We start from the raw sequence: 141,200 nt of genomic DNA, 5'->3' as shown, positions 1-141,200 counted from the left end.
TTCATATGTGTACACTACAATACCACTGTGAAACAAGGGATTCTATTGTCTGTCTTACAGAAAAGCAGACCCCAGAATCAGATTCACCACCTCCCAACTTCACTCTTCTTCTACAACATTTTTCTGGTAAATAGAGAGAGAGGGGGGGGGGGGGGGGGGTTATTGTAGGAATGTACAATGTCAATGTGCTGACCGTTAATCTCCCAAGACAGTTTACTGTAGTAATTTACAGACATAGCATTAAATTAATTAGCCTCTCTCCTCCACCCATCCATCATTCGGCTATTCCGATTGATTCTCAACTAAAAATACATCTTGAAAATGTTCGCGGCCCACCTCCACTTAAGATGGCAGCCTTTCGGCTGTTAAAAGTGGTCAGATGGGTGGGTCCGATTTTCAAGTGGGCCTTAAGCAGTGTGTAGACTGACAAGGCTGAGCGAATCATCAAGGACGCTCATCACCCCAGTCACAAATTCACAATCTGCTGCGAGGCAAGTGATACCGATGTATCAATAGCCATTCCACCAGACTTTTGAACAGGTTCCACCACTCGGCTAAAATCAGACTATCATGGTATTTCTGCACTGCTTATGAGGGATATTTGATACATCATCTGACCTGTTGTCCTTATTGTTATTATTTTCACCTAGATATAAAGTAAACCCATGATATGACAATACAGTTGAACTTGAATCTGAAATTGATGGCATATTTATTTTTGTCTTATTAGAAGAATTTCAAGCTTTATGTTGAGACTGCTGCACATCCCCAATAACACTATGTTGTTTTATGAAATTACATTTATCTTTTCTTGCTTTTTTGATAACCAGAAGCAGAAGATCAGCCTGTGAGAAATTCCATGGGTGACCCGGTGTCTTCGTACTGTAACAAGAACGGCCTTTTTGCATATGGAGGGCCAGGTCTACCTGGCCCTGCCCCGCCTACCAGCTAAAGGAAGACCTGCAAACATTTATCCATGGGCTTTTGCCTATCAGCCACGCCCAGTGTGCACAGTTGCACACACACTGTAGCGTCACAGAGATGCCAAATGCCACTCGCGGCAGGAGTCTCTTCCTGGTTTTTAGACAGCTGGTGGATGGAAAATGAAGCTCGCGCGTGGCTTCCATTTGCCGCAGGGGCAAGCGTTTCCCGTTTTCTGGCCGACGCTGCATTTTGCCTCGTGGGTGGAGCTTCATTTCCATCCACCAGCTGTTTAAAAACCAGGAAGAGACTCATGTGGGAAGTCTCTTCAGAACCCCACTTTTATAAAATAAAATAAACAAAAAGATCCCTTGGACAGAGTTGAGTGTCAATGTCATTATCTGTATCGATTGATTTGACCATACAATAAATCAGATATTGCCCAATATTTTAATATTGGCTCCAAAACTGTGGAATGCACTTCCCATTGCAGTCAGAACTGCAGCATCACTCCCAATCTTCCGCCGTAGTCTGAAAACCCACCTTTTTAGACTCCATCATGGCCCATAGCACTTACCCTACCCCCTTAGATAGCATTTCTGTAGACTTAGATAGCATCTGATACAGACTTATAGCATGTTATGTAGACGGCACTATAATTGCATTGTATATAGTCATAGCACGCCATAGTACATATGTATAGCATAGTAGTATATATATATAGTTTATATGTATAGTCTCATAATATAGATATTCCACTGTTACTTTCTTAGCTTACGCATGTTTTATGATAAATGCTTTTGTGATGTATTCCCATGCTTTTGTTCTTGATTATTGTAAGTCGCTCTGGATTAATGCCTAAATTGTAAATTGTGCATTCTCATTATTTATATAATGCAAATAGTGTTAATGTGAATATTATATTTGATCTACGAAGAACCTGCAGTTATTAAGCCTGTAGATTTAGTCACTTCATCAAATTACTAAGCTGTGTATACAAAAACATAGAATACAGAAAACAGTATAAGTGAAAATGGAATAAAGCCTAGGTGTTTTGTATTGAATAGCCTATACTTCTGAATGTAGAAAACAAAGACTAACGGTAAAATAATGGACTCAAGAGGGTTCATTTGTGACTCATGTACAAGCACCGCCAACGAAATATACGAAATGATTTTAAAAGAGAAATTAAATCAGCTAAACCCTGATCTGATCTGTACCACCCAATTGGCACCAATAGGATTATGACAATTAAGAAAGTGGAAATGTTAAAAATGTAAAATATCAATATGGAAGTATGAACTAAAATATGGCAACTATTGTGAAGTTGAAAATAAAATGTAAACCGTAAAACTCTACGTATTATTAAATTATAAAACATTAATTTGCTGAATTATTTTCAAAGTTAGTATGTAGTGTAAAAGTTATGCAATAATGTCCACAGGGTGGTGCTAGAGTCTAGACAACACGATAGGCCTATTCCTCAGTAAACTGATTATGAGACCATGAGGGGTGTGTCCAGGTTGACCATGGATTGATTAGCACCTGGCAGACCAATGATCCCTGAAGCTAGGAGAGAAGCCATATCCAGTAAGTCTTCTCTTCTTGCAATTGTAAAGGAGAGTGAAAAGTAAGTAGCCTACCTACAAAAGGACGTATATTTAAAATTGATTTTATTAGGCTACCTTACGACTTACGTACATTTTCACTACTGAATAAAATAAACAACAGAGGCGGAGTTGATCCGTCGGCCTTCCCAATTCCATCTATGGACACAACCCTCAAGACAAGTGTGTGTGTGTGTGTGTGTGTGTGTGTTGTGTCGTGCGCGCGCATGCATGCTTGCTTGCTTGCTTCAGTTGTAGTGTGCCATTTATGAATCACTGACTATGCAGTGTGTCACACAGTGCATGAGTGTATACAAAGGCTTCCCAATAGGTGTGTCTCAGTGATGAGTAATGACTAAAGTCTAATGTATACTTTGCGTAAAAAATCTATTTTTAACAAAGTATGAACTAGTCTGTGTTTGAGCTTCTTGTTTGTTGGGGTTGATTTCTGCCTATAAGCCTAAAAGCACAGTAGGCTAATCCTGAGGAGGTAATGAGGTAATAGGGGTCATCACCAGCTTGTGATTTATATCAATATTTCGTTTTTAACACATAAGTCAAGATAGGCGATCAATAATTTAACCTGAAATACGGCTGAAATGAACGCCTAATGAGCCATAGTGTCTAGCTGCCGAATGCCGATGTGCTACACATTTTACAATGATGTGTGTGTGCGTGCGTGCATGCAGAGATATGAGACCAATCTGTCGATTGACTTGCCAGGGTTAAAGAGGTTACCTATTCTGAAGAAAACCTTAAGACTGCCAGGTGTCTAAGACAGGCATTAAATATGGAATGGTGAAAGTCTATTCCATATTTTGGATTTGAATCTTCCATGCACGTTACAGAATCTTCCATGCACGTTACATGAGCAAAGGGCCATATTGGTGCAGAGTTCTACCTTACCAAAAAGGTAAGGTAAAAGGTAGCTTTGACAGTTGGTGACATCTTGATGAGAAATCTTCTATCATGACGACATCTAGGAAGCCAGTCCATATCAATGCAACTCTTTGCAACTCCTTGCAACATGCCACTACTTGCAACCACTATACCCAATGGAAGTTGCAAGGAGTTGCATTGGTGTAGACTGGCCTTAAACCTGTTTTGTTGCAAGGAGTTCAGTTCAGTTGTGAGTCGTAACTATAGTTGCATTGGTGCAGTCTGGCCTTTAGACCTTGCCATGGTTGTGATGTAAGGTATGCCAGTGGAACAATGGAAAAGTAAAGTGATTCGATTGTGATAAAGGGCATGACATGATTTAAACTTAAAGGAATGCACTGTCATAAGTTTTACTTTGATCAGTTTGTTCACCTCTGAATCAAAGGTGAACTTGAAAAAGTGCTCGACCAGATCTGGTCAGGTTGTGGTGCTATAATAAGCCAATGTGAAAAGGGTGCCATTTCTTCTTACGCCTTGGATGGCAATTGGATGATTTGAGGCATTTTGTTCCAAAAATGTGTTTTGCAAAAATTCACCTGTTGGTGGCGCTACAATAGGCCAATTTGAAAAGGGTGGGATATATTCCTCAGCCTAGTAGGAACGTCTGTGAAAGATTTCGCGTAAATTGCACACTGCGTTCATGATTTGAGGCTTTTTGGTCAAAAAATATCGGACAGATCCGTCTGGAGCACATGACTATAGAGATAGTGTGTAACGATTTGCGGTATTTTTGGACAAAATATGGAGGAGTAATATCAAAAAATGTGTTTTACAAAAGTCGGCCTCCTGGTGGCGCTATAACAGGCTGTTCTGGAAAGTTTGGGGCGGAGGTTCATCATTGGCATCCAGGGAGTGTGTGTGCAAAGTTTGGCATCGACCAGGTTAACGTGCTGGAGATTAGCTGGTAACAGACAGACGGACACACACACGGACACACGGACGGAGTGCAAAACATACTCTCTCTCCATGCCTTCGGCCTGGTGGAGACCCCCAGGCTGTGGATCAATTGGTTTCCACGGATTATGATTGTGGAGTGTGATTAGTTATATATTGTTCTTTTTTGACAGGAACAGATCGGTCTTGCCACGGACACGTTGTGCTTATGCTGATCCGTGTGCGGATCATGTTGATACATACAACTCTTGGATTGGAATAAATGTATTTATTGAGCACAATTATAATATTTATTGAGCATAAGCATAAAACATATTTTGGCATCAAGGCGCTGTTCTTGGCATCAAGGATCTGACAAAAATATATTACAGCCTAGGGGAAACAAATAAGGCTCCTCTTGATAGAGAAATAACAGGCACAAAGCAGCAGCAGTAGCAGCACAACAAAGTAGCAAGACATCAGAGCAGCTACAAGCTGAATTTTAAATAGCCCACGCCAAACATATGAATGGTTTGCATGTGACTGATCACCTGATCAGAAGTTGGCAGAGCTTTGAGGTGTGTGTCTGAACTAGCTCGCCTCTTATTATATAATTTTGTAGCATAGCAATGTATGCATGTGTACTTTAGGTCACCAATGCTGCAAACAATTACTTTCTCTATTCTTTCTATAAAACACAAAGAGGAAATGAATGCCCTCTATAGGGAAGTAGTTATTTTAGTTTTTGCTTTTAAGCCTAAAGTTTAGAACTTTTTTTGTGGTTGAGTCATGGGCCGGGCTATAAAGCAAGAGACGAGGGCAGGAAAAAATGTCTTTGTTTGTTTTGGTGTGTGTGGGGGAGAGAGTTTGCCAGTAAAGAACGTGCCTGTCCTTGCCTGTCCTGCATTCCCCTTCTTTCTCTCCATCGGCGTGCAGTTTGCTTCCACCATCAATATTTGCAAGGTAAGTCTCACCAGGAAACTCTTGGCTGCATGTTTTGTCATTTTTCTGTTCACTTTTTTAATTCTTACTCAATGCTCATTTTTGCCAAAAGCTCACCAAAAAGAAACCGCTTTGTTTGTTTTCTTCCTGTCACATACTGCATTTCAAATCTGTTAATCAGACATTCCTTTTAGATAACGGGTGGAAGGGTGGAACAATAAAATCTCAGTTGTAACAGAGTCTTCCCTCCCTTAAGAGTTCTCACTACTTCTTTCTCCTGTCCTCCGTTTGATTACCTTTCTACTAGAGTATTTCAGGTGAGTGTTGTAACTTAGTTGAGGAGATTTATAGGTAGGTCATGTTAAAAACAAGTTAAAATATGTGTAATCAGATAGTAATAGTTAATATCTCATAAACATTCTGTTATGTGTTATACCGGTATGTATCTTCAGCTTTGTATTGGCCGCTGAGCTGTTCGTATTTGGATTGCCCTTTTAATTTAATTGCTTCAGTCTCTCCTCGCATTACCCAACCCCTTCATCTTCCAGACGCATTACCCAACCCCTTCATCTTCCAGAAGCATTACCCAACACTCTACCCCTTCCAGACGTAGAGTGGCTACACCCTGCCCACAGAACGAACACGAACACACACACGAACACGAACACACACACACACACACACACACACACACACACACACACACACACACACACACACACACACACACACACACACACACACACACACACACACACACACACACACACACACACACACACACACACACACACACACACACACACACACACACACACACACACACACACAGAGTGTCACAAGTCAAGATTGGTCTCATATCTCTCCGCGCCTCCTGCTCCGTCTGCCTGCATATTGTCAGCTCTCATATTTCTGTCTGGTTACTAACGCATGAATGACTGATGATTGGTTCAGTGACCCGTGTAGCCCATCTGATCTCTGACCCTATATCTCCCTTCGTCTGTCTTGCTCCAGCCCTCTGTCAGCTCTCTTGATCCTCTCTGTCTCTCTCTGTCTCTCTCTCTCTAGGATGTGTTTCTGTCTTAGGCGCGATTCATACTCCTATTTTAGAGACGAATAAAAGTCGGTTCGGCTCTGTGAAGCCTACAATGTGACGTCATTTGAGGTTCGGGGGGGGGGGGGGGGGGGGTACCGTCCTAAAGTCGGCTCTTCGGTGCTACTGAAAATTTCTGACGAGCCGAAATCATTTCGGCACTACAGCGGTAAAGTATGAATACTTACACCTCCGCCTCTCGCTCTGTTTTTTAGATCGTTTTTTTTTACCTGTCGCGTTAACAACATGCTTCCTTTGTCCCAGATGTAAAAGTTGTCAGATTGCAGATGATTGGTCTCTGAATGGCAAAGTAAAATCAGTGCTGGCTAAAGAGAGTATTAGACGCTACAGATTACAGTCTACAGATGATTCCTCTTCACCTCACTATCTGACGCAAGGCCCTGTGCGACTGCCCCCTGGATTCTGAAAAGTTGTCCAAATGTACACATTAACAGGCAATATATAATAATGGCAAAATAATATGGATAATAATTTTTCATTTTTGCCAAATTGTGCCGCTATGGGACGGGCCATAGGGTCACCAAAATCATTAGGGGTTATTCTCAAGGGAGCATGAAGATGGGAATAAGTGAACAGTGCAGCAAAGACACCCCATCCTTTGTCACTTTCTCTGATAAAATATGGAGCCATACCATGGGGGACAGCGCGGCATACAAGCTCTGCCAAGGCAAAGGAACGGAAACGGCAGAGGGACAAAAGGAAGAAGCTGGGAAGCTGCAAAACTATAGCTCTCTCAGCTTAGCTTTAGCAACCAGGAACCCGACTCCCCCCGCTCCCCCCCACACACACACACACACACAAACACAGTGCCCTATCCACGAGCCGTGGGTATCATCATCCCAGCTCCTGTTACCACCAGCATATAAGCTAACCAGGCCAGGTGAGCGCAAACACTCCTCCTTGCCGGCACCCCGTGATCCCTTACACACACATACACACACCACCACGTTCGCACACACGCCAGTGGACAGGCAGAATGGAGCCGGAGTCAGACAGACTACCTGGGGAGATCATGATCATACAGTTAAGTGGATCGGAGCATTTTCTCTCTCTCTGCTTACTTACTTTTCAAGTAGCTTGTCCAAGCATTGTAACCCTAACCTGCCCGGGCCCTTGTTTGTTCTGTGGCCCTCTCTCTTCCGCTCTTTGCTCATTGCTCCTTCCTAGCATTTATGCGTTTTTTTATATTTACTCTTCTACTCTGTCATTCTATCTTTCTGCCATGACAAGACACTTTTACTAACTTGTTGTCCTGTTCGGAACTGACGCAATGATGATGGTGGTGTCGGTGACTCTGCTATAGGGTTGCAATAAATTACCGTAGCTTAGGCTTACAGTGCAACATCATAGTGAGTGATGTAAATAGTTTTTCAATGCAATGGGTCCCGGGACCCAGGGTTGGTCTTTTAGATGGGTCCCAGGGACATTCTATGAGTCCTACTTCAACGACGTTAGAGTACAGTACTGAGTACAGTATTGCATCACAGGACCCCCGGAGGGTGACATGATTGCGTCCTTTCTCAGTTTAGTGAGTCTAAGGATGCAAGATGCAGGCTATTTGCATCACTGCATAGTAAATGGCACATACTGTAGTGTGTATACATACAGTATTATATCAGGATGCAGGGATTATGATTCAGGGTCCAGTGTCACTAAGGCTGCTTGCAGGGTTGAGCTGCCGTTGGCTTCCTGTGTATTGGTCAGACACAGCTGTTTGGTGACCTCTCCCACACAACAGCTCACAATTAACTCAAACAAGTGTCCTTTTCCCCCAGTATTTCAGGGCATAACTCCACGAGAATACATCTCATTATCTGCAATCAGGAGATAAATGTGTAGTTTGTATGCAAAAAATGCATCTCTTGAGGATGGTTCAGAAAATGCATGAGATTTGCAGACCCAACCTTGCATATGTGCGAGTGATTCATAAATGGCACACTACACTATGTCCAAGCAATTGAAGCAAGCACGCACAACAGACAGACAGACACGCACACAAAATGATAGATTAGTGGTCAGTTATTTTATCCTCTCTTACTGACTAATCTATATAATCAACTGAGGGAATTAGATTGAGCACTCTATTTAATCGACCCTGTTGAGCCAAGTTGTAATGGAGCCATATTAGTGTCAATCATGCCCTATGTTTATTCTACGCAAATGAACGCAATAAAATCCTTAAGAGTGTAAAAGTGTACCATTTCAGAATTAAATTAACACAGAGGATTTAGCTGTTTATGTTTTGCCGTTTTGCTGTTTGAGTATTGTTTACTCCTTGGTGCTACTGGTTCAAAGCTCAAATGAAATGCAAACTTTACACATTTACATTATTAGTCAGAGACAGATGTGCCTACTTTATTACATTTACAATTATTTAATTAGAGATGAGACCGCAGCAATAGTTTTACAGCAAAAGTTTTTCCATAATTATAACGCCGGTTTTCACAGAATGTTGTGCGTGTGTGCGTCTTAAACACTGTAATGAATCTCACTCTGCATTATAATCAAAGTTTTAAAGGAAATTGTGTGCTCTTGTGTGTAGTTGTAAACTAGGTACTAGTACAGCAGCTTTATACTTTCATTCTGAATTTCCACCAAAGCACAGAATGGGAAATGAAGTCATGCATTGTACAACTACAGCTGTAGAATGGATTTAATTGCAAGGCATGTCCACGATGTGTAGATTGTTGTTCTTTCTATTCACACTCAACCCCCATTTTATACTTTGCAGTATGACTTGTTGCACAGCGATCTTTTTGGTCATGTCACGACATGCCCAAAATAGAGATGCCGGGTTAAAAGTGATTAAACTTAGCCCATAAAAGCCTATTATCTATATCTATAGCCTATATCTGCTATCAATAGTGTTCTTTCTCTGCAGTGGTAGTAAAACATCCGTGTGGAAAATATACTTATATATGAAAATGGAATCAGTCCAATTAAGTGTACTGCATGTCAAATGCATTGTTAACCCAAGTTCAAGTTGATTTGAGAGTCGGCGAAATGTCCAGTTCTAGAGCGCCGAAGTCCTGACGTCACTCGCTCATCCCCTCGATTCCCCTGGTTCACAGAAGTAATTTCTCTATGGAGAATAACATGGGGTGATCTTAACCGTCTTCCTGCCATTGCCGAAGCCCTTCGGCAATTGAAGCATTAATTTGATATTAACGCTTGCTGCCATTGCCGAAGCCCTTCGGCAATTGCCCTTTATTAGTGCATATGATTGATCAAGCCATAATGCTACTCACGTTAGCCGGTTAGCTAGCACTGTTGTTAGCACTGCACTGGATCGTTCATATTAATTCACCGTCGCCATAAGAATCCATTCTATCCGTTTCTTTCAATCGCCTGTATCTCCTATTCCTTGTCCCAGATGGCATTTTTGGTCAAAACAGCGTTTCTTTGACGGCACGAGCCGACGTTGTGGAGTGCAAAAATGTACCGGCATTTTTCGATCATGTAAACAAAGGTTGTCTTGGCAACGTAAAGCTGGCAGGGATAAGCTCACTTCCGGTTGAGGCAAAATGTGGCTTTTCAAAATAAGAGCTCAAATTAAAAAAATGCTGGCATGAATTAGGTCCTAATTTCTCAATAAATGGCAGCAGTAAAAGGGTTAATATCGTCAACTATAAGCATTGTGGTCCAAAACTAAACAAGCTGTCTCTGCGTTATTATCAGGGAGATGTCTCCGTTTCGTTTGCGACAGTCAGTCACTCATATATGATAGTCTGTTTCTAGCGAAAATGTAACTAATTCAGCAGCAGTAACATTAGTGTTGTCAGTTGATTCTTCATATCCATGAGTGAAGCAACCTGGATGATTTGTTTATTTTTCAAACACAGTTCTTATATGAGGCAATCTAAAATCCCCCTATTGGGATTACAATGCAAATAAAAAGTACATGAACCCGTGGATTTGCGCACTCTACCGATATTGACGTCAGACTTCGGTGCTCTATGTGAGCAGAGATCTGAAATACAGAGATCTCTAATGTGAGTGACACAAACATATACTATATAGTTCACTATCACATGCCTCAGTCCCACATTACATGTGATGTGACATGATCCAACTTGAGTACAGATCACACCCTACATACTTGTATGGGTGTTCTGTTCTAACTCAACATGTTCACCAACACCCCTACTCTGAATATTAAAATATTTTACTCCACTCGCCGAAAATAACGAGCATTAGTAGTGTACAATGCTGGATAAATTGCCTTACTTACTTAGCAATTGGGTGAGTGGTGAAACACCTTTTAGTCAGGAGTCATTTACAGCCAAAAGCCTTTAACCACAAAGATTTAGTTATGTTCTAAGTTTGCTCTCATCTGACGTACCCCTCCCAAACCACACAACTGTCTGCTCTGTCCTGACTTTAATAAGCAAGTTAAAGACATAGATACTACCTCCTTTGGTGACCAGTACACCACTTCCTTTATAATACTTTTCCATTAGCACCCTAGCTCATTAGAACCCACAACTTCACCCTCGTACCCTCCTCCATTCAGGGGTCATCACTTTCCATCAATATTGTATTTTTCCCACGGACATGGCATTTTGTTTTTAAATCAAATCTAATTTATTTTGGGGGGAATGCCGATCTACAGGCTCACAACACATCACACAGCATGTTGTGAGCTTGTAGTGACCACATCTCTTCTCCTCTCTCCTTGCAGAATGCTCCCGTTCCAGGCAGCACCAGGGCAGTTTGGACCAGAGGTCCGGGAGCCAGGGCTCAAGGCATGGAGGGTGGAGAAGTTGAAGGCAGTGCTGCTGGATCCCTCGGAGGTGGGGGCCTTTTTCAGCGGAGACTCGTACCTGGTACTGGATAACCGTGGATTCATGGGGGCCGACGTCCACATGTGGATAGGTGAGAGCCCAGTGAGAAACAGAAGTGGACATAATGGACAGCTTTTGTGCCCAAGCGGAAACTAAGTGCAGACAATTGAACAGCTTTTGTGCTAAAGGCGTGTCCACACGTCCTCTCAATAAAAACGTGGGATGCTAAGGACGTGTAGGCCTATAGGTGCATGTCTTATACAGTATAAAACGGGATCGCTGTAATCCATTTATATTTATAACGAGTACAGAGAAGGAAAGTTCAGTTAAAACGGAGTGTCCTGCAGAACAGTGGTTTTCAACCAGTGGTCCAGGGATCACCAGTGGGCCTTGAGGGGGTTCCAGGTGGTAACCAAATGCACCCTTATAGATCTTTAACTCTTGAGGGCGTAAAATGAAACCAAATGGACCCTCCCGGTTCCATTTTACACCCTCAAGAGTTACATTATTGTTAAACATCTGCATTACTTAATTTATAAGAAGTCAACGCAATTCAACGTTTGCCTGTTATCTCTCACAATGGTACCAACATCGATACAGCATGGAATTGTTTTTCTAAGTTTTGGGTCTGATGAGCTAAATGTCATCAGATGGCGGTCCGTGGCTCAAATGCTGAATAAATAATGGGCCTTGATATGAAAAGGGTTGAAAAACACTGCTGTAGAACACAGAACAGTGTATCAAGTGGTATACCTGTAGATCCCCAGCCTGATAAACGGGACATCATTTTGGCCAGGCAAGCACCACTCTATCAAGATGAACTGCTAGCCAATGGCCTGTATAACACACCTAATTACGGCTGTGGCTGTTAATAATTAACTTTTCAGAGCAATTGTGGCTGAAAAGCCATGAACCCTTCAGCTAATGTGACGATGACACCCGAGACAGGACACTGACCTTTTACAGTCTATGACACTGACCCTACGCTACGCATAATTATGCGAGGAGGATGTAGATTGATGGGACAGGCAGTGGTGGAAAAAGTACTCAAAAATACTAGTAAAAGTAGAAGTCTGGAATTAAAAATTTAATGTAAAGGATTGCTTACAGTACATTTCAGGTACAACTCAACACAAAAACTGTTAACTGTGAGTGGACAACGCCAAAGCATTACACTTGTTTATGGGGCCTACCATTTTCAATTCATCAAAGGTATTGGTATCAAACTATACTTAAAGTGCCAAAGGTAGAAAGTACTCATTAGAATGTCTCATTTCACAACTTTTCAAATGTATAAAATGTATGCAAATCTGATCTGCTATTTCCAAATGGCTGAAATGTGTATATAGGGCTGAAGTGGTTAATGTATGTTTAGTAATAATAATCAAAATATAAAGTTTTCAAATAATTGTAGTGGAGTAAAAAGTACTCCAGTAAAGAAAATAAGTTGTACTCGAGTACAGCACTTGAGTAAATGTACTTAGTTACTTTTACAACAGCGGGACAGAACTCCCAGTGGGATGGGCACGTTCCTGTGCCGTGCATGGTTCATTAAAAATGCAGGAGCACTCTTACAGAACTCAAATGTGGTTGTTGTTTCCAGCATGTATCCTATCCGGTGCTTAGGTAACACTGAGCTTGTTGTCACACACCTGCTCACGCATGGATCATCTCCCTGACCGGCCCCACTCTCTCTCTCTCTCTCTCTCTCTATCGCATGACCCATTGACCGCTGTGCTGTTATTGTTTACCCGTCCCTCGCCTGCGACACTAATGCAGGCTACGTTTGTTTCCGTTCCCTTTGACAGAGTTCCTATCCATTTGTTTTCCTTTCGCGTCCCGATATGATGACTTAATCTCGCTTTGCATCATTTACTGTTTCCAATTCACCCCCCACCCCCCTCTCTCTCTTTCGCTCGCTTGCTCATTAAAAGGAGTCACTTGCAGCCAAAAAACTTTACTTGCCAAGTGTACTGCCTCAATAATTTAAAAGGAAAGAGGAAAGAAGACATTTAAAGGTTGAAGCTAGCATGGACCATATTCACATGGAGTCCATTTTACTTTTTCATGTTTGAGGTGGCAAACTGACATAATGATGCAGTGTAAAAATTCTGAACTTGTAGCTAACACTTCAAGCCTCTATCTCTCTCTCTCTCACTCTCTTTCTCTCTCTCGTGCTCTCTCTCTCTCTCTCTCTCTCTCTCTCTCTCACGCACTCTCTCTCTCCTTCCCTTCCTGATAGGTGAGAAGTCATCCCGTGACGAGCAGGTGGCATGTGCCATGCTGGGCACCCAGCTGGACAACTTCCTGGGAGGTGACCCCATCCAACACCGGCATGTCCAGGGCTACGAGTCTCCAGAGTTCATGAACCTCTTTCCCAGAGGGGTCAGCTACAAGGTGGGGATTACTACTACTGTATTAGCATGACAGCTTCTTTCATTCTTGCATGGGTCATACAAACGCAACATTAACATTGAACAGCATACCGGAACAACTTAGCTAAAGGTGTTTTATTTATTTATTTATATATATATATATATTTATTTATTGATTTTTATGACGGCTTCATAGAAGAAAAAGAAACATGATACAAAATATATATTAAAGAAAAGTGGGAAACAGAAGGTAATGGATAATGAGTAAGGTGGTCTGAGATATCTCAATTCTAATGGAAATGTACTAATTCACATGTATAAAGGGAATTTGGGTGGTCTTGTCCGTTTCTTCATTACGCCGAAACAGAAGGCACATTTCTCGAATGGGGAAGCAACATGCTGGAGACAGTGTGGGTCTCGGGAGTCTGGACAGAATTTCAGAGATAAATATAAATACAATATTTGGGGCAAATTTGCCCTTAGAGTTTACTACATTATTTTTGGGACAGATCACTTTCTCTCTCAGACTGCAGAAGGAGAAATGTATAAAGTTAACTGGGTGAATATATTATACCTTTGCGAGCAGATTTTGTAGCAGCAAGGATTGAATGATTCCGTCTACTCATATCTCTTTTTTGGTTTTGTAGTTTTTATTTTAATTACTGCTCACAGCTTCAAATGCTCTTTTATGTCTTCCTATGAGTATTGTATTGTACTTTAACATTTCTGTACACATCATCCATCTCTCCCATATGCTTTATTTTATTATTTTTTGTTCCTGTATAAAAATGAAAAAAACCTGTGGACAAAGAAATTCCATTTTAAAAATGGTTGTATAAAATGATTGTGGATGTCCCTAAATAAAATACAAATTAGCTGTCCACAGAGATTAGCTGTCCACAGACGGGGACACACACACACACACACACACACACACACACACACACACACACACACACACACACACACACACACACCGACTGACGGACGGACACACACCACACACACACACGGACGGAGTGCAAAACATACTCTTTCCCCATGCCAAGACAATTAGTAGTTGAAAGGCTTCATGTGTCATGCACAGTTGTGACACATTGATTCTAATTATGCCGATTTGGCAGTTTAGTAGCCCAAAGAGTCACTGAGAATCACTGAGGTTTTATTATAAGGAAATGAATAAAATCCACACTTCCAGTCGAGTAAGAGTCTTGTTTAATAATGATAGTGCTCCGCAGCAGCAGTCATACCAGACAGACAAACGCGTTTCGGCGCGCAGGCCTTCGTCAGTGTCACAATTGTGACACTGACGAAGGCCTGCTGCTGCTGCGGAGCACTATCATTATTAAACAAGACTCTTACTCGACTGGAAGTGCGGATTTTGTTCATTTTTAATCTGCACCCAGCACACGCCTGAAACTATATACCGGTAAAACTGTCTGAGTAGAGCAGGCCTTTTCCCTTGAAGATTTATTATAAGGCTAATCGTTTCACAATATCCAATCTATCAGCAACGACCATGCATGTGATTACTATGAGTTTCTTGCCACATGGCTACTTCTGCAAGTGACATGTGGAGGAACGTCTTGTTTCCTGACAGTTCTACTTCTTCCTTCTGCTTCTGTCTTTCTGTACAGTACATTTTCTTTTTTTACTCTTTACCAGTGGGTTACAGTATATAAACACACTTAGCTGGCAAAAAATTATGGAAAAAGGGGGCGGGGGGATATTGCATTTTGAAAAACTAAAATATGTTTTACTTACAGGAAGGGGGCGTGGAGTCAGGATTCAGGAGGACCCAGGGTTCCGGACCAGTCCACAGGTTATTCCAGGTCAAAGGGAAACGAAACATCCGTGCCAAGGAGGTGGAGCTGTCGTGGGAGAGCTTCAACAAAGGAGATTGCTTCATCCTGGACCTTGGGCAGGTGAAGGGAACATTCATCTACATTAAATCATTATACATTTCAAGTCCTAAGGATTATTATGCATTTGTTTCATCACTTGTTTATCTGTAGCCTGGCCTTGATAAAAGTAGCAAAGGATAATGTATGACGCAGCAGTAGTTGTTGAAATATAATGACACGACAATGACAGTTAAACATCTACTGATGCATGAACTTGGACACAAGTTCATGTATCAGTAGAAAATTGTTTGTTTTTCACTACCTGGGGGTCCAGGAGAGGGGCTGTTGTCTTCTCTCTCTGCCTCCATATGCAGTCTGGCCACCTTCACTTCCCCTACCTCACTCACTCCATCCATGGTCCTGATAGAGGGGGAGAGAGAGAGAGGGGGAGAGAGAGAGAGAGATTAATTTCAAAAACCAATCAACCAATCCTTCATCTGACCAGAAGTGCAGAATCCTTCTGTGCTTTGCGTTGTTGTTACCGCTGAACAGCCCACATCTCAGCCTCGGCACCATACGAGGCTGTTTAATTATCCTGAAGGGTATTATTTTTAAACAACTACCGCCACGTCATACATTATCCCGCTTATTACACGGTTACTTTACTTTATTAATAAACTAATAATAAATTGACCCAAATGTAACAACAAAACAAGGTATTTCCGCTGCTGAATTCAGCAATTGACCAAGAATCAAGCATTCAACCAAGCCGTGTAATAAAAGTACATATTGTATGGAACCATCAGCATAATTCACATCCCTCTGCTCCTCAGACTATCGTGTCATGGACTGGTTCCCAGGCCAACATCTTTGAGAAGCAGAAAGTGAGAGAGATCGCCTCGCTGATTCGTGACACAGACAGGCACGGTAAAGCCCACATCATTGACATCAGCGAGGGGGAGGAGCCAACGGAGATGCTCAAGGTAAACACTGCAGATAATAATGCTATTAATGATTAACCCACCCCCCCTCCAAAAGTAATGTGTTGGAGACTAGTGTATCCAAAATAGTTCTCTCTAGACCAGTGGTTCCTTTTTAGCTCCAGACGTTTGCCCGGGACCCTATAGTGAAATTAGCAGATCTGCAAGATCTATAGTTCTGCTATTTTCACTATTTTTAAACATTTGTTTTCTAATGTATGGAATTTCTTAGATTTTATTTCTTAATGAAATTACTGGAGAACAAAAAACATTTAATTTGTTTTGAATTCATGAAATATATAGCTTTTTTTGGGAATGTTTTTTGAAAATGTTTTGAAATAATAATTAAAAACAAAATGTGGGAAACAAAGGGACCCATAAAATGTGTCCATGACCCACAAATGGGACCCCACCCAGTGTTTGGGAACCAGTGCTCTAGACTACACCTCATCCAAAACAACCCATTTCTCTCGAGTGACAGGTGCTGGGACCAATGCCAGAGCTTGCAGTGAGCACTCCAGAGGAGGACAGCAAAGCAGATGCTTCCAACTCAGCCTCTCTCTTCAAGGTAACCTCAGGTGCAAAACGGGTTTATAATATCAGTAGGCCAAAATATGCTCGTGTCTAAAGAGTTTTATTTTTATTTTATTTTGATGAATGTCAACATTTGTGTGTCACAGGTGTCAGACGCAACAGGTTCGATGACAATGACCAAAGTGGCAGAAAAGAGTCTTGCCAAGGAGCTGCTGTTACGAGACGACTGCTTTATTCTGGACAATGGGGCCAATGGAAAGATCTTCGTCTGGAAAGGTCAGGAATCTTCAAAAGTTGACCGACAAGAAACATGCAATGCAATAACAGATAACAATAGTTTTCTGATACTGGTCATACAGTATCTAATTGAATTGCTTTGTTCGACTGATTATTATTTTTTTCTCTTTTCTTTGTTGCATTTTCACTTCAATTTAGTCGTTGCCTGACAATTCCCCCCATGTTTGTAGTCCCCATCCTCATTTGACAGGCACTCCAACCAAGCTGTAGGAGTTGGTAGTGCAGCGACTACTGTACACACTCCGCTGTCTGCTTTGTTGGTTGGAGTGCCCGGTCAAGCCGGAGGCACCACGACGAATCAAGAAAGTCTCCATTGCACCACCCTGATGCATTAACTGAGTGAAATTGTAATGCTTTTAATACTTTTTGAGATTGAGAGATTCACTCTCCTCTGTCTCTGAAGCTGACGGACTACTCCTTTTGGAACAAATGTAGCATTGAAATGTATTACTAGCAGTCTAGCACTACTGAACCAGTTCCTTGTTTGACAGGTAGTGGAGCCAATGCAGAGGAGAAGAGCGAAGCTCTAAAGATGGCAGATGAATTTATCCAAAAGATGAACTATCCCAGGATGAAAACACAGGTGTGGATCACAAACTGTCCAGACTCTGTTTTTCTCTTTCTCTATCTTTCAGATAAATCATATCATGTGACACACTGTTGCGCAAACGTGCAGTCACAAGAAGTCTTAATTCCTGTCAGTGAGTGCAATGTGTATAAAACCAAAAGTCAAGTGTGCCATGAGCTCAACAACTAACAGCCACACAATTCTATATATGTTTGATCGCCCTGGCCATTTACTAGGTCATAGTGAATATTTATTATTACTATTACTTAGACTACGTTTGTATGATTGAACCCTACAAACCCTCCCGCGCACTCAGATCAGCCAACGCAGGGAAGCTGGAAGTACCCTCACTAAAAACGCCGGGACAACGCTCCACACGTCCCAAACTCTTCTCCCTTCTGGCTCCAAAACTGTGGAATGCACTTCCCATTGCAGTCAGAACTGCAGCATCACTCCCAATCTTCCGCCGTAGCCTGAAAACCCACCTTTTCAGACTCCATCATGGCCCATAGCACTTACCCTAACCCCTTAGATAGCATTTATGTTGGCTTAGATAGCATTTGATACAGACTTATAGCATGTTATGTAGACAGCACTATAATTGTATTGTATTTAGTCATAGCACGCCATAGTACATATGTATAGCATAGTAGTAAATATGTATAGTTTATATGTATAGTGTATGTATAGTTTCATTATATAGATATTCCACTGTTACTTTCTTAGCTTACGCATGTTTCATGATAAATACTTTTATGTGATGTATTCCCATGCTTTTGTTCTTGCTTAAATGTAAATCGCTCTGGATTAAGAGCGTCTGCTAAATGCCTAAATTGTAAATTGTACTTAACCTTCTATTTTCTAATCCTGAGAACTGTTATTACTTTGCAGGTGGAGATTTTGCCACAAGGGAGAGAAACCATCATTTTCAAACAGTTCTTCAAGAACTGGAACTGAACATTGTCATGTGGCATTCAATGTTCTCATATCTTGCACTCAAATTCAGTTAAAATCTTAGTCTTATAATTTCAGTATAAATATTAGTGATGCACGATATAATCGGTAGCGTGTCGAAATCGGCCATATCGGCCATAGAAATGCCATATCGGTATCGGATCGGTCGCAGAATAATCCCGATTATTTTCACAGATATTGACGCAATAATAATGTGAGCATCAATGGCTTTGTGCTCACAGAGCAGCCAGTCTGCCTGTCTCTTTAAGAGCGCCAGCTGTATAGTTGACTTCTGCTTTCAACAGCAAAACAAATATTCAAGTTAAAAAATATAACATATAATAATGTAATATATCGGAATCGTCCGATATGACCCTGCAAATAATCGGAGATCGGATATCGGTCATAATTTCAATATCGTGCATCTCTAATCAATATGATTATTATACATTTATGTAATTGTAAGGTACTGCACGAAGAAACATCGCATTAGACATGGGTAGACACAGTGATAGGATGTCATCTGTTCAAAGCAAAATCTGCCAGACATTTTTAATTATCATCGGCCCCGTCACAGCAATCTCTGGTAATCACTCTTTAGAGCTAACAACAGTACCTCCTATCCCTGTGTCTCCCTTAAATGAAACAAGACAAATTAGTAAATGGTTGTGAGAGTGTAAAACGATATTGTATTTTGAGAGAGAGAGAGTGCAAAGATATTTGAGTATTTAAAGTACATTTCAGAATGTGCCTTTAATTTAAAAAGAAAATATGCAATACTGAGGATGACCACCCACTGTTGTTCAATCTTTTAAATGGTCTAGTTGTGTAGTTAACCGTTTTTAAAGCCAAGATTCCATGAAGCCTCTGTTCAATTAGTTTGGTTCTGTCTTCTTTTTTTTTTTACATTTGTTTAAGAATAACATAGATGTATTTTCCTGCATTTGAAAATAAGAAAATAAATCATAAAACAGGACAACTTGTACAATAAGTGGTTTGTAATTGTTGATCCTTTGCCTATCGTTATGTTGCATGGACATTGAGAATATGACCTAGTACAGAGTACTAACTACTACAGAGTCCTATCTGATTATTAACCGTATGACTGCAATTGAGGTGATTCAACGGTTTCCACCTAAAATGATCCTTTTCACCTCCACGCTCTGGGTAGGGCGGGGCCACCATAGAGTATTAAAAGGATAGAGACTAAACTGGCGCGAAGCTCCGCCCCCTCCGCTATTCATGTCAGTGGAAGTTGCTCAGTGGCGTTTTGAAGCACCCGGAAGGCTGCCGGAAGTACCGTCTATTTCCGCATTTCGCTGATTCAGCATTTGCGGAAGTGCAGCTGGGCTTTAACATTGAGCGTTCGGTTGCACGGGGTTTCCTCGTCAAGAATCCACGGGTCCGCCTGCAGTCCTTCCTCTTACCACTAGGGCCCAGCGCTTCAACATTGGAGTGCCTAGCTGGCCCCTTGGGGGCCACGCCTCCATCCATAACGATGGGACAGCCATGTGTTATTTACACAACCTGCACTTAAACTCTGGCCCTGCAGCTGTGCGGCTACATAAACAGTAAACACTATAAACACGGCCTCCTGGACACATACAAAAACAAACTTTTGAAGTTATTATTATTATTATTCTTTAATTCAGAATTTCATAGTGGGATGGATTGATCATACATTTGTGACCACATTTTCTATCGATTTTTGGGGGTTTATTGAAAAGAATGACATTCATGCCATTAGTCCAATAAATAGATTCCATCTTCTTAAACATTCACCTTGTTGCTACCTCAGACGCCTATCAAGTTATGACCTAATTAGACTGATAACCTCACTTTCAATGTGTAGTGGGCCACCCTATAGACTGATAACCTCACAACAACATTAGGCATAATAATAATAATAATACAGCATTATATTATATTGTTTATAATAATTTATGACAACTTGTAACAAGATTTATGATGTATTATAAGTACTTGTCATAATGCATTTATAATATATGACAGGGAAGCACCATAGAAAACAGCAAAGCACCATAGGAAGCACCATAGATCAGGGGTGGGACACTTTGAAGATGGAGAGGGCCACTATAGTTCCACACTCACTCCAGAGGGCCACTATAGTTCCACACTCACTCCAGAGGGCCACTATAGTTCCACACTCACTCCAGAGGGCCACATTGCATATTACTGTCGTAGCAAAAATAGCCGATCTACAAGCTCAAAAAATTCATAGATGAGGAGTAAATGACAGAGGACAGGACAAATACTAATAACAGTTTACGGTCTCTGCCAGGCCGAAGGGGGGGGGGGGGGGGGGTGCACGCGCGCGTGTTCGGTCTGTGATCAGCTAATCTCCGGCACCATTGGCTTGATGGCAGTGAAACTGTGCACACACTCCCTGGATGCCCACATTTTTCACATGGGCCTGTTATAGCGCCACCAGGACATCGAATTTTGCAAAACACTTTTTTTGACAGTACTCCTACAGATTTTAATTGTCCAGATATCACGCAAATCGGTACACGGCATCTAGTCCAGGGCTACTCAACTTAAGATGGCTCAGCGGGCCACTCCAAAAGTCCAACAGACACAAGCTAAGAATGACACATTTATTTTGTAACAGACCACACAGTCTAACTATAGACTAAATTTCCATCTATAAGGCCAAACCTTGATGAACAAAAACATTTGATTAATGATGAAATTACAAAATGAGGCTACATATTCATATGTGATAAATAATGAACAGATATCACAGGTGAATAATATTAAAGGTATATTCAGTGATTTCACTTAATTCAAATATCACTTATTTTTTTGTTTTGTTGTGATAATCCTCTCTATTATAGAGCGTGCTGACCATATAAGGAGTTCCTCCCTGTCCCCAGTTAACCCCTGGGGGTCAAAAAACCTTAGGTTTCGTTTTTGACTCTCTATCCTGATTGGACGAAAGGCTGGGTCCCACAGCCAAAAACGAAACCTAAGGTTTTTTGAGTGAAATCACTGAATATACCTTTAAACTAAATCTTTGTTGGGATATTCATGTTTGATAGTTGACCTGTGTCAGTTGAGTGTGGCTGATGATGGGTAGGCCTATTGGGTTGGTGTGTTCCTTCCATCACCTCCAGAGAGTGGATTGTCACATACATCCTCAGGCCTGACTCACACCTTTACAACAGACTGATGTATGCTTGTCGTATGAGATGTATAGCTGATGCAAGCTCGCAATGCATTTCCAATGGGAGTCACATGGTTTGACACAACATTTGTGTTGTATGAGGGGGTGGGGGGCAGTCGAAACACAGCCGAAAGCCGTACAACACAAATGTTGTGTCAAATCATGTGACTTCCATTGGAAATGCATTGTGGCAAGATGTATCACACCCTTTGTATACATCTAGCATGCATCGATGTTGTATGCTAGATTGAAAGGTGTGAGTCGGGCCATAGCCTCTTAGGCCATACTACTACAGAGCGCCCCCTTGTGACTGGGGGCGCTTTAATTCAGGGATCAAATATGAATGCATGCATTTCTTTATGCCTACCACTCGCAGATGCTTCTATCGTTTTAGCCTGTATAGGACACCATTTTAAATGTCATTATATTCATAATGCATCTGACTTCTTGGACATTGAACATTTTGTGACCTTCCGCTAATTGTGCAGAGAGAAAATACATCATTAACATATTTGTGCAATTTAAATTTGTGAATTTCAAAGTACTCCCTCCAGAATTGAACAAGGAGATGAGGGACACATGGGACTTGGAGAGCCTGATCATCAGACTGATCATCATCTGGGTTCATTTTGGGTGGGGGGTCTATAAGACATCCATTATACTATATGCTACTAGTTCAACCTGCAGAAATAGCATCATATTCCAGATATCAAAGTACAGCAATGACACTATACAAGTGCTCCACAACAACAGAAGTGCATGCCCACAACAAATAGCTGCTCTTATACTGTCATTAATGACAGTAATAATGACAGTACGCATGCACTCATGCGCACACACGCACACACACACACACACACAAGCGCCGAGACGAATCAAACACACACTCTCTCACACACACACACACACACACGCGCGCGCAACTGGCGCAAACGGCACCGACCAAAATGGAATAAAGATACAAGCAACTTTGCAAGGCACACACACACACACACACACACACACACACACAAACACAGCCTCTCTCTCTCTCTCTCTCTCTCTCTCTTCCCAACTCAATGAGAGCTCGAGCCACTTTCAATGTGATTAAACCAGCGATTATGATTCTTAACTTTGTGAGATGAATGAAGCAGACCACAATACCTTTCTGTGGGTATCCGGTGTGCGGTCAGATGTCTGTCTGCCCCAAGCAAGAATTTATAACTACAAAACGTATTTTGTCTCCTTTCTTTTTGTTATATCCAAATGGACTATAGTCTATATGCTCCCAGTCTCTTCATTTCCCCCTCCACGGACACGGGACAAAACGTATTATAAAGTAAATTATAAACTTATTTAATTTAAAATACTTCCATCACACCAGCCATTCTTTCACATCATAAACAACCACACACGAGCAGGTGCTGTGATTGATCTGAGGCGGGCATTAGGGCTGAGCACAGCCCTCTATTGGCTCTGGGGCTGTCAATCATTCAACGCAATGAAAGCCAATGGAAGCCTTTTGGGCTGTAAAAAAATCAGCCCATTTTGTGTTTTTCTTGTAACTATTTGATGCTGTATACCTGTATGCTGTATACCAGAATATAAAAGTATCTATTCTAAAACATTTTAATAATAATTTCTCATCTTAAGATAGGGAGGGCTGAGCCCCCCTTGCTCATTGAAACGAGCCACTCCATCGCTCAGTCATTCCTGGCAGATCTTTATAGTATTGTTGAAGCGTTCTTTTGTATTTTAGCAGTGAATTAAAATTGACTGGGATTTTGGACATGAAATATCTGTGCTGAGAGTCTGATCATTAGACGACTACACCGTCATTCGGGGCTGAATATATGTCTCTTAACTGTTGGAAGTGTTCTTTTGTATGTTAGTAAAGGGAAGTTGAAAGACTCCAGTAATGAACTGGAGGGACTGGGATTCAAACATGGAATATCTATGCTGAGAGTCTGACCGTTAGACCACTCTACCATAGTCAGCAGATTAACACTCTAGAAGCGTGGTGTATGTTAGCCTATAGTTAAAATACTTTAGCATTTAAAGCTTTTTTTATAGACCTTTATTTTTATTTTTAAGATTTAGCATTTAAAACTATAGCTGTAACTTTACTGTTCTACCCCGCATTTGTCTTGTTCAAAACAATGAAAATAACTAGGGTTGTATTTTTATTGGTATGACCATGACAAGCCACAGATACATTAAGCAGGGGCCACATGCGGCCCACGGGCCGCGGGTTGAGTAGCACTGGTTTAAGGGAAGCGCCATAGAAGCCAATCTCTTTGATAGAAGACAGCTAGGGAAGCACCATTGGGAAGGGAAAAAAATAGATGAGGAGTAAATGTAAATGACATGGAGGACAGGACAAATAAAACAGTTTACTTATCGTCTCTGCCAGGCCATAAGGCTGTGTGTATGCGTGCGTGCGTGCTCTGTCTGTGATCAGCTAATCTCCGGCACCATTGGCTTGACTCTCAAGCACTCCCTGGATGCCCACAAATTTTGCAAAACACATTGCTTGACAGTGCTCCTACAGATTTTGTCCAAACATCACACAAATCGGTACATAGCATCTAGTCATTAAACGAAACGGGTCTTTCAGATTTTTCATATTCCGTGATTGGCTAAGATTGGCTTCCAAAGTTTGCAGGAGTTTTGAACAAAATGCTTCAAATTCTGAACACAGATTGCAGTGAAATTTTGCGTGCCGTAACATAACATGTATTCAAGAGACGAAGAGACTCGATCGATCCTGTTAGGCTACTGAACAAACTCATCTAACAATAATATATTAAATAATTGTAATTTATTTTAACAAAATAATATAACTTTAACCTTGCACCAGTCATAAACTGACCAACAGCATGATGCCAAGAAAGGGCAGCACATGCAGTAGGTGGATTATTTTATGGTTGTAGAAAGGGTGGAGAAAATATGATTATTATTAAATCATATCAAACACTATCTCCTTTTATGACTGGGTGTTTCTAGCCTCGGAGATCACGCAGGCGTTTTAGCCAGGGTGTTTCTGACTATCTAGTTTTTATGCTGATGGTCTATTCGTTATGACAACTGTCAGCTCTAATGGATGTATTGAGGGAAATCAGTGTTGGATTTGAAGATGGAAATTATAGTTGACCATTGATTCATGTTACAAATCACCACCAATTTTTGACTGTAAAGCATGTCTCAATAAAAAAAATCTACATAATGTTAATTTGTTTCAATCGATAGCATATAAATCAAGGGCTGCCAACTCACATGCACTGAGTCCAAGACAAAACTTAGAAGATCATAATAATAAATGTATTGTGACCGAAATATGGAATCAGTGTGTTGGTTGGGCACCAGGTCTCGTGACATCATGTGACATCATCAGGGATGGAGATGTGGAGACCCTGATGTCATAGTAAATGCAACCTGCTGTTGCAGTTAAGCCCATATATGGAGATCCCTGATGTCATGGATATATTTCAGAACCTGTGACATTCCATAATGTTGATCCTTCCCCATCCATGCTCCCTCTTCGATGTTTCCCTTTTGACTGTCCATTCAAATTTCAAACTCTAGACGGGCTTGCCCCAAAGTTATTAGTGCAGCCGTGCCCGGCAGCTGGCCAAAACTAGAGTTCTCAACAGACCCGAAAATTAAGGCCCGGCCCTACCTGGGCCCTCATCAAACCCTGTACACTCAAGAGAATGTCCCCGCTACCACCCTTACCATATACTGTATGGAGCTGACCTGTTCTGATAATATGTTGATCTGACCTCATCAAACCCTGTACATGCTCCTTATATGGCCAGTACAGTATGTTGATCTGACCCCCCATGGCAATTAAGTGTCAGCGGTCGCCCAGCAGTCTGCCGTCAACGAGGCTTCTCGCTCCCTCGCTCCTTACTGGTTTATATTGCCATTAACAATGGCAATATAAATCTCAAAGTGCTACAGTACAGAATAAAAACATTTGCATAAAACGAAACTTGAGTCTAAAAAACAGTAGATTATATATAAATTATAAAGCATAATATTATGACATGCAATACAATACATTTGAAATGATAACTAGCAGTGCTTAACATTGCTTAACCAAAATTATATCACTGCGATACTGTCACTGGTTTATTTCCCACTCCAATTACAGTAAGTGAGGTCTACTATAGCCTACTATGTCACAGAATATGGTTCGTAGGCAGCTGTACACCACATCTCTTCATTCCGCATGAATGTAATAAAACTAATGTGCTTTCCAGTAAGCCTGAAGGATCTCCTGCTTGAACTCTCAGCCATAAAAAGTCCAAAGATCACGGAGTAGTTGAGTAAATAGGGTAGAGTGAAGTACAGGCTGTCCAGTCTTCGAACACCTACCAGACCAACATACTGGCACTCCCCCGAGGCACTGGGTAGGATTTTTGCTGATAATTGATGCTTAAATTATTAATATGATTTTCTGATGAGCTGATATGTTAGTTTACATATTTCAACATTAAAAAACGTTCTCATATTTCTGATGTGTAATTTTCAGTCATTAAAAATGAAATACATAAAAGATATATTTGAGTATATTCTGAGTCTCTGTTAGCCTTGGTCGTGACATTCTTGGATGATTTTCAAAATAGTGTACCGTTAACACTCCCGGTCCGTACATCTACATATAATATGACAGTGACTTGTATCAAGGCTAGGTCTCTGTGAATAATGTGTTCGTTTCACTTTCCTTTAATGCCATTTTCAGTATCCATTATAAATTATCTTTTAATTATTATTAAGTTTGACATTTCCCTCCTTTACAGTAGCCTACATTACCTGGCTGGAGTGACAATAACTTAATAACAGTGAAAATAACAAGCAAATGCAGAGTAGACCAAATAATATCTTCAGGTTTCTATTGGTAACAAGTTAAATGGTCATTGCTGTAGGAATGAAAGCGTGTTTTGCTTCCCGTTCCATTTTTTTCCTGAAATCCTTTAATGACATTCAATTATCAAATATCCATTTCTATTTTCAAAGGAATATAATGTCTTTTGAGATGAAGAGCATTCTGAAGACTAAAACCACAAGTATGTATTTCCCGCACTCTCTGATTACTGTAGATGAAATATTGTTGCAACATCAGTGATTGATAAGATGACATTACAACCTTTGATCAGATGTTATTACATCCATGATCAGAAAATGTGTTCATAAAATCCAAATTGATATTTGATATTGTTGCTGTCGGGAGGAAACCACCTAAAACAATTATTTTGTTTGCTTTTTGCATAAATCACTGCTGTTGAACTCCCTTACGTCTGTATGTTATTTTGAAAATATTGAACCAATGGGAAGTAGTAAAAAGAAACTACTTGTTTTCTGCTAATTATAGGTGAGACTTGTTATAGCCATTAACCCCATTAAGGGCATCTTAGGTAACTGAATGCCTGTAGCACTTGCCCTAGCCTCAGTGACGTTACAGGCGTGTGTAAAGGCTTAACTTAAAGGACAACTTTAGTTTTTTTCAACCAAGGTTCATGTTTTAGGTTGTTATTAGAGAAAGTAAAAGATAAGTGTTAATTATTTTTCATTTGCTGCTTTCTTTCATTTTAGCCATTTCAGCCATTTTTGACAGGGGGGCAGGGGCATTCGAACGGGGCTAAATACGTCTTTTTTTTTACAAAATGTTAGCCCCATGCTCGAATGCCCCCGCCCCCCTGTCAAAAACAGCTAAATACACTAAAAAGAAAGAAAGCAGCAAATGAAAAAAAATGAACACTCATCTTTTACTTTCTTTAATAACAACCTAAAACATGAATCTTGGTTGAAAAAAACTAAATTTGTCCTTTAAGTAGACATAGCACTCTATAGATATTCCACTGTTAATAGCTTACTTATGATTCATGACGACTATTTTGATGTATTTGATGTACCATGTTTTTGTTCTTGCTTACTGTAAATCGCTCTGGATTAAGAGTGTCTGCCAAATGCCTAAATTGTATATTGTGAATGTCCTCTAAACATTTGCCCTTGCAGAGCTGAGGGGGGAGAGCACCACCCAAAGTAGCTCCCTTGGGGCGGTGCGCTGGTCAGTGCCTGAGGAAGACATCCAGGCCCACAGCTCAGCTCCTAGCAACCCCAACAGACTCAGCAACAGCTCCATACACGTTCAGGTAGATGACACAAATGTAAAAATATGCACAAAGATTGCTTTACTGTGACAGACAGTTATGTCTTTACTGCTCGGACCCAGGTCACAGTGCACACTCACACTATTATGTATGCTATTTTGTAAGAAAACACCATGTCCCCACCAAAATAGCCTTGGAAACCACAGGCGTTTTTGTTTCCAAAACAACTCCCTGAACAATTTAAGAAAAACACCTGAGGAAAATCTATTCTGATGGGAAAGTAGATTTCAGTTTTTTGTTTCATTTTTTCAGTGACTATCAAACCATTTCTCTACTGACATTTGGCATAAATGCTGTTTCTGCCTGGCAATTTCCATTTCCAAATCTGATTCCTTAAAAATCTGTATTTGAGTTGAGTTTCTATTAGGTCAGTGCATGTGTTATTATTATATCCTGCTGATACCTTGGCGTGTTTCATGCAGCTTCCAACTCGTCAGAATGGTCTGAAAGACCTGCGCAGCTTGCAAGAATGTGTCCAATTCATCAATCATTGGAAGGAACAAGTGGACCAAGTCTGCAAGGTAGGAAGGAAAGACAGACAGACAGACAGACAGACAGACAGACAGACAGAAGAAGCAAGTAACAACAAAGTGTGTACAGAAATGCAGCTACATTAGGTAGCCTACTTAGTTGGTATTATTAGACCAGTGATGAGGACCAGGGAACGTGTATTATTAAATTTAATATTAGTTTGCCACAGTTCATAACACATGTTGTGCCCAGTGACTTTAAAGACCCCTTTTAACATCCTCCACCCAGTGTTTGTTGTGGGATAGTGGTGTTGCCGGCTTTTTCCAACTAAACAATATCAGGCGTTTAACAAGTAAAGAGGAGAATGCTATAGCTTCAGCCTGATTAGACTGATAAGCTCAAATGTACAGAACATGAGGTTATCAGTCTGATGTTTGGTGGGGTGACAAATAGGTCCGTCTCACAGGTTATGATGCAGCCAGTTGAAAATGACATTTTCCCAACTTAACCTAAAAAGATAATGGTGGAAAAGTATCTGATCTACAAGCTCACAATGCATCATGAGTCATGACGTGTGATCTGTGGATGTGCTATTTTTGGAAACTTTTGGAACACTTTTGAGAATGTTTGCCCATAACGATAACAGGTTTACAGGGGTTTATCCTGTCAATATCCCAGGTGTGATGTGTACTCTGTGTAATCGTTTCCCATGGCAACGCTTATCCTAATCTCAGTGACCGACATAAAACTTTTATGCCAGGTTTGTCCACTTTTCACGACCTTTCAACTGTATTTACACTACAGGTGTACACATCTTTATCTACACCATTATATGTCCATTTTAACAATGTAAAACAGTAAAAGGAACACCTAAAGTGGTTTGTTTTTTCCAGTAAAGGAGAAACAGCTAGATTGGAGCTCGCCCCTCCTAAGATGTTATGTCATATCTTAAACTTGGAAGAAAACTGACAGAAAAAGACTTGCTTACTACAAAAAAATAAACCGAGATTTAAGAAAATAACATTTATCTTTTATTTTGACATCTTAAGCTTGAATAGCTTAAAGGTATATTCAGTGATTTCACTTAATTCAAATATCACTTATTTTTTTGTTTTGTTGTGATAATCCTCCCTACTATAGAGTGTGCTGGCCATATAAGGAGTTCCTCCCTGTCCCCAGTTAACCCCTGGGGGTCAAAAAACCGTAGGTTTAGTTTTTGACTCTCTATCCTGATTGGACGAAAGGCTGGGTCCCACAGCCAAAAACGAAACCTAAGGTTTTTTGAGTGAAATCACTGAATATACCTTTAAATATACAATCGTGGGCTCCACCCAGAAATATGTTAAAATTTGGCAACCATTTCTGTCCTATTTTGAGAAAGAGGGGGGCCCTCTTTCTCCCCTTTTTCCAAGTTATAGTTGATTTATTTATCTATTTTACAGTTTTAGTTTTTTTACATTATATTTAATTGCATGTCGCTCTTAATCTCTCCATTCCATTCTTCTTTTTTATTTTAATATTTACTGTGCTATTGCTATTGTCTTTAGTAACTCTTAGGTGTTGGTATGTATAACCTTTTGGAAAGATTGAAGACAAAATGAATAATAATATCAGTCTAATAGGTCAGAATTTGATAGATTTTACTGCACAGTGACAAGAAAGGAATCTGAGATAGCAATGATGTGAATGTAAAATAATGTGTTTGAGGAGTTTATAGATGTTTTGCTGGTACAACCATAGACTGTAGGGTGGTTAACAGAGTTTGTGGATGCTGATATAGATCAGTCAAGTACGTAATTGTTTTATGACCCACTTAGATCACCTACTGTCCTGCAGTACTGTACTGTAAATGGTTAGAACATCTAGGACAGGACTAGGCAGTGGCTCGTAACATATCTGATGATGGATGATGGCTGACATGTACAAGCCCACAGGTGTTGGGAGGCCCACAGGGTGTTTTCATAAGCGGGTCATATAGTGTGGTGAGTAAGAGCGTTTGCTTGGACCTTTAGACTAGTTAAATGTATAAGCAGCAAGCATTTGACTAAAACGGCCTTTGATAATAGACTTGACAACTACGATTTGACCCTCAAACCAGTCAATTAAACGGTCAGTTAATTTCTACAGCTTTTACAGTATTTTACAGTATTTCTTCTCGTGGGTGTGTGTGTAAACCACATTTCATAATGGCTATTGATTGTGCTCAATACTGTACGTGCTGTATTTCTTCAGAAGGACAAGTCTGATGGGAGGGAGAGCAGCAGAAAGGGAGAGTCTCAGACTCGCTCTGAACGCAGCATGGAGGAGAGCAGGAAGTTAATCTTGGAATGGGCGGGAGAACTCCATCACATTGACAAGGTAGGTACAGGTCAGTACATACTACATAGCGTATGTGCGTGTGTATAACCTTCCAATATGTTACCCATATTTTAACAAAGGGAAAGATTAAAAGTTTAATGCATGCAAAAATCAGTAGGTATAAACGATATCAACAATTTAAGATAAGCTCATACACTGCCAATTGCACGGTCAAGAGTGAAGTTTCATGAACATTTCGGCTCAGTAGACCTAGGAATAAGGTCTATAAGACCGATTTTGGGGCGAACATTCTGAAAAATTTGCAGATGGGGGTCAATAGGCCTACATAGAATTTAGGTGGTGAATTGAACAGTGTAATTAAGGACGTTTTGAAAAGACATTATGAAATGTTTATGACGTTTGCTTCCAGCTACTGAAAGACACACCCTGGAAGGTAGAAGAATGTGAACTAGAGGAGGAGAAGAGGAAACTGGAGGTGGATGCCAATGAGGAAGCTCAGACGAGGGTTATGGAGTGGGCCAAGGAACTACAGATAGCTTCAGAGGTCAGGGCTCAAATGACATGAGGACAAGGAGGAGACTTGTCACAGAGCACAACAATGCATTAACCACTTCCTACCAACCTGGCATCCCTATTATGTAATCAATGTTAAAAAGTAGTAGGCTACAAATAGCAGATATATTAAGCACATAAAGCAGTATATAGGCTGATATAGCTAGTCTACACCTTTTTTTAAATACATCACAATTATCATTTTCAAGCAGAAATGAGGGAGATGTTGTAAGATCATGCAAATTGAAGCAAGTGCGTAACTGTGTTTGTGTGTGTGTGTGTGTGTGTGTGTGTGTGTGTGTGTGTGTGTGTGTGTGTGTGTACTAGACCTGTGGTGTGGAGAGTGAGGAGCTTGGTAAGCTACTGCGTTTGCTGGGCCTGAAGAAGAAACGTCTGGTCAACCTGCTCCCTCTGTTGGAGTTCATCACCTGGTCCATCCTGAAGGAAGACAGCAAGGTGATCACACAACACACAGCAAGGAGAAGAGTTCCATTCTGGAACCTACAGTATAAAACCTTATAGGAATAATAATTTTATTTATAAAATAATTTAACAATATTTGGCATTAGATTCATTATAGGATTTCTGCCAGAAGGTATTTTAACTGACCACTTTACCTGTGCTATAGCCTGCATGACACGCAGCCTGAACTTTAATTTAGTTTCACTCCGTTAGGCTAGTGATCTGCTAGCGATTCAGGGGCTGGAGACAGGCTACCTGTGTTACATACATACTACAACTTTTACAACAGAAAGGACTACACCTCGGACAATACATTCAGTCATTAAAACCTTAGCTTAGATTAGTTTAGCTAACATAGCTGAATGAGCTGATGTGGGCTATACATCACTGTACAAACAGGGACAATTTCACCTACACTTTTAAATCAATCCTCACATAAAATGCATTAACTACATAACTTTAAATAAATCAAATCATGACACATTTAGCCCATCACACAAATATAGGCCTACAGCCAGTGATATAGGCTACAGGTTACAACAGTTTTCCACTCTCTGGCTGATAACCCTCTAGTCTCGGAAACTTGGCAGTATTTCCCATCATGTACTGATATCTTGCACTGAAGATTCAACAGATAACAGTTCACAGTTGATATGCTGTTGCTGTTAAAAAATTTAATTGTAACACAATCTTACAACCCTTCATACAAAGTAATAAATAAAATATTGCAGCTCTCTTATAAATTAAACATTTAATTATCAATAGTTAAATAAATAATAATGAAAACCTATCAAGCAATCCACAACATTGGGGTGCCAATAGCCGAGCGGTTAAGTTGTGTACTGAAGGCTCTGATGTCTGTCAGTGAGTCCTGGGTTCAGTGGCGTGTAACCACCGGTTAACCACCTTATTGGGGCATAAATAATAGAAGCTTTTAATCCACTTTACAAAACAAAAATAAAATGAACAAACTGTACAAAAAAGGCTTTCAAAAGGGCACATTGCTGTCCAGAGGACACAAGGGCAGGTGCTCTAGCACCACCTAGTGTGCACTGGGTTCAATTCCTTTCCTGACTCTCTACAGTCTGGACAATCAATGAAAACAAAAGAAAAATAACTCTTATTATTTTTGTCCTCCTTCAGAGAATGATTCCACAGTTGTGGTTGCTGGCGAAGCAGCGCACCTGGAAAGCAGGCATTCCACGATACATCCCCAACACAGGTGGGTGTTCTGTTCACATTTTGCATTATAATACGATATGTACACAGTCTGAGCCTAAATGTAGGCCTATTGATAGTAAATGTGTGTTTTCTATTTTCAGTGTGGACCTGGATTTGTAGTGCATCAGGTAAGAGCAAACCTAGTGTGTGGGATTATGTAGTTCAGTTTCTGCCAGTTTTATATGGGCCTACTCTGTATAGTGTATATTCATGAATCAGATACACTATCATACCAAGTACCAACATCACTTTCACAATATTCTGAGCTGATCCAGCTATCAGCTTACAGTGTTGTATTTACACCAACCATCTCGAACCGTCCAAACAGCTGACGTGAGTCTTGACCCCACAACCAACCACCCATGGCTACAGCTGTCCGATGACAACCGGAAGGTCCAGGAAGGCCTTTCTCCCGCAGAGCTCCCTTACAGCCCTCAGCGCTTTGACGGCTGGCCCTGTGTGCTGGGCTGGGAGGGCTACGGCAGAGGCCGCCACTACTGGGAGGTCGACATAGTCAACAACGGTTACTGGCGCATAGGAATGACCACTGCCGGCTCCAAGCGCCACGGCCGTTTCCCAATGACCCCGCGGCAGGGCTACTGGGCCCTGTGGCGCAGCACACACCAGTTCTTCGCCTGCACCAAGCCGGAGACGCCCCTGCCCGTGGGTCTCGTGCCCAAGCGCATGGGCATATACCTGGATTATGAAGAAGGCCAGATCTCCTTCTACAACGCTGAGACCAAATCCCACATCTACTCCTTCAACGGAGGCTTCAAGGAAAAGCTCTACCCGATGTTTGCTCCACTGGACGGACGCACACTGATGACCATCATGCCACCACACAAGATCTCATTGTGAGCGGAAGCTTGTTTTTTTTCCCCAAGCAGGGAATATTTCAACACCAATGGTCAAATTTGCTGAAAGAACTAGATTATTAAACTTGATTGGTCAGATCAGACAAACAATAAAGGTCTAAAATGTACAGTAGAAAATGTGTATATAATTTATTTTATTGATGTTTATAGATAATATCTATCAATAGTCATTCATTCTTTCGCATTCATGTATTTCTGTCTGTATGTATTATGCCTATGCACTTTATACTATATTTTCATGCTCTGTATACTGTACATAATACATTTCATTATGGGCTATGTACCTTGTTGTTTCTGCACTCTGCTTAATTATTTTAGGTAGGCCTCATCACTTACCCTCAACTATTAAACTAAAAGGTTTGGTATTAAATTAGAAGTATCGGAGCACAGTTGTCTCCACTAACCAATTGCCATTTATATCCGTAACAATAATAATAACAATCAAGAAATGAAAGGTAAAAATGGTGCATTCATATAGCACCTTTATCCAAGGCGCTTTACATAGTTTGTGCATTACATTCGCCCATTCACACACAGATGCCGGAGGAAACCATGCATGGCACAAACCTGCACACAAACCTGCAAACGCAAGCAATTAGGGGTTCAGAGTCATGCTCAATAACACTTTGACACGTACTCTGGGGGAGCCTGGGATCGAACTGGGAGAGACTTAAAAAAAAATTGACTTTGCCAATCTGACAGTAGGTCAAGCCATTCCCAAGAGTAGTTGCCCGGATGACAAAGGGCGCGTTCGGAAATACCGCACCGGAGCACACTTGCCTATTAGTTTGCATTGCACAGTGCGCTCAGTGCGCTATTTCCGAACGCGCCCAAAGACTCACCTTGGTTGATTTAGGAACAGCCAGAAAGGCAGCATTTGAGAATCAGGAAGTGAAGCAGCTTACAGGAACCAAGCCCTTCTGAGAAGTGATCAGTAGGATGCTAATCGAATTATTAGATTTTTATTTTTTTATCTAAAAAGCATTTGATCAATAGTTGAAACCCAAGAAATGTGTTTTAATGTTTAGTGCTCGTTGCAACTGCATTCTGCTTCCACTTGAGCTCCCAAAACACTTCATCTTTCAATAGTTCCTTGAAATGTTCCTCCAACTGCAACAAAACACAGGCACAAACAATGAGCAAGACTCTTTCAACCGTCTTGTATTCACCTTGCACAAGTCAAGTTCATTCCATCTCCCGCTGCCCTGCCAAATATTTTGAGAGAAATTAACTCATCTTGGAGCAATATGAAACTTCTAAGAATTCTATTATCTCTAATATAATGAACGACACCCATTCTGACATACCTTGTTGAATACTTCTGCTCTTGTAGTGATTTTATCACAAGAGAGCGCTGTCTGGGATGAACACACCATGGACAGAGTGATCTTCCTCTTCTCTGGAGCTGAGAGAGAGAGAGAGAGAGAGAGAGAGAGAGAGAGAGAGAGAGAGAGAGAGAGAGAGAGTACCGGTAACCACTTACTGTAAAACCTATTTTATACTTCACTCGCAACATGTTGTGATTGGCTATTTTCAGACCTTTTCAAATAGCAAAAAAACACCCCACAGAAACAGAGATGCATGGGCCCATTATCACATTTTCATAGTTGCAGTTTGTGCAAAAACATCCTTATGTTGTGTTCAAACGGGCAGACGCAAAGATGCAGTCTACCATTCATTGTCAATTTTGGAGCAGCTACATGCATCATTGGGTCTTTGCATCGTCATGTCGCTGGCTTCCATTGACAATGAATGGTAGAATTAGAGCTATATATACCCATTTATATTACAAATTCATTTGAGATCCATTTGAACAAAGAAAATAGTTTTCTTTTTGCAACTGAATGGCTGGAAAATGAAAATTAAGAGTATAGTACTACACATAGTACATGCATAAACTTTCCTTAATGATTATATCTGGTTTCAGTATTTATTTATGATGTATTATCTCTATTATTAAGGTTATTGTAGCAGTCAATTATATTGACTGCTAATTATATATTGTATTGGGGGCGGTGCGTGGGTTGCGAGACATGGCCAAAGCATTTCCGGAGGTCCCCAGCCCAAAACGTTTAACGCCTAGTCAGAAATAGGATTGGTTTCTTGATACTGTCTACTCGGGGGAGAATTCAATGGACTGTTTATCTTAAAGTAACTCAATTAACCTTCAAATGTGTTCCTTGTCTAACCTTTCTTATGCTCACTAGATTGTACACTGAGACAAATATCACCCGGCCACCTGCTAGTCAAAGCAGTTTGCATGAAAATCTAAAATACTGTTTGCAAAGATCATTTAACAAGGTCTGAATATCTCACCTGTGCAGGGTGATACAGTAGTGGGATTGCTCAACAGGTCCCCCGCCATCGTTCGCACTTCAAAGTTATACTTGGTCCCTGGATGCAAGCCGTCAAATGTATAACTGGTCTGGTTGTCAAACTCTTTTATCAATGAGTGATCCCAGAAACTGGCATTGTATTTGACCTGGTATTTGACTGACACTGTGTTTTGGGGTTCGGTCCACTCTAGAGTGATGTGGCTCTTATTAGAGTGTGTGACTCTGGCATCTGTAGGCTTCACTGGCTCTAAAAGTAGAAAGAGGGCAAAGGGTGCAATGGAGACGAGAAGCAGACAATGAGACAAGGAAGTAAATTACCATAACATTTGCATCCAAGAGATGCTTCATTTCCCCACAACTGATATTGATGCTGCTCACTGGTGAACATGGAGCCAGACACTGTGCTGCTTTTGAGATGGCCATTGAAGGCGGTGACTGACAAAATGTAGTTGGCTGCGGACTTCTGCCTCTGAAAGGTGATATTCGTGTTTGTAGTATTTTCTTGGTCTCTGGTGGCGTCACCCAGCTGGAGCCAAACGGTGAAGCCTTCATAGCCACCGTTAGGTCTGTCCCAGGTGGCATTGATGCTGTCGGATGTTGTGGACAAGCTTAAGTTCTTTATTGGTCCAGGAGCTGTGGGAGGACGAGTGGAGAGAAGGTGAAGTTGCGATGCGGTGGAGAGAAAGAGACAGGGACATCTTTTAGAAAAGTGATTCTCTACCTTTGTCATTTCGAGGACCCCCTGTTCAACATGCATTACGCCACAAGCATATAATTGCTTAATTGATTTGTTAATACTGTATATAAAATGCAATATGTATAATATATAAAAATATAAAATAATTGATAATTGCACAGAACGGAAATACATCGCATGGATGCAACTGGGACATGGTCATCAGGTTTTTGGGTCTCACGAACATCATACCCCTCACTCGGGTGACCCAGCCGGGGTGATAAAGTCCCGACTTACGTCCCTGTAGCTACCCTCGATCAGACCCACTAGGGAAAGACCAGGGCCACACAATCCGTTGGAACCACTCCGGAACTACTATGCCGGCAAATAATAATCGATAAAATAAATATTATTCGATTAATTGAAAGGGTAAACTATAGCACAATTGCTAAGAAAATCATTTATAGTTGCAGCCCTAAACTCTACTTACTGGTGAGTTCCTCAAGTTGGACACTCTCCCCTTCCAGAGTCCCCAGTCTGCCCAGTGCTACCACACTGAGCAGAACCTTGGTGCCCATGGGCAGATTACGCACAGTCACACTCCGGACATTTTTATCAAGTGTCTCATTGAAATACATTGTTCTGGGAAAACAAAAAAACACGCACACAAAAAAAATATATATAAAAAAAAAAAAAAATGCGGTTATGCCATGCAATGATATTCCAACTAAATGATGGACCTTACCAAACATTATACTTACCATGCATTATGATTTTTTTTTGTATGCTTGAATACTGTAGAAAACATTGTAAAGCATTTGTTCTAAATGTTGGGTCCAGGGAGGACTACCAGGGGGTTCAAATGGACTTTGAGAACAATGATTTAACACTGAGAGATAAATGAACACTGAGACACTGAACAATATTTTATAGTGAGCCTGGTGGGCCCCAGACCAGACGTTGAGAAACAGTGTTGTAAAGCAGTGGTTCTCAACCAGCGGTCCCGGGACCATCAGTGGTCCTTGAGGGGGTTGCAGGTGGTCCCCAGCTAAATGATGGTATGGACCCCTATAGATCTTTGACTCTTGAGTGTGAAATGAAACCAAATGGACATATGGGACCCTTATGGGTCCATTTGGTTTCATTTTACACTCTCAAGAGTTAAATTATTGTTAAAATCTGCATTACTTAAGTTAATTTACAAGATGTCTACACAATTAGAGAATGTAGAAGATTTTGTATCGTTTGTCTTTATCTCTCCTATGGTACCAACATCAATACAGCATGGAAATGAGGACATATTCTTTATAGTTTGGATCCGAGATGCTGCATCTCATCAAATGGTGGTCCGTGGATCCAATGCTGAATGGACCTTGATATGAAAAGGCTTGAAAAGTATCATATCAATTCATCCTTTAAACCAGCTTTCTATCTCCCCATGCCTGGGAGGGAGCCTTAGTCCACTAGACCCTAGAAGTAGAAACAGGATGAACCTACTCATTTCTCCATGCCTCCACACGGTAGCCTGTGGTGTATCCCTCTGGAGGATCCCAGTGAAGCAAGAGGGAGCGTTTCTTATAGTCTGTCACTATCAGTCCAGATACTTTACCAGGTTCTGGAGAAAAATAAAATGTATCAAATATAATACGAATAAATGGAAATGAAACAAACGTCAAGCATCACCTTATTCACCAGTCAGTCAGTGGCATTCATCAATTCAGATTTGCTTATTGGAATATTAATTCCTCATCCCTGTGAGAAGCCAGACTATTTCTTCACACAAATGCCACAGTTAGGCGGAAGTAGTCAGCACAACCTACTGACCTTAAATTCTATACATGCCATCTTATGACAATACTTTATTCACAGTGTACAAAACATATACACATACTGTACGTACATATCGCATCCTTCACAGGCTTTTTTATCAAAGACTATATGAGATTCAGAACAATAATAGAGTAACCGAGGAATAAACAACTTTGGTATGGTAGCCAGATGCAAGGAAAATGTGGATTAAGTATAAGTGTTTCAGTTTCAAGTATTTGAGTTATTAAATGTGAATCCTGCTTGTTGGGCTCTCTAACCCTTTTCAGTGTTGTTTGAGCACCACTTGTCATCTCCATTTTGGGCATGTCATTATTGGCAAAAATGTTTGAAAGATTGTCAAAACATTTTGAAACGGTTCAAAGATAAATAGAAACATAGCTACGTGAGCTATGTGAGCTTGTAGATCTGCTATTCTCTCTAAATTATACTTTTTCATATGAATCAGTATAGTATAGATAGAGCTTATATTGCAAGACTATCATTCAAACTCACTGGTGTATGCTGGAATGCTGACTGAATCTCCACGTGTGAAGTCGCCAGCTCCAGTGATGACATCGATAGTGTAAAAGCCTCCTGGTAGCAGATTGTTGACTTCCTGGTTCGTTGCGTTGGTCTTCCACCGGTGGCCAGGGTGTTCCCTCACCTCTATGAAATAGTGATCAGAGTTTCCAACAGGAGGATCCCAGGACAGGAAGATGGACTTCTCCGCCTGTTTGGTGACAGTGAGGTTTTCCGCAGCCCCCGGCTCTAAGACAATTAGTAAGGTGATTGGGTTACATGTTTTTCTTTGCCTTTGCTTTACTTTCAAACGAGTAGCCTATATCGGGCTTAAGTGGTTAGCTTTTATTCATAGGTTATTGAATTTCCTGACATTAATTCCTGTTTGAAAAGCCTCTGATTGTGCATGTGTAGGCTACACAGTACTACTGTAGCCTACACTACAAGCCAGGATCAAATAAGTTTAAATAACAATAGACTCACTGGTATAAAATATGACTTTCTTAGACGGGAGGTCTCTGTCACACTTGACAGGGAACACCTGTACCGAGTAACCAGAGCCCTCTATCAGTTCGTCAAGGTCATAGGTCAAATTTGTCAGATTCCTTGTCAGAGACGTCCAGTCACCTCTGAGCGATCTGACCTCTAACCGGTAATGGCTGATGTCTCCAGGCCCAGCCTGCCAGCTCACAGTGGCATTCATGGAATTCAAGTTGGTCATTGTGGCAATGCTGGTGAAGCCCTCTGCAAGAGGAACAAAGAGGATGACAATTGTGCTCAGGTGAAGATTGAGGATGTTAATAGGAGACAGGTGAAAAACGTTAGATGGAAATTAACCATTAGAAACAAAACTGACAAAAACACAGAAAACATAGGATTGCATTGCACTATCAAGCTCTTCAGGGTAGCCTACTGATCTTTCCCATCAAATCTCAACAATATGCATCCGTCTTGTATTAATATTTTGTGTATGCATGTCAAAACATTTCAGTTTATAGGACAACTCATGAATGGATGGAATATAAATTTATTGAATATAAAATGAGCAATATATTTATTATGGTGGTAGCTGGGGTGGAGGAGGGTGAGCAGCAAAAGTTAAAGCAGACAGCAGCGCAGCAGTATCAGTGTGTGCAGCAGCAAACAAGCAAGCAGATTGAGCAGTGCAAACGTCCAGTTTAAATAGCTGGTATGAAGATGGAATGAGTGTGTGATTGGATGAAGTGAATGCTGAGGCGGCCCAATGAACGGCCGGCAGAAACTGCACTGAGTTTCCTGACTGAACTTGCTCTGCGCATGTCTGTGACAGGCGCGGTGCTCATTTCTATTGATGTCCTATCTTGCACAGCAGTATATGTCAACCATTTACTGTACTTTATTGACAAATTAAAACGTACACATTTTGGACACAGCCCATTTCAAATATGCCCTACCTTCATAGCAAATGTAGGGGAGGTCTTCCCAGCAGTGCTTCTCAATCCAAGCACCAAAGCTAAGCATAGCAACGCAAGAATCTTCAATGTACCCGTCACCATCATCACCATCATCATCATCTGTGACGTTGGCGGTGGAGCCGTCAGTGACGCCAGTTAGCAGCCAGGTGGTTCCCATTGCTGTTGTCATTGTTGTCATTGTGGGCATGTCTGTTACTGTCTCGTTACTCTCATATGTGATTGTTATATTGTTCGTTGTTACTGTTACAGTTGTTGTTGATACGTCTAAGCAGCCACTGTAGCAGCAGCACTCACACACGGGGCAGACACCCGACATGTTCATGACAGGTGCCAGGGGCGGTTTCTTGGGTTTGGCTCTGGGCCAACCGGGGTACCAGTTCTGAAAGGTGAGAGGAGCTTTGTTAGCCCAGTGGGACCAGGGCATGGTGGAGTTGAAGGCAGTGATGTTGGGGTTCTTGCGGAGTCCGATCCAGTAGTCAGAGGTGAGGTTCTGGACGATGCTCTGGATATTATTTGGAGTCAGGGTGACCAGCTCCTTGTAACAGACCTTATAATGGCATTGGATAGTTACTTGAGCATTTGAACACAGCACAGTGAAGTACGAGTCAACAATATGAGAAATAAAGAACCCTGTTGACTGAGCATACAGTGTGTCATGCTCTCCTTTTATGAAACTGTGACACCTTTTTTTGTATGGGCTCATAAACAGAATGTGATGTATTTGTATATACAGACCTTAATGTCACAAAAACAAACAATTTTACAGGCTTAGAACCGCTACTTCATATTTTATGACTTCTTAACAACTTAAGCCCACAGTTTTTGCCTACAAGGACAAAAAGGGACACCAGAATGAAAGTGGTCAAGAAAGTCAGTATAAATACCCACATAGAAGTAAGCACTTTTGTTTTTTTACAATTTGTTTTTCAGTCAAATTAAGCTCCAACTTTCTACCTGACAATGGATCCTGGCGCGATCCCAAGTGGACACATTGTGGTGCAAGAAGTATTTCTGTTGTTCCGCAACACACATCAGCAGTGGAGCTACAATAGGAACAGAGATGAAAGGGATTAAATCCGTACAGACATGCTCTTTATCACAGTGGTTCTCAAATGCATTCGTGCCATGGACGCCCAAATTGATATACAGTTGGCCACGGAGCCCCACCACGGCACCACCTATCTGAAAAGATGCCAGGGACTCCCACTGTAAAGATATTTAAGATGTACAATCTCGCAGCATAGCACGAACTGGCGTGCTGTGAGCTTGATTTTCTTCTATTTTTGAATATCCAATGTTTAAAATAGGTTACCCCACATTGAGAACCAATGCTTTATCAAAGGTTATACAGATACTTGTGTTTTGCTTCAGACCAAACGGTCTGAGGTATTCTTAAAAAAGAAAGGTATTAGTAGTTTCATAATACTTGATGTGGAGGGTATTTTCAGCTGGCCATGGTACAATATATGGTACGGATACATGGTACTGACAATGTAGCGTATTTTGGCCATAGTATAAACAAAATACCATGACACAGTGATGGTAACAGACAAAGTCTATGTATGTAATGACTGCTCTTCACCAGTTAATAAATCATATTAGTATTTAGTCAAAACTAAGGTGTAACACTTTTAAATGTAGTCTCAAAACACTGAAAACACTACAAGGGCTGGGAGGTCAGGGAAAGTTTTAACTAATCATTTTAAAGGCGAATTGTGTCGGATAAAATTCAATTCAATTGTGAGACACTTATTTAAAGTGATAACAAGCCGTTAACAGTTTACCTTAAAAAGAAAAAAGACTTACCGCAAAATATCAATAAAGAGATTGTATCCATAATGGTCACACTGAAGACTCCTGCCAAAATGTCAGTACTAGGCATGCAGTGCCTCTAGTCAAATATATAAATGTGTCACCTGTGCTATGGACACCCAATTTACATCCACAGAAAAGGTGAATCCTAATGTAAGGCGTTTACAGAACACAGGGCTTAAAGCCAAAAATAATCCCAAAACTGAAAGATATTTTTTGCAAATCTGCACTGATCTCATTAAATGACCCCTATGAAATCCTCAGGACTGAAATTCGTCCCCAGGACTGAGAACTTTAAGCCAATAAACTTGTTTTAGACGTGGTCATGTAAATTACATTTGACTTGCAAAACAAGATATGGGTAGATGAGAACCCCTTTTTCTTATTTGCATGGCCTTTGCATATGATCTCTGCATGTCTACAATTAATATACAGACCACTATGCAGCGAGTAGGCCATTATAGGGACTGGCATACAGTATGTACACCATTGTGCAACTGCTCCCCCCGCAGGCAAATTATTGGTATGAATGTATGCAAGTCTTGGGCATTAGAAACACTTGACCACTTGAACCCTAGCATCCCTGTCCTAGTCATTTAATAATAGGCAAACATTGAGCGAAAATAGGCGAACATTTTCCTAAAACAGGAGATCTACTGTAGATCAGCCATTATTGGAGTTTTGGTGTAGAGGGGGAAAAGTAGGGGACCAAGTATAGAACCCTGGCGATAAAATCAAGGACTTATGGTTTAAGTGGCTATGATGCCTACCATAATTAAAATATGTACAACCATTGTTGACCATAGGAATGCATTACACATTAAAAATGTCTGTTTTCGTCTTTTGAATTGTTTCCTGAGTTTCACTGTGAAACTGCTCACAGATCTGTGAAAAAGCCAATAAAAACAGCCAATTAATCAAGGAAACAAGTTGGATGATACATTTATTTTGGCTTGGAATACGCATTTAACAAACCCAAGTAGCACCTCCTTTCACAAGTAAAAAATACAAAATACAAAGAAACGCGAAAAAATAAAATATAAACTTCTTATACAAAACAATATATGCACAAAACATAACTATAGAGAAACCGTATGCTTAAATGCCCTTAACAGAATGCAGTATAAAAAAGTGGTCTTCCTACAGTATTTGGTCCTATACTTCAAGTACTGCTGCTGAACAGAGAAAAAAATGGTCAAGTCTGGACAGCACATTAAAGAGATAGGAAACAGGGAGGGGGGAAGACAGTAATTAGACAGATTTTAAGCTTGGACATAGGCAAACTGTATCTGGTCAACTACTGGAATTCCCCCACATCCCATCTGAACTATCTCAGCATGACTGAGAACTGGGTCCAAAAGGGTGAATGCAATGTAGAATACAAAGCTGGCAGTAATCAAAGACCCAAGTTGAAAGGGATAGTTCCATTGTTTCTCTTCTACTTACATAGTCAGACAAATATGTTTTTTTCTCTTTGTTTTTTCTCAAAAAATGAAGGGGGAAAAAATGGTTACGGTCCTTTCCTATAGGTGTGTTAAATCACTGCCTGTTTGAAAGGACCTTTAAGAGCAAATTCAGTCAGTGTCACTTCTATCACTTCTGACCAGAAGGCGCTTTCCACTGGCCGGCATCAGTGCTTCTTGTTTCACTTTCTTTGATTTACTGAAGAAAGAAGACAAATGAAAGTATGTTTTACAAGGAATGAACATAGTGCTGCTACCACTACTAATCCATTAAGACCTAAGGCCAAATCTACAAATGCCTTCTAAATCAGTTGGCACGATGTGACACGCTGTGGCTTGTATATCGGCTAATTTCGAGAACCACCGTTCTAAACACTGATCAAAATCTTTTTCTGCAAAACTAAAATGGCACAGATGGTGATCCTGGTGTTATTGGGTTAAGTGGTAGTGTTTGTGCCAACTTACCCTTTCTCTCTGGCTAATGCTTCATATGCATCGTTGATTTCTTTCAACTTTTCGTAACGCTTGCGTCCACGCACCTGAGGGAGAGATCACAGGGCGAGATCAAATTCAGAGTGTTCCAGTTTGGAAATTCGGAGTGCACAATATGAAGAGTCCACTTTTCTGAGTGCGACGGCTGAAAATGATGGCATGGTAAAACTCCTCATGGCAATTATGTTTGACACAATGACCAGCCCCCTTATGTATACATCACTCACATATAAAGGAAACATCTCATCGTCTTCGTCAGCACTGGAGACAAGTTTCATCATCTTTGGTGCTGGTTGGGGTGCAGGCACGCTCTCTGAGAGAAAGAATTAGGTTAGGGAGGAGTCGAGGACATAGGGAGTAGAAGTATTGCAATGACTTCAGAGTAGACTTACTTCTTTTTTTGGTCTGCTTAGTGCCATTCTCTGCCTTGCTGGCATTTTCCTCCTCGGTCTTGCGGTCTCTGCCTGGACAGGCACAAACACGCACCTCAAAACACCTGCGCCCCAAAACCTGAAACCTAAAGGATGGAATACAGATAAAGTCTATGAGTGACCACACGGGCCATCAATATTTCGAGTTTAAAATGGCAAAAACAAAGAGCAAAATGGTCGCCGGCAAACGGAAGAACAAAAGGCTTACTCGGGTGTCTCAAGGGTGAGGATGGTCAGGATGGGCCGGCGGTTCATCCCCCCCATGCAGGAACTGTTGCACATGAAGTTTAACAGGACAGTGGTGATCTCGGAGCCCAGCTGAAAACCATGACCACAAAGCTTTTTTTTTTAAAGTCGAGTCTGCAGCTAAATCTTTAGATCACAAAATAAAACGGATATAATTTATATCCGTTTTGAGTAAGGAGATCGTACCTGTGGGGGCTCGTATGGGATGATCACACTGTGCCTCTTGGTATGCTGGTCCTCCAAGTAGCTGGCCCTCTGACTCCCCTCCACCCGGACCAAGTGGCTGCGGTACTCCACATCTAGGCAAAGAAATGGAGGGAGGCAGACACTGGAAGTTATAGTCCAAAACACGACAGGGAAGAATTGATTGTTACCAACATGCCATACTCGTAGTGCTGTTGACACACTGAAAACTCAAGCGTTTAACAGGGTTTTGGTTGCCAACCAAACCCCCATCAAGTTGGTTTTGTTTGACAAACAGACCAAGCGATAATACACCACTAGTACATACACTTTTAGTTCAAGTCTAATTTCCATGCTATCGGCAATCACCAGAACATTCCCACAATGCCATCTTCTTTAAAAACTAAAGATGTTGGGCACTGAAGTGTGTGCAACACTATAGGCTTTGATTTATTTTGAAGGGACATTTTGTGCCCTGAGAATGCAAACAGCCCGTGTTTAACTTTGACCTTTACTGGGTGCATTACACTTGGGTTCTTTGTTATTTCACGGTCACTCTCACAGTTTATATTCTCACCGTCAGTGCTCTGGTGGTGTGGACAGCGGCGGACGACATCTGCAACATGCTCAGTCTTCTTATAGACAGCAGTGGCCCTGAGAATGGCACCTTGGGGTGGTTCCTGTGTCACCAGCACCTCTATTGGGCACGTCTTAGCCAGCTGGCAGTACAGCTTATTCAGCTGGGCAGAGTACTAAAACACAAAACAGAAAGCAACAAAACGGAAGAAGTTTAATCTGCTCATCTTTGTTAACTATTTTCTAAGATCTAATATCTGATAATGTGCACAGGCTTGATTGATCCGTCACTGAATCAAATCAGTTAAATTTCAAGATATCCAACTTAAACAGATTAGCTCCATTGTGAGCTTCAAGATCTCCATCAAGAGCTGGCTGAACAGCGTAACGTTTACAGTGCCCATGTTTTTCTTTGCTATTTTACTTGTCTAGCATGTTGAAAATGTATCAATTTAATTTAGTATAGAATATATTTTCTTGTATGTCTATGCACCCTCACAAACACGACACTCAGTTTACACACATACACATTTGCATTTAAAGGGCCAAAATGGAAATAAGTTCACGATTTTTTGTCGGATATGTACAAATTTAAAATTCGTCAATAAAAACCATCAATTTAAAGTTCTAAATATACAGAGAATGGGAGAAATAAATCAAGTCAGTGAAAACATCGATCCATACCTCACTTTCGTCCATTTTTAACCCTTTCTGTGCTGGAGGAAGAAGGCAAAGGAACATGTCCCGTCATGTCAGAACAGGGCGATGCAAGCAGGCAGCAAAGCCACAGCAGTGAAACGAGGGGCAGGGGGGGTGGGGACCCACAGCACAGCACTCTAACTTTAAACTTATCTGACCAATTGCGGCGCACTGATCGGTGAGTCACCATGGAAATCCCCATGCTATTGGGTGTTCAAACAAAGTGGGACAACTGGACCTTAGCGAATCGTCACAATGAATACGATTCCACTTGAATGCCACGACAGGCACGAAAAAACTTTTTTTAATGCGTCGGCAAGGTAAGAGGATTTTACGTTTTATCAAATAAATGTCTTACATACAAAATTCTTACTGAAAGGTTGTTAACGTTTGTTTTAAACTGATTGATGGATAAACTAAAGGATCTCGCCCAAAAAGCAGAGTATGAGATTTACAGTATGGCGGCCACTGAATGGCGTGTGAGTGAGCGAACCTTTGTCTCCCTAAAGGATTTGCCAGCAGTTCAAAACTGCTCTGTTTTAGTATTTTTAGGTCACAATAAACTTAAAGAATTACCAGTAGAAATATTTTAACCATTTATCTTCATATATATAGACTCGCAATTGGTTCTCACCAATGCTCATTATAAGATGGTACCATTTCTATCAATTCGGTATGTGTCTCAGAGGAGGGCTGTGGACAGATCAGAAACAGAAAGCTGTGTGCCTGACATAATCAATAGGAATTTTAATTTATTTTTTAATGCAAGAACAATGGCTTCCATTTCAGCACGTTCCAGGAAGAGAAAGGGCATTGTTTCCAATGATGTGACTGGTAGGCAGGTTTCTGAAATGAGTCAATATGGAGTACAGATTTGTGCCATCTTATATTGAGCAATAGTAAGGACCAATTATGTGAAGATAAGGTTGAAAATGGTGCTCCTTTAAGATAATTTGCAGGAAGAGACAGGAGGGAGAATATTGAGAAGTAGTTGTGTTCAACAAAGATCCTGTGTGGCCGACTGAGGTGACTCACAGTGGAGGTGACAGACTTGGCAGTTCCCGACTTCTGGAAACGGAGCTGGAATCCGTATTCCCCTGGGTGGTCGGTTGTCGTCGGGACGGTGGAGGCTGGAGGGGGCAGATTGTCCATTGGGGCCACCTCTTGAGGGGGTATTTCGTCAAACAAGTTTTCGTCAAAAGCATCACTGAGACTGGGGACTGTCAGGGAAGGCTGAGCAGGAAGGCAGAGAGACTGAGCAGGAAGGCAGAGAGACTGAGGAGGAAGGGTGCCGTGTCATTAATCAGAAGGTTCATTGTTCCGAAATTACTATCCCTATCTCTAACCTAAACATAACCACAAGCACGGGAGCAGTGCATGTTTGCCAACCTTAATGCATGTTCGGACTAATGGGACTTCGGATCTATGGGCAGTTCCCAAAGGAAGAGGCCACATCTGATAAATTCATGTTCAGTCAAACAACAGCTTGAATGGATAAATAGAAACCATCACAAAAACGCTTTCAGTTGAAAATAAAAAAAAATTGGTTAAAAGTATACATTAAATTTAAACAGTACTACTACAGCTACAATCTAAGTTGTTTTCCTGGCAGATTTATCCAAAAACATACTCCACAATTAATTATGATATGATGGTATTTAACACAAGTTATAATTTACCTGTACATCGATGACAGACTCTTGCCCCATGTTAGGAATTTGTTCCTCACTAGGATTAGGAAGCAGCTGCTCTAGAGGTAAAGCACTAAAGGAAAAACATAAATGTGTAATTTTACATTATAGCATCATCATAAAACTTAGTGCAAAAATTGTTCATTTCGATCCTTATCATGCCCAATCTTCGATCTCTAGCCATTATTAATTATCGTAATCATACATGTTTTGTATGAAAGGTGCTATCCAATAAAAATGTGGTGTTATTATTACATATAACATTTCTTATAATTAGTATCATTTTCTAATGGAAAACATGTTGAAATGTTCTTAGGCACAACTCTAATACAGCAATCCCTGAATAACTTTTTCAGATATAAGTACTTAGAAATAACTTACTAAGAATCCCACATGGCCTTAAAGGTGTCCTGGCTCATGTTGAACTCCTGACTAAGAGAAAAACCTTCAAATACAGTTTCTTCCATTCTCTCCATCGCTCACTGGGTGAAGAGCAGCCCAGTGAGATGCAGGGTTGTAGTAGTCTCTATTGGAAAACACAGTTAGAACCACTGGTTAGTGTGCGTTACGCTGACTGGCATGATGTAACAGTGTGACACAGACAATCGCACATGGCTGTGTAACACAGATCTACTGCTTACATGCACAGTACATGCACACCCTAAAGGCCTAAAATATTTTTTTGAGTGGCAAGAAAGTAGTCAACATCACAGAGAAACAAAGCGGGGTGCAGAAACAGAAACATGGTAGGGGGAATTGCAAGAGCAGAACACATACAGTAGTCCAGCATCTATAAAAGACCTAGCCGCAATTTGCAATTCTAGATTTTTTAAATAATGGGATGAATCTAGAGTTGCAATACACTCCATTGACTCCCCATTCATCCAATTTGCTTTTGCGATGTTCTTGTATTAAACGACGTTAAACTCACATTGCAGCTCTAGGCCAAGCTTGACTTATCCTCTTTCAAGCTTTTGTTTCATAAAAACCCACCGTAGACATGTTATGAGCTACTTTCTGTTAAGAAATTATGTGCAGGTGATTCTTTTTCTAAGTGTTGGAGTTTGGAAGCACGTCACTGAACGGTCAAGCGTACCACCTGTTTCGAATTAGCACATAATGCATCAGATCAGAAGTAACCTATTGTCAAATCATCAGAGCCCAATTCAAGTCTTGTTTAATGGCTATTAGGTTTTACAAGCAGCCATTAAAGTTAGAATTAAGCAGCAGTTCATGTACCACCAACCAAACACTCAAAGATCTTGTGTGCAACCACAAATCAACCCGAGTTCAACACCACAAATATGTGGGGGTGTTGCTGCTTATTGCAGCAGGGAAACAACCTGCAAACAATTACCAGGCCGGGCACACACACACACACACACACACACACACACCCGTCCATTTTCTATTGAACACGGCCATGTTATTAACAATTGAATGAAAATTATTCCATGAATGAAATATGCGACGTTGAAACAACCAACTCCAAGCCATTCAAGTATACTGATAATCACGTTTGCGTTTATACATTTTAACATTTTAAAATCACAGCCATCTTACCCTCGCGCGCGACGGTGCTAGCTAATTAGCTACGTTAGCCCTGCGTTGTGGAATTCGGCCGAAGAAGAAACAAACTTTTTTCATAGGACGAAACGAGGTGTTGTTGCGTGATTTATTGTAGTTCGATCGAACGAGAACTAAATGAACGAAAAGTGTACCTTGTGTGTGTCCCGGTAAACGTAGTGACTACGGCAGTGAATCAGAGATTAATACACTGGTATGGCAGGAGGGGGGTAGAGACTGGAAAACCCAAAATATTATTGTGTTCAGCAGCTTGAGCGAGCACGTTGTCGGTTGTAGCTGGATTATTTTTTGGATTGCCCTTCCGTTCAGTGTTGCCAGATTGCGCACTGAGAACAATAAGCAACCAGGTCTATGAAAACAAGCCCAAAAGAAGCGACTATGCTATTTTGAAAAAAATCTACATACCGTATGCTATTTAAAAATAATCTTGGGGAAAAAAGTGACAAATGTGGAATATTTTTAACAACACAAATCTGGTATGGACCCTGGCATGGTCCCTGGTCTCTGGCACAAAATATGTTCCCTTGTATGGGTGCATCCCTCCATTCCTACATGCTGCCATTCCGACATCCCCCCATTCCGACATGCCCCCATTCCGACATAAGGGTGATGTAAGGGGACAACATGAATCTGGGGGTCCTTCCTTGACATGGAAATGTGTGAGGAGAATCACTGGTTTAAACAACATGGAAACAAGCCCCAAAAAACCGCAACCCGCAACTACAAATATTTGAACAAGCAACTTTACTTTATAAAAGAAACGAGCCCAAGGTCGCTTATAATAAGAGGACATGGCAACACTTTTCCCGTTCCGTTGGAAAAGAATCCGGGGAGGGCTGTGTGTGACGTCACGCTCAACGGCTCTTCCAATTGGAAGCGCCGCGCGAAATGTTTGATTGACGCCAGCAGAGCTGTCATGTGAAAGTGTGTGTGTTTTTTTAACGGTAGTCTGGTAGAGCGTAAAATTAATAATTTGTCTTTTGTCTTTTCTTTTTTATATACATCTGAAGACGTAAAAAAGCACAAACAGATGTAGCTATCTTTTTTTTTTTTTTTTTTTTTAATGTTTATGGTTTTAATGTAGGATTGTTACTTAATATGGATAAAATTGGATAATGGATGAATCAAAAGGCTAAATTTTTAGACATTTGAAGCCTTCAGTTAAGAGTCAAGACGCTTGCGTGCAGGATGGGATGATGGGAGTTATTTTCTGAGACTGAGATCAGGAGATGGCGGTATAAGTTCATGAGAAGAAGAGAGGAGGTAGAAGACCATGGTTTCGAAAGATGAGTATTTATCTGTGGAAAGGAGTCAAACTAAATGTAATGTCACTAAAATATAATTCCCGTGGGGGGCTGCAGCCTGAAAAGGTTGAGAAGTTGAGAACTACTGTTCTACAAGCAAACCCACTATCAGATGCTAAATGCCAGTGCCAGAAATGAATGATATCAGATATCTTTGCTGGGTTCACAGTAGATTATATACACATTGTGAAGGTGACATTGTCTGTGGTACATGATGTAGTGCATAATATACATACAGGCTATCCTAGGGCCCTGACCTAAGGCCCTGACCCCCTAGGCTAGGGGACGGGGCCTAACGTTAGGCCAATTCATTCCACAGTATACTTTTGTATATAACAGATATGATAGGATACACTTGTTTTGCAATAACCATTGAAAAGTTCTCAACCAGTTTATATTCTTCTTCTGTAGGATTGACCTTATGCACACCGCTGCAGCAGCCAGCAAGGTGCTAACTAGGTGCAACTTCCCATTGACAGCCCATTCATTCCAAACAAGAAAGTACTATATCTAATTGTATTAAACAACGTCAAACTCACCAACATTGGGCTAAAAACAGCCATAGCTATGGCTGTTTTTACCATACCATACCACCTTTATTCATATAGCACATTTAAAAACAACAACGTTGTTCCAAAGTGCTTTACAGTAAAACATTAAAAAACACAACTTCATTGAAAAACCACAAACAACATGCACAGTGTGACTGTCACATTAAACATCTCATACTGACACTGTGCTTGGAAATGCCAAGGAATAAAGGTAAGTCTTGAGGCGTGATTTAAACACCTGGAGGGTGGGGGCTTGTCTTATGTGCAGACTAGGCAGCTCATTCCAGAGCTTGGGAGCTGCCACTGCAAAAGCTCGGTTCCCTCTGACCTTCAGCCTGGTTTTAGGCACCACCAGGATAAGCTGGTCAGACTCAGAGGACCTAAGCGTCCATGTCGGAGCATAGGGTTTCAGCAGTTCAGATAAATAAATGGGTGCCAAACCATTTAGACACTTAAAGACAAAGAGCAATAATTTGAAGTCAATCCTGTATCGCACAGGAAGCCAGTGGAGGGAGGCTAGTACAGGGCTGATGTGGTCTCGCTTACGTTACGTGTGCCTGTAAGTAACCTAGCAGCGGCGTTCTGGACTAACTGTAATCGAGAGATGGAAACCTGGTTTACGCCAATATACAGGGCATTACAGTAGTCAATGAGGGATGTCATAAAGGCATGAATTACAGTTTCAAACACAGAGCGTGATAGACAAGATTTTTACCCCAATGAGTGCTTTTTGGAAAGGATAATTCAAGCTTTCACAGCTGCAATGTTGGTGAGTTTGACATTGTTTAATACAATCAGATAGGACTTTTCTGTTTGGATGAATGGGCTGTCAATGGGAAATTGGTTAGTTAGGTGTTGGGTCAAATCACCCCTGAGCTATATCTCTGAGAAATATGGGAGGGAAGCCTCTAGTTAGCACCTTGCTGGCAAGATGGCCGCGGTCTGCATAAGGTAAATTACCTGTATCTGTTGGGGAGGCATGAACTAAAAGGTATCTTCATACTTTGTGCATTAAATAATAGAATTAGAAGAATTATAGGTAAGTTCTTGCCTGATATGTATAATATAATTGGAGACAGTTGTACATTGTACATGTTTTGAGTGAAGTTATTATTATTATTTAGGAAGAAATATCCAACAATGATGGTTTTATTATGGTAGAGAGGAAAATAAATGACTGAATTCCAGTCATGCACCTGTTCCTCCATGATAATGGCACCTTGTAGAAAATCCAAAGAGATTTGACTGGGTCTTGGCAACTGAAAGCATAGCAGCTATCTGTGCCACTTTACAGTAAAATTAACTGTTTGACCTTTGAGGCAATGTGCAGAGAGTGCCAATGGGTCCACCACAAACCTGATCCCATCAGTGCTGCACAAGAATGACAGAATAGGCATGAGGCTTAGCTGTGTTGTGTCTAACGGGAAGTACAGGGCTACTACAGGAAGTTCCAGTAGGCTGGACAACTGGCCATAGCTGAATGGCTAGAGAGAGAGGTCACCTGGGAAATAGAAGGTCCCAGGTTCGATGTCCCTGAGCAAGACACTTAACCCCTAACTGTTCCCCCTTTGCACTTAAAGGCAGCTCCAGACAGCACAGGCTGTCGACCAGTTTGAAAGTGTCGGCTTGTCGACAGGAGACTCCTGCTGACAAACTCCTGTCGCTTGCCGTCGATACTCAATAACATATGTCTGACTACTTGGGCAGCTGATTGCTGGCTGAAGCTAAAAACGGAATTATCCCCTCGGTATAAGTCTAAATATACTGTATTACTGCATTAAGACACTTTCGGCAGCAGTTATATTTTCCAGGCTTCATCTCCTGTGAGATGAAAGTTGTAAGGTTAGACAAGGCTGCCAGACTGTCTATGTGTTGATTTTGTTGAACCACATCCAACAGTTACACAAGGTCACATGTGTGATGAGTGCACGGGGTCTACCCATGGAAGATTGGAATTATTACATAATACTTCCATGTATGTCCATAATTTCCATGAAGGCTGAGATGGCTCAGAGATGCATAACACACTATACAGAACTTTTATTTGACACAATACTACACAGCCCTTGAAAGTTTATGGTTTAGATGTGTATAGAATTAGATGTTAGATTTACCTCTCAGGTAACTGCATGGGTTGTAGTTAGGTCTATAGCCTACAGCCTTGCAGATACTGTTAAAGGCCAAAACTGTCGTTTTCCATGTGTGAATGTTGTTAAGTGTAACATAGACAGTGACCATACCAGCATCACCTGACTGCTGTCCGGCAACACATGAACTGACTAACAGGATTTTAAACCAGTTGGCCCACCACTACAAGGTGGTATTTACATCCCCCGATTTAGTCACCTGGGTGAGTCCTAGAGGACATTTCACATGGTGTGTCGTGCGTAGGGTGGTGGAATGACTTTTGCTTCTGATAACGCTAACACACTGTGACGTTCGTTGACATTTTCTTTTTCTAATATATATATAATATATATATATATTTTTTTTTCTTCTCACAAAATACACATACACCACCCGTCCACAACATCTATAATTACATTTGACCTTCTATATGCCTGACTACAGGCCTATACTTTGTATAGGACACTGGCATTCGTGTGGGCCTGATTCCGTTGTGGGAACCTAATACCTAATTTAAGCTCACCAATGCGCACCACAAATACCCAATTTACAAGCTCACACTGCGTCGCATGACTGTGACGCGTTGTTCGGTGTGCAACTCTGTCGTATGACAAAGTATACTCACATGGTTTGCCTGTGTCACTTGCTCTGCCTACTAAGGGTGTCAGGTTGGTTCTGCTCGTCAACTCGTGCCCTGCCGGGACCATGAGTCTGAGAACACAGGTGGAAGGAGAAAAGAGAGTAGTGGTGGGTGTGTCTGTGAGGGGCGGGAGTGAAACGTCTTATCAAGACTTGTACTAGAGCACTTTTTTCCACAGCATTTTTTCATTATCAGATGCAAACCTGCCTGACCAATGACACCATCCCCCCCAGACACACACACACACACACACACACACACACACACACACACACACACACACACACACACACACACACACACACACACACACACACACACACACACACACACACACACACACACACACACACACACACACACACACACAGAAAATATGTTGTTCCAGGGACCCCCCCCCCCCCCCAGAAGCAAAGATTTGAGTTAAATACATTTGCTCTGAAAGAATATAGATTAGATAAGATTAGATTTGCGCCTCATTTTCACGATTAAAAAAAAAGAGCAGATCTACAAGCTGGTAGTGCACGCTATGCGCTTGTAGATCTGCTATTTTTCAATAGCTAAAGTATAACATCATGCTTAAAACACCAAAAGGGGTTCCCGTCCTGAAAGCACCTAAAGTAGTTATCCTTATGCCAATTAACCCATACAATGTCTGTGTTGTGACTGCTATTTCCAGCGAGGAGCCCCGCAACACACCCCAGCCTGTACAGGGAGGATGTACAGTAGTGCCTCCATGCTACACCTCCTGTTCAACAACACCACCAGCTGACAGCCCAGCGGCTAGCCCAAAGTTTAGTGCAGCAACAAAGATAGCCCTCTGTAATTGCCTTCCATTCCCCGAATACATGCAATTGTGTTCCTATATAGATGCTCGGACAAGCTGAATGCACCACAGTGGATTCGAACCCTGAGACTCTATACGGTGCTACCCAAGTGCTTACTGCCATTTGTAACTTTATTACAATTTTTGCCATGTCAAGGAGCCGAAAACCAATAATTTGGTGTACTTGAATAATGAGATGTAACAAAAATGTCCCCAGCCAGTGGCAGCCACCTCTATACCACCAACTCAAGTGGAATGCTCCAATTTTAGGGCCCACCTGTTGCTTTGGGAAGGATTAATCCTTTTATCTATAAGGAGGGTTTGTGGATCAGGAGTGGGCTTGTGGTTTACAGCGAGGGGCCATGATGACCGCTTTGGCATGTGTTCTAAAATAGAAATGGGATTTGTAACTTTAGCTAAAGACAAACAATGGAAGGTTGGGTGACAGAGACGAGTCCCCTAGCTGTCAATGGTGGTACTCATTACGACTGTAATGGTGAGTCATACTGTAGCACCAGACCAGACTGTGTGCACCGGTGCTCACAGTATTGGCTAGTAATACAGTCTCTGATATATTTCCCGTCTCAGCAGAGGAGGTCACATAAGTCCGTTCTTTTAATACATCTATAGTCACAGGTTGCTGTTAAACAGCCCCTCCTGTGGTGCTCCACTCCGCCCACCATGCAGTAGCCTATCCCCCTCCCAAAGCACAGAGAGACACTGAGAGAGAGGCAGGTGTGTGTGTGTGTGTACAGTATGTGTGTGTGTATGTGTGCGTGTGTGTATGTGTGTATGTGTGTGCAGATGGCATTCTATTCCCAGTTGAACAGGCTCGACACAAACTTCAGAGGAGACAGGACTAAGACAAGATAAACCACCTTGGGCTCTTTTTTTTATGTGGATTCTACTTCTCCAGTTCTGCTAAATAACTTGGTCAAGGCTGTTATTCTGTAGGGGAAAGTTTCACGTGGTCTTCAGTTTGCACTAAAGTGTACATCTGTCTCTTGCTACTCTTGGGTGTCTGACTGTCAAAGTCATGCCGGCCGGGTTCCACCAACTCGGAGGGGAGGTAATTTTCAAGATTATTTTTTTACTTACCAGATGGAATATGTTTCTTTTGTAGTAACAGAAAATAAATGATGGTCTTAAGTGTAGCAAGTTCTCCAGTATTGCCATGAAACTGCTATGCATTTTCTATTGTCCTGAAATTGATTTTATGGACCGGTTTGTGTTGAACAAAGGTGGAATGCCCTGAAATGGATTGATCTAAAACCACATAGGCTACAAATAATTGTTTAGCTGATTTAACTATTGTCCAGTACAATCTTGTTATAAACTTGCCTCCATTCATCATGTTTTCACCATCCATCCATCCATCTGTGTTTACAAGCAGCTTAAACAGCGTGACAAATCCAGATCCTGAGTGTTAACTTAGATTTTATATTCCACAAAGTAAGCCTAACTCACACCAACCCTATGTAAAGAGACTGTGGCCCCAATAAGTACCCTTCTATGGGTGACCTTGGCCAGGCTACTTTATGGTACAGGTCAGAGTAGTACTGTAGTGTAGTTGGTTAGAGTTGTTAAAGGCCATCCGACTGGTTTCACGTGCGCATGTCAACAATAGGCTACTCCCTCTCCGACCGTGTAGTACTGGGCTGGCATTGGTGTTGTCTTTTCCTGGTGTTAAAGACTGCATTAAATTGGTGTAATCTTGTCCTACCCACTCCTTTAGCCACTTATTACAGCCACTTGCATTACTGATGAGAGTTTAACTGACAGCTTCTATCCTACCTTCTCTTTCACAAGGACACATACACACTCAAACATTAGGCCTATACATTCTTGCAAATGTGCGTGCGTGTGTGTGTGCGTGCGTGTGTGTGCGCACACACAGGCCCCTTTGTTTTGGTTTATGATTACCAAACAACGCTTATCTGGAGACTCAACACAGCACTCACAGCAAGCAAGGTCAAGACATAGTTTTAAAAAGACACGTCCGAGCTTGCTTGAATTACTGTAACAAAACATTAAATTAAACAGTCTTTTGTTACAGGAATTCACAATAAATATACTGTAACATAATCATCATCATCATACTATAATCATCATACTATAATTCTAACAATGTCTGAGTGTGTGTGTGTCTGTGTGTCTGTCAGAAACACTGCCGTAACTCCTTACTGCCTGCACCAATCACTCCCACAGGCATTGACCATATGAATGTGGAGGGCGTAAGGAAGCCCTTTTTTCGATTTGACACATTAATGATTTTTTTTTTTTTTTTTAAGATATTTTTTTGCGGCTTACGCCTTTTATTGATTTTTTTTTGAAGGGACAGACAGTAGGCTGACAGGAAACGGGAGAGAGATGGGGGGATGACATGCAGTAAAGGCTGTGTCGGGTCCGGGAGTCGAACCCGCGGCACACTGCGACTGGATTACCAGTCCGGTGCCCAGACCGTTACGCTACGGCCTGGGCACATTAATGATTATTAATTAATGTATTAGTCAATTACAAACGTACCCGGGCGCAGTACCCCCCACGGCCACAAGGGGGGGGGGGCAAATATCTCACAACGGGTAAGGGCTAGTATAATAGAACAAAATAGTGTTGAATAGCATAGAACAGAACCATAGCCAATTTCGCTAAGTTTGCCCACAAATACATATGCACAACATTGTGCATATGGAATTCACCTTTGATTTTGTTAGACAGATGACAAAACCACCTTTTAGACAATCAAATCACACCTGTGTGAACTGCAACTATAGTACTAGGCCTCCTCCCTGGCCTCTGTGTGTGTGTGTGTGTGTGTGTGTGTGTGGGGGGGGGGGGGGGGTGTCATTGGTCAGGCAGGTTTGCATCTGATAATGAAAAAATGCTGTGGAAAGAAAGTGCTCTAGTACAAGTCTTGATAAGACGTTTCACTCCCGCCCCTCACAGGAAATGTCATCGCAGCAGTAGGTCAATCCCTACTGTAACCCTACTGTTCTGTTAGTGTGTCTATGAGCAAGGCACTGAGAGCCATTCCCTAGTGCAGTGGTTCCCAAACTTTTTCATGTCAAGGACCCCCAACTTGACCCAAATTAGTCTACAGACCCCCATTTAATGGCGTTTCTATCTCTGGGACCCCCGATTTATATTGTAAAAATCAAATTTGTACACTCTCAGAGTTACAGACCCATAAGGGTCCATTTGGTTCCAAACTATCATTTAGGTGGGTACCCGTTGGAACTCCCTCAAGAACCCCTGGGAGTCCCCGGACCCCACTTTGGGAACCACTGCCCTAGTGCTCACGATAGGGTTGCAGAGAGAAGCTATTAAGCCTCCACTCACAGTACAGTATACAGTAGATTGTCAAGTCCTATACAGCACTAAACAGATCTCATTAGGATCATAGTTATATATATAGCAGATATTATAGGTGGGGGCTGTACTGTATGTACAGCATGCATGTGTTCAGTCCATAGACTGACTGCCCCTGCAAGTACGAGCAGTTTACATTATACTCTCATAAATGTCCCTATCAGCATACCATCTATATATACATTTGAGTTGGGGGAGACTTGGCGACGGAAGTCAAGGTCACCAAGTCATAGCTTTGTGACGTATGCGGAGTATGCGGAAGTTTGACCCATTGATGCCTGCAGCTGATTGGGGTCACATTCAAGTCACACACACACACTCACACACACACACACACACACACACACACACACACACACACACACACACACACACACACACACACACACACACACACACACACACACACACACACACACACACACACACACACACACACACACACACACACACACACACACACCAGGAAGGAGGGGTAATTACAAGTCAACAATGTGCTTTTTATTAATGTTTCTCTCTCTCTGCTGTGTTTCATGTGTGTCTACCATAGACAATAACAGGGACTCTTGTTCTCTCCGTCTTCACTGCTGTACTGGGATCTCTGCAGTTTGGATACAACATCGGTGTTATCAATGCCCCTCAGAAGGTAATATTGCTAGTCCTGATTTACGGCTTAAGCGATGACCAAGTTAACAATATTTGCTAGTTTGCTAACATATTACAGATGTTCTAAATACTAACCTGCTGTCTATATTATGGTTTTGCAGCTCCATTTGATGGATTGGTTTAGCACATGTCGTCCCTTTAATATCAAGCAGGGCCTCAGAGAAGTTGAAGCAAATCACGTTACAGCATTAACTCAAATGTCTAGTGCAGGATGTGTGAGGGACCACTGATGGGACAGGCTGGGGAGTGACATTTAACCAGACTCCACCTCTTTGTTTCATCTTTCTAAAGTAAAGAGCATATTGTTCTTGTTACTGCTACTGTTACAGTTACAGTTACTATTGCTCTCTCATTTGGATTTAAAAAAAAACAGATGTTTTAAATTAAATAATAACTATGAATAGGGAATTGATCCTTGTGTGTGCAATATTGTCATTAAGTGGTGCAATGGAAACCTGCAATGTTTAAATGGTGTTGTCATTGTTGTCATTACAATGACCACTTTAGACCTCCAGGCTTTACTGTAAACTGTAGCAAATGCTTCTTAGTCTGATGGCTGCCAGCAATTCCTATTCACAATGGTAGAGAGGTGACAGAGATTGGGTATAGAATTGTCAGTGTGGACTGGAGTCAGGCCTATTTTCCATCAGCACCTATGATTTCTTTCCCCCCAGTCCCATATTAGGCCCCATGTTTCCTCAGCATCAGAGACGCAATGAAACCATGCAAAAAGTGAATATAGAGAGGGAATATGACCTGCATTCAACTCTACTGTGGAGAAAGGGGGTCAACAAGAATTATTTTATCACTAATAGAGAAACTATTAGTAAAAGCTGGAGATATGAAATGAAAGAAGAGAGAGTGTGTAAAGGGGCGGCAGCCGCTTAATTGGCGAGCCTCTCAGTTATGTCAACATGAGGGGGTGTGTGTGCGCAATGTGCTCTCCACAGTAAAACAGGGCTGTGCCAGAAATACTCCCGGCCCTTCTTTCCCCTCTACATCACCCTTCTCCTCTATCAGGCCATCACACGTTCCCTACTACTCCATCCAACCAGTCTGCCCCCCCTTTCCTCTTCTCCCCCCTCTTCTCCATCTCGGGTATCCTTCACATCTGAGAGAGCCAAGAGACAGGGGAGGTTTACGACTGCTCTGCCTCCAGTGTAATGGGAAATAAGTGCTATTTCTGACTGTCCCTTTTCTCAGGGGTCGGAGGCTACACAGTAAAATCCAGAATGATAATTAGCCCTTCACTAAATCCCACTCCAAAAAGCGATTGTCCAATGCCAATCCAAATAGTTTAGCAACGGTTGCTATGCAGGTCAAGCTTTCTTCGCTGCTAACGTGCCTATTGGACAAGGATGGGTTGGGGAGGGATTTAGTGAAGGGCTAATTTAACGCCAGAAGAGTAAAAACACACTTTCACAGCTAAATTAACACTTTGCTGTGCAGGACAATAAAATCTGGTTCAGATTATTGTGAAGGCACGTGCACACAGTCACACACACACACGCACGCACGCACACACACACACACACACACACACACACACACACACACACACACACACACACACACACACACACACACACACACACACACACACACACACACATGTTTGTCACATTCAGAGTGGGACATGGCACAGTGTATGAATGGTAGCTCACAGAATCATACATACATAAAATACATAGATAGTAGATACAGATTGTGGATGCACAAATAGTATGTTTTCTGCCAAAATTGGTTCTCTAGATTCTCCTAAATTGCATAAATTATGCAGTATTATCTTATATTATTGTTGATGCAGAACAGAGAGAATAATTAGACAAATTAACCATCAACCATACAGCACCACATCAACAACCTTTTTACTGGTATCTTTGTCGTTTTTGTATCCCTATTCTTTTCATACAATAACATTATATAAACATTAAGAATTGCTTATCAAGTATTGCTTGTGGATTGAATTGTGAATTGAATTTGCTGAGCTCTGAATCTGTCTTGAGAGATTAATTTTGGGTTGGAAGGAGAAAGAAGCAGGAGCTCACGACCCACAACCAACTCCCCCCCTCCGCTCCCACAAATCTATCTGTGCATGTGCCTGTGACCACTGCTTCTGTGACCTTTGATGAGTGTATTTTTCCCAGAGCCTTTTTTTCCTAGATACTTAACTTGGCACACTGCCAACATGTAACACTAGCTTTTCACAGCGAGAGATCCCAAAACCAGAATAGAAAGACTAGACTAGGCTTTGCTATTGTGTAAGACAAACCGTCTATCTATGTGTTTTTTTTTTAGGACAGCTTTGGACGTTTGTCATTGTGATTGAAGCATAGTGGCAATAGAAAGGTTCCTGACTGAACAATTTGCTCCAGTATTCAGGCGTGCCTCTCTCAGAACTCATTCAAACCAAGACTGCGATTTAGTTTATGACACAAGAAATGTGGCACTGATCGGTCTAGCGTTTCTGTGAGATTATCCGTAAAAAGGCAGATGTGTGAATATCGTTGAGATATTTACCGTGATGAGGCTAGTTACCTGTGAAACATGTCTGATCATTTCTCTGTCTGGTCCAGATCATTGAGAGTGACTACAATGCTACGTGGGTACACCGGCACGGAGAGAGCATCCCCTCAGGGACCCTGACCTCGCTGTGGTCACTGTCGGTGGCCATCTTCTCCATAGGAGGCATGATCTCCTCCTCCTGTTTGGGGATCGTCTCAGAGTGGCTGGGAAGGTAGGGAGAACCAAAAGTATGGAGCTGCATGCGGTCAGCCTGGCATTGCCAGAGTGATTACGTGGATTCACTCACATGTTGGTACCGGCGTGGAGGAACATTTGAGTGAATCCATGTCATCAGTCTGTCAATGCCAGGCATACCAAGCATCACACACACGCACGCACACACGTACGCACCACCATCATCATCATCATCATCATCATAAACCAACATAGTTACCAATGCATTATATTGTACTTGTTTGTGAACATACTACTCAGTCAATGCTATCCATAGCATGAAAATAATTAAATGAATAAAGAAAGAAGGAACACTTTGGAGGATCCAAACCATGAGTCATGATCAGCATACGTCAATATGCTTCATACGACGCTTGACCCCCTTCGTCCCTTAAGATGCTCTCTGATTGTTGTGCCCATGTGGGGGTCTAATATGGAAGCACAAAGCTGCCAAGATTCTAATGAAATGGCAAATACAAATCGTGCAATGAGTGACAGAAAATGTTAAATGAGTGTTGTTAAAATGTGATTTGCTTTGGCTTTTCATTCGGTCATAGAATGAGCACACCTGTCCTGGAGATGAAATGTAAATGCTATTGCATTATATATTAACTTTTTTCTCAAACAATACGTTGATTATCTGAAGGTTAATAAAAATAATTTCTCTTATTTCATTTGAATTTTCAAAATTGCATTTTCATTTTAATATTGTCCCCAATTAGTGGGCATTTGAAATTTAAAATCAAATGCTCTTTTATTTATCGTTTTAATTCTGTCATAGAATGAGCACATCTGTAGTTTTAATGTAAATGCTATTGCATTTTAGATTTATTTTTGTCTCAAGAAATTACCTGATGATTTAAAAGCATTATTCTTATTTCAATTGACTTTTTGTATTTGCCATTTCATTTGAATTTTGTCATTCATTTGTTATTCCTAAACTTGGCGCCTACCTGCAAACTAAACCACACATTATTACAAAGGAACTTGGATTCTGAGATTAGCACAATTTTCTTTGTAGGACACTGCCATCTAGGGGCAAAAAGTTTGACAAACTTATTTTTGTAGACAACCAGAACTTGGTGAGCCCAGACCATGGGCATTGGGCAACATATTATGATGGTTATTTACTATTTGGTGGCTCCTTTCAGACCATTGGAATCTTAAAAGTTGAATGTGTATATAAACATTTTCTGGTCAACCTATACCGTAAGGCTAATTTACCTGACTTAGGCAACATCTTGATTTTAGCAGTGGACTGCTAACAGACCATCAGCACTCACTAGAATGCACAGTATGCACCTAAAATGACTGGATGCCTGCTATTGACAATAACAGATATGGTATTTTCAGCATACTGTACATTTAATAATAAGTATGATACCGGTATAAACATATAATCATTGCAACATTAAGTGTATTTGGTAAGGCTTAACAACAGTACAATGATTATATGACATGTGTTTTGTTAGGAGGAAAGCCATGCTCATAAACAACCTGCTGGCCTTCATCGGTGGAGCGCTGATGGGCATGTCCAAGCTGTGCCGCTCCTATGAGATGATGATTTTTGGACGCTTTGTGATTGGAGCTTACTGTGGTAAGAAGCAGGTTGCCCTCAGTCACTGTTGACAATAATTACACAGACAGAGATGTTACGATTGAGTGGCACACGGTTAGGCTACAACTGTAGATTTGGAGATGCTGGTCTGTTAACGCATACCACTTGTTATAATGTCTTCTATACTGTATGTTCTGACATACAGTAGTTGAATTGAAACAGCAAATATGATTCAATATTCACACACACACACACACACACACACACACACACACACACACACACACGACCGTAAGGCATGAAATAGAAACTAATGTGTCCCTCACCACCAGATATATTTTCTTTCCAGGGTTGGCATCAGGTTTGACACCAATGTACGTGGGTGAGATTGCACCCACCAGTCTGCGAGGGGCCCTGGGCACCCTGCACCAGTTGGCTATAGTCATCGGCATTCTCATCGCACAGGTGAAATTTTACACTATGAAGCCAAGGGCACACTTTTACCCCACAGATACAGAAACAATGTATTCGTTCATGTTTGTGCGTGTATGTGTGACTTGAGAAGAGATGACTGGCTTTCCATGCAACATATTGGGAATGATCTGTAGGCTGCCCCAAAGATATTAACTTTTGGGTTGAAGAGGTAAAAGGCCAAGCTCACCATCATGATCAAGGGCGCCCACTGCTCCTAATAGTTAGGATGAATAAATGTAGAGGACAGATTTCACGTAATAATGTACAGTCACAAGCCAATACTTGACTACACAACTGGTCATAACTATGGAATGGAGAGTAGTAGAAAGAGAGATGTTGTTCTTGGCGCTTCCTGGTGGAAACCCTACCCACACCGACCAACATCTCTTGTTCTACTCCAGGGGTGGGCAATTTTGATGATGGAGAGGGCCACTATATTTCCACACTCACTCTAGAAGGCCACATTGCATATTACTGTCGTAGCAAAAATAGCCGATCTAAAACGTGTTGCACTGTGACACGTTTTGAGCTTGTAGATCAGCTATTTTTGCTATATATATTTTTTTTCTTTAAACTTTAATTTGTATTGATTTTTCAAAACGGAAAGCTATATTTTAATTGAAATGAAAAGTAACCTTTTTTAATTTAATTTCAAATGCATTTAGTTATAGTTAACTTTATGAACTAAATACAAATACATTGGACATAAAAAACAACAACATTGTAATACTAGTCATTAAGCTACTAATATACTGAAGTAATTAAAGCGGGTCATGTTTGGAATTATAACATCTGAAATCAATATCAGTATTCTGATATTAACATGCAGGCCGCATTAAGTGAAGGTGGGGGCCACATGTGGCCCCCGGGCCGCCAGTTGCCCATGTATGTTCTACTCCATTCATTTCTTCATTAATGAGTGCCTACTGTGTGCTTTGGATCTTAGAGTAAGTGTCAATTTGAATGTGTGAATGATGTAATTTTCCAGAGTTCCATAATAAGTTTGTAAATGTTCTACTGTTTGTAATCTCATCTCCATGCTCCTTCTCTTGCTCTGTAGATCCTTGGTCTGGAGTCTTTACTGGGAAGTGAAGAGTTATGGCCCGTGCTGCTGGGGATAACAGTGATACCTACTGTGCTTCAGATGGCCCTCCTGCCCTTCTGCCCTGAGAGCCCAAGATTCCTCTACATTGTACGCAGTCAGGAGCACCAAGCCAAGAGGGGTGAGGGAACACACACGTTTACTGGCTTTAAGTTTGTTTGTAGATATTCCACTTCACTCTGACCACCTGGTGCATTGTCCTAGGACTCTGTATGACAATAAAGGGTCACACTTAGAAATCTCTGTTTACACAATTATAATTATTTCAACGATCCATAGGCTTTTCATCAATGTGAAGACCACACAGCTGAAAATGTTTTGTTTGAATTATTAAACTAAGTAAACAGACTTTTCTGAATGCAACCCTTTCCGTAAGTAGTAAGTACCGTCACTTTGTTTTGACTTTGTTGAACTCTCCCTTGGTGCTACTACTGGGTAAATGAAATACCTCCAAAAGTCTGCATGGTTAACATGTGAGACTAACTTTTTTTGAGACAAACTTTTGTTACGGCAGGCAAAAAGAGCAGCCGGCAGTCATACAGATTGAGAAGCAAGCCTATGTACCGTAACGACACGCATACATCTCGTTCTTTCCAATCACCTCCTCATCAGGCCTGCGGAGGCTGACAGGCAGGCTGGAGGTGGGAGACATGTTGGCAGAGATGAAGGAAGAGAAGAGGAGAATGGATATGGAGAGGAAGGTGTCCATCCTGGAACTGTTCCGTTCGCCACTATATCGTCAGCCCATCATGATCGCCATCATGTTGCAGCTCTCCCAGCAGCTGTCTGGGGTCAATGCTGTGAGTGCATAATACAGATTCTAGAAGATTGAATGTAATAATTTAGATCAAAGAAAGGGGATCATTAAACAATCGGTGCAGTAGAGGCTAATCCTTTTCTCTCTCTCTCTCCTAAACAGATCTTCTACTATTCCACCAGTATCTTCATGAAGGCAGGAGTGCAGAGTCCAGTCTATGCCACCATTGGAGCAGGGGTTGTAAACTGTGCCTTCACTGTGGTCTCGGTTAGTAATCGATTCAACCAACCACCATACAGAACTATCACAAACCCATTATGCATTACTGTATATGTTCCTTTCTACTAAGAGACCCCAATTAATCACAGAAAAGTCTTCAGTCGTTTGTTGTGCCATCTATAGTGCTTCTATAAAGCAATGCCTGACTTACTGTTTAACAAAGCTATCAAAGGGCAAACAAAGATAAGGGGAATTGGTCGTCAGGGCACCAGCTTTCCCTGGTAAACTAAATACAATCTATTTGGTCGCAGTAATATGAGAGACAGGGAACAAGGAAAGGGTGACCAATTCGGGTGCAGGTCCTTTTTCCGACCCACCAAAATTCCGACGGGCAATAGTATCTCCCGAAATATCAGCTTTTACCGCCAACAGTCCGACATGGCATTATACACACGCTGGTGCCCTGACTGCACCTTCCATTTTACACTGTCAAAACAGATGATCTGGTTTCATCAGATGTTGACTTGCTCTCATCCGCAGTCATTCACAGGGCTGACACAGGACACACAAATGTCGACTGAACATCGTTTCTGACCTCTCTGTCATCTGCTTGTGGTCATATCAACAGCTCTTCTTGGTAGAGAGGATGGGTCGGCGAACGCTACACATGCTGGGACTGGCTGGGATGTGCGGCTGTGCCATCATCATGACAATGGCTCTCGCCTTATTGGTCAGTCCCCAACAATTACATTTACAGCACTGATGAGGAACCTGATTTGTCTAAAGTATTTACAGTATATTTTCATAAAACCCTTTGTCCTACACTACAAATGGAGTATTCTATCATACATTTTATGATTAGACAGTCATTTTAGCTTATTTTCAAAACTTGGTCATAGATTTTGTGGAAAACAGCCCGCCTCTGAATTGTCTCTCTCTCTTCCCCACATGACAGGAAAGTGTCCCTTGGATGAGCTATATCAGCATGTTGGCCATCTTTGGCTTCGTCGGCTTCTTTGAGGTTGGACCAGGCCCCATCCCCTGGTTCTTTGTGGCCGAGCTCTTCTCTCAGGGTCCCAGGCCAGCTGCAATGGCTGTCGCTGGCTGTTCCAACTGGACCGCCAACTTCATTATCGGCATGGGCTTCCAATATGTCGCTGTGAGTTCATGTTAGCCACAATATAGTCATTTTTGTTTTAGCTCTACTTCAGGGGTGGGCAACTTTGACGATGACCACTATATTTCCACACTCACTCCACAGTGATCTGCAAAAAAATGCAGATCTATGCGTTTTGAGCTTGTAGATCAGCTATTTTTGCTATATTTTAATTGAAATCCTGAAATAATTTTTTTTGCCATTTCATTTCTAATGCATTTAGTTATAGTTGTTAACTTTCTGAACTAAATAGAAATACATTGGACATAAAAAAGACAATAACATTTTAATACTAACAATTAGTTGAAATCAATAATGTATCAATGTTCGATATTAACCTGCGGGCCGCATTAAGTGATGGTGGGCCCATTTATGCTCTACTTCATATTGTCTGTGCCACAGCTTCTAAACATTCTGTATTTGTCCTTATTCCACACAGGACCTCTGTGGGCCGTACGTCTTCCTGCTCTTTGCAGGGCTCCTCCTCTTCTTCCTCATCTTCACCTTCTTCCGGGTGCCAGAGACGCGGGGGAAGACCTTTGACCAGATTTCAGCAAACTTCCACATACGCTCACCAGGGGGGATGATGGACTTGGACATTGACATGGACATGGATAAGCCTAGCACGGAGCTAGACTACCTGGGGGAGGAGATTGTCAACTGAGAGCTGCCAGCTCAAACCACGGAAAGAAGTCTTGAGAAAGAAATGGTACTGGGTACATGTCGTGGGGTGAACTGTACTGTATACGGACGGGCCCGATTCCAAACGTACTGTATGTTAAGTGCTGTCCAGGTGGAAGGGGATCCAAATTTGGATTTGTGTGTAGGGTTTTAACATGAGAATAAAAGTGTAAATATTTATTGAGCTTTGGGAAAGAAACAAGGAGTTAAGGCCAAGACAAACTTGAACAAGGAAGTTCAATGTGTGAACTATTGAGGTATTAACCGTCAAGATGTACAGTATGTGAATAGACTGCATAATTTTATTCCATAGTTATGCACACCAATGCATCAATGACAGATAGGGGTGGAGGAGAGTATTACTGCACTTTATCTTGAAGAGACATCCAAAGTTTCAAATATAGGTGAAAGTTAGCTACAGGAGTTGACTATGCATTTGCCCATCTTCAGTGAGGTAGGTGAATGCCATCAACTTAAAAAATGATTTTGAGAAACCCATTGCACAGCCTGCAGAGAAGCGTCTTTGAGGGCATTTTTTGTAATACCTTAATGTATATAGTGTGGAGTTTCGATTAAAAAGTTGGTGTAAGGATTAAAGGTAGGGTAAGTGATGTTTTTGTTAAAGGTTAAATCACTATTATTCGGATATCATTTGTTCAGTAACAGGGGTCTCTCCAGCTCTTTAACAGAAAATACATTTTCAGCCGATCAGGAGAAAGTAGCCCTTTATCAGCTTAATTTTTAATGTTCCAGTTCCAATTGTGTCTGCTCATTTTTGTCATCACTTACAATTCCACTTGTTTAATCTGTATCCCGATTGACTGAATTGTCTAAACTGTTCTTAAGTGAGGAGATCTAAAATCCCCCTATGGGGATTACAATGCACGTGAACCAGTGGACTCTGCACACTCTACCGATGCTCTGACTAAGAAAATCACTTACCCTACCTTTAAGGTTTTTCTACCTACACCAAATGTGCTCACTGCTTTTCGTTGCAATGGCACAAAGATGGCATAAAAATCTATAATTTTTAATAGCTACCTTTAAAATGTAGCTTGTGTAGATCTTTGTAATGCAAATTGCAAACCTTAGTTTGTGTTCCTGTCACCTACGTGTGCCGTTTGCTGTCTATTCTTTACGTGTGCCTTATTTGTATTGAAATTGTTGAAAGATGACCTGTAATTTATATAAAGAGTGAATTCTGATTCAGTAGTCATGAGTCTCAGTATTACGGAAGCAAACTCTACATGCAGGAAGAGGTTCAGTTAAAACCCATTCTGACCTGAGATAAGATTCTAAAAATGTCCATTTGAAAATGACAGTTTTCTGAAAAAGCTATGTTTATGTCAGTCGTTCTTCGATTTTTCAAAAAAAATTAAATAGCTAAAGCACAACGTAATGCTAACACCAAAAGGGGTTTCCACCTAAAATGGGTTAAGTACAATTACATGGGCACAAAGACCTCTAAAACAAATCACAACTCAGAATCACTGTCTTTGCACACATTTATTATTTATCTTTATGTTAACAGACATTGCACATAATCCCCTCCAAACAAGGCACGTAAAAAAATAAGACAAAATAAAACAAATACAAAAATAATTTTCCTCTCATAGATTTATCCCACAGAGATAAAAATCTAACTGGGGATGTAATGGTTTAGAACTGAGTGGGGTGGCATGGAAATAAGGACTCCACAAATGCACCACCTATCTCTCACCTGCTTGGCTCCACATCAAACCCACGAAAAACAAAAAACAAATCTCGGCTGGTTCTTTTAGTCCACCGTCATGCCGAATAGGAGTCAAAGAAAAATGCTGAGGGGGGTTTATTGAACCGGGCTACCAAGCAGATTTTTCCACTCATTTTAACATTTCTCTTCAAAGATGTAATTCAATTTCTAAATATACACATCCCCCACCCATCTCACACCCTCCCTCTCATGTCTAGACAAGATCAGGGGGCCATGGGGGTCAGGGGTGGTGGGTGGCAGGATGGGGAGTACAAGGGAGGGGAAAGCAGTGCGTGTTGTGAAATGGGCCCCGTCCCCCAGATAATCTGCAGGACCTAAAAAATAAAATACAGCACAAAAGGACACGAGTCATTAAAAGACAGTGTAAACCAAAATAACCCTTTCTATGAATGAAGGGCTTAAGATGGGGCAAGTGATTTTCTTTGGTTAAGCGTTAAATAGCACTACATTCTGATCATTGCCATAGCTAGTGTCTTCAGTAACAGGATGTCTAGACAACTCAGACGAGGATACAGATAAACAAGTGAAATTCAAAGTGATGACACAATAATCAGACAAACTATCGATATGAAAATGAAGCCGATAATGGATACTCTCTCCCGATAGCTGAGATTTTGCAACCCATCTGAAAATGACTTCCATTTATTGAAGAGCTGGTCAGACAGGGATACTCCCGTTACTGAACGGACACTATGGCAATGATGACCAGCACAATATATAGGGTTGCACTCGTTTAACATGTCTCACCTCTTTCAAAGGGTCATGCAATACCCATGTCACACTGTGGATGCAGGGACTGTCGTAGCAGGCGCCTGCTGGAATAAGAGGAAATAATGTGTCAAACATTATACATGAGTTAAACTTAAACTGGCATGTTTGTAGAATGCTAATAAAACATCTTACCTCAGGTGATGTTACCTCAGGTGTTTTTACCTCAGGTGATTTTGGTGATTTAGGAGAGGACTTTGGCGATTTTGATGCAGATTTGGCATTAGCTGGCTTTGAGGTCTGAGGCGGAGTGCTGGGCTCTGAGGCAGGCTTCTGAGGAGAGGTGCTGGGCTCTGAGGCAGGCTTCTGAGGAGAGGTGCTGGGCTCTGAGGCAGGCTTCTGAGGCGAGGTATCAGTCTCAGAGGCAGGCTTGATCTCTACCCCGTTCTAGAGAAGGGTAGAGAGAAAAAAAATCATTAATTTCTCAAAGACTGACAACTTAGTGGCGTTTTATTTCCATGTGCATAACGATTAATCTCAAATTGCATTTTGAGTTGGGAGTCCAGTCACACGCACTCAAACCAGTCCCCCCGACCACGATACCCAAACCCACTCATGGCACATGCGTCATGTCATTCTTGAAATACTGCTAAAGAAAATGGCACATCAGTGAGCATTTCAGCTTGAACCTTGCTCAAATTATAAATTTAGGATATGCATGCTCATTTTATATTTTTATAATTGGTGACATCTGTTCCAATTGCTATGAACGCTTACTTTAGAGACAGATGATTCAGAGGCCCTTTGTCTGCGGCGACTAAACTGTCGGCGGGGCTTCTGATCTTGCCCCTCAGAGTCTCCGTTGGGTTTCTGGCCAACAGGGGCATCTTCCTGGACTTCCTGCTTGACCACGACCTCCTCCTCCCCCTGGGTTTCCCCCAGGGAGGTTTCCAGCTGGGACGTCTCAGTCTCCGATTGCTGCTTGAATTGAGGTCTGGGTCGGAACGGCCTGTGGACCAAGGAAGGAACAGTAAAGGTCACGAGGGATTCATCAGTGTTGGGACTCATTGGGACAATGATTAAGAAAAATAAAAACGCTGATGAGATTTTATTCACCTGCGGTATGGAGGTCTGAATCTGCGCCGTGGTGGCCTCTGCTGGTCACCTCCTTGATCTGTCTTCTGTTCTCCAGCCTCACCCTGGCACACACACAGATCAGACCTCACAGCAGTGTACCACACAATATACACTAAAGATTGCACATAACATACCAGGTAGATACATTTCTCTCTTGGGTCTCAAGCTGAAAGGCTGCTCCAACATTCAACTTACCCAATCTTTCTGTTGTACGAACACAAGACTGCTGTACTTTATACCTCATACTAAGCATTTAAAGTATGAGGTATAAAGTACAGCAGCCTTGTGTTCATACAACAGAAAGATTGGGTAAGACTGACGTTATGCATCTTTCAGGACCTTTCACTGCTTCGTCTCAACCATTACGCTATTCCGTTTCGCTTCAAAGTTGAATGTTGCCACTGTTGGAGCAGCCATAAACTACACAGGTTCAACGCGATGTTCTGGGCTTCTTTGTAAAAAGCAAGTAAAAGAGCAACGTTTGAGCCACTTTTCCATTCACTGTAGTAGAAGAGGTAGCAGTTTACACCGCAGCCGTCAGCTCCACCTACAGGAAATGCGTTAGCTGCGACCATGAGAACCGTTTCTGAACGTGTCTATATGCCTGCCTGCCTCTACTTTTGAGCCGCTTGTCACCTCTTGCACTTCCTGTCTGGGTCTACGAGGCCTGCGACGCCGCTGCACAGGTTGCGCGCCCTCACTCTCAACGCCGCCCTCTGAGGCAGAACCCTGGCCGTCACCCTGTGCATCCTGTTCGCCATCGGGTCGGGGGCCACGGGGGAAGAAGCGGCGACGGAATCTGCGCTTATTGGGTGCATAGCGGCTGCCTTTGACAGGGACCCCGCCTGGACCAGTCACATTGGCCGCCTCCGAGCCCTGTGGGGAGGGAGGGATTAGGAGAAGAGGTGCAAACAGTAAATTGAACTAATCAATTTAATTGATGATTTAAATTAATGTTGGGGGGAAAAGGCAAAATTAATATTAGGTTTAACTCTTCATCCTTACCTTGCTGGCTTCTATAACGTCAAACTCCACAACCTCCCCATCTCCCACACTGCGCAGGAATTTCCTAGGATTGTTTTTCTTGATGGCGGTCTGAGGGAACAGATTACCTGCATCAGCTGAAAACGTCAAGCTATACAAAAACATATTTTGGACACCAAAAAACACCCACCTGATGGACAAACACGTCTTCTTTGGTGTCATTTCTATGGGGTGATAAAATAAAAATAATTATTGGCCAACACATAAATATAACATCCATGTCAACAGGCATTTCACTTTAAAACTCTTCTGGTGGCGGCATTTTAACATCTACTCAGGCTCTATTTTAACAAAGTTAAACTAATTAGGGGAAAAATATATATAAAATAAAATAAACACAGCCGTGACAATTTTGAACTGGGGATCCCCCACCCTGACAAGCACGTGACTCAGTTCCACAGATAAATATTGTGAAAATAGCTTGTAGATTGGCCATTTTCACAATCTTGGCCTCTTTTCTTAATTTTGTCAATAACTTTAGAAATGTGCAAATACAGCCTGTATAAACTTAATCATCTGGGGACTGCCCAAAATAATTTGGGGATCCCGACCAGTTTGGGAACCACTTACATTAGGACAATATCAGATGGCATGTCTGATCTGATAAAATGAAAAAATTCCAAATATTTAAAAACTGCCTGGGTGCACACAAATGTGGCAGCAACTCATAGATCATTAAACAGTACAATCAAAAGGGAACATTGTACCTGTTTATGAAGCCATATCCATTACGCACATTGAACCATTTCACTGTGCCCTGGACTAAGGTGGCTAAAACCAAGAAATGACAACTGTTAATATACATAGTTTTACATTTACAAGGGAGACATGGCAATAAAACGGTAGAAATCTAAGAAAATAAGGTGCATTCTTTTCCAGTGTAGTTTATAAAGCACTGCAGATGTGCCCACTGTGTAAATGATTAAACCCACTACTAGGTCAAGAGGGAGGTTTACAGAACCTTCATGAGTCAGAGTTGCATTTATCGTCCTCATCTTTAGTTAAAATCAGAAGCACTGACTCAGCAGTTTCAGTAAGCTTCTACACATTTACAAGCAACGCATTTGGGATTTATAGACGACCGACCTCATTGTGTAAACTAACTAACGTGCATTTTGCTTTATGCGTAATAATCAACGGAAGCCTTGGATCGTAAAACATTTCCCAGATTGGGATTGAAATGACTTGCACCTGTGCGTTCATCTACCTTCCACGTGAACACGTGACTGGAAAATAAAGAAATGTGCTTTTTCCTTTCTTGCAGTCTGTTGTGTCCCGTTGTAGCTACTTAAAAACACACGGGTGGAAATCAAAACGAAAAATGTGCGATCACACAGTCAAAAGTCTCCCATCTTGCCCTGCTTAAACGGCCAAATGTTTTATGCAGTCAACTACTTTGAGCTTTAATTAAGTGTGTAGATTTAACAGAATCATTGATAGATTGTTCCCATGCCCATAAATGTGGGACACGTGTAGGTAGGCTGGTCAGTAAACGAAACTAACGAGTTATCAAAGAAGGCCTGGCTTGTTGAGACTGAAATGTGAATTAATGAAAGATACGGTAACCTCATTTTAATAAATTACTATCCTGAAATAAATCTAACGAGGTCCACTCGACAGCTAAAGCATAATAACCTAAATAAATCTGATCTTTTGCTTTCTAAATGTCTGAACACTTCCCTTCAACACTTCCCTTCAATCACGCACCTATAATCTTTCTCTCCGGCTGTGGTAGGTCTTCCTCCACTTCCACGGGGGCCGATGGTGGGTCGCTCTGCGCTTCGGTGTCTGTCATACTCTCTGGGATACACTTTAAACTTTGGTGTCCCCCTTCTTTCCAAACTACTTCTATCCGCCGTCGCTAGTTTTATCCCGACATCCTCCAGGCTGCTGCCTTGTAAACCGCGCCCTCATTGGTTTCCCAATAGACGTGGAATCTAATTGGTTGTTGAGGATGGTTGATGCTGGATCCTGGCGAGGGTAAATATAATCCTGATTGATTAGGCAACGGACCACCCATTTGATCAGATTTGTTGTAATCTCTGGTTGCCTACCCTAATATACACTGTCAAATCCTCAATTTTAATTGAACTGTGGGAGTGTACAAATGGAACAGGGTCAGTGCTTCTCCTCAGGAAGGGGTTCACCTGCCAGCCAGGGGTACTTGGAAGTTGGAGGGGTCCAGGGAGTCTCCAGCAAAATGAGTATTTTGACTAATTTGTGTTCTAATCATTAGAGCACAAATTAATCAGGCTAAAGGCTAAAGTTTGTTTCCACTGTGGTCCTTTAACCATCGACAATTCTGCACTGATCTATTAGTTCTACACCCAAGCCTTAATATTAATTTCATGCTGGGCTGGTCTAGGCCCAAGTTTATAGAATACAGACTGTACATACTGTAAATGTATAGTTACAAAATACACAGACACAGACACAGACACACACACACACACACACACACACACACACACACACACACACACACACACACACACACACACACACACACACACACACACACACACACACACACACACACACACACACACACACACACACCTGTATTATATGTCAGAGGGAGGGCTTGTGAATGCACTGCGCATGTGGATACGGGAAGCTGCACATCATGGGTATCAGGATATGTGGGCACCAAGGAAGAGTGGGCACCTTAGTGTTCCAAAATGTAAACAAAAATATTAGGAAAATGTAATGTATACTTTACATTATTATTTTATTTTAATAAAGGTATTTTAAATATTTAACATACTTTTACTTTGTCCAATCCCAGATGTCCCTAGTGCCCACCCTATCCTGCGTATCCCATGGACCAGAGCCTTCCAGGCTCTGCCATGGACGCATTATTTAGGCCGCACTCACTGTACCCCGTCCCCAACACTGTGGAAACACACCACCCGCCTGCCCCACATATTATTTTTTAATGACAACTTTACTTTGTCAAGTGATTCAAACAAGCATGCAACTGTAGCCTGATAGTCCTATCTGAATTTACAGTTCAAGTTCAATTACTGGTAAAGTATTCAATCAATCTGACAACTGAAATCCCAAAGGGGATCAATAAAAGTCTGTGTGTTGTTATTGACAACTGGTGGCCTGATTGCATCAAGCAGACCTACTTTATAGGATACGCAACATTGTCAATTGTGTCATTCTCTCATGATATATTATTATTTCACTGATGTCTATAGGTTTCTTTCCTAAAGTTCACCCATGGGCTACAATTATTCCCTCGTGACAAAACCTGACCTGCATAGAAGTTACCACGGATACGGGAAGGCTGCGTGACGTCACCACAGCGAGGTCAGAGCGATGTCAGTAAGACTATAGAGATCAGAGCCTAGATAGATTAAGAGACATTAAGATTTGACATTGGTGAAGATTACTTACTTACTTGCTTTAATTAATTAATTACTAACTTTTATCCTCAAGAATTGCTATTCTGTCCGTGCTTACCACGAGCAATTCTCGGCTCCATATTACAGATCAGATATTAGGAACATCGGTTATAAATAAGTATGTCCTCACTTTTTTTCTATACATTTTTATCCCACGACCCTGCAAGATTGTCGAGATGTCCACTTCAAAGACTGGCAAGCACTGTCATGCCAAGGTAAGCCTATATGCTAAGAATTGTGGGACTTGACTTGGAAATACAAAAAGGTGAGATAATTATGGCGATTCGTTGTTGTTCTGAAACAGCATGTGCAAACTCAGCACAACTAGTTTTCAGTATTTAGGGTTAGGGTGTCTGGCATGCTCAGCACTTCTCAGATACTTAGGTATAAAGTTTATAAACAGACATTGGCGTAACTATGCAATACTGAGAAAATACCAATCTGTACCAACCCCTCAGAAAACAGTACACAATATGTTAAATATATCCTCATTCTATGAACTAGAGGGAGAAACTGTTGTGTTATGTGTGCGTGAACCCATAATGGACGAATGATCAAGTCAGTTTACACAAATAAATGGCAGCACAGTTGGTCAATAAGACATAGATGACACAGACGATCTTTCTTGTCCTTTGTGCTTGCAGGTCCACATGGTGGGTATTGACATATTCTCTGGTAAGAAGCATATGAGGATATCTGTCCTTCCACTCACAACATGGATGTCGCCAACATCAAGAGGATGGATTATCAGGTGAGTCCTGGGACAGTATGGAGGGTTAAATTTACCACATGAAGTAGCGGACCACATATAGATCCCTGGGGGACCTAAGTATGTAGGGTTTAAATTATTTAAACTAAGTGCACATACCTACATTCTTCCCGGTGGAAAAGGGTTTAAGCGTTTTTCATCCCACAGACGGTTCATTCTACATTTGTAATCTAGTATATGCTGGTGTTTATAGACAAGACTATTTGATGTATTGAAAGTACTGATGACAACAAAACTGGCTATCAAACCAGTACGATGTGCATCCTCTCCCCTCTCGCTTCCTACACCCCTTCCATTCTTCATCATATTTCTCCTCTGTCCTGCCCTCTCATCCCTCATGCTGGAGCCTCTCTGTGTTTCTCTAGCTGATTGGGATTCAAGATGGCTATCTGACCCTGCTCCAGGACTCTGGTGAGTTGAGAGAGGACCTGAAGCTTCCAGATGGAGACCTGGGCAAAGAGATTGAGAGCAAGCATGAAGCTGGAGAGGAGATGCTGGACAGTATTGTCTGTCACCTGCTGTGATTGTGATCTGAAACATGTAATTGTTGTTTATTTGTAGACAAGCTTATTTAGCTGCATAGGAACCAAAATATAGCTTAAAACTTTCAGCGGTTCGCAAAATGGCTGTATTTTATGAACCAACTCCTTCCCCACACTGTAGGGAAATCCTGGCATGGCATAATCACCCAGGCAGCTCTTCATTGACAGTAGGGAATGAATTAAAGTAATATTTATCAAACACTATTCCCATCGTCTTTGTGATAAGGCTATGGGTAAACCTAGCCCTATGGGTAAACTTTGGCCTGGCTGCATCAGACACGCTGGCCCTCAGATGGCTACCCTGACAATGAAGCACTGAGAAAACTGTTGCACCTTTCGTCCTTTTTTTCTTTCCAAACTTGACTACGGTAGCGGTGGTCTCAAAAACATAAGGGAAACTTTGACAGAAAAAGACTTGCTCACCGTATAGAAAATAGAAGTAAAACTCCTTAAACTGAGATTTAAGAAAATATTTTTTCTTTATTTTATCATGCCCATAAAGTGCTCTGTGCTCAAAGTGCAATTAAAAAGCAAACGTTTCGGTCCTAGGACCTTTGTCAGTGCTATATGTTTTTCTCAGACAAAGAACTTGCTCTTAAAGAGCTCCAAAACAATACAGCCGTACAGGCTGTATTGTTTGTGAAAATCATAGTGCTGACGAAGGTCCTAGGACCGAAACGTTTGCTTTTTAATTGCACTTTGAGCACAGAGCACTTTATGAGCATGATAAAATAAAGACAAAATATTTTCGTAAAGGCTCAGTTTAAGGAGTTTTACTTCTATTTTCTATTCGGTGAGCGAGTCTTTTTCTGTCAAAGTACCCTGACAATGACAAATGAGGGTGATAAAAATCTATATTTATGGATTTCACAACTGTATACAGACTGTATGTAGTGGGATTTTGTGGTCTATGGATTAAACCCTGACCAAGACATGGGGCAAATCAGCAGCACAATGGAAGGAACAGATAAACCATTTAAATCCTATATGGAGCGTAACAGTGGCCTGTTTGGCAAATTGGCACCGGCGCTGTAGTAAGTCAGAAGTAAAAACCCCTTGTTCACCCTTTGTTTTCTACATAGATATTTTATTTGGGCTCTGAATCCAGAAAAGGTTGGGAACTGCTGTCCTATGGAGAAAATAAAGGGATTTTTTAAAAGCTCTAAATCCAAACTACTACCCTCACCTTTTTTCCCTCAACACCAAATCTCTTTGCTGGAAATAGCCGATCTACAAGCTCACAAAGCTTGCAAATTGTTTGCCCCAGAACAGGGATGCTATAAGATACTTTCATATGTTTCATATTCACTCACTCAGACTCACTCAACCACCATGTTGGTTTCTGACATGTCCTCCTTTCAGATTAGTCCTACATGCGATGGAAGAGGAGACAGCAATTGCCATCAAAGCCATGGGTAAATAAAGCACTGCAGGTAAATAACGAGAGCTTTGGCTGTACCTTCACCCTGCCAACCGCCTGACTCAAGCCTGCCTGAAGAAAGGTGGCTGGCTGTGTGTGTGTGTGTGTGCGTGCACATGGATGTAAAATGTTCAGAAATATATAATGCATTTGCTTTTGCACCAATTCCTTTTTGTTATCCATCAAAACATGTTTCTTTTGGCAATCACTATTGCTAGTACAATATGTATTATACTATTATTGTGTAAAGCCAAGATCATAACCTTCCTATTTTACAGGATAAATGGTAATTCATGATGAACCTGTACTGAGCAAATAAATGTAGCTAAATGTATTTCTTAGAAGCTTATGTTACCATGGATTTGCCTAGCCCTTATGCACTTTTAGTTGACATTAGGAGGCTATTCATCATATTTAGTCATCATATAATTCAATACTCATGGTTTTTACCATCCTTTTATGACAGGTTGTATTTTCATTGTATTATTAGTCAGATAAAAAGTGAGGCAAACTTTATTTTACAGCCTGATCAATTCTGCGTCACTGAGTACTGACTTCTGCAACACAAAGCAATGTAGCATTATTACTGTCATTACAACTTTGGGTCAGGCATCTCCATGCACTCTTAGCTGAAAACTCTGAATAAAGTTCTATTCTGTACAAGTTTGCTGTAGTGTAACTTTTATGTAAAGCCTCAACTCTAGAATTACATTATTTATATTCAGTTTTGGATCTTTCAGTGGGTGATTCATTTTCAAAATTGTGGGCATAGAAATGCACCATGTCCCATCACATACTATGTTTGCTTTGAGTGTGCTCTATGTGGCATTTTCTTGTGAGATGTTTCAGAGTGATCTTCTCTTCTCGTCCCTGGCATATCTCCATGGGGGGTCTTTAGGGCTAATTAGTGTGAATTTGGGGGTCCTTGACATAAAAACGTTTGGGAACCACTGGTGTAGAACACAAAGGTTTTGGGTACATACAAATCCAAATTACAGATCGATTCCCCAGCCAGAATTAAAGAAAATACACATTGTTGGAAAGGGTGTGTGATTTTGTTGTTTGTTTACTTAATATTTTAAGAGCATAGATACAAATAACAAGAAAAAATGATTTAATTAACAAAACAAAAACAGTCATAGGATGAATTGCCTTTATATCATGAGTTAACATCCAGCTTTGTGAGGGCTAAGGCCAGGGCTTTAACTCATCTTTAACCCAGATAACCCATCAATTTCACACTAATTATAATAAAAATTACAATAGATCAGCAATAATATCTTAGATTCAAATTAACAATGTGTGTACAATGAGACAAGTTTAATTAAAAGATGTAACATTTTCAGACCAAACACATGGCATGTCCTTTTTAATTTATATAAACTGAAGCTGGATGTTGAAGCACAGATGTGAAAGGTAGAGAAGAAGCCAGGAGATTGCTGGCCACAACAAAGCCCAAAGAGAACATACAATACTTTACAAGAGACAAAGCTTAACAACCAGTCATTTGGGGCTATTCTTTTCAAACAACAACATCTGAGCATCTGAAGAAGTTGTTTCCGTTATTAAACCAAGTGATTCCCTGGATATTTTAGTGAGACAGAAATCTCAGCGATCACCATGATGTTAGCTTACTCTGTGGGGTGTAACCCTGCTCACTTGCCATGGTGATAGAATCTCTGTCCACTCTGGGCATGGGGCAGAAAGGCATGGCGAGGTGCTGCTTGAGGAGAGCTCTGGAACTGGGCCTGGAAATACAGTTGCGGAAAATGTTACAGGAGGCAAAATAGAACTAAAGACATTAAAGTGGTGATCAGAATCAGAATCAACTTTATTGTCACATCACAGTTTGACAGGTGTAAAACAGTGCGTGAAATTTGTTTTGTGCAAGATCCATCGTTTTGTCTTTCCCATTAAAACAAGAAAGGGAAGAAGTAAACGGGGCCCGGGGAAAGAGAGAGGTGTTGTGTGACCAGCATGTAGCAAGTGTCCATTTACATTTGCGTGTGCCATTTTAACGTATAATTTGCCACCGACCGTATTGGGTGGCCATTTTGCTGTGAAGGTCGTACTCTACAAGGCAAGCGATTGTGATAGAGGCTTGTGTATTTCTCAAGGGGTTACCTTGGACGTAGGAATCTGGACTGCCATTGAGGGGGTGGGGAGCAGGCCAGCCGCAGAGGCATGGAGGGCTTGGGGATGGATGGGTCTCAAGGCACCCTGAAAGGACATCATGAATAGGGCTTTAGACTTGGATGGAACGATGACGCTGATGCCAACTCCAAGCTGCCATTAGCTCCAATTAAATAATAATAATAATTATTATTATTATTGTTATTACTCTAGGTATGGATGTGTTTATGTTACAACTACAGCTCAGAAAATAAATGGCATCCAGTGGACACCTAGGACATATTTAGATGACCTTGACTTCGCTGATGACCTGGCCCTTCTTTCCCACACCCAGCATCAAATGCAGGAGAAGACAAACATAGTCTCAGCCATCTCAACACGCCTTGGCCTCACCGTTCACAGAGGAAAGAGCAAGGTTCTCAAAATGAACACGGACAGTGTTACCCCATCGTGCTAGAAGGTGAAGCACTAGAGGAGGTGGAGAGCTTCACCTATCTGGACAGTATTGTCGATAAACTGGGCTGGACAGATGCTGACGTGAAAGTTCAGATTGGCAAGGAAAGAGCAGCTTTCTATCAGCTGAAGAATGTCTGGGAATCCTCAGATCTGCCCAGAAACTTTGAGAACTGTCATCATGAAGAAAATCCAACACCTGCCTTAGAATCCAAATCCAAATCCGCTGGCCTGACACAATCAGTAACTGGCAGCGAACAAGAAAACACCCTGTGGAGGAAGAAATCCTCCAAATACGCTGGGGATGGATTGGCCACACGCTTCGCAAGCCTGCATCTAATATCACAAGATATGCCCTGTTCTGGAACCCACAAGGGAAAAGAAGAGGGGCAGCCCAAGAAACACCTGGCGGCGTGACCTGGGTGCAGATTTGAAGAGATCTGGCCACACATGGGGACAGCTGGAGATACTTAATATTTGACTTCTTACAGAAGCCTGAAAGTGATAACATGTCCCCCTAGACTTTCCACTGCGTGTCTAGGAGGATTAAGTGGGAGTGTGGGACTACTCCAAATTTCAACTGGTTTCGGGGACTTACGGCATCAGTGAAGCCCGACTGTTGGTTGGCATGCTCCAACTGCTTCTGGAGTGGTATTCCCGCTCCTGTGATGAATCCTATAGGGGAAATGGTACAAAGGAAATTGATCTAATAAAACAACCTCTTTAATATAATAACTCCAACGTTTAATGACAGTATTACTCTGGTTAGATATCCTAACTATAGATACAATTATTAAATTCTTGTCATGAAAAATCACACCCATGTGAAGTGACTAGTGAGGGGCACTCTTGTCATCGTACATCATGTCGATTTGATTGTCCACATATGACGTACATTCTCCATTAATTGTCAATGGGACTACTAGGCTAATGGCTGAACAGACCTGGCTGGGAGGTGAAGTGGCCGTGGACAGGATAGCCAGTCTGCTGGTGGGGAAGGTACTGCATGGCCTGAAATGCAGAAGCACCACCTGTGGGAGGAAGAGATTACAGCCATATTTCACTAAATTAATCATGCTGCAATGTGACCAATGACTGAGCTCTGGATCTGTGCACGTCCCGATAGTTCCGCTATTGGTTTCCTGTTGTCGCTCACAGACGTTAAACACATGATGCGTGTAAGCCATACCTCTGATCTGAGAGCTGCTCGCGAAGCTGACAGGCACAGAGGGTCCGGCGGCATATGTGGAGGGATGCTGGCTCTGGGATACACCATAGGGCTCATGAACCCCCTGACTTCCGCTGAACTGGCCGTGCTCTGCCGAACTTGTGCTGAACCCCTGTGTCTGGTAATGACGCCCCTGGAGAAGAGTGCAAGAAGTGGAAACAGTTGGATACACACTGCTCCAACAGCATAGGCTTTAGTTTATACTAAAGGTCTTCGGGAAAGCCCGAGATCCGAACCGAACCGGAGCTGGTTCCAATCACAAGAAGTGAGTCCCGGGGATGTTCGGAGCAGCTCTCGTATGTCTCGGATTTCGGGTAATGACTAAAACCTGAGTGGACCCGACGATTGGCCGCCACAGCTGTCAATCACGCCCGCCCCCCAATTTTCACCGATATTGTTGACGCAATAACAACATGACTGTCTCTTTTTTTTTTTTTTTTTTTTTTTTTTAAGATATTTTTTTGCGGCTTACGCCTTTATTGATTTTTTTTAAGGGATAGAAAGTAGGCTGACAGGAAACGGGAGAGAGATGGGGGGATGACATGCGGTAAAGGCCGTGTCGGGTCCGGGAGTCGAACCCGCGGCACAACGCGACTGGATCACCAGTCCGGTGCCCAGACCGTTACGCTACGGCCTGGGCCATGACTGTCTCTTTAAGAGCATCTGCTGAAATGTATGATGAATTCTGGGGACCCTTCACCCAACTCTTAACGAATGTTGATGTGTTGAATATGCTTCGTAATGATAATGGAAATGCCTCATAACACTGTAGTGATCTTATGGACTCTCTCGGACACTGATGCATCTAACCTGTGAGGACCTCTCATTTATCTGTTTATATACTGACTTCTGCTAAATGTTTTGTTTATCGTCGTTGTTCCTACATGTTCCTATATGTCAGCATCACCATGTTGTGTACATGTATGAAAAACTAAAAAAAACAATAAACATTTTGTTAAAAAAAATATATATAATCTGCTGAGATTGATTTCATAATCATGCACCCCATTTTCTTGGTACGGGTTGGTCAAATTGGACCTGTGAAGACCTCTACTTTAGACACATACTGATCCCCTAATTAGAATTTAGCATAATAATGGTATCAACATTCTTGGCCTTTTGACAGCAGTACTAGCTGTTTTGTCTGGTGTTCAGGCTGGCGAGAACCCAGTGCAGCTGCATGAATATGTATCAGGAGTTGCCATTCTTTCTGAATTGAGAGGAGTGGATGATGAAGGATATGCACTCCTCTGTGGAATTCAGAACAAGCTGGATGATGCCATACTGTTTTTTATTTATCTCTACTGTTGCATGTGTGGCACTCACCGGGAGGACAGGGGTTTGGAACAGCTGTTTGCTGCGCTCTCCCATCAGTGCACCAGGTCTGTTGTGGTTGACTGGACTGCCTGAGGAAAGAAAGAGAAACATTGAGAGACTAACAAAAATCATATAGCTGTGATGATTAAATATGTTTAAGGGGAAAAGAGCAATGTGATTTTAGGTTTACTAAATAAAAACATAAACTCGAGAACCCTTTACTTTGCATGGTGATGAGGTGCTGTCCCGCGTGCATAGGTAGACTGGGTTGGTAGCTGGAAGACGTCAATGTTGTGATATCGCTGGATAAAGATGTTAACGGATAGAACCTTTCAGTGAGTTACAACCTGGTATCATTATCAACGCCAGAGCATTGTCATTGCACTGATGTAATAAATGTGTTCAGTACCTCTGCTCCTTTCTTCGTCTTTTCTCCTCCTCGTGGAGGACTTTCTTTAACTGTAGGAAGAGCTGATGTTTCTCCTCTTGGAGTCCCTGCAGCTTCTCCCCCATTTTCATCACCTGAAGGAGAGGTGACGGACCACCACAACGAGACAGTGTAATTCATGCTAGAGAAACACATTGGCCCTCATTTATAAATCAATGGAGTGTACAAACCAGCTTGTTTCTTTTATCCCAGGAATGATCTTATGCTCAAGTATATGTATGTATATGTAACGGCCTTTTTTCGAACTCGGGTCTCCCGCGTGAAAGTACAATATCTTAACAACTAGACCAAAGGGATATCTCTATGGACCGGGGGAGATATAAAACTTTTGAGACCATCAGGCCGAGGCTGAGCCACTCTGCTACATATATACACAGCCAATCCTAGCGTACATTTGGTCTGAGCTTTGATAAATCTCACTACTGAAACTGACCGTCATTTAAACTACATGCCCTTAAATATTCTCGAAACACCCTGATCTTACGAAATGAAGAACTGGAATACGACCAAAGAACGTATGGAAAGCTAATGAGAAATAGTTTCCCCTGCCCACCTTGCTGCCTGTCATGATCGCAAATGAATAACACCAATCACATCATCATGATTTGTAATATGTTTGGGTTTTAGTTTAACTCCCAAGCAGCAGCGTGCGCCGATAGTGGAGACACGCACAATCTGCAGTTTTTCAAAAGGAGTAGCGTCCTCCCGGTTCCGGCTGGTGTGTGGTGGGATGGTTACCTCTGATCTCCCGCCGTGGTTTGCATGTATGCACTCATGTGTCGTAACAGAGCCAGTATAGCACTGTTTAAATGGCGGAATGACCAAGCATCTAACTTGTAACATGTATTGTAAACATGTTATATTGTTTTTAATTGCTTGTACACTTGGAAATATCCTACCAATTTCATATGACACATGATCGTCGATGTATGCCTTTACAATTTATTTATTCGTTTTAGAGCTACCGGAGGTCTGGTATAAATTTTTGGAGTGAATACAATACATATGTTTGGATGCCTGCCAGATGGTCAGACAATGCTGCTCTGCATGCCTACGATGGAACAGGTGCAGCCAAGCCTACACACGCTCAGACCTGGCGTGAGATTTGATCAGGCCGTACGTTCAAGTCAAAGTCAAGATGGAATGATAATTGTAGACAATTGCAGTCATCTTGTCGTACACCCATTATTTAGTCTATACAACTTTAATAAATGAGGGCCATTGCTTGCTAGAAATAAAACTAAACACACAGAAAGCTAAAGTTGTAGTAGTACTCTGTAGTGAGCTATATTAATACCTATAAGGCGAAACTGCAGTTCTACCATTGCACCGTTTGCACACCAACGTGGGATTTAGCATTAAACGTATTATGTTGTCTCGTGTGAAAAGACAATAATCCTGGTGTACATGTCTCCCCAACCTGTTCTTTAGTTTCATCCAAAGACATCCTCTCCTCTATTTCTTTTGTCCTCTTCCTTTCTTCTTCCTCCTTCATTTTCTGCTCCATCATTTTATCCACCTCTTCCTCCTCTGAGAACAGAGTCATATTAGTGACATTATTATACGATCCATATATCTGTCAACCACATTTGTGCGTGCACTACATTCTCTCTAATGTCTCCGTGGCAACCCTGAAGTGAACCCACCTTGTCTCTTGCGCTCCCTCTCCCTCATGATGTGCTTGTGGAGGGCTCTTGCCATCGCGTTGGACAGCTTGGGTCTCTCCAGAAGAGCGGGCATGGTGACAGGCAGTGGAGGTGCCAGCTTTTATGTGACGAGACAAGAAAATACGCGTGTGATAATAAAACGAGGCAGATAGGTGCCAAAGAAAGATAGAGAGACGTCGCTTTGTAAATTAAAACTTGAGTGAGAAAGCGCTAACAACGCAGATCTCAATCCGGGCCCGCTACAGGCTAACATGAACCTTTATGTTAACAGTTATTGCTAACGTTCACTGGTAGTGTTTCATTGTGAAAACGTTAACTGATTAAATGGTACAAAATTATGTTGGTAAGGGGGTGTTCTTCTGGTTAACGATCATATTGAGATCGTTAACCATATACAAATATTAGCTAGCTAACGGGCTAACGCTAACTATGGCGGTGTAAAAATTAAAAACGGTTATCTTACTTTCATTCGTTTAAGTGAGTCGTGTGATAAGAACCTATCATCCACGCTGTCTTCACTTTGTTTTTCTCTGTGGGAATTCAGCCAAATAAAATCACAACGTCCCTAAAATGCGTAGTAAACATAACAGATCCACCATGTATGTAAACCATATGTAAACACAGCCGCCTCAGCTCGGCTCCGAGTGAAAAATACTTCTTCCGGTGTTAAAAGATGATTTCCTGTTTCCTTCCAATGGAATTATGGAATTTGTAGTTTTCAGATGTCCCGCTAATTGGGGAACCCTGGCTAATAGAGTAAGGTCTATGGTCTTAACTACACGTGACGTTTGCATTGAATTATTGGGATATTAATGCATGTGTATACTGAATTATCCCCCCCACCCCCCCACCCCATTTTCCCTCACTGTATATTGTATCTTTTCCCTTTTTTGCTTCCCATATGATGAATTCCTGTTCTGTTTTTTAGCTACATAGAAATGTCTATTTTTGTATGTCTTTAAATGTTTTGATGAATTGAACAATGTGGACCCTGTTGTAAACAAGTGTAATGCTTAATTGGGTCGTCCACTCACAGTTGACAGTCTTTGTATTGAGTTTGTGCTTAAAATGTACTGTAAATTCTACAAACTGTTAATAAATATTTCAATCAATCAAAATTAATATTTAGGCAAACATTACAAAATGGAGAAGAAAAAACAAGTAGGGAGGGCAAGCTCACTCTGATCAGGATGTATGTGCAGTCATCAGGATGACTTTGAAGGCTGAACCAAGTTACAGATTCAGACTGTGTAGCTCTTCTAGATGAACAGTAGTCACAGGGTAGAAACACCTTTGAGGTCACTTTGGCTTTATTTGAAACCAGTACCATTAAATCGGTCAGATTCCAATCATACCCTCAACATGCACCTAAACCAGGGGCAGCGGTGGCCGAACGGTTTGCGGAGCGGTCTTGATATCGGAAGGTCGCTAGTTCGTATCCCCGGACCGGCACGTTAAAATTACCACGGTTGAAGTGCCCTTGAACAAGGCATTGAAGATAATTGAACCCCTACCATGAAATGTTCTATGAGCAGGGCCTGGCTGTAAACAAGTTCTTGAGCTTAGTCCAGTTACCCTGGGTAAACATACTAACTTTATTTCTTTCCTTACTATTCTCAGCGCTAATATGAAATATTCCTTAGTTTGTTGTATCCTCACCTTTCAGAGCAGCTATGGAAAATGCTTTATAAGATGTTACCTTTTAACTTACATGCAATCAGAATCGGTCTTCTAAATTTGTACATTTACTTGTACATACTGTAAGTAAAGCATGCATTTATTACCCACGTTTTCCATAGCATTTATTTTGTTTAGAGTAATTCGAGACCACTGCGATTGTTCGCCACAACTCCATGCTCAAATGAGTGTTGCTTGCTGAAAATGGCAGATCTACAAGCTCACATGTTGCATCTGCTATTTTTTGGCAGAAAACAAAAATAGGGCTTAGAATCTTGTCACAATTCTTTGGTCTGAACTAGGCATTAGGTGCCCCTTGTGTAGGCTTTCAAATTGTGTTTGGGTGCAAGGGGCACGCCCTCCGGAGATTTTGCAGTGCAGTTTGAAAGCATGCCTCCCCTATGATGCCAGGGGGTTCAAAAAAGACTAGAAGAATATTTGGCTTTTATCACATTTTATCATGTATGGTCATGAGTGGAGAGAAAGAGCCAGTAATGCAGCTTTATACCGGGTTCATATCTTTTCTTTAAAATAAAAATAAAAAAGAGAAAATTGCACTCAGCTTTACGACACCTTTAGAAATGAAGCCATCTAAAATTAACAATAATTAACAACGATAATCATAATAGCATTCAAAGTAATCATCTTGAACCACTGAAAGCAGAAACAAAGGGAAGGGTGATTGTTTAGTCTGAATTATATTATACTACTCCACTCAAAGATCAGCAAGGCAGGAAACTAACTTGGATAAAGTGAACAAGTTAACTTTAGAGACTCCTGTATTGCAGTTGGTTACCTGCCAAAGTTGCTGATAGACAAATTTAGCAGCCACAGACAAAATTTGCCTGCCTTTGGCTGGTGGCTACTGTTAATTTTCCACTCTGATCAGATGCAGTCCAACCTCAAACCTGCCATGTCTGAACCAAACTATATATTAAAAAACTGAACACCAAACCAAGCCAAAAAGATATAAACAATAAAATAAAAACCCCAAATTACATTCGCATACTTTGTCTTGTATCCCTTGCCTTTAAGAGAAGGACAATGGTCTAATTTAAACCCATTTTTCAAGGTCTTTTTTCCCTTGTCTTTTAAAGTGAGATCAATACTCTACACAATCACATACACAAAACAAAAACTGGCCGCTTAACCCTCAACCAAAGACCCTAGTGAAAAGAAAACTGGAGGAAAATACAATTCAGACCGCATAAGAATAATAAAGATGCAAATAATTGAGAGGGGGGGGAGGGGGGTGTTGGTGAAAGTGCATTTGACATTTACTCTGGGAACTCTAGGCTGCTGAGCTGGATTTTAATATTTCAATAAATGGTTGTGGGGTGAATGGGTGAGGGGAGGGTGATGACAAGATCACATTTCCCTTTGGCTGTCCCCATACACGCTCTCATCACTGTAGGCAATGTAGAGGAAAAAGTCCTCTTCGTGGTGTTCCTGCGACACAGAAAGACACACAGTTTTAAACAACTGCAAAATGTTTGGTTTTGGCATAAAAATGTGCTTTAACATTTATCACAGAAATAGGTTAGAATAATCCTACCTGGTACAACAGCCCCATAGTAGCGGAGGTGGGTGGAATGACGTTGTTTACAAAGAAGAACAGAGCATCCTCAGCTCGCAAGTGAATTCTTTTCCGGATGAGGAAGTAAAACTGGCCCACTATCAATGAGAATGAGGGGATCATTTTAACCACAATTATGACAATATCTCAAGAGTGTTGACACATTTACCATCTAATAATGAATCTGGGTGGTTCCCTTACCTGTAAGGTCAGAGGGGACAAGGTATTTCTTCTTGTCCAGATCTCCTATTCTTGCTTTAGGGGCTTTCTCCACAATGACCTAAGAAGGAAGAAAATAACACTTTATAGTTAGGACACAGACACACACACACACACACACACACACACACACACACACACACACACACACACACACACACACAGGAAGTGTAAATTGGTGGACGGGGGAAGGGTCCAAGTGAAACAAAATCTACAAAACCCAAGATAAAGAAATGCGGTTCAGTCTCTGGTTCAACCAAGGAGGTCTTACCCTCAATATATAATTATCTCTGCTAGGCCGAGGTCAGGGACAGAGATTATATTTTTCCTGTGCGTGTCTGTATTAGAGAATCTCAAGTGAATCGCACAAACCAAACCAGTGGAACTTGCAATGGGCCTGCTCTTCAAGATTCACTACACCACTAAGATACCATCTACCTGTCAAAAATACTTCCTTCCATGTCAATGAACTGAACGAAGTCACAACACCAGAGGGAGATCCACAAACCAGCGTGTGATTTTTCTATACTAAACTGATGATTTCCTTTTTTTGCATAGAAGTTGTATATCTGTACGCCTTTAAATGTTCTGAATGATGAAGTGAAAATGGAGAACAAGATTCGTTTTTTAGATTTTCTGCCTTTATTGATAGTATCAAGTTAAGATGGACAGGAAAGAAGGAGAGAGAGAGTCATACAGCAAAGGTAGTCATGAACGGGACTGTGCCGGGACCATTTGCCCAGCGACGTTTCAACAACGTTAAGAGTACAGCACTGAGTACAGTATTGCATCACAGGAGTCAGGACCCCGGGATAGTGACATGATTGTATCCTTCCTCAATTTAGACAGTTAGTCTGCATCACTGCATCGTACAAAGTGTTAATAAACTGTTCAATCAATCAGCGTTAACAAAATGTGTGTGCATGCTACCAGTAGTCCAAAGAAGTCACAACACCGCCCCTGCCCCGAATGATGTCCTTCATTGTCCGATCAACTTTTGAATTCGAATCACAACAAATTGAAGGGCCTCAATGCAACGCAGACAAAAACTATTTCACTTAGACCCTAGTGTGCCACAAATACATCAAATGCCACTGACAACTGACAAGCATGATTTTATTTTGTATTTTTTTTTCCAATCTCTACCAAATTAGGTACATGTGATCTCCAATCATGTGAGAATGAGCCAGTGTTAAACAGCTATTTGATATTCTGTCTGCAATTGGCTTGAGTGGAGGGGCCAATTTCTTACCCCTAGGCTCTTACCCCTAGGCTAAATGTGCGATAACCTGCTATTCTAATGTGGGATTCATTGATTGGTTATGGCCCGGGGGCTCTGTTGAGTACACCCCCAAACTAGCTTTCATTTTTTCTACTCATAAGGGGTATTATTACCACAAATGTTAAAAGTTGAAAGTCATATATATATATATATATATATATATATATCTCCCCTGCAACGTACGCACGACATACACAGCCCTGGGTAGTTATGTGCTCTGCAGAACTATCCTTTCTAATCAATACTGTAGGGACATGCAGCATAATGCCTTATGAGTATGACACTGAAAAAATATTACTAGGTAACTAGTAGAAGTATTACCAGCTAGCACAACAGCTACTACAATGCAACAACAAAAGCAGACGCCAGATATCAGACATGGCTAATGAAACCAACCAAGCACTTAACTATGGCGTCAGATAAAGTAACCATTAAAAAAAATGGGCACATTGACAACCGACACCCAATGGTCTAATTACTGTATAAGGGGTTAAAATACCACCTGAGGCCAGTGCAACGTAAACAACACCTATTTTAGGGTCCACTGCCGACACAATTTCAAGATGTAGGCCGTGGTATACATTTAGCCCACTCACTGTCTAACTACATTCTACATGATTTATCAGCATTTCGCCATGTTGTTGTACACGTTCGTCTGTGGTACCGTGTTGACACAAGTAATATTTGGTTATTTATCGGGCAATGTTTAAGAAAAACATTTTTTCCAGAAGAGTAGTTAATTAATTTAATCTTGCAGCTGATTTGTGTTGCAGCAGCAGGCCCTGTGTATGTTTACCAGAGGTAGTTGTTTTCTAACAAACTTAACGCCTATGTCCAGCGGATGTTGCAATCACACTGTCAACCAGAGATTGAGAAAACTAATGTTGACACAACACAAGGTTGCCAATAATAATAATACCATAGCAAATGTACATAATGTAGTAATCTAACGGTGTTTCGTCATTTCTTTGTCGATTGTGGAAAACGTCGCAACTTCAAATATAAAACTGCGGTCATAACATGGGCCTTATACTTTGCAGCAAGGCATAAAAGGCGTATTTCCAAATACAAAACGTGTCGATGTAACGTTTATATGACGGAAATTCATCATTTTTGTCGAGTGAAACCATACTCTGGTGCAGTTTAGCCTAACAAGCAGTTCGTAGTTCGCTAGCTAGTATGCTAACGTTTTGCTACTTACTGGAACCCTATCGGGATACTTCTTCCTTATTTTCTCGCCCTCGGACCGTCTCTTTTCAAAGGGATGCTCCTCTTTGTATTGAAACTTCATTGTTAGAGAGAGATAAATGGCAGACAAGACAGTTGGTCTCTCTGAGCCTTGTGATTTAGATATATAACTGAGCTGCGATTGAAAGCCTTGATAGTAGGACTAGGAAACACGACACAAACAAACGTTGCTAAGAGTTAGCAGCAGCTTCAGCTGTTTTCCTATTGCGTCTGCGGCGGAGGGATACAATAACAACATGACGTAGGAAAAGGACAAATCCCTGCGTTTTGTGCGGAATACAATGTGTTGCTAATCAATAGTAACTGTTTACTCCATAAGTGAGTTGTGTTTCGTGTCTTGGGCGACGTTTGGACGCGTTCACTCACTGTTGCGGATGCGGGGTTTATGTCATTTGGTCCTATTTTATTTTGATCAACCCCTGCGCCGCGAGACGCAGAGAGAGAGCTGTGAAGCGGCGTCCTTGTCATATGACCGAGGCCCTGCAGTAACACACAGGCGCCTAATAGAAACAGAAACACATGAGACAGTAGGGATGGTGACAGTACAGAAAGTGTGGCATGGTAGCCCAAACATTTAGACTCTCGTAGAGGTTTTTTCCCCCGATTCTGACGAATCTCTCCAAGAGATTTTTCGTCAGAATCGGAAAAAACCTACGAGAATCTAAATGTTTGGGCTAGTGGCATGGCCTGTACTAGCCCAAACATTTAGACTCTCGTAGAGGTTTTTATTTTTCGATTCTGACGAATCTCTCCACAAGATCTTTCGTCAGAATCGAAAAAAAACCTCTACGAGAATCTAAATGTTTGGGCTAGACCTGTACGTGGAAAGGACTGTGTAGTGTAGTAGTGCTCTGGTTCTCAAACGTTTTCATGTCAAGGACCCCCATTTGAAAAGACATGCCAGTCAGGGACCTCCATGAGAGAAGATTTGGGTGATTGTCAACCATTTTAGTTTCAAGGACCCCCAGTTTGACATGCATTAGGCTACGGACCCCCATTTAATGGCATTTCTATCTCTGGGACCCCAATTTATATAGTAAAATCCATGTTAATTTAACTCTGAAAGTGTGCAAATGGCCTGTTAGGGTCCATTTGGTTTGGTTCCATTTATGCACTCAGAGTTACAGACCCATAAGGGTCCATTTGGTTCCTATCTCATTTAGCTGGGGCACCCTGGAACTCCCTCAAGGACCCCTGGGGGTCCCCAGACCCCACATTGAGAACCACTGGTGTAGTGGGTTCACATAATTATTTGATATTCCCATAGTAAAGTCAACTACTGTACTTTCATCCAGTCTTTCAGGAACTACCACTCATGTTTTTATAATCTATAATCTATTTGGCTGCGTGTTTCTTATTTTGGACGGCGGTACCGAGAGTCCTGAAAGAGGCTAGGGCTGCACTTGTTAGCGGAAAGAGTTGGGCGGGAGGGGTAGGGCAAAGGCTCTCCGTCCTCCCTGTGGGGGCTCCTCACTGGCAGGTGAGCCAGTAAGTAGTAGGATATAACAGCAGACAAATGTGTGTGGGGAGGAATCTTGGCATAACTAAATTTGGGAGAAGGGATTGATTTATGGTCCAACTGCTGCTCTCAATGTACGAGTTCAAGACTAATTTTTTTTAAACTTGCCATCCAATAATTGTATTGATTTATATTTGTTGCTTTAAAATAAAAAAACTGTAACCAGGCCTCGTTTCATAAGCATGCAATGCTTTAGACTGAATGACATTACATGAATACAATTTGACTAATAACAAATCATGACAGTGGGGTTAGAACAAAACTGATCACCGCATTGAACAGTACAGTAGTCCTCTCAAATATGATACACCTAGAAGGAGCATGGACCAGACATGGACAAAGCTACAACATATTGTATAGTGTAATTGACTTTCCTACCACATGAAGGCAGCAGAAATGTTTGATATAAAACCATAAGATAATCAACAGCAGTTTTCAAACCAGTGAAATTGGTTGCATTTCATCAGCTTTAAATCACAGGCCCAAGAATAAATGGCACTTATAAGGCACATGGAAACAGGGAAAAGAAATAAGCCAGGTAAGAATTGGTCGATACTGACAAGTGTTTTATTAGTAACACAGACCTGGAGACAGAGCCAATAAGAAGCCACTGTGAGCCTTAACAAGACTGACATTGTTCAGAAGGCATTGAAAGATGGGGTCAGACAGTTGAACCAATGTAGTTAGGGGGAGGCAGGTTTTTTTTTAAAGCAACAAAGGTGGACAGGAGAGAAATTAAGTCCTATTATTTGAAATTAGGATGGTACTGAACAGTGAGAGGGGAAAGCAAGATTTCGTCATGGCCCAGATGCAATAATATTGATGCAATATATTATGGTAACTGACAATTTCACATTGTCTTCATGAACGCCAACCCCCCCTCTCTCTCACATGCGCGCGCACACACACACACACACACACACACACACACACACACACACACACACACACACACACACACACACACACACACACACACACACCCCTATTCAGTCCAGTCTACACTACAGAGTCCCACACAAGGAGATTTGGGGAAAGAGTGACTGGTTAAAAAAAACAAAAAATGAGAAAAAATGTTTCAGGCTGCTCAGGTATTTATTCCAGAAAGATGTCTGTGGATGGTATACAGCAAGCAAAATTCATCAAATACATTTATCCATTCTTGTGAGAAAAAAGAAAAGTACCTCAGGAATTCACTTGAGACCCAATAAATTGATGTTGTGGGCGTGGATTCATCTAAAAAGGGGTCGTCTTTATAATATTTTCCACTGGCTCTGTGACGTTTAAGAAGAGTAAAATGAGGGGTTGTCATCTGCTGAAGTGCAATGTCCGAGATGACAAGGAGTTAAGAGCAAATAATACCATAAATTGTCTGTTGCCTTTGCTGATCCTGCCCCCACCCCCCCTCCACAATCATCAAAAAAGTTTTAAAAGACTAACAACGCAGCAAGCTTACTCTGACTCATGTACACAACTGCACCTCCATACGCGCACACAGTCAGTGTCAGGAGCTGTAAGGCAGAGAGGCTCCATTTTGTTTTGGGGGGAAAAATGTACAAATAAAGAATCAGAGAAAAAGAAACAAAAGGGGAAGAAAAAAAACCAGCTGGCTCCCCCTCCCCAGTAGTTTGTGGGCTCAGGTGATCCCATACTGTTCATCCCGTTAGGCAGTCACCCCAACCCTCTGCTCCTCAGTAGCCATCTGACAGAGGCAGGCTGCTAGAGGGCTAGTGGCTCAGCAGTGTGGGAATGGAGGGCAGGACGGAAGCCGGCAGAGTGGGAGTGGCAAGTCACCTAGCCACGCCCCTCCAAATTCAGCCAATCACCAAAGCCGGTGCTGGTGGAGGTTTCGACTGAGGACGGAACGGACATCAGCAGTGAACCTAAGAGAGAGAGACAGTAGTTGTTGGCGACAGCCTCAAATCAACTGCTATCTGCTATAGTCTAAAACCATGATTACAGCATGAAGAGTATAAGGTATTACAGCTACTATTCATGGAGAAAAAAAAAAAACATCACCACATTTTTGTCCGCCATGCCAGACGGCCTAAGACCAGAGACTGTTTTCTGTTCTGTCTGTTTATGAACAGCGACACGATTGGACTCATCAGTGTGAACAGTGGTGTCATGCTCGTAGAACGCAGTACCACGCCGTTGTGGCAGTAATTTATTTCAAGAGAAGACTCACCAACCTCGCGTCACCAGACTTTCCAAGACGCACCAAGTACTCAGTGGTCTACTGTAGGTGTACTGGCCCCCTCCCCCCTATTTTCGTACCGTGCCGAATTCAAATGGATACTACTTTGCATAACAGCTTTAACTGTTTACCTGAGTGCACGTAGCGCCTATACGGTAAGCATGCATACTTACAGCAGTAGGCTATGGCTCCAGTAGGCTATACTGCTGCTGAAGAAGAAGAATGCCTCCTCCTCCATCAAACAGATTAATTTGTGATTCGTCCAAAGCAAACTTTTTAGTTTAGCTAGTGTGCAGTAAATATGTTTGTCTGACTATTTTAAGTCTACTTGTGTGTTTGTGTGTCTAAAACTCTCTTACACTATTTAACAATAGGCTTAGGCTATGCAGCCGTTGTGTGCATGCCGCGATGCACGCACGTGTTCATGCGCGTGACGTTCCGTGGTACCAGTAATAAAAATCACCACACCACTGAGCGTGAAACTTTTCATATCAGCCTCATGGTGGCGCTGGAACATCCCACATCACGTTATCCACTAACTCTTGAATCATAGGTCATACAATACATATGTGAGTTTCCCTCGATTCCATGAATCATGACTGTACTCCCCATACAGTTGTGTTTGTTAACAGACTACATTTTCCACTATTTTGAGTTTTCTTCAAAACACACTTTTTACTACTACACCTACAATTTCTTACAAATCTGTACACATTAGCCATGCAATCAAGATGTATCAGTCTATATTTTCCATATTAATTTCCAATTAGCTATGGCTGACTTAAGTTCCAACATTTGCAGGCCTTGGGTAGGAAAACTAGCCTGCAGGAGACATGCGTGCCAAGGAGTGCACTTTTCTACTTTGGCATGTATTGTAGTAGGACCAACAATGTTGCACAAAACGACGATGTAAAGGGATGTTAATTCTAGGTGCGATACAACCATTCATCACTTTACCAATGTCATGATGCTTCTTACCTTAGTGCATCTAGCATAGGCAGCAAGTTAAGAAGTGCTGTGTCACTAGGGTCGCTGAACCAGGATTTGATGGGTATTGCATTGTCTGGAGAGCACAAACACCAGAGGTCAGGAAAAAAAATAGAACTAGGTCAAAGGAAATGACAATGATGTGACAACATCAAGAAGGACAAGTGTGTTAGGAAGTGTGGTGTGCAGTGTTAGGAATCAGATGCAATGCGATGACAAAAATGACAATACTGTACATGCCTTATATTAAATATGAATATTTCTTCTCTACTTGATTGTGCGCCGTGTCTCACATGTGCTGTAACGTGTTGTGAGCTTGTAGATCAGCAATGTTTGGATTGTGACACCAGTGGCGGGCGGCAGTGGTTCAGGGGTAGAGTGGGCGGTAGAGTGGACGGATGGAACCGTGAGGTTCCCAGTTCGATCGCGGGCTCCCCCAGAGTTAGTGTCGAAGTGTCCTTGTGCAAGACACTAAAAACCCCTAATTGCTCCTGATGTGCAGGTTAGTGCTTTGCATGGTTTCCTCTGCCATAGGTGGATGAATGTGTGTGTGAATGGGTGAATGTAATGCACAATGTGAAGCGCCTTGGATAAAGGCGCTATAGAGCGTTGCAGTCCCGCCCCCTTTGATGGCGACGACCGGCCCGGAAAATAATTCCCCATTCATATTTTCCCCTAGACGTTTCAAAACCTCTTGTTGTGATAAATCATGTCAATAAACACAACGTTTTGGGCCAATCGAATAATTAGAAAGAAGAAAAAAAGGGCAGGGTCTATTTTCTCTCGGCATGGCTTTCACACCCACTTGCTGTATAGTAGTAGCGACCCATCTGGCTGCCGTAGTGACGAGCTATCGTCCTGATTGGCTGCCTCGTCTCTAGGCAACCAGACAATTTTAGCCTCTAGCTGACCTTTCAGCCAATGGGATGGTATTGAAGCCAGCAACAACCCACTAGTTAACAACCCACTAGTTCTTATCACGCCACGTGCCAATGTGATTTGACCAAGGGATTCTAAGGTCAACTTTCAAGTACAACAAGTAAGCTAACCCAGGTAAAGTAATGCGAAGCAGACACGTATGTGTGTGCGTGCGCATGTGCAGCTGGTATCTTTCTAATTATTTGATCGGCCCAAAACATTGTGTTTATTGTCATGATTTGTCACAAGAGTTGGCTTTGTCCAAGGCTTAAATGTCTTTAAATAAATACTTGAAATGTCTATGGGAAAAATGAATGGTAAATTCTCTTCCGGACCTGTAGTTGTCATGACAGGGGGCGGGACTGCAACACTATATAAATGCACCATTTGGCACAATTTGCCAGTGCACAACAAAGTCTAAATCACCCTAAAGTGAACACGCAGTCCTACCTGGATGGCTGCGATAAGCTCCAGGTGAATTGTCCAGGATAACAATACTGGAGAGGTCGTCATGTACTACGGACAGGTCTTTAATATAACTACCTAGATCCAATGTACAATGCTGCAAAAACAGAAATGAGGCAAAGGGAAGTTAATTAAATTCCCCACAAATGAAATATTTTGGACTTAATACAAATATAAAAGCATTCAAAGATTTTAATGATACCAATGCCATTAGGGATTCTGCTTATTGGCCTGAGATCTTTATGAATTCCCTTGTTTTTGGGTCAACTTTCAGTATGGCTTTTTAGCCGTTTTATTATCTCATAGTTTGAACACAGCATAGATAAACAGAAGATAAATGTATACATGTCTGCCTACCTAGTAATATTTTAACATTTTAACAAAATAAATTACACTGCTCTGTCTTTGCAATGAGAAATTGAGGAAAATATCCCACCATTGATAAAAGGAAACTCTCATTCCTAGGTCACAGACAGTATCAATCATAATGTCTTAACAGTTGCAGATTTGAGACGAAGATCCATTTAAGTCTATAATTTATCCCGACACCTCCCCCAAAAGTCCCATGTGTCCTGAACCCTTATCCATAATTTATAAATTATGGATAATTAGTATGAACTTAAATGGTTCTTTGTCTCAAAATGTCTTAATGTCTCAAACGACTGGCTAGATATATACAGTATTATATACAGCAGGCATAGTATACCTGTCTGTAATATCTGCGTCTCAGGATGTTCCTGTTGTTGTCCAGCTTGTCTGCCACTGCTGAGCCGTAGATCTCCATACTGGCCGTAAACACTACCAGCTCATACCACTGGCTTACCTGCACGCACACAAGTAGTTTAGAAGTTTAGAATTGATGTGTATAGGTCCAAGTCAAAACATAAAAGACCATTTGGTCTAGAGGATTTTATTGTTTCAGTGGCATTTCCGCTCTTATGATAAATACAGGCCTTGAGCCAGAATTAAATGAATGATAATGTGTTAAATGGTGTGGACCTTGAGTGTTTCAATCAAACTTACCACTTCTAAAAAGAAATCAACATGTGGCCTTTTGTGGACGAAGAATCTAACTGGGTGCTTATCAATGACAACCTGCAGGGGAGAGGAAACAAAAGGACATTCTTAAATAAAATGTGTATGATTTTAAGCTTCTTTTTGTTTTGTGTATGTGGAATGTTTGTCTTTTATAGCTGCAACGTGGGTGACTCGACTGTAACCCAAGCCAAGTGGGACAATAAAGTTCATCTTGATTCAAAATAAAATAGAGAATTTTCAGATTCATATTTGTTCTTTGCTTTTGTGTTGTCCTGGGTGTAGAGAACAAAAAGTCACATCCAATTAGCCCTTCGCTAAGTCCCTCCCCAACCCGTCCTTCTCCAATAGGCACGTTAGCAAGAGAGGAGACATGGCAAGCTGTCCTTCTCACCCATTGAGACGCATGGTAAATGACGGGATTTCTCCATGAAAATAATCGATCGTTTCAGTAGCAAGAGTTTCAAAATGTCTTCCAAATCTAGTCAACCAGGCTATTCACTGGACAAATGTGCATGACATTATTTCAATAAAATAGAAATACGAAATGTTAGACAGTATGCAACTCAATCAACTTACTGCCGTCCGACAGGAGTTTTCATGTAATGCACGGAAGACTGCAGCCATGCAAAATAAGTAAATAACACAGACGGCTATGAGGTGACGAAAGCTTGCCATTCTCAGCAATGATTGCTAAACTATTTGGATTGGCATTTGACAGTCGCTTTTGGTGTTGGGGGTTAGCGAAGGGCTAATTATTTGTGTAAACGTTGTCACTTATTTTAATGCAAAGTTAGAGAGTACCTTGAGGATGAAGTCTGGCGGTGTTCCTGGCCTCACTGTGGGCCTGACGACACCATCATGGTGAGAGTGGATCAGTGTTTCATCCAGATCCAGAACCAGGATCTTCCTCTTCACTGCATCTGGAGGGGAACACAGTACACACACTAAAAATCACATTTGTGTGAAGTGAGGGGCGCTCTTATCATCATACATCATCACATTCCGTGCTCAGCCAATCAAACATTCCGTGGTACGACTACAAACACACAAAGCTGAGCATAGGAAAGGAAAAATTATACCATGCTGTAAGCTTGTCACAAGTATTACATATTCGCCTGATTGCAATTATTTGAGCAAATAGAAAAGATAAGCTAAGATAGCAGATCTACACACCATGCCCCCAATGTAACCAGTTGAGTTGTAGATACAACTAAAGATACAATATTTATATTTATATTTGACATTTTTTTAAACGTTTGGAAGTATAAAACAGTATATAGCATGTATTGGCTATAATCACATATATATATACATATATAATTATATATACATATATAATTACACAGTCCTGTGTAATTACAGTTTACAAAGGCTAAGATAAATTATATTTACGGTGCATGTTCCAATGCCAAAACCACAATTAAAACAATCGATTGATTTGGGGCGGCAGGAAGTAGAGTGGTGGCATGGGAATCGGAGTTCGGAGGACAAATTCTGTTTATATACTTGGCAAAACTATCACTCGTCCAAGAATAGGTGCAAGATTATGACTTTGGAATGACACCAGTAAACACACTCATCGCAAAGAGATCAATTTGCGTAGATACAATCTACCGATACAATACTGCACATTAATGACATTAATCACAATGACAAGATGCAATGGACTGCAGAGTTAGTGAATTTGGTAGAAACACAATAGCTTGTCTAATTATTAGAGGGTTGTCAAACTCATTTTAGGTCACAGGCCAGATTGGGCACATTGCAACTTCATGCGGGCCAGATCAGTTGTGTTTGCACGAACACATTGTGCACATACTCTAGCACCTTCCATTGCTTTTGTTTTTTCAACTTGTTCTCTTTTATCTCAGTCACTGCTATAACTACAAAGACGTTTCACACTCACTTCATGAATTCTATTTATTATGAAGAACATTTCCTAGCATGGTATGGAACGTATTATTAACTTACAGTCGTAGGCTGCAAGATAGATACATTTTATTAACAATATGTTTTTGAGAGCCCCACCATTTCTATTAATAAGCCATTTATAATTTAATATTTGCAGGCACAGAATGTAGACCTAGACCTTTAGGTCTACCGGTACATTTTGTGCCGGCAAATATTAAAAACGAATTGTAAATGTAGGCAACACAACGGCACCTTAAACAGCAGCTTCCAGCAATGAAACTCAGACAATGAACTCACTTGGCCTCTAATGATTATTGACATGATCACATTTACAATAATAGAATTGTCAGAAAATACCATAAATCACAATATTATGACAATTAATATTATTTTACGAAGCATTTTGCTTACATGTGCATTGAACAATGTGACTCATTTAAGATAAATGAGTGACAGTGGAGAGAAACGGGAAACGCAAAGAGACAGTAAGGGAGTGAGATGCGGCAAATGGGTTAGCTGCCTGGCAGGGAATCGAACTGTGGACTTGCAGCTTGTCAGGCATTTGAGCCATGCCCTAACCACTCGGATATCAGGTTATAAACCATGTAAAGTAATATACCAAATCAACCAATAAACTAATAGGTTTAATTGTAAGGGAATGAATACGAGAATATGAAAATGATGCTGGCATCTGATCCATCTGGCAGATATATTACACGTGTACAACATACAAGAATTACATCGTTTCAAGTATATGAATGAATGAACGAACGAACACGATATAGGTATGCAAACTATGCATTGTTTGTTGTGAATGCAGAGCCATGTCTTTTGACGTGCAATTCACCCTCCAAGCTAAAAGAGATTGGTTCCATTCTCCAGAGACACACCTGATGTGAGTATTACAGTGTACCTCTCTGAGTTATTGGCAATTATTCACATTATTCATGTCACCGTTACTGTGTCTAGACAAAACGACTATGGCGATGGCTCAAGGGTGAGAAAGAGCAGACGTAGAATACGCACATCGACAGGCTGGGTGTCGAATCCACTGAAGAAACTTCAGTGGATTGGATGGAGCCCGCACACCATAGGTAATAGCAAGACGTTCTTTATTTAAATACTGACAATGTTTCGATCTGTTTGATCTTCATCAGGTCATGTGAACATACACACAAGTTTGTACATTTATAATAAGGGAGTGCCCCCTCAAGGGTGAGAAAGGGCACACATTGATGGTTTGGGTGGGGAGGTTTGTCTGTGGGCAGTGACAATTCTTCTGTGGATAGCTTTTCTTGTCTGCTGATGAGCATGTCTTCTCCTGGTCTACGTCTTGACACCTTCCACTTGGACATTTTCCTCTTTCACTTAAGTCTATACACGTGTCAAATAACGACTCGTAGCCCGCCAGGCTACAGTGCATGTTGTTCAGCTTTAAGGACGACTCATTTACCCACCTTCTTTCCACTACAGTGACTACACGCAGCCAAGAATACCATAGAACTTAAATAAATGTTAAAGATTATAAAACATTTTAAGTGTACTTACTGAGTCTGTTTCTGGAGATGGGTGACAGAGGCAAAGTGTCATATCGCACCGTCTGGTACTGGATTACCTGCAAATGCACCAAGTAAAAGGAACCATAAGTTTAAAATCCTGAAGCTTATATCATCAATAAACAACATAAGTGTGTGTGTGTGTGTGTGTGTGTGTGTGTGTGTGTGTGTGTGTGTGTGTGATATAAAGTGTACAGAAGGTCATATAAGGTGATCTCAGACTGAATGAAGACTGGATAACTTAAATGATGTTATTCTCAGAGTGTATAAAGAAAATGTTGACTGGGGAATGTTAAAAATAATAATATATATATATATATATATATATATATATACACACATACACACACACACACACACACACACACACACACACACACACACACACACACACTTTGTATTTTGGGGAATTTCTTTCATAATCTAAGTCTCTCTCTTGCTATCTCCCTGTTAAAACACTTAATCTCTTGAGCCCCATTGCCCCCGCCGGCAGCGGCTGTCCACCTCTGAACAGCGCTCAGCAGGTCAATGGAGACCCAATTGGTCTCCGGTTCCAACACCGATTTTCCCCCTAAACTCCACTGGGGTTTAAGAGCTTTTAATGGCAGACTGATATACTGAGCCAATGCCAATATCATTATACATTTTGATCATCATCAATCCCTAACCCCAAATATATGGGATCTTAATTAAAAAAATCTAAAAAAAATCTAACATAATATGCTCATATTATGAGAAGAACAGAAACGGATAAAGCCATCTTGCATCAGGTTATCGCCGGCCAAGAGCCAGCGTCCATCCACTAGTCCCAACTTCTCTGCCCTCCTCTAGTGGGGGTGACAACAGAGTCGACCTGCGCCCGCTACTCCAGCCCTGGGGCTCTGTACTTTTCTCTTTAACAGTTATTTTTATCCGTCACCCCAACCCCCCCCAGCTGTCCGTGGGTGTCAACGAAGTCAGGGGGTGGGGTCTTGCAGGGTGACTTTGACTAAGCTTGGGCTGCTTGGTACCAAAACCCTGAAGGCGGCCTCCGTCTCTCCCTCTCTGAGCTACTTGGCAGAGCAAGCCCAGGGAAAGCCTACTGGTGGTAACAGCTGCTGAGCGCTATGGGGGAACCTGACACAGTCAGCTCTAGTCTATGCTTTCTTGACCAAGCCCCTCTTCTCCAGTGCATATTGGATGCCCTGCTAGGTCCAACTTCATTATTATATTGACATTATGCCGCACACGGCGCACAGTTGCACTATTACGCTGCCATGTTGTCATGGATATTAGCAATAATAGGACATACAGCCTTACATCTTCTCATCAAATATCTGTGTGCATAAGATTGTGGAATGTAGGTTGTAGGCTTGCTTGGGCGGTATCAAGGTATTAAGGTGGTTGCACACTGGACGCGTTTTTTGGAAAACAGACGGAAAAATGCAGCTAAAAATAAAAGAAAACGCAGCAGTGTGCAGGGACCTTTAATTATAGTTCTATAGTTTAATAAGAAATACTGAATGTATGATGAACTTATGATGAAACGTTGTTTTTTTCTGACCACTCTGGAAATAAATTATTTGGAGCGCATTTAGGACGGTGTGCTGCAGACATCTCCTTTTGTTCACATTTCAGTTTATGATTTTATAGAGCACCCGTAGAAATGTTTGGATGTGTGACCTCTTGATTGCTATGATTTTCAATACCACCAAAAACATTTTGCCACACATACTTTATCTTGAGATGACTTCTTCAAACTACAAAAGCAGTTTCTGCCAGACTGTTACCACCGCCATCATCTCTGTATGTTGTTCAGCCCGATGTGTCAAGGCATGGCAACAAGTCATTGGGATCTCCAGCAGGATATGCTAAATCTATGGAAGAAGGGAGCTTATTTCCTATCAATTCAATATGCTATGAGCCATTAAGAGTTCAAACGCGACAATACTAAGAAGGCTACATGCTGATGCATATTGGACAAATCATTGCAGTCTAGATTTAGTACTTATTAGATGTAAATTATGCCATGTATGCTACAATGACTTCCATTGTCAGCTGCTGAGCTTTTTATTTTCTCTTCTTTGATGCAAATACCTACCATAATATACTGTCTAACCTCACATCGTGAACTGTAAACCTATGATGAAGATATGAAAAAATAGGTGGTTCTCTTCTCTTAGTGGTCATTTAACTTTTTGCTCTTTGAATGTTGGGTAGAGCCAATGCTGGAAATGTCGGCACAGCCTTAGGAAATGTATTTCCCCATTAGTTATTTGAGCACAGTTCACTTTACAATTATACAAAATACATGTCAAAGAACTCAAAGAACTAAAACCAGATTTTTGACACATGATCCTAATACTTATTCACAGGTAGGTCTAATGCTAATGATTCTGGTCTGATCATTGTCCAGACTATTTAACAGTTATTAATTATTACAATTAGTATACATTACATTGCATTCCTCAATGCATAAGCTCTCAGTTGACAACATTGTGCCAGTACAGTACTACATTACATACTGGTGCTTAACAATGTATGTGGCTGTGTGTGCTATAGATAGAGAGAGGGAGAGATTTTGTATGAAAGAACAGTGCGGTCTCTGTTCTGATATAATCCCTTTCACTTTACCCACAACCTGGACTGGAATACTCACTCTGAGGGCCTGTTGACAACACGTGAGTGTGTGAGTGCTGCACAATAAACTGCAGACAAAATCCTAACAGAAACTATTACAACATACTACAGGCCAGAGCACTCTTCCTGACACTGATGCCCCTTGATAAAAACTTAGAGTCGAAGTCCACTCATATTTCACTGCATATGCACAATATCTATAACAACGACTTCAGTAGGTGTGAAACACCTGTGTGTAACTAAAAGTGGTGGGCCTCTGCCACCTTAAATACCATGTTTATTATAGAGGCAATAGTAAACCACTGAAGGTGACCGCAGTCTGGCAACTCACTCCATACATTAAGATGTGTGAATGTGAGATGCTCATTGCTCTGCGGTATAATAATTGCATGGCCCATTCATTCATAAAAAACGCAAAATTGAAGAAAAAGGATACTTCCCAGAAGATAGTGACGTTCACGTTCATATGTGCACACAGCAAGTAGAATTTGAATAATTCATCATTATAATTGATTACTCGATTAACTGAATACACAGGACCTCATTGGAAATAAGCAATAGGGGAAATAAACAATAATTGGGGTTATCCTTTTGTATGTATGTATAGCTTTTTTCAATTAGTTGGCGTGTGGCATGTCTTACCACACGCCTCAGGTGAGGAACACAGCAAAAAGCACTACATGGGTTTATATAAGAATAAGAATATTTAAATATATGTTATGCTAGCCCTACAAGCAGAACCCAATGCTGGGCTGACCCACGGGGTTCCGAGAGGGGCTAATGTTATGCCACCATCAGGCCCTCTTTGACTGTATTAATTCACATGACAAAACGAACGTCTCAAACAGACAGTTTAAATTGTGCACTGCTTGCTCACCGTTCGTAGGTGCTTCCTGAGGATGTACAAGATGAAGCCCCATATTCTGGACGTTACACCGAGGAAAGTGCGGATCCCAAGTAAACACTGTCGGGTTTTCAGCATGTTGACGAGCACGCAGGACCCCACAGACAATACAGGAGCAAGTCTTCCAATTCTTTAGATGACACAACGTGTGCGAGATAGAAGTTCAGACAAAATGACAAGCAACGTGCTAGCTTGTGTTGATATTCAAACTTCTTTAGCCACAGCAAACCTTTTAGAGCAGTTCAGATGAAGAGGAGGCCAAGCAAACGTGTGAGTACCTCGCTCTGCACACTTGTGGCACAAACTCTCATTGGCGAGAATGGAATATCATTGCAACTATAGTAGAAAACGTACAAAAAACGGTCAAAAACTATGCTACACTTTACTGGGTGGTCGTTACCACGTAGCTCGTTGACAGGCTAGCTCAGTGTCTGTCTGTGGAACAACTAGCTAGTTAGCCGAGCAAAGCTAACGCTAATGCTAGCTCGGTAGGGTGACCACCTTGAACCTTGGAGAGAAAAATAGCCTCAAACTTGCGGCTCGGCGCCACGTTAAAGTGCTGTGCGAACGCGTCTTCGGTCGTCTCTCCGTCCGAAGAGAGAAAAACGTCCCCAAAGTTCCCGGAGTGGATCCAGTCGGCATATAAAAGCAGTTTGTAGTTCACTGCAAATCCAGAATGAAACTGCGAGCCGCCATCGTCGCCTTGCCGTCACTTCCGCGAGAGGAACCCAAACGGAGCGCGCACTAAGCACGTCCACGTGGAAAGAAAATAAACAGCAGACGTGGACGAGCAACGGAGGGAACTATTTAAGAATACGATTAAAATTAGATTGAGGATCTGGCGTAACATTTATGTCAAAAATGTGTACCTGCCTAATTATACATAAACAAAGCACTCACTTTGGTAATATGCTATTGCTACTTGTGTGGTTCACAATCACTTCTCACTTTGGTGGCAGCCTGGCAGGACAGGTGTTGAACATAATATTGACTTGCAAATGGAAATAACGGTCAAAACACACGTGTATTTTAACTGAGCTTTATGTTTAACACTTTTTTACAACCTTAAATGCATATAATGCATTGCTTACTCACACCTCACATACCATTTATTCTGGTATAAATACAAAAAATATCAAACAATACAGTTCTGAGTGAAAATAAATAATGGCAATCAAATAAACATGAGGAAAAAGTGATGGCTCAATAAACTAGATGTCATGCTGCTTTCCCAGATTAGGCTAATCACATCCCAGTGGAATAATAATGAAAATCATTTGGGGTGGGGTAGTGCTGTATTCACAATTTATTTTAATACATATATATTAATATAATACAAAATCATTTATGCCTAAATTACTCACAGGATAGTGATTACGGCAAGTCCAGAATAAAATACAATGAACCAAAAAAGCATCCTTAGAGACTGCAAATCTATTAAAGGGGAATAACACTCATTTTCAACATTTTACTATGTCATTAATATACCTTTGAGCTGTTGGAAATAATAAAAAAGTCCCCCATTCAGTGTTTCCTAGAAGTGGAGGTATGAAAATTAACATTGTGAATCAAATCTTGATGATGTCATCAAGATGTGATTCACAATGTTAATGTAAATAGTAAATAGTAAAATGTTGAAAATGAGTGGCATTCCCCTTTAAGTGGGTCAGGGGGACAACGATAACTTCAGAGTTCAATAATACAATATTCTGCTGCCTCCTGCATTATGTGCAATTTCAAAACAGGACTGTTGCGTGATTTCCAACGAGCACTTCCAAACTCAAGCACACACACACACACACAAAGTGTGAGAGAAAGTAGCTCGAGTCATAACATGTCTATGGTGGATTTGTATGAAACAAAAGCTTGACAGATAAAAAAAGGATAAACTAAGCTTTTCGTACAGCTGCAATGTTGGTAATAACATTGTTTTACACAATCAGATAAGACTTTTCGGTTTCAATGAATGGGCTGTTAGGGGTTGGTATTGCAACTTTAGATTTCAGATAGCATAATAACATTTAAGTTGCTTGCAGAAAGCTGTGAATGGCAAGGTTGGCACAAAACGGAAACTCCAGTGGGTTTCTATGCCCTGCCCTAGGCCTAGACGTCAAGATCATCATCAGGATCCTCCTGGTCATAGTCGTCATTGGCATCAGGCTCATACAGAATCTTCCCTGAACCGGGGCCTGATTTAAGGAGAACTGATTTCCTGTTGAACAACATGATAGGGTGGTTTGGTGAATAATTCCTCAAAACAGTAACATTAATTTGTGAGGGAAAGGCTGTATGCACATCCAAGCAGTTTTTAGGCCAGGTGCAGGATAAAAGAAAGATTAAAGGAAATTGATATTGGATTACAGCTCCTAAAAGGAAAGGCAACCTGACTCACTTCTCTTTACTGAAGACAAAGGGAAGAGACAGTTTTTCCTTGGCTTCTCGCTCTGTGTTGGATAAGCGAAGGTTGAAGGTCAGGTTGGCTGCTGGGTCCGCCTGTGGAAACAAGACACAAACTGAGTCCCTCTATGTTTAGCCCTGAAACTTTATTCTGGTTAACAGAGTATGGTATTAAAAAGCGGTGGACCTCAAGTTCACCAGGTTCAGCCTGTATGGTTCCAGGTTGACATGGCTTGCTCTGTACTGTGACTGTAAGATCATCTTTGATCGTGAAAATATCTTCCTATGGACAGAGAACAAACTGTAGTGAATATGAAATCAGTGTAGGTGCCAGTAAAACAAATCCCAAGAAACGCATCTTACGTGTTGCATAACCTTCCCAGACTTTAAGCGTCTTGTTGTTTTCGCGGCCGCTTCGTGTCCTCTGAGCCCAGGAGTCAAAGCGATGACTGCAGTGGCCAAGTGGCCCACACTTCCTACGATGCCATGCTGATGAAGGTCTGAGTGCAGCAGGCCAATAACTGTTCTCACAGCTCCCCCTAATGTAAACAGACGACAAATCAATGGAGAAAGTGCAAAGAGCTTAGAATATGGCAAAGAGCCCCAAAACCACATGGGGCGAGTACAAACTTAACATTACAGTCTATTTGGAATTTTCCTGGATTGTTTTGCCCTACAAGGACCTAAACTTAAAGCATAATGTCAATTTGAGTCTTTCTTGTAGTAGGGCTTGGAGCACTTTATTTTATTTTTTTGCCTTCATCCAGTAAACATAGTTAATGCATTATATGACACTAATAATCTTAACAGCAGCAAGAAAAACAGGTATAGATGATAGAACATACCTTTCTTTAGTTGCTGAAGACATTTACAGATGGCAAAGGGGCTGAGATGTCTCAAAACCCACGAAATAGAGTCAATTACTAGGGTCACCGGCCTTGACTGTGGTGTTTGCTTGATAAGATTGACAATCTCCTCGGCAGAGAACTGTTGAACTGTGAAAGGTGGATGTTCGGTCCATCCAAGGGGGTCCAAGTATGCATTGTGAAAGTGTAGCCTATAAAGTTGTAGAAACAATAGGTGGTTATATTGCTTATACTAGCTTAGCCATGGTTCACATGATGACAGTCATGTCTCAGGGTATCCCCTCTCGGAACCCTCCGTAAAGCTTTTCTCACTTTGCGTAGGGTCCCTGTGCGTATCTATATTTTCGTATGGGAATGTTGGAACGCGGACATAAATATCCTCGGTAACATCGAGTCTGCGCCGTTTGACGTCTTCTTTTCGTTTGCGTTATTCTGAAGGTGTCAACTATAAGTACCTATACATACCGCTGCGAATTCTCGTGTCGCGGAAGCCGTTAAGTATTTTTAATTTGTTTGTTTGACCGATTTGGTCGCTTTGATTCTTCTTGTTTATTTACCGTTTATTGTACCGCCTCCCGATGTGCGGTTGGCTTGTGCCGGCTATGTTCCTGCCTCTGATCTGCTCTGTCATAGCTATAGCGCCACTAGCTAGCCAGATAGGCGGTACAATGAGGTGTCAATAAACAAGGAAGGAAGAGAAGAATCAAAGCGACCAAATCGGTCAAACAAAGATTAAAAATACTTAACGGCTTCCGCGCCACAGGAGATATTCGCAGCGGTATTTATAGGTACACACATTCAGAAGCCCTCACACGAAAAAAAGTCCTCAAAGAGCGCAGGACTTATCCGAAGGTGTTTACGTTTATTTATGCGTGTGTACCCGGTGGCAGGGTGGAGGTGGAATAGGACCCCATGCTCTGGGTCTAAAAAAGTTCAGAAACTTCAGTAGCATTGGGTTCTGCTTGTAGGGCTAGTCTCAGGGCTACTTGTTATAGCTATGACATAAATATAGTCTACAATTGTTTGATTGTTGACAATGATTACCTTTGAATGGAAGATCCTTTCAATCCATCATTAAGCTCTTCTTCACTAACATCAAAGCCCAAGACATGGACAACTTCCGCCCTAAAGAGAAATTAGAAAACAATAGTCTATGTTTTGTATGAATGATCAAACTGTCGATCAATAAAGTATAACCCTACCCTGCCTACCTGTCTAATGCTGCTTTTATGAAGCTCTTGAGAAGGCGTCGACCAGAGTAGTTTACAGAATCTGCGAATTAAAGTAGAGTTTACATTTACAAAGTTTAATTACAGTGCTTATGTTATGGCCAGATAATGCGACATTGTTAGGCAGTTGTGCTTGAAATGTACTGTGATTCTCTAATCTGTTAATAAATACTTCAATCAATCACAGCACATTTACCCTGAATTATAATAAAGCCTCCTGCTTCGATTCCTTGCACCATGTCAAGCAACATGGTCACTTTGGTCAGATTGGATCCAAGTAACTTCAGCTAGCTACTAGCTAGCATGTCCCTGATGCGTGATATCCATGTACATCATCGCTAAATCCTTGGATAAAGGACCGACAACCAGTGTGGGTACAGGTCAACAAACATAGAACGCCAACATATTCAAGATTATAGATTAGGTTTTTAAGCAGGTTAATTAACAAACATTTAAAACATTCCCGTCTTTAAAAATCTATAACATTGATCCAGAGCTGATAGTTGTGCCTGCACCCGAAAATAACTTCATATCCCATGGATCTCTTTCACAAATACACAGCGATGGCATGCGGGAAATGTAGTTCGGAAGCGTCCGCAGTACACTCCAACATTGCCTTACACGCTCATAATGGTAAACTTCAATACCCGGCATGCACGAGACCACACAACCAGCGCGCTGGCAACCACGAGAGACTTCAGCAATCAGTGAGTGCGCGCGCCGCGCAAGACAAGAAGAGCGTACGGAATTGTATTTTTAGTCCCAACTACTCCACTCGTTTGTTTGCCGTAATATGATGGCGAAAAAGACAGAAACTTCAACTGCAGACCGTCGATGGTAGAAATGTTTCTTTTATGGACCTCCGGGAAGTTGTGATCGCGATCTTCTAGCAGGAGTTCACCTCCAGCTCCCCCGAAAATAGCTGTTTTCACTGCGAAGATTATTTATGTAATAACGAATAGACGGCGGTGAGGTGACGGAGAAAAACTAGCAGCCTGGCGACGGCGTTTCAGATTAGCCCCCTTATGCATCGAGGATCCACGGGGGACTGAACCGCAAACCTACCGCCGTTTTGTCGAAGATTTGTTTTTTCGGCTAAGTTGCCTGAGCGTCCTTCAAGGAGTGTTTTCGTCCCGCGGTGAGGGAGCAGCAGCCACGCCGGGGAGGAGGCATCGCTCCACGGCTACTACTCGGCGGCTAGCACCGCTCCGCTGGCTGCCACCGACCCGACGCACCGAGGCCTCCTGGGCTCCGAGGAGGGGACAATGCTTGAAATAATGTCCGAGCATCAAGGTAACGTTGTTGTAGCCCACCGCTGTGTGGTTCCGATGGTAGAGGGGGCATTCAGAGTCAGACTTTGTTGACCGGACCGCCCGCTGTCATGTCTGTCTTGGTTGTTGCACAGGGTATTAAAAGCTAAAGCTGCGTTAGCATCGATGCTAGCTCATGACTTTTCCCCCTTTTTGAAGAAGCGGGACATGAAAGTTGAAAGCTCGTGTCTATTTACGACAGTTTACATGTATATCTGCGTGACGTTGTGACATTAAACACTTTAAAAGTGTCATGGATCTCGATAGCGCGACATGGTGACAGCGGTAGGGTTAACGGTTGTAAGTAACCCACCCTGCGACGCAACGACGGACAGGTTGGCAAGTAAAAAGGACAGATCTGCAAGCCATCAACCCCGTCGCCTCGCAACGCGCCGGGGGCTAGTAGATCTGCTCTTTATTTAGCAAGCGGCGACAGCTAACGCGCCATGATAACTACTTCGACGAATAGTTTTTCAACCAACCTCAAATGTAAAATTAATTTGAAGCACCACCCTCCTGTGAATCTCTCAGCCTGTGTTTTGACGGCTGGTTGTGTTTAAAAGAAGATTTCCATCCAGCAGCAACGCCGCTTCTTTCTGACCATACTGGCTAATGATGCTAATGGTACACCCCACCAGGAAGCTAACAGGCTAACTGAGTGGATCAGTTGATAAGGGGACCAAACTGTATTTAACATTGGTGAATGATATACAGTCACTTACACTAGCACTTGCATACAGCAACAACACGGCTAAGTGATGCAAGTTAAAATTCATCCAAACTTGTTGCTGTCGCTCTCCCAGCAGTCAGTCGAGTGTCGACATAACGGTTTAGCCTCTTGCCTGCTTGTCACAAACGGCCAACAAGCTAACTTCACATCAAGGGTTATGGGAACTGCAATCGATCATGTAACATTACATAATAAATAATATGCGATATATGTATGAGTGGTTATGTTGGATGAATGAGCAAGTGGTGTGCGAGAGGCCCGTCCCCACTGCTGGACATTAGCTATCGTTAGCGACTTAATGCATTTAAACCTCGGCTCGCTGGCTGGATGGTTTAGATTAAAATAATCCACTTCTTTGACTGTGACACATTGGGTCGGTCGATCGATCTCACGATCTGTCTTTTATACGAACCGGACGTATCAAACGGTGACATAACAAAACCTTTCCTCATGGCAACAGTATTAGTTGAAACTTGAAATGTGTTTAATAAGCAGGCTAATGCTAATGCTGCTATTGGTCTACGTTAGCTTTCACCGTATCCCGATGCAAGCATGCACGACATCGCTGTACACTACTGTCTGCACAACTACCGTATACATCGTGACTAAATGGCAATTTTCTTCTCTCTGTTGCAGATTCATTATTGACGTGCAAAACAGAACCTCTGGTAGGTACCCTTTTGATTTTAAGAATTCGTTTATTTTATTGATTTAGCCATTGGCTTCATGTGCATGTTTGTGTACTAAAGTCATTTTAATAAGCCAGTATTTACTTTTGTAGCCTCCAGAGAGGAGAAAGAGGACTGTTGAAGACTTCAACAAGTTCTGCAACTTTGTTCTGGCATATGCTGGTTACATCCCCAGCCCAAAAGAGGTATTTATTTGTGAGACTGTTTTGTGAAGTGCTGAACTTTTGCATTTGCCCCAATGCTCAAGTTGTGGGAGGATACTAAGAATCTTTATTGCATTTTTCTGTAGGAGAGTTCATGGTCTCCCACGTCATCCAGCTCTGCACACAGTTCAGGGCTGTCGGCGGACGGTGGTGGTGGTGGAGGCGGCGGTGGTGGTGGCACCACTATGGGAGCTACGTGGGGCGATGGAGGCTCTGACATCCACACCATCCACACTTTTGTCCGCAAAGCCCGTGCCAACAAGGGCAAGAACATTCGCCGTATGCATTCGGACAGCCAGCTGCTAGAGAAGATGCGCCTTAAAGACTCTCTGTACGACAGCCAGGCTGGCACTAAGACAGAGCGCAAGAAGGACAAAAAACTTAAAAGGTTGTCTGTGGGCTCGGCCATGGCGGTGGGAGATAGCGGGAGCAGCGAAGGCGAGAAGCGTGCCCGCATCAAACGTAGCAAAAACCCCAAAAAGCCAAAAGTGCCCAAGAAGCTCAAGAGCTCAGCCACTCAAAGCGAGACAGACTCAGAGACAGGCCACCAACATACTGAGGTACGACCTATCAGGGAGGAGCTGACGGGGCATGACGTCTCCGTCCACGGTGCACAGGGGCTGGGGAAGTTGCAGACAGAGGAGTCTACCAGGGAAGCGGAGATGAGCTCGAGTGAGGGTGAGACCTGGATAGCCGATGAGGACATCATGGTGGAGTCAGGTATAAGACTTTTAACACTTGTGCTTTAATAGTATGTATATCATTAAAATCTACACTCTTGATGCCTTTGATGCCACACATCCTTCTAGTGTTTACTAGTTTTATATGTACCCATTGAGGACATGCCCCCAATACAGCCTGTAACTGTCTATTCCTTTTTCCCCTCTGCCTACGCAGGTGACGATTCATGGGACTTGATCACCTGTTACTGTGGAAAACCATTTGCAGGTCGGCCCATGATCGAGTGCAATCAGTGCAGCATATGGGTGCACTTGTCGTGCGCCAAGATTAAGAAGTCTAACGTTCCTGACATATTTTACTGTCACAAGTGTAGGGACGGACGGCGGTCAGGACATAAGAAAGACCCCTAAAGATAAGGGGATTGGGAGTATGACAAGCCCCATTCCCCTCTTATTCTGTCCCCCCACACCTGTTGTTTTGGGCAATGCCTACAGCCAAAACAGCCTAAAATCTCACCCGGATGGCAACTGTATTGCCAGTTTGTAAGTTTTCTTTTGACAATCACAACCATTCTTATTTATCCATCAGTTGTTTTTCACACATTTTTGCCTTTGAGAACTGGACACAAAACGGGTGGTGGAGAATCATTTAATTTGTATTAACCCTTTAACTGTAAATTGGCTAAAAGACAACTCTATATATATATATATACACACACACAAACGTGCACCCCATTGGTTTTCAGATGTTCGCAGCAGATGTGAAGTTATGGAAAATTAAGTCATGATATTGATCGCTTAACAATAATTCTTAAATTGCTCCAAAATAAAATTGATATTTAAATTTTTATCAAGGGACAGGCATATTTAGTTTGTACATCGCTAGAATGCGACCACACACAAAATGTATATCTGCAGAGAAGGAAAAATGTCACTCCTTTTTGTTTTTGTTATATATCTATTAGTGCTAGTTCAACAGCTCATTTTGTTTTTCATTTGTTTTGGGATCCCCCAATTCGATTTCAGGTCTAACTTTGTGATGAATGTTTGAGCCTGGAAGCTCTTGTTTATAAAAAAAAGAATTACATAAAGTTACAGATCAAATCTGCTTTAAAACTGCACACAAACTGGATCTAAATTTGAAATTGCACACTATGACAATAGTGCACTTTTTTAATTGTGAATCCAAATTTCTTGGCCCTCTGCACATTTGGATGTTATGGGATATAATGGGCACTGTGCAGCTCTAGTCTGGCTTTCCAGAAGGTGACTTAACCATTTTTCGGTTCCAGTTCATTTTCACCAAAGCTTAATTTTGTATATGTAATTATGTACGTATGTGTTGTCTGTCTTTGTGCTGCCAAGCCAATCAAAGTTTTGGGAAACTGAACCGGAACAAGAAATGGCTATGCCACCTTCTGGGAACATGGGACTAGTTAATGCACAGTGCCTATTTGCTACAACTGATGTAAGCTGTATTTAAGCTAGCATGTAACTTATGTGCATTTGTATCTCGGCGCTTAATGTTTCTCCCTGTCTGGTTTATCAGTTATTGGTTGACATTCATCATCAACCTCTAATTGGAACATTGACAACTGTTTTTTTCCTTTTTTTTCTCCATGTGTATTTTCTGTTTTGTTTTTCATTATTGAAAGGCATCTGATTTGGGAGCGAGGTGTGATAGTTTTGTTATAAAATGAAAGCTGGGCCAATGCTTTACCATGTAGAAGTGGCTTAGAAGAGACTTGTGCATGAATGGTTGTAAAATATTTTTGTTTTTCTATTTTACTTTCTTTTTTTTTTTTTTTTTTTTGTTAGCTTTCTGAGAAGTGGGAGAAGATTCTCCCAAATCAGAAGAATGGACATAACAAAAATGGTTGTCTCACGTCGAGAACGAAGTTGACTGTAGTGTACAGAAAAATAAGTTGACACCACGTGAGTCGTGGCATGCTTTTTCCTTTGCTGGAGGGAGAGTTATGTTTAGTCCCCAATAGCATATGCACTCTCTCCATCACTCCTTCAGTTCTATGTATATACCCTATTCTTTGACAACTGTACATATGTGAAAGTGAAGAGAGAGAATAGCCAAGCAAATACTATATTTTCTGCATTCTAATATTGTTTTTCTTTAACTGTAGCTTGAAAAATAAAAGTGTTTTTGGGGAACGTGTTTATTCAATTTTATTTAAATACAGACAAGTAAATATACTTTTTTGTTTTACATTCGATATAAGCAAACTGTCTCATTGTAGCCACTAGAGGGAGACGGTCAACAAGTATATCAGTTTGGCAGCACAAAAGATGAATAAATATTCATCAATTACATAAACAATCTTAACAAATTAATGCAGAATTCAGATTGGAGTTGAGAAAACAGGAATGATGCCCTTAATTATGGAATTCTTCCAAGTGGTCGTCGGGTTCATCCTGTAACAAAATGTACATATCATGAATCACATAAGGTGATCTTAAAGGACGACTTCATCCATTTTCAAGCTATATTTTGGTCCATATATATATAGTGTCCACACAGTCCTATGAGACACCGACTTTGTAGACAAATAGCATAATATGAGCATCGTAAGGACCAATGATATGAAGATAGGTTGACAATTGGTGAAGTCATCCTTTAAGTTGTAGGATCATGGAAAATGGCAGTACATGAAAAAATATCAAAAAGTGTTAGAAATGGTGTATTGTTAGACGTGTCTGGCAGGGCTTCCGTTGAAAGAATGACCCACATGACACATTTACTTAAACACTTGAACCCCAGCTTCCATATTCTGGGGGGAATGTTCACCAAAAATACATTATATTTAACCACGCTAGACACTGATCTCACAGAAACTGTTTTGAAAAGTAAAATTCAATATGTGACAACGGCATGAAAGATACATGTGTAAGTGTTTTCACAATGATCTGTCTTACCTTTCTGCCCCGGTGGCTAGTCATAATAGAGCTGTCAATGGGATCTAGAGGAGCCATCTTTTTCCTAGAGAGCAAGGGTAGGGGAAAACAAGATAGTAACACATTACTGCTGTAAGATTAAGAAGCATTGAATTTGTGGTTATGCAATGTTCCATACATCTATCTGTCTAGTTCACATACTGTAGTGCTTGGAAACACTGATTTGAGTAAGTAACTTATTTTTTTCCTATCATCAATAGGGCATCAAGGCCATATAAATAATATTTTCAATATTATTTACTTGTTGCGTTCATCATGTCCACACCTCCTCTCAATGTTTTTACGGTGGTGATGGTGCTGGCTGTTGTGGTGCACAGACAGGTTCTCCAGTGGGGTGAGGAACTGGGTGGCAGACTGGGAATGGTGAACCTCCAGATTGCGGCCTGTGTCCATTGCGTCCCCCAGTGAGAGATCTCCCGGCTCAGTGCGATCAGGCAGACTGGGAAAGAACTCTTGCTCCAGCCAGGTCGCATCCTAAGATAAGGAGTAAAGCACAGAAACTATCAAATACATTTGAATAAATTACTGAGAGAATTAACCCAATAATAAAGCTGTGAGATATCAGAATAAACTTTATTGTCATATCGCAGGCTTACAAGTGTAAATCATTTGTTAGTTTTTTTGTTTGTTTTTTGCAAGCTCCATTTATTTTTTCCCCCCACTTATAGAAAAGGGAATGATGGGGGTGCAGGGGGGATGGGGGGGGGAAGAAAGAGCAAGGAGAAAAACAGTAAAGAAACATTTTAGGCATAGGCAAATATACACTTGACTATATACCAATAGGCTATAGTAATTATCTTACATCAGTTTGACACTGCTTGCAGTCTTACTTTAATGTGTACTGTACATAATGAAGATTTAAAGCCCTAACCACACCTTGGGTCCAAATGGTTGCAAGGAGTTGCATGGTGACCCTTTGGTGTGGTTTGGGCCATTGAATTCCATGCGTTGAATCACTTCGGACAACTAGGGACGATGTGTGTCAACGTGCAACAGGACATATCACATCGCTGGGACAATGCTAAAACCGTCTCGACCCTTTGGTGTGGTTAGGGCTTTAAACAGTCATGAAAATAAAAACTGGATAATGTGTGTTTTTTTCCTTCACTACACCACAATTGTTATTATCAAGGTAAATATAATAGAAGCCTTAAAGTGTACAGACGTAATGACTAATTTGAGTGTGCGTTTGTGTATAAAAATCATACCCTTTTGGGTCTGAGTCTGTTGGGCAAGAGAGAGGCAGACATCTCCTCCAGCAACAGGTAAAAAGCCAGGAAAGGTAGCACACATCTGGAACAAAACATCTGGTGCAGACAGACGGATACAAATTTGGTTAAGGGTCATAAAAAAAATACTTACTAAACTAAGTTGAAATCATTCAAAGAGCAGATTGTGCCAATAACTCACCTTCTCACAATCACAAGAGTTAGTCAGGGTTGAGTCGGCAGTTCCTTGATGATATTGGCTCCAGTTCTTTGTCTAGTATGGCCAGTGTGGTGGGTATTTGTAGCCAAGGGTATGGGGTGGGTTTATATATGTGACAAAAGGACTGTTTAGGCTAAGGGTGTGTATACTGGAGACTGTGACTTCAGACATGCCAATTATGCATTAATGGTTCCATCAAAAAACTTCACAAGCAGCGCCAAAGGTTTTTCCCTGACAACATCCCATCACACTATGCGTACGTGCACGCACGTGCACACCCACCCGCCAATGGTAGATATGAGGAGAGACGGGAGCGTGATAAGGACATCATTGGATATTGTAGTTATGCTCTTGTGTCAGGGTTGCACATATGGTTTGAACTTGATCTCATTCTGATTATTTTCAGAATTTTCCATGGTGCTCTAGTCTAAATGTCCACTCTCATACCTACACACATTTTTAATGGAGTGATTGGGTTAAACTGGTATAGGTTACGGCGTTTCAGTAGATGTATATTCATATATTTATATATATATGTAAATTAATATTTATTGATATATTGTATATTATGTTCACTCATTCAGAGATCCAATGCAGATTTGTCTTGTGTTTCATTCTCACTGCTGTTGCTGCTATTACACCATAATTTCCCTGTCTTATGGTATGGTATGTTATGTTAACGGATCTTACCTTACACAGTGCTTTCAGCCTCTCAAAAGCATGGCCATTTTAGTTGAAACAAAGGATATGATGTACAGTATTAATACTTTTTAATCACTCTCTCCATCTCAGCTGACCTTTTGTTATCAGGACTACAGTATGACATATAGAATGCATGTCACACAAAATAGGAATATTTTAAGTTTAAAAGACTGTCCCATTAAACAAAAAGACAAGCAATAGAATTATGATATTGATGCTGTGTGTGTGGCAATCTGGACAGCCTGATCTCTCGCTTCGCCCAATTTCACCAGTGGATCGCCATCTAGTTGAAATCACACACAAGCCCTCCCTCCCTTATGCACTCAGCACAAAACAAAGGGATTGATGGAGAGGGGAGATAGGGCTGGGAGTCCTCATGCATTCAGACACGTTTTCACTTTTCCTCTTTTCCCGCCCTGTCCTAATTATTTCTATTTTGGGATCAGCTGGACTCACCAAGTATAGAGTTGGTGCTGATAGATCCGCCATGTCTAAATAAACCAAGGCAAGACTGGTGGGTTCTTCCTGGGCTCTGAAAGACACCGCCTGGCAGTATGTCAGCATGGGGAGAAACCAGATAGACATCACTGATTACCTTCATTATGAGAGGTCTGCTCATTAGGAACCTTGTTCTCTGTGTGTGCGTGCAATCCGTGCATGTGCGTGTGTGTGTGTGTGTGTGTGTGTGTGTGTGTGTGTGTGTGCGCGCGCGAGCGAGCGTGTGTGTGCGTGCGTGCGTGGGGTAGACCCATGGGCTATTACTGCCTCTCTCTCTCACACACACACACACACACACACACACACACACACACACACACACACACACACACACACACACACACACGCACACACACACACACACACACACACACACACACACACACACACACACACACACACATACACACACACACACACATACACACACACACACACACACACACACACACACACACACACACACACACACACACACACACACACACACACACACACACACACACACACACACACACACTGTATACGAGCTTCCAAATCAGAGTGGGTGCGCACTGCACAAGCGGAATGACCCGCCCCAGCTTTCGGCACTATAAGTATCCTGCATTGCACAAAGTACCAAATATAGACCCAGCAGGGACTGACACTGTGCCACAATTACTGTCCCACTGGATATAAAATTAAGGAAAAGCACCCTACAAAAAGAACCAGGGGGTTATGGAGCTAACGAGCGTGAGGTCCAATGGGAGGCTGTTCCAGAGTCTGGGAGTCCTGATGGCAAAAGGTCCTCGGTCACCAGCCTAGATTTAGGAACATCTAATAAGGTTGAATCAGAGGACCTCAAATAATTCATACAGGATACAGGATAAACAAGTGAAATTGGAAGTGAAGGCACCAAGAAATGAGCAGACTTTTTTTTACTGGGACACTGAGGCAACCCACCTAAACATTAAAAAAAAAGTTTTCTGTTTATTGAAGAGCTGAGACACAGGGAACTCCTTGTTATGAGTGATAGCAATGAGTACTATCAAAATATAGACAGCATACTTACTCCACCTTTTAATATTTTTAAGTCTGCTTTATTTGTGTCGTTAATCTTTTGCAGTCCCAGTTTCTAGAGGTAACAATAACTCTTTTCTTTCTGTACCCAGCCTTTTTGAACATTTTCTAGCTGGCCTCTGAGCAGTTTATACTGAACAATCAACACCGATGAAGGCCGGAATAAAACAATAATGTAATATAATGTAATATTAAAAAGCAAGTAGGCCTAATCTTGTTTTGTTGTGTGCAATCCTTCTGTCTTTATAATTGCATGGTTAAGTCTTAAGCTTAGGACAAGGATTATCATGCACCTCAAATGATAAAGAACCACCAATCCTGTTGGAGCTCCAGGTGGTTGTCTTTCTCATCTACTGGATAGGCTTTCCTACCTTTATGGATAGTAGCCTACAGTGTAGTAGAGAATGACAGGAAACAGGAAGAGAGGGAGACGGGGAGTGCCTACAGAAGGCTATAACCAGGCCATCAACCACTCCATCCATCCAGACCAGTGGTTCTCAAACATTTTCATGCCAAGGACCACAAATTGACATTTATTAGCCTGCGGACCCCCATTTGAAAAAGATATGCCAACCAGGGACCACCATAAGAGAAGAATCGTATGGCTCTAGCCGTGATTCTTAACCATTTTAATTTCAAGGACGCCCAGTTTGACATGCATTAGTCTACCATTTAATGGCATTTATTGTAAAATCAATGTCAATTTAAACCCTGAGAATGTGAAAATTGAACCAAATGAACCTGAGTTACAGACCCACAAGGGTCCATTTGGTTCCTATTTATCATTTAGATAGGGACCCCCTGGAACTCCCTCAAGGACCGATGGGGGTCCCCGGACCCCACTTTGAGAACCAATGCTCCAGACATCCTTAACCATTCAGGAGACTAAAATCAGCAGCAGTGCTGCTCTGATCTCGAACCAACACCTGCTTTTACATCATGTACTTTTCCAGGAGATAAAGTATGTCAAACAGAGGTAGGGCCAGCATAATCCCCTAAGTATTTTGCTCTTCCAGTCTGTCCACAAACAACTGAACTCTACTATATTTGCTTATGTTCTGACATAGGCAATTAGGCAATAGGCATGTATGCTTATGCCTAATTGCATAAGCATACTTGACACAATATAGCGGCCATTATTTAGTAACCGTCGCCCTCTGGTGGTTAGAACCATGCTCTGGTCAAACCAAAGGTGAGCGGTGCACTGAAATGACAGAACTTAACTTACTTAAGCCTGGCCCCTAACATGATGAAAGACATATGTTTGCAATTAGAAAAGTTGATCCTCCACTCCAATTCTCCACCAGTCAACCCTCAAGTACGGAGTCCCATTCCACTGATTGATCAGCAGTGCTTGTCTTTACTTTACCTGAACCTAAAATCTAGCTCCACTTGGAACCTCAATATCTGCTTTAGCTAGATATTGAGGTTCCAAACGGAGCTACCTAAAATTGTCTGTCTAAATTGTCTGCAGTGAAGGTCATGACATTAGGTCTTGTTAGAGGAACCAAATGTGGCACAAACAGCCCTCAACACAAATAATAATTTGATTGATTAATTGAAATATTTATTAACAGTTTGCAGAATTACAGTACATTTCAAGCACAAACTCAATACAAAGACTGTTAACTGTGAGTGGACGACCCAATTAAGCATTACACTTGTTTACAAGAGGGTCCACCTTGTTCAATTCATCAAAACATTTAGAGAAGTACAAATAGACACTTCTATATACTCAAAGAACAGAACAGGAATTCATCATAAAGGAGGTAAAAAGGGAAAAGAAACATATACAGTGAGGGGAAAAAGGGGTGGGCGGTGGGGGGGATTCAGATTTTCAGTTTCGAATTGCAGCTGTCCGTAGGTGCCCTTTGAGATCGGTTTTGAAGGAGTCAAGGGATGTGCATGTCTTAATGACTGTTGGTAGGGCATTCCACATTTTGGTGGCATAGGAGCGAAAATAATTTAGTCCCTCGTTTGTGCCGAATCTGGGTTGTACATGGTTTGTTAAGGAAGTATCTAGACAGGTACATGGTTATCTTGGTGGTGTATCGAATCTTGTGGACCAGACCCATTGCAAGATACTGTACTCTGTCGTCGACCCTAAGCCATTCCAGCCTGTCAAAGTGAGCAGGGGTGAGGTGGGTTCGGGGGGTGAGGCCAAGTAGGAGCCTGACCAGTTTGTTTGAAGTCTGGAGCCTGGGCCTTTGAGGTGCTGTGGTACCAGGAGGTGCATGCATAGTCAAAGAAACCTTGTATGAGGGCTCCTGTTAAGGTCTTCAAGGTGTTTTTCTCGACCAGTGAGGAGATCCTGTAAAGGAATCGTGTTCTTTGGTTGACTTTTTTGATTACGTTGGTGGCCATTTTAGGCCTTGGTAGGTAATTTCATCTTTAGTGTGATAACATTGTCACCCACTCTAACCAAGAAGCCATAATGACTTAACCAACCACGCCCTCTCCTGGTGAGCATGTGGGAAAAGTTGATGAAGACCTGAAGACCTTTAACCTTTTTCTCAAACAGACTGAAACATTTTACTTCAACACTGTTTCAACCTGGCTACTTCTTAATTTGTTATTACACTCAGGGCTTCATCTTGCGCCACCCTTATCCCTAAATTTATGCCATTGTTTACTATTTTGAAAATCATTCTAAAATAGTTCAACTAGCCGATCTACATCTACAAGTTGTGAGCTTGTAGATCAGCTATTTTAACTATTTTAAAAGGTTTTTTTAAATAGTAAAAAATGGCAAATAAGTTTAGGGATAAGGGTTAAGGGGTGGTGCAAGATATATAGCCCTCTATGTCGTCACGAAACTGAGGATATAGCCAGCACACAATCAATGTCCTTTTCACAAGGTTTTATTTACCTCTCACGGACAGGTCTTCCTAAGTAAGACAACGTGAACTTCAGGAAGTGAGGTATAAATAGTATATCAAAGTCTTGAAAGCTAAAGACTCAATATTATTCATAGGGTACCAGGAAAGGACAAATGTAATGTGAAATACTAATACAATTACAATTCATAAGATCACACAGCCAATTCTTCCTATTGATCCATCAATCTATTTATATAAAACTAGTGACCGTTGTCGTGGCAGCAGAATAATAAGATAAAGAATAATTTGAGAATGTATTTAGATACACATGGAAGCTTGATTCAGAGGCCTGTGCGGAACAGGCAACAATGTTTTCATTTCCCCCCGTGCTTGAGTGCTACCCTCATTAGTAGTGTGAGTGAGGGTCTGCGAAATATCAAAGCTTGAAACCCCCTGCTTTAGACCAGAAAGGCAACAATGTCTCATGTCATGTAAGAACATGCAACAATGTTGAGTAATTATAACATAATGTATTCGTGTTTTATGATGCATTTTGTCCTTTCACATTGGCTACATTGTAAAGTGCAATGAGTGCAAGACTAGAAAAGTATAAATGCAGTCCCATTGACTTTCCGTTAGCTAGAATTAAAACTTGAGCTGTAATTTGTACGCTCTGATACTGTGATACTATAGATTGGGGTACCAGAGATCAAAATGGTATCAAATAAGGGTACATGGCCTAATGGACATCCTTGAAATTAAAATGTTTGAGAACCACTGCCCTAATTGACTTGTGTCATGAGCTGTGTGCGTGCAAAGGAATGGAAATGCTTTGAGAGTTCAACTCATCGACAATTTATTGAAGACAATAATCATTACTACAATATGTAACTATTCTCATACAATTACAACAATATATACAAATTCATCAATTGATAAACTATTTTTTATAAAAACCAAACAGATATGCAGTAGCTAACACTTCAATATAAATATAAAAACAGCCGTTGGAAAACAATACTCTTATAAACTTGTGTAGAACCCCGTTAGCGGCAGCGGGTACCACGTACCGTGACGTTAGTACTTTACTTTGAGGCCAGTCTATTATGTCAGTCATGCATGTCTGATGCACCAACTTGGGACAGTTCTGGTATCTCCATAATGGGCAAGAAGGGAGAGACACGCAGCGATTCCTGGATTTATACATACCGTAATAATAAGATGCATTTTAAGTTTTGCTTCTTTTCACATCAGCCATCTCCTTTGCTCTGAAGCCTCTTTTTGTTCTTGTTCGTCGTTTTAAACTCGCCTTTCGGAGCTGATGACTGGCCCAGGCCTGTCGTCCCGTGATATTCGGATGAGGTAGCGGCTGGCCGACTGGAGGTTCCATTGGTACTTGGAGAGGATTCGCATGCAGTCATCTCTGGAACACAAGCTCAAAGAGTACAGCTGCTCCAGCTAAGAGAGGCAAGGAGGAGGACAAGCAAATCAAAAAAATAAGTGTGTTACCAAACCCAATTGAAAAACGCAAACAGGTGAGCATGTAAATGTAAATGCAATGTTATCTTTTGAAATAGTTAACAGATGGTCGAACCTTTAGCTGTTGTTGAGCTCTCATTGGGTTCCAGTCATTGCGGCGAAGAGCACCATGGGCTTCCTCAATGGTCACCCCATGAACTGCCTCCATGACCTGATGAGGTAGCAGAGAAGCTTGATCATTCACCCTGAAAAGTAAGTACTTGTACTTTAAGTATAGGATAAAGTTAATCGGTTCATACCTTCGAGATGAGCACGTCCTTCGTTTGCTGCACTTGAGGTGAATACCTTTCCTTCTCCCTTTCTCGGACTCTCTCCTTCTCTCGATCCCGTCCATCTTTGTTGTCTGGTTGATCATCCAGCTGTGGGGTTGATCGGGCCATGTGAGCCATCTTAGCCAGATTGCTGCCACTGTTGCCCGGCTGAGGCTGGACCTGGGGCTGCGGCGGTTGGGACTGGGGGACCATCTGTGGAGGAGGAGGCCACGACAAGCCATGGACCGGATGGACCGTGGGCCTGCGATCTCGGGCCATTACCTGAGGCCTGGGGCGCTTGAAGGCAGGGGGCGGAGGCCGCGGAGGGGGCGCGATACTGGCCTCGCTGAACCTTCGGTGGTCCTGTTGCATTACCATGCTACGGGACACCATCACGTTGGGGGCGGGCCTGCCCGGCACGTCCACTCTGACAACGCCGCCTGGCGGATCGTTACTCCGGGGCCCACTCAGCACGGATTCTAGGCTCCGGGTTATACCTGTACAATGACAAGAGAGAGAGACTCACTTAACCACATGAACCCTAGTCTCTGTGTCGACCCACGGCAACTAAAAAGAGGGTGTTTCTCCTTCATTTGCCAATGGGTTCTCAGATTGCATGAACCCCTAGCGTCCTCATTCTGGCATCCATGGTAGGTTAACGTTCGGTACAAAACACGGAATGCTATGGAAAATGGTCAGCACTATAATGTGAAGTATACCGTGAGTCGTAGCCAATGTGCTAAACATGTCAGACCACCAGTTACTTTAAAAGCAGTAGAAAAGTGACAAAAGGACAACATGTAGAACACATGCAACAAGCAGAGCATTGTTGGTGTTTGAATAGCATCAAATGCATCTTGTCCGACAGTACATTGGCATAATCAGTACTCTACAGTATATTGCAGCTCTTACCTGCCATTTTCTGGAGATTGGAGACCTCCTTTTCCCTGCTGGCCACTGTGGCCAGAGGAGTCCTCGTGTTTCCACTACTGTGAATGAGGTCAGAATAGTTCTACAGTAAACACACAAGACTGACTTGACAGAAGATCAAATAATATATGAATTATTAAATTATATTGAGGACCGTATGTGTGACTTCCAAAACTGACAACTTTTACATAATACCAGCTGTATGTCTTCAACCAGAAAGCTTACAAGTAGGTTACGAGTACTGGGTTTATACACTTTGAATTTGCAATCGTATAATTGAGCGCTGCCTGCATTGTCAAAACACCAGAAGAAGCTAACGGATCTGATTAGGTCTCACTGACGTTTCGAGGCGCTCCGGCGTGCCCCAGTTGCGCTCAGGGCGTATGTCTCCATGTCCGGCGTGGTACAGACTGCCCTTCAGGGGGGCAGAGATGTGGGCTGAGGCAGAGAGAGGCGCTGGAGTGGGGTTGGGGACGTGGTGCAGACTGCCCTTCAGGGGGGCAGAGATGTGGGCTGAGGCAGAGAGAGGCTCTGGGGTGGGGTTGGGGGCGTGGTGCAGACTGCCCTTCAGGGGGGCAGAGATGTGGGCTGAGGCAGAGAGAGGAGCTGGAGTGGGGTTTGGGGCAGCACTGCTGGGGGCAGCGATATATGGTGCAGCAAGGCTGGCAGGAAACCAGCCCATCGCCAGAGACCTCTGGTTCTGTCCCTTCCACTCACTCAGCTCCAGCCTGCACAAATAAACAAATCAAGCGCCAAATTAATACAAATACACGAGTGTTTTACTACACAAGTTTATATTCAATATTGTAATTTTTGGTCCTCTGGTCTACAGCATGTGACCTCAATCATGCCTACGGTTGCATCACTCCATATCTCAGAGACTCCCTATTGTTTAACCCTTTGAACCCTAGCGTTCATATTCTGGGGCGACCATTCGGGTGAAAAATAACAGTTCTACAAGCTCACAACATGTTGCAGCACAACATGTTGGCCCGTTACTGAGCTAAATATTAGACCGTTGTTTCCATAGGGTTTTCTTATTATTCTTATTCTCTTATTTCTGTATCAGTGTCTCTCACTCTCACCCATGGTCTATGATGGTCACCAGGTCACTGGCCTGCAGTGTAAGTTTCCTGGGTTCTGCAAAGTCTCTCGTTGCTTGCACCTCCATTGGCTGAGCCTGAGGAGATGGACAGAAACACTAAGGAGTGAGTAAAGTGTGTATATAAAGATTTAGTGAATACAAATACCTACAGGTGTATATACTGTACAGTGTAATGGACAGTGTTGGTGGGCATTATATACGTAACTAATGCTTCATGTGGTTATTTTTGTTAGCAATAGCAGCAGTAACAATAATGGAATACTTTTACAAATGGGTTAATATTATTACTTTAATGCAATACTATTACTACATTAATGCATTACTTTTAGAAAATGTTTGTATCAAGATTACAATACATTTATGGTCATTAATGACAAATAAGTTAGGGCCATTGTCACTATTTAGACTTCAAAATATGTACCCCAAAAAGAGTGGGCACTGCAGCTTCAGAGTTTGTGTTTCATCATGACATTTTGAAAGGTTATTTATTTAACTGCCATTTTAGGCTGCTAAAATACCAGTTAAATACCAATAACATTATTGTGACAATATTCTAGACTCCCTTGTTCCTTTTACTGTAATATTATGCATACTCCTATTGCAAATTATAGTACTACCGTCCAATTCACAAGTCACTTTGGCAACAGACTCTGTTACCAGAAAGAAATAATGTTTACAATTCCCCAAAAAACTGTTTAGATCCAGTGAGGGTCATTGCTGAAAGGGACCGGTGCCAGCGTTGTCCCTCCATGTTGACTGACCTCTGCTACCAGTGTAGTGATTTGAATGAAGGTGGGTCTGTCTACAGGGTTGACTGACCTCTGCTACCAGTGTAGTGATTTGACTGAAGGTGGGTCTGTCTACAGGGTTGCAGGCCCAGCACTTCCTCATCAAAGTGTACAGTTCCTGAGGGCAGTCTGGAGGTCTTTCAAGCCGTTCGCCCTCTCGCTCCACACGCCACAAGATCTGGGTAAGCAAAAAGGAGAGATTGAGCCAAGAGACAATACCATTGTGAAACAAAACATGCTATAACCATTAAGTGGTATAGGTGAAGACACAGATCAGTAGACAGTAGACACCACTACAAACAGAGACCACACCACTATGGTAACACAAAAACTGCTATGGTAAAAAGATATGGTAAAAAGATAAAAGGGGTAGAAAAAACATGGTAGGCCACTATAAAAAAAAAGTGTTAACAGAAGGCTGGCCAGTAAAGGGTAAGACGCTTTTATGATTAATCAACTTATAAAGACATCTTTAATAAATAAGAACAAATTAAGTGCGGAACAAACGCAATGTTGAAAGCTCCACGTGGACTTATTCCTTCTTGCTCCGTGTTTGACATGCACAGCATTGCTCTGAATGGAATGGAATGGTTGTTCTAAACATTTTAGCCTGATGGTGTGTCATGATTGTGTTGCAGCAGCTACGCACCTGTCTGCCAGACAGGCCAAGCCAGGGCTCCTCGCAGAAGGTAAACATCTCCCACAGGGTGACGCCAAACATCCACACGTCGGAGAGGTGGGAGAAGGATCCCACACGTAAGCTCTCTGGGGCACACCTGCATGAGGTATGAGACGAGGCATGTACTGTGTCACAAACGAGACGGTAGATCGAGGCACAGTGCTGTGCTAGCCTATCCTTTTCTCTACAACTCTCACCATGCGAATGGGATCCGTCTGTGTGCACTCATAACATAGTGGTCCGAATCCTGGGTCAGGCCCCTCATCAGGCCAAAGTCACCAATCTTGACCAAGTCTTTGGATGCCAGCAGCACGTTTCTGGCAGCCAGGTCCCTGTGGATGAATCTCCGCCCCTCGAGGTAAGCCATGCCCGCGGCGATCTGCGTGGCAAAGAGCCAGAGGCGAAGCAGTGGGTAGTCATAGTGTCGAGAGTGCAGGATGTCGTACAGTGAGCCCAACGTGGCCAACTCTGTTACCTAGGGGAAGGAAAGACATTTTATGGTAAATGGACTGCATTTATATAGCGCCTTCAAAGTACTTTAAACACACACACACACACACAGGGAAGCTGGATTCAACAAATTTATTTATTTGAATGACGTGATGTCCGCTTTATTTTCTATTTGACACGTTGACACTTCGACATACTGCCAGGAGTCCCAGACCTGCACTACCTGCTGAGCCACTGCTGCCCCATTTTATGAATGCCCTTCCAAAATGCTGCCATTTGATGAATAGCCATAGACCATAACATATTGCTTCTACCATCATCTACACAAATCACTTCTCCTAATGTAACTCAATGTCCACAATCTCCTGCTATGATTCAATAGAGTGAATAAATGGAATTGGTGATGGCGAAAATGGAAGGCAGTGCCGGTTTGCTTCCCTCACATAGGGGAAACAAATCAATTACTGAGACAAAGAAAAACTAAACATGGAGTCTAACAATGGCATGGCCTCCCGCTCCCTGTTCAGTCTTTAGCTGTCGATATTAAGTTACATGTGTGTGTCATTTGAGGACTAAGCCACACAAATCACAATACGCTGTTCAGTGCCAAAGCTGCACTCTACAGGTTGGCTGATTGTGGGCAGGTCGACTTGTGTGGTGTGGTAACATCTAGTGACCTTTATAAATAAGTATAATTTCTCTGTCACAACCTCTGTCTCGGCTGTTGGTTTCGTTTGTTGGTTCAATTACTGTGTTTTGGTATGCCTTTCCTGTAGCTCCAGACAGTTGGCTCATAACATTAGCCACCGTTGTCAGTGGCTTGCTTTGCAGCAGTTTGCTGAAGAGGTGCAGAGACTTCGCACAGCTTTTCAGAGTATGGGGTCAGACTCGGGCAACCAATCATGACTAGGTCGCGCTAAAGCCAACGGCATCGAATATAGGCCAGGCTTCACCTGGCAAAAAGTATCTGGCCTCATGATGTTCAACGGAATCATATGTTATCACTGTATTAAATACACGTAATCAACCATTATCATGACATTGGAATATGGCCAATATGTCAGGCCATGGATACTAGGGGTACTAATATTTACTATTCTCTGTCTATCGGGATGCAACTCGAACAGCGTCGACGCTCTGGTGGCCGTCGCAACGCTCGACTAGCGCCTCGAGACGGCGTGTCTCAGTCATGGTCACAAAAAGCAAACGCTCCCATAGTTTCACTTCCGCGTTTCCCAACATGTGTGACATTCTGGCTGTTTTCTAAGCTTCTGATCACGAACAGTCTCTTGATTAAGTGGTGATAACATTCGAAGCGGGTGCGACGTTACATACATGCAGATCTGTGTATTGTAAAACATTACCATCTTGAGTGGCTGTGTGAGCACGACACCGTGGAGACGGATGATGTTGGGGTGATCCAGTGACTGCATGGTGGTCACTTCTTGGAGGAAGTCTGTCAGTGTCTCCGTTTGTCTTGATAAACTGCTCCTCAGTAACTTTACCGCTACGGACACCTGAAAAAAGGAAAAGGGAGTATAGATGAGTGGTTGGTTGTCAAACATTTTCATGTCAAGTCAAAGTCATATGTTTTTAGCTGCAGACCCTAGTCTGAAAATATTTTGAGCCAGGATCATCCATAACAATTGTTTCGCAGATCTACACGTGCTGTGAGCTCGTAGCTCGGCTAAATACTGTAGGTCTCAAACGGTCCATACGCTTTTCCGACCAGTCATTGGTCCGACATGCAGAAAACGACCGAATTAAGGTTGGCGAACATGCATTAAGGTTGGCGACCGGATTAAGGTTGGCGAACAGGCGTTAAGGTTGGTGCTGCTCTGTGCTTGCGGTTATGGATAGGGTTTGAGGTAAGGTTGTTATTGTCTGACCTTTTGAGAACCACTGATTGGAAAGGAGTGGAAAGAATGTGAATGTACTGTTAGCAGTATTGCCTGTAGCCTAGAAGCCTAATATCTCCTTTGGTGAGGGGAAATTGATCTTTGAGACTGCCTATTTTCACTATTTTTGCATGATACCATTTTATCATCTGTGTTATATCAATTCCAGGTATTGTTTTTTTTAATAAAATGGATGATTCTGAATAATAAAAATAATATACCGTAGTTGCAACTTGCAGCCCTAAACTGACCATCATCATCAAATATGTATATGAAGTCCCTTACCACTCTCCCTGTACGGGTGTGCCACTCTCCCCTCTTGACCACCCCAAAGGAACCAGAGCCCAGCTTCTCTCCAAGGATCAGCTCACTGTCTTGGATGAGACTCGGTAAAGCTGGGGCTCCGGTTTCCTGGCACTGTCCTGGAGCCACGCCGCTCCACTGGTCACCCCCCTCTGGACCGCTTCGAACACCGACTACCTGTGCACACTAATGAATGAAATAACGTTGTTCTTATGGAATGATCAAAATGGGCAATCCAACATCTGCCATTCTGAGAACACGTGTGAAAAGTATTATATTGTACCTTGGACATCCAGGAGCGTGGCCGCATGTTTATCTTATAGCGTTTCAGGGCATCCCATAATCTTCTTTGTGCTGGGTGGCATGGACAGAAGAAATGTGGGTTATATATTGAATGCGACATTTTGAGTCTAGTTTTATAGAAACCAGACTGAAAATTAAATCATCACCTGAGCTTTTTATCCTTTATATTCCTAAATCATTCATTGTTATTAACAATTTACTAACTTTAAACTATGTTCACTGAGCTGTATTTGACCTGCATGCCTCAGGTGCAATCCAGATGACATCACCAAGATGGCAAATTCTAACTATTCTATTCTCTGAAACAGTGGTTTTCAACACTTTTCATATCAAGGCCATAAGGGTCCATTTGGTTTCATTTTACGCTCTCAAGAAGAGTGAAAGATCTATAAAAGGTCCATTTGGTTACCAACTCTCCATTTAGCTGGGGACCAACTGGAAGCCTCTCAAGGACCACTGGTGGTCCCCGGACCACTGGTTGAAAACCACTGCTCTAAAACACAAAAAAATCTCTATAAGCCTATAAGGGTCACTTTATTCCTGGAATAGACTGTCTGTCTTTTGTGCACCTACTGTAATCCTCATGGTAATTACAGCATTGATCAAAGACCTGTGGTTGGGCCTGGGCCGGCATAGCGGTCCAGGCACCATGACTGGTAATCCAGCATGACAGTGTGTTGCGGGTTCGAGTCCTGATCCTGACGAACTTTACTGTGTGTCTCCCCCCCCCCTTTTCCTATCTACCTACTGCTACTATATCAATAAAAGGCAAAAAAAAGCCCCAAAGAATATCTTAAAAAGAAAAACAAAATCACACCCGTGTGAACTGAGTGGTGCAACTCCGTGTGGGGGTCCCCGGAACTTCCACACAGGAACGTGCCCAGGGTGCCAGCCTGGTTCCGGCGAGCCGCCCCGCGTCCAAAACGGTCGAGAAATGACAGTTACCGTGTGGGGGCCCTCAGGGGTCCCCGGAACATTCAGACCCCAGGAACGTGCCCAGGGGGCCACGCCGGTTCCGGAAATGACATAGTTACTGTGTGGAGGTACCCCGAGTACCTACTACTGTACTGTACTACCGCTGTACTGTCACACCCGAAATCACGTAATGGCTGCTAAAAACTCAGCATGCATGCAGCTGTGCACAGTGCGAAGCTCAACAGCTCCACTTTGTCACCTGTTGGTACTCTAAACATAGGGACAGACAGACAGACAGACAGACAGACACACACACACACATTGCTGTTCCTTGGAGTGGCTGCACAACTTTAAAAAAAAAACCTGTGGTTGACTAACCAGGTTTACTGATGCCGATGTGCTCCAGGTCGGCCTCCTTGACGTAGTCGAAGTGTTCGATGCGGGTGATGTTGAGGCCATCCCTGACACGCAGGTAGAACTTCTCCAACTGGACTTCAGCCAGGAGCTTGTGGAGCCACTGAGTGTCCTGGTCCATCACCATGACCAGGCACCACTGCCACTCTGGATTCAAAAGGGAAAAGCTAACTTTAAAGGCCTATTCATAGTACAGTTTCCTGTGAAGAGGCGAGTAAAAAGGGAGAGATGTGTCTTGTGAGCGGTGACCACCGCGGCGTGATGCCATGTTGAAGTTTTCGGTGGTCACCTTATCTCCGTAAACTGGACTATGAATAGGCCTGAAGGCTTCATCTCTGTACGGGCTGAATTGTTATCTTTCACACAGCAAAGTCCTGCTTGTTCATTTAACTTTGCGAGTGTGTCCGAATTTGTTACGTTTATTCGTTTGCTTTAAGTAAATGTGCAGCTTTTTTTTCAGCTATGAAAAAAACCGCTCAGCTGATCAGTAGGCGCACTAGTCGCCAATAGCAGCACTAGTCATGTAAGGATATAAGATTACAATAAAATTAAGCACACTATATATAGCCTCTCCTGCTATCCAGTACAGTATATATATATATATATATATATTAAGATTTGTGTATAAACTGTATCCGAGTATTTCACATTGGGTATGCACAGTCAGTCCTGGTACAATAGCAGCAGTCATGTTTGACAGTGTCACTATGTTTACATAGTGATAGTCCTTGTTGTGTCACGTGGAAGCAGAGAATGGCTCTTATTGTTGTGATAATGATGTATAATGAGTTTGCATCCTGCTGGAAGGAGGGTGTGTCGTGAAAGTTGAAACTCAAACAGGCACTTCATTTACTTTATGTGCCGATTCAAGTTTATTGTATCCAGGCCCTAAGAATAGCACCATTCACACACTGACTAAAAAAGAGAAATATGGTGGAAAAATACTATTTCCTTTTGATTTTGATACATGGGACAGAATTAAATGATCACTTCACAGATGGGATGCAATAATGGAAAGGGGTGAAAGATGATAGGAAAAACAGGGCATGAAGGAAACAAAGGAACAGATGGCTGCGGGTGAAAACGGTTGGGCAAGGAAAGGGAAGAGTTTGAAGTTGTTCCTCAATGTCCAATGACATACGTTCCTGTATTGAAGCTGTGCAAAGATGCCATTACTTCAGCCTGTGCTCTTCCATGGAATCCTAGAAGCAGTGTCACAAACGCAGACATGCAAATGCTACCTTGTCAACACTCAACAGTACAGGGGTGCTCTACTAGTACCAGTCCAACCTGATCTTTTTCACACGGTAATTATGCCCTATCTACAAACACTTAACACGAGATGCTCAATTGCAACAATACTGAAGACACACTTGCACTAGGAAACATCCGGATGACTCTGATGCCTCTGGCATGATCACGTTCACTACAACAGCCCTCTAGTTACTTCAATATTTTAAGTAATCACACCAACAATACTCACATCACCTGAGGTTACCCTATAAGACCAGAGTGCAGCGGTAAGAGCAAAAGCCTGTCGTACTACTTCCTCTTGATCACATTAAACATACATTAAAATAAATATAAAGTAAAGTGTATCAATAGCCATAAATCCTAGCTTGCTTGAAAGTATAAATGATTCCTGCAGCCTGCAGGTCTTGGAACTGCAATAAAGCAGCTTCCCTCCCTACTGTTATCAGTTGGTTTACAGTGGAGGGCATGACTTTGATGAGAGGCCTTAACATTCCTGTGTCAACTACCCTGGAAACCCCTGACACTTTTTTTTTAACATATGACTGATTTTATATACTGGGTTATAAGAATTACAGTGTGTCTGCATTGAATGCCTTTCTGTGAGTTGAATGGCATGCTATAAAACATTCACACAAGACAAAGTGCTTGACACTCTAATAGCTAAAAGTGGATGGAAGGGACTAGCCTGGGCACGAGTGACGAGATGTATTTTAGTTTAAATAATTTTTACAGAGACAACTCCCAAACACACCCAAATATAATTCACAGTAGGCTATGTGATTTCTAAAAGGCCACTATGCAGCGAAGCAATGTAAGCTGCCAAAAGCGGGTAAACAAAGGGGTCAGTTTTGTCATGCACTGCACTGAGATAATCTTCTCCAGGTCAATCTTTAACCAACACAACCACTGAATAATCCTCAGTCAACTACAATGTTTGTGGACTGGACTGCTGCTATGTTGAATCTAGTATCTACATACAAAAGCTTACAGCTACTGGGGTAAGCTTTGATCAGGCATGACTAATAATATAATTAGAAAAGCCTTCAAGTTGATCAACACAACAGCTATTGTAGGCAAACATACCACATAGGGCATAGACATTTGATCATGGTTTAGGGATCTTTGTTTACATTTACATTCCTTTGGCAAGTGAACCTAATATCGAATCAAAATGTAACCATAGGGTTCCCTCGAAAGAACCAACCATGACACATTTCACCACTCAATGGATTGCAGAACAAACAAGTGAAACAACTAATGTAACTGTATCAGTCTAATCTTTGTCTTCCAAGGGTGTGCCTCTCAAACAAAAACGGCGAGGAATTATTTCGCCAGTAAACGATTGCCATCAACAAACATAAACCTAAACCATAAACATTTTAAATGTACAATTATTTAACCCTAATCCCACAACGACAATAAGGGAATGCGAATCGAAAAAAAACCCTCTACGAGATTCTAAATGTTTGGGCTAGGACATGTCATATAATTGCCTAAGGATTGGAAAGCAAGGTGCAATTTCTATCACACGCGATAAATTTTACTTGAAAAAGTAGTTCAGTACTGTATGACTGGGTGTCTCAACCAAAGTCCAGTCACAATCGATAAGGATAAAATTACCTTCCTTTAACAGAAATAACCAGTGTTCTGGAGCTTGACAGGCAGTTCCTTAAACATCAGGACAACAGGACATAATCCATAGCCATTAGAGCACCAGCGAGCAGCGACTCGTAGGTTTTTTTTTCTCTACACAAAATTACAACATGCTGCTGAGTTTAGCGTAATGTAATCCTCATTTTGCGTATAGGAACTACAGTTTTCGGCAATCTTGTAAACGATAGGCTTTATATATTCCCCTTTTCTTTTGGTGAATCACAAAGTAACCCTTTTGAGATCTACCTGTGTGTTTCGGTTTCAGCTGCTCTCTGTCTCCGCCCCTTCCTGCTTCCCACCTGTCCTCCTGTAATCCCTCCCACCCTCCACAACTGTAATTTATTCAAACAGACAAGTTTGCTTGCTTGAATTGAATATTAATATAATTGTTGCTAAGTAGACCTATTGATCACTGATCACAGTAGGCCTATTTTGTCCTCAGTCACCCATCACTACTGTTTTCATAGTTTTTATTATGTAGAATTATGAAATTGCATATAAGCAGCAACTGTCATGTTAAAATAGGCTAGGCCTACTTTAAGACTATCAACAGGGTATGATTGTCCCTCTTGTCTAGTGACAGAGTGTAGGCCTGTAGGCTACACAACATGCTTGACTTCAGTTGTGGACGAAACTTGCCAGGGGCTAAAGCATGAGCCAAAGAAACTCGAATGACGCTCCCACTCTCCACCAGGCCTGCTGCTGTCAAACTAGTCTGGCAAGATTTTTGCCTCTCACTTGGGCTGCAATTTGTAAATGTAAATACAGCAGTACAGTGGAGCCCGCCTCCTTGCACCTTGCACTTCCTGGTACAGTAGGCAAATTGAGAAACTCCTCTCTCTGGATTTCTCAACAGAGCGAATGTTCATTCAAAGTGTTACTGACATAAACATACGTATATTGATCCCTGGAGGGAAAAGCTGATGTCACAGGGATAGGTACAGAATCAAGAACCAAACCAAAGATAATAAAAATAAAATCACACCCGTGTGAAGTGAGTGGTGCAACTCCGTGTGGGGGTCCCCGGAAGTTCCAGACCCACAGGACCACAGCCAGGGTGCCGGCCCGATTCCAGCGAGCCGCCCCACATCCGAAACGGTAGAGAAATTACAGAGTTACCGTGTGGGGGTCCCTCTACTGTACCCTCTACTATACTGTACTGTACTGTCACTGTACTGTACTGGCACACCTAAAATCATCATATATACAGTTAATATGTGTGCACAGGTGGTGAGAAACAACCATGCTATTTTCGTGCTCATACCAGGCACCCAGGCAGCCAGCCACACACATAGCTCCGTAAGGGAGTGGTTGCACCACTAAAAAAAACATGCAGCCCCCACCTTCACTTAATGTGGCCCTCCGGTTAATATCGGAATACTGATATATTATTGATTTCAGCTGTTAAGGTGGTTGCACACTGGGCGCGTTTTCGGAAAACCGATGGAGAAACGCAGCTAAAGATATGAAAAACGCGCTCGGTGTGTGGGGACCTTAAAATTCCAAACCTACCAACATGACCTGCTTTAATTACTCAAAGAATTTGTAGCTTAATGAGTAGTATTAAAATACTATTGTCTTTTTATGTCCAATGTATTTGTATTTAGTTCATAAAGTTTACATAGGCATTTGAAAGGGATTTGAAATACAGTAAAACATTTTACTTTTTAGGATTCCAATTCAAAAATAGCAAAAAATAATTCAGGATTTCAATTCTAATGATATTTGAGATTTTTGCTACAACAGTAATATGCAATGTGGCCCTCTATAGTGAGTGTGGAACTATAGTGGCCCTCTCCATCATCAAAGTCGTATGGTGTCAAAATGAAAACTAAAAACTAAAACTAAACTAGAAATGCACTCTTGAGATATGCTAACTTGCGCCTTGCACACAAGTAGTATCTGGATCTGGGCAGCTTGTAATAACGTAGCCCATGAATTTAAGTCCCTCGGTTCTACTAATGGGGCCATTGGAGATTCCAAAGAACTGTGTACAACACAGTCAGTGGACTCCTGCCTATTGAATACTGGTCTCTGATCTGGTTCCATGCTTGCTTACTAATGCTTGCTTGCTTGCTTGCTGACTGGCTTGCTCACTGCTCTGTCTGAGTGGACTGGAGAAACAAACCTAAGCTCCAGTCAAACTGGGGCTTAAATAGGGCTGGCTTGATTGCAGGATGATTGTCTCCAGGTGGTGTCCACCTGCCAGGCAGGAGGCCCAGACACGCCCACTCCCAGAACTAGGTCAGACTGTGAGATGCTCAACAAACATAGTAAATTACTACCAGTGAAATGAAAGATATTAATGATATTTACATGTGAACAGTAACTTGTAACCTTCTGCAGAGTAATTTCCCAGGGGTGGGGGATCATTCTATGCCATACTTACCTACTTTTTGTTTAATAATTGTTATATTTCAACATCAGGGAGTCTTTTGGGTACACTGTATTGCTAAATGCAAGTATCTAAGTCTAAATGTAATATGGTGGGAAATATAGCCCATTTTGTGACCAAAGGAAAAAACGAAAATACTAATTTGACCTATTTTTTTAATTATTACTCTTGTATACCTTTATTCTATATTCCCAAGAACCATTTTTTTGCCATTACAATGTTTTATAATTCAGTCCCCATCAATTCCAGGCATAGTTTAATGTATTAACTTCATATTATAAGGATATTATATGAAAATGAATTAAAAAATTAGAATTTCGGTTATTGCTCATATAAAAGTTGTGGTAACAGGTAGAAAGCTACCAAGTTGGTAGTGCTACCAGGGCTTAAATGATACCATGGGCAGGTGGGAACATAAAAATCATCATTAGAATTTGCCACCAGAATCTATTCCTATCAACCCCACTGGCCCATGTACTATAGGCCATGTATGGCCTACTTGCTGCTCTGAGTCCTAGAGCTCTCTGCTGTCTGTCTGTCTGGGTATACGACTGCTAGCTGCTCTGAGTCCTAGAGCTCTGAATCCTTTGGACCCGTTGACCGTATACCAAGTACATACATACATACATACATACCCAGCTGATCGCAGTACTTGCGCGCTCTGCTTGCACAAGTAAATATAGCTGCAAGCAGCGATAAGACAGGGCCAAGCCATAAAAGCAGTAAAGCGATAAAGGAACAAAATTGACCTAATCAGGGTCTGTGTTCGTGGCTCGAGTCGTTTGGAGACTGGAGATGACGTCACTTCTTTTGTCACACTGATTGGCTGAAGGGGTTCAACGCTGTACTGCGTTTCCAATTGTATTCTTCTTTGTCTACAACAACTTCATCAATGTCATTCGACTTAAAGGGTTTATCCAATCTTTTTTTATGTCAGGAGTGGATAGAGTGGATCATATAATTCATACAATCATGTATGGGAGATCTAAAGTTCAGAGGTCAGAGGAAAGCGACAGTACAGAACTGCAAAAAAACAAAAACAATAAAAAACCTACAAATAAAAGTGTGCACGTCTGTCTGTCTGTCTGTCTGTCTGTCTGTCTGTCTGTCTGTCTGTCTGTCTGTCTGTCTGTCTGTCTGTCTGTCTGTCTGTCTGTCTGTCTGTCTGAGTGTGTGTGTGTGTGTGTGTGTGTGTGTGTGTGTGTGTGTGAGAGAGAGAGAGAGAGAGAGAGAGAGAGAGAGAGAGAGAGAGAGAGAGAGAGAGAGAGAGACGCGAGAGAGAGAGATGTGTGCATGCATTCATGTGTGTTGAGGGTTCTATACTGGACCTCGTGTTCATAAATATATTGGTATACCAATTGGCATATGAAAACAGTCTGTCATGTTATCACATGAGTGGTTAAAGTCTGTTATAGGAGCAAAAGGTGTGTTTTAAAAATTGTGGAAAAAGTGGACGATAACGTAAGCGGTTGACGTCATGGTACGTCATACATCATGAATGATCTGTATATAGAAGTCCCCAGGCCATAGCATGGTGTTCAAACAGCAGAAGCAGTCAAGTAACATACTAATTAATATAGTTATGTGAATGTACAGGAATTAGATCATGCCTACTGAGCACAAAACAGTCAAAGAGGCACAAGGGTTGGAGAATAAGACGCAAGAGGAGAATATGCTGGAAGAGAAGAGACTGAAACATATGGTAGACAATTTAGATCCACGGGAGAAGGCGTTGATGGAGCTGATAATGAAGCTTGTGGAGGTGGAGAAGAAAACGCTGGAAGAGGAGGAGAAGAGACTGAAGGCATGGGAAGATAATTTAGACGAGTGGGATATGGCGTTGAGGGAGATGGCAACGAAGCTTACGGTGAGGGAGGAAGTTGTGAAGAGGGAGGAGAAAGAACTCAGGCTCAAAAAGATCATTTACCAGGAAGGTCGCAGAGAGAGAATAGTGGGAGTTCCACGAGGTCCACCAGTCTATGCACAGAAACATAGCTTTGGCTCCAGACAGGATGTGGGCCAGGAGGAGGGGAAGTGTACGTTGGTTGATAGCCCTGAACCCGTGGAAAGCCCTGAACCCGTGGCAAAGCCTGCAACTGTGCAGCTGAAAGCAGACCCCACTTCTGTCCCTGATTCTGTCAACGAACAGGCACCCTGTACAGAGACAGGGGTCCCAGCTGTTGAGGACAAGTCTACAGTGGTTGAAAGTTCTAAACCCTCAGTGCATTTCAAGATTGCAGTGAAGCCTGCAGCCGTGCAGCTGAGAACACACCCCACTACTGTCCCTGCCCCCACCACTACATTCTATGAACAGACACCCTGTTTAGAGCCAGAGGTTCCGACAGAATCTAGAACGCCTGCCACTCCTGAACCCTTAGTGGAGTCCAAGGAAGAGGCAGTGTCTGCTGTCATTAAGCCAAAACCACCTTCAGTCTTTAGGCTCAAGAAAATCTTTGAAAAGGAGGATCCAAGAGAGAGAAT

The 141,200-nt window shown here is 41.8% G+C and overlaps 14 protein-coding genes and 1 pseudogene across 25 annotated transcripts in view; 6 read left to right on the top strand and 9 right to left on the bottom strand.

The window, feature by feature from the left end:
* Nucleotides 1-2,208, top strand: part of LOC310875705 (myelin-oligodendrocyte glycoprotein-like) — a 5,624-nt gene extending 3,416 nt beyond the window's left edge. For both annotated transcript variants that reach the window (XM_083789019.1, XM_083789018.1), the window contains exons 5-6: nt 61-126; nt 831-2,208. In XM_083789019.1, the coding sequence (XP_083645145.1) occupies nt 61-126; nt 831-952 (188 nt within the window). In that variant the 3' untranslated portion in view covers nt 953-2,208. The remainder of the gene's footprint in view (nt 1-60; nt 127-830) is intronic.
* A 2,771-nt stretch (nt 2,209-4,979) lies between these two features.
* On the top strand, nt 4,980-19,711 carry capgb (capping protein (actin filament), gelsolin-like b). 3 transcript variants are annotated; one of them, XM_083788408.1, is made up of 9 exons: nt 4,980-5,303; nt 11,078-11,271; nt 13,423-13,577; nt 15,322-15,480; nt 16,233-16,382; nt 16,861-16,947; nt 17,060-17,189; nt 17,702-17,793; nt 18,670-19,711. In XM_083788408.1, exons 2-9 carry the CDS (start codon nt 11,079-11,081, stop codon nt 18,733-18,735), a joined length of 1,032 nt encoding a protein of 343 aa, XP_083644534.1. In that variant the 5' UTR covers nt 4,980-5,303; nt 11,078; the 3' UTR covers nt 18,736-19,711. The 3 variants fall into 3 exon arrangements, with proteins under 3 accessions (XP_083644534.1, XP_083644535.1, XP_083644533.1); XM_083788409.1 differs by lacking the exon at nt 4,980-5,303 and adding an exon at nt 5,470-5,599; XM_083788407.1 differs by lacking the exon at nt 4,980-5,303 and adding an exon at nt 7,283-7,419.
* Nucleotides 19,712-26,927: 7,216 nt separating this feature from the next.
* On the top strand, nt 26,928-33,957 carry LOC310876010 (uncharacterized protein; the record flags this gene model as incomplete). The annotated part of the gene is made up of 9 exons (XM_083789457.1): nt 26,928-26,970; nt 27,920-28,056; nt 28,497-28,595; nt 30,778-30,903; nt 31,274-31,408; nt 31,744-31,872; nt 33,022-33,100; nt 33,201-33,227; nt 33,428-33,957. 9 exons carry the CDS (start codon nt 26,928-26,930, stop codon nt 33,955-33,957), a joined length of 1,305 nt encoding a protein of 434 aa, XP_083645583.1.
* A 929-nt stretch (nt 33,958-34,886) lies between these two features.
* On the bottom strand, nt 34,887-42,605 carry LOC310876009 (fibronectin; the record flags this gene model as incomplete). The annotated part of the gene is made up of 12 exons (XM_083789456.1): nt 34,887-35,084; nt 35,282-35,379; nt 36,291-36,557; nt 36,689-36,943; nt 37,477-37,628; nt 38,484-38,601; nt 39,309-39,563; nt 39,942-40,058; nt 40,748-40,927; nt 41,063-41,315; nt 41,723-41,811; nt 42,575-42,605. The coding sequence occupies 12 exons, from the start codon at nt 42,603-42,605 to the stop codon at nt 34,992-34,994; spliced, it is 1,908 nt and encodes a 635-aa protein (XP_083645582.1). The 3' UTR covers nt 34,887-34,991.
* Nucleotides 42,606-43,497: 892 nt separating this feature from the next.
* LOC310875446 (cellular tumor antigen p53-like) lies at nt 43,498-50,239 on the bottom strand. Its single transcript, XM_083788676.1, has 11 exons — nt 50,083-50,239; nt 48,743-48,887; nt 48,350-48,434; nt 47,706-47,945; nt 45,973-46,147; nt 45,399-45,511; nt 45,175-45,284; nt 44,928-45,052; nt 44,763-44,848; nt 44,509-44,582; nt 43,498-44,242 (listed from the first exon to the last, which is right to left on the bottom strand). The coding sequence occupies exons 2-11, from the start codon at nt 48,835-48,837 to the stop codon at nt 44,155-44,157; spliced, it is 1,191 nt and encodes a 396-aa protein (XP_083644802.1). The 5' UTR covers nt 48,838-48,887; nt 50,083-50,239; the 3' UTR covers nt 43,498-44,154.
* A 5,883-nt stretch (nt 50,240-56,122) lies between these two features.
* LOC310875523 (solute carrier family 2, facilitated glucose transporter member 4-like) lies at nt 56,123-69,322 on the top strand. The gene is made up of 11 exons (XM_083788795.1): nt 56,123-56,465; nt 59,316-59,411; nt 62,008-62,168; nt 63,643-63,767; nt 64,078-64,193; nt 65,263-65,425; nt 65,917-66,104; nt 66,224-66,328; nt 66,909-67,010; nt 67,236-67,439; nt 67,876-69,322. The coding sequence occupies exons 1-11, from the start codon at nt 56,433-56,435 to the stop codon at nt 68,098-68,100; spliced, it is 1,518 nt and encodes a 505-aa protein (XP_083644921.1). The 5' UTR covers nt 56,123-56,432; the 3' UTR covers nt 68,101-69,322.
* Nucleotides 69,323-69,562: 240 nt separating this feature from the next.
* LOC310875659 (Y-box-binding protein 2-A-like) lies at nt 69,563-74,599 on the bottom strand. Of its 2 annotated transcripts, none has more exons than XM_083788951.1 (10): nt 74,467-74,599; nt 73,467-73,530; nt 72,890-72,923; nt 72,721-72,810; nt 72,352-72,591; nt 71,695-71,777; nt 71,356-71,587; nt 70,774-71,025; nt 70,618-70,685; nt 69,563-70,184 (listed from the first exon to the last, which is right to left on the bottom strand). In XM_083788951.1, exons 1-9 carry the CDS (start codon nt 74,552-74,554, stop codon nt 70,647-70,649), a joined length of 1,122 nt encoding a protein of 373 aa, XP_083645077.1. In that variant the 5' UTR covers nt 74,555-74,599; the 3' UTR covers nt 69,563-70,184; nt 70,618-70,646. The 2 variants fall into 2 exon arrangements, with proteins under 2 accessions (XP_083645077.1, XP_083645078.1); XM_083788952.1 differs by having other exon boundaries at nt 70,618-70,682.
* A 267-nt stretch (nt 74,600-74,866) lies between these two features.
* On the top strand, nt 74,867-78,906 carry LOC310876008 (eukaryotic translation initiation factor 5A-1-like; annotated as a pseudogene). Its single transcript has 5 exons — nt 74,867-74,876; nt 76,260-76,387; nt 76,817-76,923; nt 77,307-77,442; nt 78,851-78,906. The product of its transcript is annotated as a eukaryotic translation initiation factor 5A-1-like (transcript).
* A 1,045-nt stretch (nt 78,907-79,951) lies between these two features.
* Nucleotides 79,952-86,779, bottom strand: gps2 (G protein pathway suppressor 2). 3 transcript variants are annotated; one of them, XM_083788630.1, is made up of 11 exons: nt 86,613-86,779; nt 86,129-86,246; nt 85,903-86,012; nt 84,444-84,556; nt 84,257-84,363; nt 84,044-84,123; nt 82,679-82,850; nt 82,434-82,520; nt 82,088-82,164; nt 81,028-81,123; nt 79,952-80,651 (listed from the first exon to the last, which is right to left on the bottom strand). In XM_083788630.1, exons 1-11 carry the CDS (start codon nt 86,616-86,618, stop codon nt 80,559-80,561), a joined length of 1,059 nt encoding a protein of 352 aa, XP_083644756.1. In that variant the 5' UTR covers nt 86,619-86,779; the 3' UTR covers nt 79,952-80,558. The 3 variants fall into 3 exon arrangements, with proteins under 3 accessions (XP_083644756.1, XP_083644757.1, XP_083644758.1); XM_083788631.1 differs by having other exon boundaries at nt 84,257-84,336; XM_083788632.1 differs by lacking the exon at nt 81,028-81,123.
* Nucleotides 86,780-88,263: 1,484 nt separating this feature from the next.
* LOC310875687 (gamma-aminobutyric acid receptor-associated protein) lies at nt 88,264-92,356 on the bottom strand. Its single transcript, XM_083789005.1, has 4 exons — nt 92,105-92,356; nt 89,604-89,682; nt 89,382-89,500; nt 88,264-89,275 (listed from the first exon to the last, which is right to left on the bottom strand). Exons 1-4 carry the CDS (start codon nt 92,192-92,194, stop codon nt 89,195-89,197), a joined length of 369 nt encoding a protein of 122 aa, XP_083645131.1. The 5' UTR covers nt 92,195-92,356; the 3' UTR covers nt 88,264-89,194.
* Nucleotides 92,357-94,639: 2,283 nt separating this feature from the next.
* Nucleotides 94,640-106,968, bottom strand: LOC310875347 (CTD nuclear envelope phosphatase 1A). 2 transcript variants are annotated; one of them, XM_083788548.1, is made up of 9 exons: nt 106,495-106,968; nt 106,239-106,395; nt 102,735-102,801; nt 100,077-100,195; nt 99,261-99,332; nt 98,944-99,060; nt 98,223-98,334; nt 96,846-96,930; nt 94,640-95,553 (listed from the first exon to the last, which is right to left on the bottom strand). In XM_083788548.1, the coding sequence occupies exons 2-9, from the start codon at nt 106,341-106,343 to the stop codon at nt 95,493-95,495; spliced, it is 738 nt and encodes a 245-aa protein (XP_083644674.1). In that variant the 5' UTR covers nt 106,344-106,395; nt 106,495-106,968; the 3' UTR covers nt 94,640-95,492. The 2 variants fall into 2 exon arrangements, with proteins under 2 accessions (XP_083644674.1, XP_083644673.1); XM_083788547.1 differs by having other exon boundaries at nt 106,239-106,968.
* A 359-nt stretch (nt 106,969-107,327) lies between these two features.
* LOC310875203 (elongator complex protein 5-like) lies at nt 107,328-111,283 on the bottom strand. 2 transcript variants are annotated; one of them, XM_083788349.1, is made up of 9 exons: nt 111,208-111,283; nt 110,954-111,102; nt 110,740-110,800; nt 110,573-110,653; nt 109,508-109,719; nt 109,026-109,201; nt 108,850-108,945; nt 108,658-108,758; nt 107,328-108,477 (listed from the first exon to the last, which is right to left on the bottom strand). In XM_083788349.1, the coding sequence occupies exons 2-9, from the start codon at nt 111,006-111,008 to the stop codon at nt 108,369-108,371; spliced, it is 891 nt and encodes a 296-aa protein (XP_083644475.1). In that variant the 5' UTR covers nt 111,009-111,102; nt 111,208-111,283; the 3' UTR covers nt 107,328-108,368. The 2 variants fall into 2 exon arrangements, with proteins under 2 accessions (XP_083644475.1, XP_083644474.1); XM_083788348.1 differs by having other exon boundaries at nt 110,954-111,278.
* Nucleotides 111,284-111,499: 216 nt separating this feature from the next.
* phf23b (PHD finger protein 23b) lies at nt 111,500-116,539 on the top strand. Its single transcript, XM_083789002.1, has 5 exons — nt 111,500-112,050; nt 113,434-113,465; nt 113,579-113,671; nt 113,776-114,409; nt 114,587-116,539. The coding sequence occupies exons 1-5, from the start codon at nt 112,023-112,025 to the stop codon at nt 114,778-114,780; spliced, it is 981 nt and encodes a 326-aa protein (XP_083645128.1). The 5' UTR covers nt 111,500-112,022; the 3' UTR covers nt 114,781-116,539.
* Nucleotides 116,135-118,832, bottom strand: LOC310875685 (uncharacterized protein). Its single transcript, XM_083789003.1, has 5 exons — nt 118,747-118,832; nt 118,545-118,643; nt 117,578-117,810; nt 117,298-117,361; nt 116,135-116,796 (listed from the first exon to the last, which is right to left on the bottom strand). The coding sequence occupies exons 2-5, from the start codon at nt 118,641-118,643 to the stop codon at nt 116,758-116,760; spliced, it is 435 nt and encodes a 144-aa protein (XP_083645129.1). The 5' UTR covers nt 118,747-118,832; the 3' UTR covers nt 116,135-116,757.
* Nucleotides 118,833-124,681: 5,849 nt separating this feature from the next.
* tnk1 (tyrosine kinase, non-receptor, 1) lies at nt 124,682-136,569 on the bottom strand. Of its 3 annotated transcripts, none has more exons than XM_083788652.1 (14): nt 136,292-136,569; nt 133,382-133,564; nt 132,069-132,139; nt 131,768-131,971; nt 130,949-131,101; nt 129,332-129,609; nt 129,105-129,231; nt 128,487-128,633; nt 127,648-127,742; nt 126,904-127,290; nt 126,545-126,621; nt 125,621-126,129; nt 125,437-125,532; nt 124,682-125,300 (listed from the first exon to the last, which is right to left on the bottom strand). In XM_083788652.1, exons 2-14 carry the CDS (start codon nt 133,542-133,544, stop codon nt 125,142-125,144), a joined length of 2,466 nt encoding a protein of 821 aa, XP_083644778.1. In that variant the 5' UTR covers nt 133,545-133,564; nt 136,292-136,569; the 3' UTR covers nt 124,682-125,141. The 3 variants fall into 3 exon arrangements, with proteins under 3 accessions (XP_083644778.1, XP_083644779.1, XP_083644780.1); XM_083788653.1 differs by having other exon boundaries at nt 126,545-126,618; XM_083788654.1 differs by having other exon boundaries at nt 131,768-131,962.
* Nucleotides 136,570-141,200: the final 4,631 nt, after the last annotated feature.

This window comes from Protomyctophum parallelum (assembly GCF_964188405.1).
Source record: "Protomyctophum parallelum genome assembly, chromosome: 18".
NCBI lineage: Eukaryota > Metazoa > Chordata > Actinopteri > Myctophiformes > Myctophidae > Protomyctophum > Protomyctophum parallelum.
The sequence above is the reverse complement of the archived record's forward strand: the minus strand, read 5'-3'. Positions and strand labels throughout refer to the sequence as shown.

Bases quoted from the DNA above. Each gene is read 5' to 3' on its own strand.
- capgb (XM_083788407.1), top strand. From the start codon at position 7,373: ATGGAGCCGGAGTCAGACAGACTACCTGGGGAGATCATGATCATACA. The intron at 11,272-13,422 runs GTGAGAGCCCAG...CCTTCCTGATAG, and splicing joins CGACGTCCACATGTGGATAG to GTGAGAAGTCATCCCGTGAC. The intron at 13,578-15,321 runs GTGGGGATTACT...TTTTACTTACAG, and splicing joins CCAGAGGGGTCAGCTACAAG to GAAGGGGGCGTGGAGTCAGG.
- LOC310875446 (XM_083788676.1), bottom strand. From the start codon at position 48,837: ATGGAGAGAATGGAAGAAACTGTATTTGAAGGTTTTTCTCTTAGTCAG. The intron at 46,148-47,705 runs GTGAGTCACCTC...TTTGTGTTTTAG, and splicing joins CCAAGTCTGTCACCTCCACT to TACTCTGCCCAGCTGAATAA. The intron at 45,512-45,972 runs GTGAGAATATAA...TTCTTTGCCTAG, and splicing joins ACACCACCAGAGCACTGACG to ATGTGGAGTACCGCAGCCAC.
- LOC310875523 (XM_083788795.1), top strand. From the start codon at position 56,433: ATGCCGGCCGGGTTCCACCAACTCGGAGGGGAG. The intron at 59,412-62,007 runs GTAATATTGCTA...TGTCTGGTCCAG, and splicing joins TTATCAATGCCCCTCAGAAG to ATCATTGAGAGTGACTACAA. The intron at 66,329-66,908 runs GTTAGTAATCGA...TCATATCAACAG, and splicing joins GTGCCTTCACTGTGGTCTCG to CTCTTCTTGGTAGAGAGGAT.
- LOC310875659 (XM_083788951.1), bottom strand. From the start codon at position 74,554: ATGACAGACACCGAAGCGCAGAGCGACCCACCATCGGCCCCCGTGGAA. The intron at 72,924-73,466 runs GTACAATGTTCC...ATCACCCCATAG, and splicing joins GGATATGGCTTCATAAACAG to AAATGACACCAAAGAAGACG. The intron at 71,026-71,355 runs GTAAGCGTTCAT...ACCCTTCTCTAG, and splicing joins CTGAATCATCTGTCTCTAAA to AACGGGGTAGAGATCAAGCC.
- gps2 (XM_083788630.1), bottom strand. The intron at 86,013-86,128 runs GTGGGTTCACTT...CTCTGTTCTCAG, and splicing joins GAGGGAGCGCAAGAGACAAG to AGGAGGAAGAGGTGGATAAA. The intron at 81,124-82,087 runs GTAAGTCCCCGA...ATGTCCTTTCAG, and splicing joins AGTCGGGCTTCACTGATGCC to GGTGCCTTGAGACCCATCCA.
- LOC310875687 (XM_083789005.1), bottom strand. From the start codon at position 92,194: ATGAAGTTTCAATACAAAGAGGAGCATCCCTTTGAAAAGAGACGGTCC. The intron at 89,683-92,104 runs GTAAGTAGCAAA...CTTCCTTCTTAG, and splicing joins AGTATCCCGATAGGGTTCCA to GTCATTGTGGAGAAAGCCCC. The intron at 89,276-89,381 runs GTAGGATTATTC...TCTGTGTCGCAG, and splicing joins CTATGGGGCTGTTGTACCAG to GAACACCACGAAGAGGACTT.
- LOC310875347 (XM_083788547.1), bottom strand. From the start codon at position 106,343: ATGCTGAAAACCCGACAGTGTTTACTTGGGATCCGCACTTTCCTCGGT. The intron at 96,931-98,222 runs GTAGGACTGCGT...TGTGCTCTCCAG, and splicing joins AGCTTATCGCAGCCATCCAG to ACAATGCAATACCCATCAAA. The intron at 95,554-96,845 runs GTAAGAAGCATC...TCTCTCTCTTAG, and splicing joins CCTATGCTAGATGCACTAAG to GTTCACTGCTGATGTCCGTT.
- LOC310875203 (XM_083788349.1), bottom strand. From the start codon at position 111,008: ATGTTGCTTGACATGGTGCAAGGAATCGAAGCAGGAGGCTTTATTATA. The intron at 110,654-110,739 runs GTAGGCAGGGTA...ATTTCTCTTTAG, and splicing joins ATAAAAGCAGCATTAGACAG to GGCGGAAGTTGTCCATGTCT. The intron at 108,759-108,849 runs GTCCACCGCTTT...TTGTTTCCACAG, and splicing joins CTGAACCTGGTGAACTTGAG to GCGGACCCAGCAGCCAACCT.
- phf23b (XM_083789002.1), top strand. From the start codon at position 112,023: ATGCTTGAAATAATGTCCGAGCATCAAG. The intron at 113,672-113,775 runs GTATTTATTTGT...ATTTTTCTGTAG, and splicing joins ACATCCCCAGCCCAAAAGAG to GAGAGTTCATGGTCTCCCAC. The intron at 114,410-114,586 runs GTATAAGACTTT...CTGCCTACGCAG, and splicing joins GGACATCATGGTGGAGTCAG to GTGACGATTCATGGGACTTG.
- LOC310875685 (XM_083789003.1), bottom strand. From the start codon at position 118,643: ATGTTTTGTTCCAGATGTGTGCTACCTTTCCTGGCTTTTTACCTGTTG. The intron at 117,811-118,544 runs GTATGATTTTTA...TCCTTATCTTAG, and splicing joins ACAGACTCAGACCCAAAAGG to GATGCGACCTGGCTGGAGCA. The intron at 117,362-117,577 runs GTAAATAATATT...CTTGCTCTCTAG, and splicing joins GGACATGATGAACGCAACAA to GAAAAAGATGGCTCCTCTAG.
- tnk1 (XM_083788652.1), bottom strand. From the start codon at position 133,544: ATGGTGATGGACCAGGACACTCAGTGGCTCCACAAGCTCCTGGCTGAA. The intron at 132,140-133,381 runs GTTAGTCAACCA...CATGCCACCCAG, and splicing joins CATCGGCATCAGTAAACCTG to CACAAAGAAGATTATGGGAT. The intron at 125,533-125,620 runs GTATGAACCGAT...CTACCTCATCAG, and splicing joins AGGACGTGCTCATCTCGAAG to GTCATGGAGGCAGTTCATGG.